The sequence below is a fragment of the Hemicordylus capensis genome, chromosome 8 (genome assembly GCF_027244095.1).
Source record: "Hemicordylus capensis ecotype Gifberg chromosome 8, rHemCap1.1.pri, whole genome shotgun sequence".
Taxonomy (NCBI): Eukaryota; Metazoa; Chordata; class Lepidosauria; order Squamata; family Cordylidae; genus Hemicordylus; species Hemicordylus capensis.
This window is the reverse complement of record NC_069664.1, coordinates 17,128,920-17,240,221: the sequence shown is the minus strand read 5'-3', so window position 1 is coordinate 17,240,221 and position 111,302 is coordinate 17,128,920. Positions and strand designations below refer to the sequence as shown.

Here is a 111,302-nt window from a genome sequence, read left to right as displayed (position 1 = left end):
ATATGAACATTTTTGTTGTTTTTAAACGTTTGAAAAATACCCCAATAACATGATGTCTCTTATACCCAATATTGCTTGTGGGTGCACACTGTGAGTGGCATACAGTGGCTATGAAATCTAGCGCACTATTAATATTACAGATATTTGGAATTTCCATCCAGGAATTATCCACCATATAATACAACCTGATGCCCCCAAGTGGCTGTTTCTGGAGCAAATAGCCACTTTGGGGGGCAATTTTTTGTGGGAAATGGGCAGATGAAATGTGTTAAACCCATCCTTCATACACTGCAGTCCCAATGCTCTCCCATGGCTGCTTTTCTTATGGAAAAAGAGACATTTCTGTTTTTAAGCCTGTCTCTTAATGACAGGTTTAAAGTAAGATATAATTTAGTTCTTCGTTTTTATCCATCACTTTGAGTTTCCTTTTCAATCATCTATATACTTAATTCTTGTAGACGTGTATGCGTGGGGATGCGTGGTGGACCTCTTGCGAGAGTGGCAGAACCCTTGCGAGAGTTCCTGACAGACACGGGCAGCAAGTACCATGTTGGCGGGTAGAGGAGCCATGCTGGCAGGAGGAGGAGTCGCACCAGCGGAGTCACACCGGCGGGAGGAGGAGCTGCGCCGGAGGGAGGAGGCAGCTGGCTGGCTGGTGGAGGCGGCCGGGGGGAGGAGGTCGGCTGGTGGAGGCAGATGGAGGGAGGAGGCTGGCGGCGGAGCCATGCTGGCGGGAGGAGGCGGCTGGCCGACTGGAGGAGGAGAAAAAGTATGGACGCTTTTGAACTTTGGTGCTGGACTTTTGAGGATACCATGGACAGCCAGGAAAACAAACCAATGGATCAAAGAACAACTCAATCCAGAATTTTCATTTGAGGCACAAATGACCAGGCTCAAACGATCATAATTCGGACACATTATGTGAAGGCCCAGCTCCCTTGAGAAGTCCATAATGCTCGGAAAAGTTGAAGGAAAGAGAAGAAGACTAGCAGCAAGGTGGATGGACTCGATTACGACAGCAATGAAGGCACCACTGAGAGACCTTAAAGGCCAAGTTGAAGACCGATCATCCTGGAGAGAATCTATCTAGGTGGTCGCTAAGGTCTGACACTGACTTGATGGCACTTAGTCAATCTAATCTATCTATCTATTTATCTATCAGGTCACCAGGACTTTATTTTGCACAAACAAATTTTTCAAAATATCTAATAAATTTATGTGTGATACAGTGCAGAGAATACTGAACTTGAGGGCCCGCTGGTCTGACTCAGTAGGCAGCAGCAGCTTCTTATGCAACGTGGCTAGTGTGGAATAGTGGGCATTACAGAGCAAGCATTTGTAACAAGCAGCTTGCTGATAAAAGGTGCTCTGTAAACACAAATGTATGTCGTGGAAGCAAGAGAAGCCAGAATGATTTGCAGGAAACGGCAAGGTGTACCCTTTCCTCACCCCAGGCCATGCAATAATCATTGCCCAATACACAAGGGCTTAGGCTAGGCAGTAGCATATGCCCTTTGTGTGAATGAATTCACCAAGGCAATCAAAATGCCGCTTTTTCTTGTTTACCCCAGGTGGTTTTTCCAGGTAGCAGATGGGGTTTCCGATTATGAAGTCACAGCTCACGCTCACGGGTGCCTTCTGCACGGCAGAAAGAATGCGGGGAAGGAGGTGTGCGCGCGTCTGCCATTCGCAAATATGAATGCGTATGACGAGGAGCATCTGCCATTCGCAAATATTCCACTCTGCTGGTCACAACCTGAAATGGGGTGGGGGTGGGTAGGAATCAATACATCAACTCTCCCCTGGGCTTGTCACTTTCAGCCTCATTATAAGCAGCAAATCATAGGTTCAACATTTCATTTGCCAACGCCAGTGGAAACCTGGCCGGGGTGGGGGGTAACTGCACACCAGGAGCGGCCCTTTCACGAGGCAAAGTGAGGTGGTCGCCTCAGGCAGCTGATTACGAGGGGGTGACGCCTCTTGCCCTGCTGCTGCCTTTGGAACAGCTCTTTGGGACCAGGCTGACCCTTGCAAGCTTTGGTAGGAGCACTCTCCTCACACTCCTTGCAAAGCTGGCAAGAAGCAGAAGGAGAGAGGAGGTGGTTGCTGGCAACCTCCTCTCCTTCCCACCCTCTATGCCACTTTCAAACTTGCAAGGGTCAGTTTTGAAAGGTGACTAGCCCCTACCAGGGTCGAGGCAAGGCAGCATTACCTTGGCAAAATCACCCTGGCTTCACACTCTGCCCACTCTGAAGAAAAGTCACACTGTAATGCGTTACTTCCTTTCTCCATGACTTCTCCATCAAAATAAGGAGGAAACAAAGGATCTCCCAATCATAAATCGTGTGGAAAGAATGGAGAGAGTGGGTTTTTCCCCCCTGCCTCTCTCACAACACTTGAACCAGGGGCCGTCCCATGAAATTGATTGCCAGGAAGCTTTGGACTGAGAAAAAGAAACGCTTTTCTACACAGCACATAATTAAACTATGGAACTCTCTGCCACATGATGTGGTGATGGCCACCAGCCTGGGTGTCTTTAAAAAGGGCTTAGACAAAGTCATGGAGAACAGGTCTATCAATGGCTACTAGTCTGGTGGTGGCTATAGGCCACCTCCAGCCTCAGAGGGAGGGTAGATGCCTCTAAATACCAGTTGCAGAGGAGCAACAGCAGGAGAAAGGGCATGCCTTCATCTTTTGCCTATGGGCCTCCCAATGGTATCTAGTGGGCCACTGTGAGAAACAGGATCCTGGACTAGAGATATGCCTTGAGCCTTTTTTTATGTTCACAAACTGGATACCTTTTGAACTTGTTTAGAGAGGCTCTCTCTCTCCCTCATCACCTTGGGAGAAGAAAAAGAGACTGACATGCTGTGCAAGAGTACTTTATTTATTTATTCAATTTTTATTTCATTTATTCAATTTCATTTATTTATTCAATTAGCACTCACAAATGCAAAATCTGTGCAAACTGCATTAAGCAAGAGCAAGCCCATTGGAAACAATGGGCTGTGCAACACAATTTGCACACATTTTACATTTGTACAAATGCAAACACTACTAGACGGACACATTCTCGCCCAGTATGTCAGTCGGATTTTGCAGGTGGGAAAACAAGGAAAGCCAGAGTCCAAAATGCTATTTTCTGAACAATCAGAATGGATCTTCTAACTTTCAAGCTACAACAAAGAAAACACTAAGAGCCCAACTCTGGTTTTTACAAATTTATTTATACATAAAAACAAATTAATTTACACCAGTCACCAGAAATAACATTAAAAAGAAAAAGAAAAAGTAGAACGGCCAACAGCTCAATTGGAAAAAAACGGATAGCAATCATATCTACAGCCTGAAAACTGGCTTCTCCCAGCGAGGGCTGCTGGGATAGGCCAAGTGGGTGAAATGGCAGCAATACCTACACTCAGAATCAAACACGACATGGTTGTTGCAACAACAGCAGTCCTGGTCATATTCAACAGCGGGTTATATGGCTGGTGAGATGGGGTTCTCTATGCCCCCTTGGAGGTCTTGAAGGTTGATGCAAAGTTCGGAGGGCTTGCCTTTTTGGATAGCATTAATGTGCATTGAGGTTAATAGCTTCAGGCAGGGCTGGCAAAATGGAATCCCCTCCCTTCTGCAGACTAAGAGAATGGGCAAGCTCTTATCAGTATTAGGTCTGGCCTAAAAGTTATGACACCTTCAAGTGGCCTTTGTGCTCGTCATATGAACTACATAAGGCAGGCCTGGCAGGCCTTTTTCTTCTTATCCCTGGCACCCATCTCACAAATCCTTTAGACCAGGTTTCTTAACCTTGGGCCCCCAGATGTTGTTGGACTACAACTCCCATCATCCTCAGCCACAAAGGCCATGTCTGGGGATGATGGGAGTTGGACATTGGGTCCCCCAGATGTCCAACAACATCTGGGGCCCCAAGGTTAAGAAACCCTGCTTTAGACCCACTCACATGTTATGTTCAGCACTTGTACAACGAATGTACAGTGTACACAGATCTGTAAACAAATACAGCCATTCTCATGTTATGCTGAATGCAGGTCCAGAAGTACACTTCCTATCTGTACCATGTATCTGAAGGGCCCACATCCAGGTTCACTTTTAAAATGAACGCAGGTACAGTCATTCACACAAACATGTATAACTGTACGGATGTCTGTACACTTGTACAGCATGATGTCTGAATCGGGCTCGTCATAATTTGACTCACTTTCCCTGCTGCTTTCTGCTGCTTTCCCCCTTCCATTCTATTGTGAATGTCTGCATTACGTGCACAAGGAATGCAATGGTGTATCTCCACGGAGCAGTGTCTACAGGTGCCAGCATCTCCAAGCAAGGAAGACGATCAAGCGTTCCATTTTTAAAAATGGCTGCGCTTGAAAGTGCTCACACAAAGATCCTTCTCCATCTGCCAGAGTCTCCGTGCACTTTGCAGAGTGAGTATTTTCATTCAATGACTCTTAAAAAATAAATAAATCTGTGTGTGTCCAGAGTTAAGCATATAAGCTTAACATGGGACAGCAACTGGTCCTATTCGACCCAACAGTGGCTGTTGCGTGTGTAGATTGTGAGCCCCTTTGGGACAGGAAACCATTTACTTATTCTCTTTTGCTATGTAAACCATATTGATAACACTTTGTGTTAAAGAGATGTATATAAATATTAATAAATAACAATAATAATGCCAGACATACTGAGTAAGAGTTGAGTTCAGGGAATGCTTCTGCATGGATGGAGAGGAGGGGCAATTTTCCGTCACTCATCCTTGCCTTTGCAGCTGCCTGTGCCTCCTGAAAATATGTCCCTGAGGGTCCTGCAGCAACCCTCAGGGACATATTTTAGGGAAGCTCAGGCAGCTGCAGAGTGTGTGTGTGTGTGTGTGGGATTGTTGAAAAGCATCCTCTCTTCTATGCATGCACTGAAGCATTTCCTGCATGCAACCCTAAGTCAGTACATTGGGTAGTGGCAATAAAATAATAATAATATAATACATAGAGCAGAAATTCTATTCTATATTGGAAATACAAAACCAGAGGTTGGCCATTATGTTATGCTGCAGGCTTGCAAATGCCACCCGGGCAAGCAAATCTCATCTTGCCCGGCAACGTTAGCAAACATATGAACAAGGCAAAGGGGAGATGGTGTAACCTAGTGGCCAGTGTGAGTGATGAGCCGAGAAGTCCCTCGTTCAAGTGTCCTCCCAGCCATGCAGTAGAGGACCTTGCTAGTCTCAATGCCGTTTACAAGGTGATGATAATACTAACCTGCCTTGACGGAGCTGCTGTAAAAGTGACTGAGACAACATGTGATGTGCTCTAAACTCTCAAGACAGTGCAATAAAAGTGTTGGTACTCCAATCTATTCCCCCGACCCCCAGTCTTGGGTCAGAAACCCTTTTTCTCCACTGTGAGGTCTGTTATGCACAGCCCAGAACAGCAGGCAGTTAGGAAACATGAGTAATCCCTCCGCCTGGAAGCTCTTCAGGTACCCCATTGGAAAACCTTGATCAAGTCCATTTCAAACCATAGCCAACCAGGTGCTTCTGGGGCATCCACAAGCAAAGCCTGCAGACAACAGCCTCCCCCCACTGGGACTGAGGTCCTGTCCCTGGAGCAGGGGCATAGGGAGCTTGGCGGGGGCCAGGGGACAAAGTCCGACCGGCAGCTCCATCACCCCTTGGGTATTCCTTTGTACACACACCCCAAGCCATGCCATCTGTGCCTGATGTCAGACACATAGGGCATGGCCAGTGCCAAGAATGGGACTGTCACAGCCCCTTTCTTGGCTCAGGCCCAGCCCTCCTTGTGTCTGGTGTCAGATGCAGGGGAGGGGCTGATGCCTGGCGGGGGGAGAGTCCATCCCTCCCCAGCCAGAGTTTCATGGATATGCTGGCTGAAGAGGAGAGGGCCGTGCCTCATGCTCCCAAGCAGCAAGTGCTTTGCTCATCAGCTGGGTAGTAGGAGGGGAAAAGGGTGAAGGAAGGCAAGGGTGAGACTTGGGGGGCAGACTCTTGGGGCCTGGGGACAATTATCTCCCTTTGCTCAATAGTCGCTACGCCCCTGTCTTGGAGGTTCCATTTAGCAATGGTGGCGATTGGTTTAGCTAGCTTGGTGTTGGCTCTCGGGCCTTTGTGATGATGTGCTAGAATCCAGCTCTGGTTGACTGCAAGCCAAGGGTTGCCAACTTTTAAATATATATATATACTGGCTCTGATCTTGTGCTTTACACATACATTCAGCATGCAAAATCTTCCCCATTGCCATCTCATCCCATTGCCAGAAGAAACCACACCTGGGCAGTTTGTGATTGGCTGCTCTCAAAGGGCAGAGGGAGAGGGGCCAGCACAGATGGGGCACTGCCTGCTAGTTGCCTGCTATCTGCTTACATTAACTGAAGCAAGGGCAAATGTTCTCATTACACATAAATGCTTATGGGCTATGAACTTGAGAACTTGCACATAATTAATGTTTGGAATTTCTTGCTGTGGGGTTTAATGATTGCTATTGGCTTAGGTGACTTTAAAATGGGATGTGAACATTCCCAGAGGAGGGATTAAGATGGAGCCTCCATAATCAGAGGCAGTATACCACCAAATTCTAGTTACTGGGAGGCAACAATGAGGAAGGAATGGTGCCGCCATGCCCTGCTTTGTGGGCTTCTGAGAGGCATCTGATTGGCCACTGAGCGAAACAGGATGCTGGAGTGATGGCCTTTTGATTTGGTCCAGAAGCAGCATGGAATCCCCAGCAGAAGATGCCTGCCTGGCAGGGGGAGAAGTCTTACGGCCAGGTTCAGTCCAGCCAACAAGACTGCCTATCAAGATATATTTGAGTGGCTGACATACTGTGCAACGTTCCGTCTGCAGTCCGTTGTGCAAAAGCGCTCTTGCATAAACCGCACAATCACAGTCACATGATGGATGGCCCACAATCCATGCATCCAAGAGTGCTCTTGCGTAACCACACACACGTTCCGCTACAAGGCGGACCCAACGCTGCGTGGTATGCCAGCCAGAATCTCTCACTTTCAGGACCAACCCCTGGGCAATGCCAAAATCCAGCTGAGTTGGATGCAGCTTTTGATAGGAGACTGCCAGTTCAGAGCCCAGCAATGGAATCTGCTTTTGTCTTTCTCAATGCAAATACACGAACGCTGGAGCCACGGAGAAAACACCGGAGCAAAATCACCCCGGCAAACTCTGAGCAGGCTCAGCGTAGAAGTGAGACAGTCCATGTGTGCTTGTTATGAAAGATAGATTGAGACTTAAGGGGGGGAGGGACCCCCAAGACAAGCTCCTTTCAACCTAATGATGCCTGCCAACAGCTGTTACTCTGTCCCTAGGTGAGGTGTGTGGAGGGGAAGAGAGGGAGGAGGCAGCCAGCACTGGAGGTGGGGGCAAGTTCATCATCTCAGCAGGCTCTGACAGTCCTACTGTGAGGAGTCCCTCCCATCTGGAGGATAATTAACCCCATGGGGCTTACTGGAGTTTCACAAGGCGGCAGACTGGTTTTGGGGGTGGGGATCCGAACGAACAAAGCAAATTTGGTTAATCAGAAGCATATGTGTATAAAACCAATTAGCTGTCAGGCAGGGGTGGGGTGGGGGGAGGAGGATGATTACCCCGGGAAGGCCTCTCTTCACAAGCCCAAGAATGACTGTGATCAGCAGAGTGAGGAAGCTGAGAGTGATGGGGTGTGTGTGGAGAGTTTCACAGCCGGACGCATGAAGCAGGATTCTCAGCATCTCGCTCCAGTCCTGGCTGCCGCCTGCAAAGTACAAATTTCCCAAAAGTGGAACAATGGGGAATTCACTCTGTTGGTTAGCCAGCTTTGGAACCCGGCCTCTCTCGCTGCCATTGAAACGGTGGTTTCTTCCTGTGGCAAGATTTGGTGATTGCCAGTGGCTTGAATATCTGTCACACAGATATTCCTTTTGGTGTGGGGTATTATCCCCAGAGAGATTTGAGAACAGACAAGTAAGCAGAAGATACTTTGGTTAATGTTAATTACTTAAGTTGCCTCCGAAGAGCATCTTGTGCTCGAAACACATCAGGCAATACGGAATAAACTATTCGTTCGTAATTTATCAGCACCTTTGGGAGTTCCCACCCCATCTTTCTTCGGTTTTGATTTGTTGGTCAGTCGTTTTTCTACCACCACCACTACCACCCCACTTTCCTTTTTTTGATTGTCCATGGCACCAATCCAGATTTCGTAAATAAACCCTAGTTAAAATAAACCATGGTTCTGTGCGACATCTGAACCCACCTGCTGTCTGGGCAATGCCGCCCTTTTGGGTGCAGTTTGCTTTATCTGGCCATATCATCTTGGATTGCGCCAGCAACCACTGCGGCTGAGGTAGACTGCTCTGTCTCAGCCAGCAGTCCCTGCTGTTCTGTGCTAGTTCAGAGGTCTCCTGAGTTGTGGGGGCCATACAAGGGGGGGGGGAATGCAGAGACCAACATTATATTTCTGATTTTAAATGTACTTCTTCCCCATGTTACCCATGGCTGTGTATTCATCTGTTCTTCCTCTCTCTTTCTACGACTGTTTCATACCTCCTGGCATGGCTGGATACAGGAAGAGGGAGTTCTGCTATCATTCAGCTGGTTTAAATGTCCCCTTTCAGTGGCAAAATAGGAGGAGAGGAAAATGTGGAAATGTAACACTAAATATCAGCAAAATTTAAAAGATCCATAAAAATATTCACATTTGAGATAAACAAATATAAACATTCCTGTTTAAAAACGCAAGAACATTTCAGGTTTTGTTCCCCATCAGCAAAATACTTCTCCCAATGCTTGCCTTCTCAGAGAAGAGGTAATGGAAGAGGAGGAGGAGAAAAAACTGATAGCTGATAGTCAGATCATGGCTTCTAGGAACCTAGAACATTAACTTCTTATTTCTGACAACAGAGCTATCTGTGTTGGAGAAAGAGAAAGAAAAGGCCTTCTCTTACACTCAGTCTTCTCCCTCGTCCTCTTCAGCACTTGTGTAACTTCAGCCAATGGGAATGGACAGGACAGCCTTGAAGATCTGTGATGGCAGACACGCTGTGGGTGTGGGTGTCTTTCTTAACCAAAAGGAATGAAAGGCCAAAGACCGCACTTCTCCCATTGCCCCCTCCCCCAGTGTGGCAACTGGGGAGGCACCTTGGAGCATGAACAAGCCTTGTGTCATGGTGCAGTGGTGGCAGCGGGCCTGTCTTGGGACTGCAGAGGGTGGGGCTGCTTCCCATTCTCTGCTAGCCCTTGGCAACCTGTACCTGGGAGGTGCGCAAGAGGGAGCCACTTGTTTCGTATGGCACAGAGATGCTTGCATACTATTCCTGAAGATGCCACAGAGCTGAGTCTACTCTCACTGAACTGAATTGTCGGCTGGCAAATCTCACAGCCTCCTTCCCCTCCCTCAACACGAAGCGGGCCCCTCTCCCAGCGAGATCCATGGGGCATGATGAACATGGAGCTGTGCCTCCCCACTGGCACGAGGCATGAGAATCACCGGGATCTGTTTTGGCCAGGCAAGGATCTCAACCAACAAAGTGGTGGTTCTGCAGGACGGGACGCAAAACCCCCTGGATTGGAAGAGAGACCCACTTCCTCCGCAATGGGACGGAAGACACAGCACCTTTCAGATCTCAGTGGCGATGATGTCCTCGTAAGGGACATCGGTGCCATGGAGGTCAAGCTCTAGGGGCTCTTTGCCGTCCTCTCCTGCGGCCAGCTGTTGGAGCATCTTCTCCAGATTTTGGTTCCGCTTGTACATGTGCAGGTAACTTTGCTGCAACTGCTTCTGGTAATGGATCACCTTCTCCTTCTCCTCCTTCCACGTCTGCCTCTCCTGCTGGAAGCCTACTGTCATCTGCTGATTGTTGCCCCTCTCCTCCTGCAGCTCGGTCTTCAGCCTCTCCACTTCCCTCCACAGGGCTTGCGCGTCTTCGGTTGCAGTGCTCTCTAGACTCATGGAGGCTGCCCCACACTTCCTCTCCTCCCTGAGAATGGTGAGATCTGTCCTGAGCTCGGCAATCTCCTGCTCCAGCAGGTTCACTTTCTCCCGCAGCAGCTCCGACTCGTTCTTCTTGCGCTGGAGCTCGTTCTCGCACACCTCCAGCTCCATGGCCTTGGCGTGCAGCGAATCCTCCAAGTCCTGAATCTTCATCTCCAGCAGCTCCATCTTTGCCCGCATGTCCTTCAGCTGAGCCTTCAGGTTGAGGGCCTCGTTGGTCTTACTGTTGAGTTCTGCCTGGGACTCCTTCAGCTGCTGTTTCAGGAGAGAAATTTCGCCAGACTTCTGGCATACCTGCATGGAGACATGGCACAGTCAATCAGTCATGGCCCCCTCTCTCCCAGACTAGGACAGGCCTGCTCAACTTTGGCCCTCCTGCAGATGTTGGCCTGCAACCCCCACAATCCCTGGCTATTGGCCACTGGGGCTGGGGATTATGGGAGTTGTAGTCCAAAAACAGCTGGGAGGGGGCCCAAGTTGAGCAGGCCTGCTTTAGGAGGAAGGCGAAGACTACTACTGGTCTTGTGGTAGTAAGTGTGGTGTGCCAGCTAATTTGGCTGGCATCTGTACCAAGAAGTGTTAGGCCCAAGTGCCTTTTTGCCATAGCTTCTATGCCAAGTTACCAGCAAGAGATTCCTTAATCCAAGATGTATTGAACTTTTAGTGCAATACAAATTGAGGCTCTGGGGAAACTGACCAGCAAGATGCAGCCCTGGAATGTTTTATTGAATTGTTTTATTGTCTTGTTTCCCCACTTGGTACAGCTGATGAAGTTGTGCATGGTTATATTTGCCCTTTGGACTGTATGACAGTTGTATTACTTGCATTCTCAAAATGTATTCTTCTGTACCTCTGTGTCTAAATTATTACTGAGTAAGGGGAGAGGAGTAAGCAAAGTGGAAAACAACTAAAAAGGAATCTATAGAATGGGAGTAGTTTTGCCTTATAGAATGTCGTGTCTTGTAGGTGCTACTCAAGAGTTGTACAGTGAGTTCACTTACTGTCACTTGCTCTTGCTTGTTCTAACATTCTAATAAACTAGCCATGTTGCAACTTGTGAGTCGGAGTGCTGGCTAACACAAGCATGACTTGTCCCCTTTGCTAAGCAGGGTCCACCCTGGTTACGTATGAATGAGAGACTACTTGCATGAGCACTCTAAGTTATTCTCCTTAGGGGATGAAGCCGCTCTGGGAAGAGCATTTGTGTGCTTGCATGCAGAAGGTTCCAAGTCCCCTCCCTGGCATCTCCAAGATAGGTCTGAAAGAGACTCCTGCCTGCAAACTTGGAGAAGCCGCTGCCAGTCTGTGTAGACAATACTGAGCTAGATGGACCAAGAGTCTGACTCGGTATATGGCAGCTTCCTATGTTCCTATGTACGGATATTTATATACCGGCCCCCTCTCTCCCAGACTAGGACAGGCCTGCTCAGCTTTGGCCCTCCTGCAGATGTTGGCCTGCAACCCCCACAATCCCTGGCTATTGGCCACTGGGGCTGGGGATTATGGGTGTTGTAGTCCAAAAACAGATACACTGGAACATCTGCAAAAAATAGAAGCTACCTGTAGCCAAAAATTGGTGGGACCATAAAATTGAAAAAGTTGTCGAAAATGAAGATGCAAAAATATTATGGGACTTCCGACTACAAACAGAGAAACATCTGCCACACAATACACCAGATATAACTGTAGTCGAGAAGAAAGAAACACAAGTTAAAATAATTGACATAGCAATACCAGGGGATAGCAGAATAGAAGAAAAAGAAATAGAAAAAAATCACAAAATACAAAGATCTACAAATTGAAATGGAAAGGCTGTGGCAGAAGAAGACCAAAATAATCCCAGTGGTAATTGGTGCCTTAGGTGCAATTCCAAAACACCTTGAAGAGCACCTCAACACCATAGGGGCCACAAAAATCACTCGTGCTGCCTGCAGGCTGGCCATTCACCAGGTAGAGCAGCGTAGGCTTATGCCTTGACTCCCCTGCTAAATGAGCCAAGAGGCACCTTTTCCACATGGTCATTCTCTTTATTGAACAGGGGGAGAGCAACTGGCCCTATCCGCCCCCAGCACAGCATCCCTCTTGCCGGTGTCTATCTTATCTTTCTTTTCTAGCGTGTCAGCCCCTTATTTATTTATATCTCAGTAGACCCGCTTTGGGAACTTTGGTGGGAAAGCGGTATATAATTTATGCTATTGTTAGCTGCCCAGAGACGAAAGTTTGGGGCGGTGTTTAATAAATAAGTAAAACAAAACAAAACAAACGAAAACAAACGAAAGCAAACATTGGTTGCACTGTATTGGTTGTACTGATTCCGAGTCTCTCTCACCTCCCACTGGGTTTCCTCCAGGGCTGGCGCAAAGGTGGTCTTCTCCTTCTCGTAGGACCTCAGCTTGGTCTCCAGCAAGTCCTGCTCCTTCATCAGGTTGGCCAGCTCCTCCCGGAGCTGCTGCTTCTCCTGCTGCAGCTGAAACACCTGGAGCTGGAGCAGCTGCTGGGCCCTCTGTGACTTCTGCGAGGCCTGCTTGAGCTTGTTGTTGCACTTCTGCTTCAGCCCCTCCATCTCCTCCTTGCAGCGCCTCTGCTTCTCCTCGTAGTTCTGGCAGGAGGCGATCTCCTTCTCCTCGAAGCTGCACTGGAGCTCCTGCAACTCGCCTTCCCGCTCCAGCAGCTTCTTCTCCAGCTCCTGGATGGCCGTCTCCTCGGTGGAGATGGGCGAACGGACGCAGGAACTCTTCTCCGGGCCCTTGCCGGGATTGAGGATCTTGGTGCCCCCGTCGGAGAAGGAGAGCGCCTTCAGGCTCATCATGTTACTGTCCTGAAGGATGGCGCACTGGGTGATGTTGAGGGCGGAGCCCCCAAACCGGCTGATGGGCCCCGTGGAAGTGGCAAGGGGGTCCAGCTGGTAGCTGCTGGTGGTGCTGTGGGTGGGGAGGCTAGACATGGAATTCCGCCCCGAGTCGGACAGCCCACCAGAGCACAAAGAAGGCTTCTGCTCCAGATCCTTGCCTTTGTCCTGGGACTGGAGCTGCTGTGAGACATGACCGCTGTGCTCTGGAGAAGAGTGGAGGGTCGTATTGGAGCGCGGGAGCACGGGCTTGAAGGCGGTGGGTCTGGCAGCACTCTTCTCGGTTCCCTGGGAAGGAGAAGAAGAAAGCGGTCAGTCCGAGCTGACACGGGACCCTCACCTGGTCTCTTCTACTACTATTGTCTGAGAAGAGCCAAACAGGCATGAAGGGGGAAGTGGGAGCAATTTTCATTTATCTTCCCTCCATCCAAGAAGTCTTCCCACTTGCAAGAATACATTCCTGAGGGTCACACAGCCCTCAGAACATTTTCCTGCAAGCCGAAAGGTCTTTTCGGAGGGGGAGAGAGAGAAGCCAACATCAATCCCAGCTCTCCCTCCACATCTGCTCGACTGTGTCAGCACAGGGATGTTCTGTGGACCTGCAGCTCTTCTTATGCCAACCTATCGCTGTGCAGCATGTTGGCCACTGCCTTTCTTTTGACTACAATTGACAGAGTGCATTATACTACCTCACTCTTGACCTTGGATACCTGCACTCATTCTAATACACAATAGGTTGGTTCTCATGATGACCAGCACGAGGGTAGGACAAGCATCCTACCCACATTTGGGAGCTGTGCGTGCTCCCATTTTGGGATCATGTGGTTGTAAAAAGGAAGTAGGAGGTGGAGTGGGGGAAGTGATCAAATGCGAGGCTCCTGCAGGGTAGGAGGGCTCCATCCTACCCTGAAGACATACCCAGCTGTTTAATGAGATAGGAAGAAAAGCCCTCTGACTCAGCAGGAGCCTCACAGATGATCACTTCCCTGGCCTTGTACCTTGCTTTTTAGGAGCACACGATCACAAAACAGGAGTGTGCTGAGCTCCCGAACTTGGGAAGGATGCTTGTCCTACCCAAATAACAACTGTGTGAACTAGCCTAATGTAGTTGTACTTTAGCTATTAGGAGCAGAGGTAGGCATTTTGAGTGGCTCTCCAGCTGTCACTGAACTACAACTCCCATCACCCCCAGCCGCAATTCATTACAGCTGGGTATGATGGGAGTTGTAGTGCTGCCACATTTGGAAACCCGCACATTGCCAACCTTTGTATTGGAGAACGTTTTCGGTGTCATCCTATCATCAAGTCCAGTCATTGGTCAGGACAGGATTACTCTCCAACCCCCTTGAACCAGCCGGAGAAATGACACTGGTGTACAGATGCCCGTGTCCGATGGACTTTGCCAGCAGGATGGGGAGCAATGGGTGGAGCTGGCACAATGGAGAGAAGTGGGTGGGGACTCTTGCCTTGCCTCATCCAGGATAAGGGAAGAGGGGACCTTAGCCAGAATCCTGTGGCTGCTGAGTGGCTGTCCCATCTTCCAGCTCAGTGCAGTGCTATGCCTGGGGAAGAGGCAGTGGCTGCCATGATGCGCAATGCTAACGGCAAGAGGTGTGGTGCTGCTGTGGACATGGAAGAAATGGTGCTGCTGGAGAGGATGCTGGATGCGCTCTCAGAATGACCATAGTCACTCCTCCACAGCCGTTACCATCAGATGGCCAGAGAGGATGAAGCAAGGCAGCCAGGCCCCCTCCACTGGTCTCAGGAGAACCAACGGCCTTCTGGACCCCCTTTTAAAATTTAGTTCTTCTTTTCTTTTCTTTTCTTTTTAAGATTGCAATCCCCTTCAGGACAGGATTTAATTTTTTTTTTTTTTAAATGTTGTAAGCTGCTCTGGGCCTGTCGGGAAGAGCAGGATACAACTCTAAGAAATGAATATCCTAATAAAAATTATAATTATTAGAATAAAAATTATATTAACGTATAATTCATTAAGCGATGCATTTATATATTACAGTGTAGACAATAAAATCATCAGTGTAGATAATAAAATCAGATAATAAAAGCCCCTGGTGGTGCAGTGGTAAAACTGCCGCCCTGTAACCAGAAGGTTACAAGTTCGATCCTGACCAAGGGGCTCAAGGTTGACTCAGCCTTCCATCCATCCAAGGTCAGTAAAATGAGTACCCAGAATGTTGGGGGGGGCAATATGCTAAAATCATTGTAAACCGCTTAGAGAGCTCCAGCGGTATATAAATGTAAGTGCGATTGCGATTGCTATTGCTATCATGACTATAATAATACCTAATATAATAAAACAATACTTTTAAAAACAACAAAACAATAAAAGCAATAAGCCAGCACCCTCCTCAGTGGTACTGCTGCTTCCATCGGCACAACAGCGGCACCCCGAAGCTCTCCCATGGTTGACAGCATTGCACGTCATGTCAGCCAATATAAATTAAAGGACTCCTACTGGAGAACGGAGAGCTGAAACCTCTACCTCCTTCCCCTCTGTTCCTACAGCCACCATGGAGGATGGGATTCTGACGAACTCTGCAGCCAATTATGTATAAACGCCAGCTAGGGACTTTGGATCACATCTACAGTATGATGTGCGTGGCCTGGGGCCACGTTCAGAGAACCAGGAGCTCAGTGCATTTTGCAAAAAAAAAAAGACATCTGGAAGCCAGGGAGAAATCGGGTCCCATGAGGAATGTTTGAAGGAGCAGGGAATGTTTAGCCTGGAAAAGAGAAGACTTAAGGGGAGAAATGGGAGCTGTCTTCAGATATCTGAAGGGATGCCACAACGGAAAGGGAGTGGACCAGTGTTCCCTCTAACAAGGATTACCAGCTGTTGTTGACTACAACTCCCAGAATCCCCAAGCAAAACCCATTGCAGCTGGGGATTCTGGGAGTTGTAGTCAACAATGTCTGGGAATCCCTGTTAGAGGGAGTGGACTTGTTCTCTGTTGCTCTTGAGGGCAGGATTAGAACCAGTGGATTGAAATGGCAAGGAAGCAGATTCAGGCTAGACATTAGGAGGAGTTTCATAACTGTAAGAGCCATTTGACAGTGGAACCGTCTGCGTCATGCAGTGGCGGGTTTTCCTTCTCTAGATGTTTGGAAGCAGAGGCTGGATGGCCATCCATCTATCAAGGATCACACCAACATTGGCATTAGCTCTGGCACATAGGCCACCCAAAGTGGCAAAACCCAAGGATTGTCCTGAATAATCTTTTAATAGATGATTCACTTAGTTTAATACGCATATTACCAAAACACCCACAGGTGCCTTTGAAATACTGATGGAAGGGCAAGATACGTTTCAATTTGATAAACAAAAGCTGTCACTAGTCATGAAATGAAAGGCTATCATTAATATGTGGGCTTTTCCCATCCCCTAGTAGAGAAACACAACAAAGCCTGACTATCCTTTAAAAAACAGATTGGCGTTGTCTCTAGGAATGCCTTTGCTATGCTCTTCAGGCTTCTAGCTATAATTCCTCTAACATGAGTTACAGTAATCCTTGAAGACATCTCAGAGACTTCAACTGCCGTACAATGTCACAGTGTGTCTCCATCAGGAACTGGGAGCTAATGGTTTGTTTCTGGGCCCAATTAAAGATGCTGATCCTTTAAGGCCCAGCACGGCCTGGATCCCTACACCCTATGGTTGGCCTAGCAGGGCAGCACAGTAATGACTAGAAGCAAGACTTTTTTTATCTGCGGTCTCATACTCTTTAGAGGTTATTCTTTAGAGGCAATTCGTGGTTTCCCCTTCCCTTCCTGCCCACCCATAAGAGCAGCCCTGCCGGATCATGCCCAAGGCCCATCTAGTCCAGCGTCCTGTTTCACACAGCGACTCACCAGATGCCTCCGGGGAGCCCACAGGCAAGAGGTGAGGGCACACCCTCTCTCCTGCTGTTGCTCCCCTGCAACTGGTATTTAGAGGCGTCTCACCTCTGAGGCTGGAGGTGGCCTATAGCCACCAGACTAGTAGCGACGAGAGGCCTGTCCTCCAAGAATGTGTCTAAGTCCACCTTAAAGCCATCCAGGCTGGTGGCTATCACCACATCTTGTGGCAGAGAATTCCATAGGTTAATTACCACCCCCACCCCGCCAACCCACCCATCTGGAGCAGTAGCGCTATGGGAAGCTGTGGAATCTCTCCCCTTGTCAGCACCAACGGGTCCTTAGCCACACCTTGACCAGGATTCACACAACTCACTAGTTCCAGCTGGTTAGAAACCGGCTTCAGTTTGGGTGGTGTCGGGGTGCCATAACTCGCACTGGTAGCCCCAGCCTGGCTCCCCAGCTCCCCGCTGGAGAGGGACGTGTAGTCTGTCCGGTGAGCTTTCTGGTTGACCTTGATGTAAAAGAAGTCCTCATTCTTGTTGCCTTTGGAGCTGGACTTGTTATGGCCCGTTTCCTGAGAGAAGCCGAATTTCAGCAGCCCGTCCGAGTACCTGTTCAGTTTCTTCAAGTGGGACGACTTGCGCAGCTTGTACTGGGAGGCTCGGCAGTGCTTGCTGTGAAAGCTGTGCCCGGAGATGAGGCTACTGACACTTCCCATGATGCTCCTGGGCGGAGGGCATGCAGAGAAGAGAGCCAGCCCCGAGGGTGCCTTTTCGCGGGGTGTCCTGACTGCCGGCAGGGAAGGCTGGTGGTGTGGTCATAGCAGAAGCCTCACTGTACCAAGGAGCAACAAACCTGAGGAAGGGAGAAAAGGAGAGGAGAGTGGCAAAGCTGTCTAACCAAATCCGATTCAGAAATAAGTCCGATTCAGACATTGTGCTGTACAAGTGTACAGATGTCTGTACACTCATACATGTGTTTGTGTGAATGACTGTACCTGTGTTCATTTTAAAAGTGTACCAAATGCACAATACAGATAGAAAGTGTACCTGCGTTGAATGTACCTTGTGAATGACTGTACCTGTGTATAGCTCTGTAGCCTTGTACACTGTACCCTCGTACGAGTGTAGAACATCATGTGTGAATGGGCCCCCTGCTGTAATGGATATAGAGGGAGACCTGGATGTAAGTCCCACCTCTGCAGTGCTTGGATTATGAAGGAAAAGGCCATAACCCTTGTGATGGTTGGCAGCAGCACCAGTGCTGTCGATCATGAGGAAGAGAAAATAGTAGTTAGGGCCTGAATGAGCCAGTGACAGAGACGGCTAGTTAAGGTCTCTGGGTCGGTGGGTTGGATATCGGGAGCAGTGTTCCCTCTAACAGGGATTCCCAGATGTTGTGGACTACAACTCCCAGAATCTCCAAGCAAAAGCCATTGCAGCTGGGGATTCTGGGAGTTGTAGTCCAAAACATCTGGGAATCCCTGTTAGAAGGAAGACTGATTGGGAGGTGGGTAATAAGTGGTGCACACCAGTAAAACATCTCTGGTTATATTTTATTATTTTTAATTTTTTTAATTTTTGTATCCCGCTTTTCCTCCGAGGAGCTCAGAGCGGTGTACATGCTTATTTTTATCCTCACAACAACCCTGTGAGGTAGGTTAGGCAGAAAGATACATGACTGGCCCAGAGTCATCCAGTGAGTTTCATGATTGAAGGTCGATTCGAACTTGGGTCTTCCCAGTCCTAGTCCAACACGGTGTATACATGAATCTTCAACCAGGATGGTGGTTTCCAGGAAAACGGCTAAGAGTCAATGAACGCTTGTTGAATCCAACACAGGCACCTTAGTAACACAGAAGTCTCGCTTCATTTAAAGGACTGATAGTGTTATAGACAGCACTGTGCTTGTATAGCCCTGCTTTGCCAGAGAGAAAAGCTCTAAACTACTGTACATAAACTTAACTTTGTTTTGTTTTAAAGTTCACTCGGGGTCCTGTGAGTTGTGCTTCTTCCCACACAGCCCTCAGTTATACTACCAAGAGGTTGTCAGGACACAGACCTAAGCAAGAAAGGTTTAGTGGTGGCAGCGAAAGCTTTAAAAGGGAGGGAGAGAGAAGAAGACTATTATCTAGGAAACTGGACTCCAACACAAAAAGATAAGAAGGCCGAGTATTCAGCTTTGGTTGAAGCTTCACACAGGCCCAATAAACAAGGAGTCAGAGAGCCACACTTAGGGTCAACGGGGCCCACCGTGGGCCCACCGACCTTACAAACGGGGGACATCAGTTCTGGCAGGGATTCCCAACCTTGGGGTCTCTAGATGTTGTTGGACTACAACTCCCATCATTCCCAGTTGCAATCACCTGTGGCCATTTAGCCTTGAGAACAAATGATCGGCAACAGCCCTGCTGGATCAGGCCCCCCTCCCCTGCAAATGAAGCATCATCATGCTCGGCCATACCACCTGAGACAGACTAAAGAGGATTTGTGGAGGCCCCAGACTTTGGCCCGGAAGTCCAGGGGTAAGGGCACCCCTGCACACATTTCATGAACCTATGCAGCTGTCTTCTACTGAGTTGGACTCTTACTCCGTCTAGCTCAGGACCGTCTATGCTGATTGGCAGCGACTCTTTGGGGTTTCAGACAGGAGTCTTTCCCTGCCCACTCTGTACTGCTGCAGAGGACTGAGCTTGGAACCGTCAGCAGGCAAAGTGGATGCTCTCCTCCTGTGCTCTGGCTCCATCCCATAGTATCTGTGGCATCTGTGTCCCACAGCTTCCCCTTCCCAGCAGCACCTCAATCCTAGCCACTGCCGTCCTTATGCTTTCCCTGCAATCTTTCTTCTCTCCCACGCAGAGTTCTGCAGCTGCTGGGCTGAGAACCATTTGTTTTAATGCTGGAGGAGAGCAGGGCAGGGGCAGAAAGGGAGGAGATGATTTTATTTTACACCTGCTCTTGTCTCTGTCAAAACGCGGAGGCCTGCTTGGAGAAAGTAGGGCTCCGTCTCTCCGCCAGGAAGATGGAGACAGCCTCCCTCACGCCCACGGAGCAGAGAACTGAAAAGCTTTTAGCAGTTTCTGTGAGCAGTGGGGAAGCCAGGCGGCTTCCGCTCAGTAGCCCTGCTGCGGTGAATCAGCCTCCAAACAAGTCTGCTTTTTTTAGCCACCCATGGAAGCAGGATTTAATTCACTTTGATTATGCACTAATTTCTGCCCACCTGCAACCACCCCGCTACGTACCGTCAAATGTGGATCGGGAAGGTACATTCCTTCCAAGGACCAAGATAAGTTGAGATTACAAGGAGCAGTTCCCCCCAGGCAAAAAGGAAACAGGATACAGGTCTGGGCCCCTTCTGCACTGTAATAATGCTAATAACACCTTGCCCTTCGGTAACACTCCTGCTCGTCTTCAAGGATGCTACACAGACATTAGGCTGTAATTAAGTATTGCAGCGTCCATGTGTGGCGGGTTGGGAAAGTGCTGAAAATTACAGGGCTAGCAAGGAGCAAGGGGCTGATTTGGCAATAAAGATGAAAAGAGCTTTGGCTAAGCCCGACGGCAAAGGCCTTGGGGCAACCATCCAGGTAGGAGTTGGGCTGCACGGTGCCCCCGTTGATATCTGGGGTTGGCCGCAGAAAACATGTGAGAGGTTCCCAATCCGTTTTTGTGCAAAATCCAAAATGATGGTTTTATCCTTAAGGGAGGGGCCTCTCAAGGTCAAGCGGAGGTCCGTGTTAATAAATGAATATTGGGTTCCCCCTCTAAATAAATGAATAGGTTTTTGTGGTGCCAGAGGTGCTGGGGAAAAATTTTACTAAGCGCATGTGCCCAGATTAGGCATCAAGGCACGTGCGAACCTTCCGTTTCTTAGCTAGCTCACGCAGCGCTGGGGGGTTCTATGGCTTCTCTCTGAGTGAGGACAGAAGTCATGGAACTCCCCCCCACATACATTGCTGTGCGAACCAGCTACTGAGTGGCAGGGGCAAGGAGCAGCAGCAGTGAGGAGCAGCAGGGCAGATTCAAATGGTGGGGGTGAGGTGCCATGGGGCAGGAGGCAAACCATGGCAGCGGCAAATGGGGAGGGAGAGACAGGCATAGGAACCTAGGAAGCTGCCATATACTGAGTCAGACCATTGGTCCACCTAGCTCAGTATTGTCTGCACAGACTGGCAGCAGCTTTTGTTTGAGGCAGGAATCTCTCTCAGCCCTATCTTGGAGAAGCCAGGGAGGGAACCTGGAACCTTCTGCTCTTCCCAGAGCAGCTCCATCCCCTGAGGGGAAAATCTTCCAGTGCTCACACTTCTAGTCTCCCTTTCATGTGCAACCAGGGTGGACCCTGCTTAGCCAAGGGAACAAGTGATGCTTGCTACCACAAGACCAGCTCCCTTCCTTGCAATTGGCAAATGTCAGGGCCCTGCGGTTGTGGTGGCCTATGTTCATTGGACACCTCTGAACACCCGTAACTACACCCCTGCCTTAAGGATCGCCAAAAGGAAGTACTTTTTCACACAACGTATAACCAACCTATGGAATTCTCTGGCACAAGGTGTGGTGACATCTTTTAAAGCCTGTATGGCTTTAAAGGGGGCTTAGACAAATTCATGGCGGACAGGTCTATCAATGGCTATGAGTCTGAGGGCCATAGGCCACCTCTAGCCTGAGAGACAAGATGCCTCTCAATACCAGTTGCAGGGGAGCAACAGCAGGAGAGAGGGCATGCCCTCACCTCTTGCCTGGGGGCTTCCCAGAGGTATCTGGTGGGTCACTGTGTGGCCTCTAGGCCCAGGCTCCAAAATGACCTAGCTGCACCTCTGAGTGTGTGCATTTGAAAAAGTGCTTTAGCTCAGCAGTAGAGCATCTGCTTTGCATGCCAAAGGTCCCAGCTTCAAGACCTAGCATCTCCAGGTAGGGCTGGGAGAGACTCCTTCCAGAAACCTTGGAGAGCCGCTGCCAGTCAGAGTAGACAGTATTGAGCTGGATGGACCAAAGGGTCTGACTCGGTAGAAGGCAGCTTCCTAAGTCTCAGTTGCCCACTTTTCAACTCCAGTTTTAAGGTGGTAAGAGATGTTTCTGCTCTCTGCCTCCCACAGCTGCCTCTGAAGGTGTTCATAAAGAAAAGAAGAAGAATCCTGCTAGGACTCCCATAGGCCCTCTAGTCCAGCATCTTGTTTGTGGCCAGTCACGTGCCTTTGGGAAGCCCACAAGCAGGAGATGAAGACAACAGCCTTCTCCAACTGTGGCTTCCCAGTTCAGTTGGTATTCAGAGTCTTGCTGCCTCTGAACCTGGAGGTTCCATGGGATAAACTGCCCCAAGCTCCTTGGAGGAAGGGCAAGATAAAAAGTGGTAGAGAAATATCCTTGGGTTGCATCACTACTAGTCTGTGACGAGTGAAAAATGATGCCTGATGGGTGAAAAATATCCTGATGAGCAATGTACCAACACAGCTTGACGAGTGAAATATTTTGTCTGGCTGACAAACTGAGCCAACATTTCTTCACCCCTACCCACCGCAGCCCTGGCCACAGTTTTAAGAACATAAGAACAGAAGAACAGCCCTGCTGGATCAGGCCCAAGGCCCATCTAGTCCAGCATCTCATTTTGCACAGTGGCCCACTAGATGCCGCTGGGAAGCCCACAGGCAGGAGTTGAGGGCATGCCCTCTCTCCTGCTGTTACTCCCCTGCAACTGGTACCCAGAGGCACCCCGCCCCCGAGGCTGGAGGTGGCCTACAGCCCTCCGACTAGTAGCCACCAATAGACCTCTCTTCCATGAAAGGGAGATTATTTTAAGGAGGGTCATTGACAAAGTCAGAGTTTCAGCTGCTGGAAGAGTCTAGATCAGGGCTGCACAACTTCGGCCCTCCTGCAGATGCTGAACTCCAACTTCCCTCATCCTCGGCTACTGGCCTCTGTGGCTGGGGAGATGGGAGTTCAAAAGCAGCTGGAGGGCTGAAGTTATGTAGCCCTGGCCTAGATGGAGTCCTGGCAGAATCCCAACCTCGGGCAGCTCCAAAGGAGAGCAAGAGATAGGCAAGTGGGTCAGCACCCTGGACAGCTCCAAGCAGGCCCAGTCAAGACTAAAGAGTAGCCCAAGGACAGGCAAGATGATGTTCCAGTTAAGCTCTGGAGTGTACTATAGGCATATGTGAGATTATTAGCCTCCCCTTTCTCTGGAAAAATCTTTGCAGTGGTGGGGGCAGATTCTATTTCAACTACTGGACTGTCAAGAGACTCCTACAAATCAAAGAATGAGTACAGAGTCATATCCTCAGGACGCAGAGAGGTGCAGGGGTTCCAGCAGAGTGGAGGTGTCTGGTGCCCAGGCTGTGGGGCTTCGCACTCTACTCCATCCCCTAAGCTTCCCCCCTCATTTCCAGAGCGGGGGTGGGGAGGAATTCTGACTCGGGGGTCACAAGAGGCATGGCAAGTGCATTGTGCAAAGTAAGAACGCAGACAGAACTGTACCAGCTGCTATCACTCATTCCACACTTAGCTGCAATCTCCTGCTGACTGAGCAGAGAGCCACCTTGTTGAAAAGCGGCATATAAATAGACAGAGCGGTACATTAATATAGAGGAGAAGAAGGTTCCTAGTTCCCTTCCTGGCATCTCCAAGATAGGGCTGAAAGAGATTCAGGGGCGTAACTACCATTAGGCAAGGGGAGGCAGTCGTCTTGGGGCCCCACTGCCTCAAGGGGCCCCCAGAGGCACATCACATGACTCCCCGCCCACCTGTGTTGCACCCCCTATGAATTATGTTGCATCTCTTGGAGATCGACAGGAGCAGAGAGTAAAAGAAACTCAATTCAATGTGAACTAGATATTCACCGTATTCATAATGGGGATGTGAGTGTGAGTGCACTATATATTGTGAAGTGTGTTTGTGTGTGTATATCAGCAGGGGGACCATTTTAAAATCTTGTCTCTGGGCCCACTCCAATCTCGCTACGCCCCTGAAGAGATTCCTGCCTACAACCTTGAAGAAGCCGCTGCTAGTTTGGGTAGACAATACTGAGCTAGATAGACCAATGGTCAGACTGAGTATATGGCAGCTTCCTATGTTAATATTCCTCATCTTCATATATAAAAGCATGGCCTCGGCTGCAGTCTCAGCCACTTCAGCCAGGTACCCCCTTTCCTGCCCTCTGCAAGCTCCCCCATCCATTCAAAAGCCCCAATGTTCTCCCCTCCTTGTGAGATTCGAGGCCCAGACCTTGTGGATTCCCTAATCTGCAGTTTCTCAAGTTCAAAATGGAGACTGCTCTCTCCCTCCCTTCCCCCCCAGTCCCCCCCCCAGTATTGCAGAGCTAAGTCATCTCATTGGCTGGCCCCAGCCTAGCCCGATTTGTGGGGTTAAATATGATTAAATTAGGACAGGATTTAGCTTGTTGTCCCTTCTTCTCCCTGCCGAATTGGGAGCGATAGGAGCCTCCACTCCAGCTGTCAGAAGAGGAAGCCAGCCGTGGGCCAGTCCATTATGGGAGAGGAGGCGAGGAAGGGAGCATTCTCATGTAAATAGGGGCTGATATGTAAGTGTGTGCAGAAGGGCTGTGAACAATGCCGGGATTTGCCAGTGACTGAGATGATATCTCCACTGCCTGATGGGTACAGAGAGCAGGCTGAAGCAGATGGAGTCCCTGCAAGTCGGGATGGGGACTCACTAATACCAGGGAGGCACCTGACCTCGGAGAACCATGCATATATTAGGGAGCTAAGCAAGCTGGTTATTCAAAGGACAGGGCTCTGAATTGGATGCTCGGCAGAGGCGGGTGCTGCACTTGCCTCCAGCGGGATGACCCTTCACGGGATATTCAAGGGCCTGTTAAGCAAATCAATCAATGCAGGGAGATAATGAACCATATGTGGCACTTGTTAGAAGGTCACCGGAAGCCACGCTGCTCATTTCTGCACTCGTGAATGAAGCCAAAGCGCGGGCAGCCGAAAGTGCTGCATTGATCGTGCGGTGCCCGGCTGTTGCCTGACTGGGCTAGATGCCGTACAGAGATTAGTTTCCAACGTGCTCACCATCGCTTTGCTCATTTCCACCCAGAGTCTTTCTGGCTTTAGCAAAGGATTCAGTAGGGCTGTTCTCAGCACCAGTGATGCCATTGCAAATTTAGAAGTGCCATCGCTCTCCATGACAGCCCCCATGGGCATTAAGACCCCAACAGCCAGAGAAAACGAGAAGTACCAGCACTTTGTCCCTGCGTGACCCCTCTCCACTACACCCCTGCTCATGACTGTTAACTTTGGAGCTGTGCGCACTCCTGATTTTCGGTCATGCGTGAGTTAAAAGCTGCTGCTACTACTAAACTTTATCTGTTAGCTGCCCCATAAAAAATTGTTCTGGTGGTGGCTCACAACACAGTATTAAATGATCAAGTAAAACACATGAAATCACAACACAACACACCAAATACAAAATACAGTACAAAGCTATTTAAAAACTTTAAAAAAAAGTTTTATAAAATCAAATTTACAAGGCCTGAGTGAACAAAAAAGGTCTTTACCTGGTGTCTAAAAGAACAAAGTGATGAATCCAGGTGAACCTCACTGGGGAGGCTGTTCCATAAACAGGGTGCAACCACCAAAAAGGCCCTCTCCCTAATAGCCATGCACCTCACCTCATTTTGGCAGGGGCACTCGGAGCAGGGCCTCCTTAAAAAGATCTTAAGGTCCGAGTCGGGACATATGGGGCAAGGTGCTCTCTCAGGTAACCTGGTCCCAAGCCATTTAAGGCTTTCAAGATCAAAACCAGCACTTTGCATTGGGCCTGAAAACAAACTGGGAGCTAGTGCAGCTGATGAGGCACTAGCGTGATAGGATAAAACACCCAGTCCCAGTTAATAATCTTGCAGCTCTATTTTGTACCAATTGCAGTTTCTGGACCATTTTCAAAGGAGGCCCACGTATAACACATGGCAGCAATCTAAGCGAGAAGTTACCAGAGCATGAATAACGGTGGCCAAGCTATCTCTACCCAGGTATGGTCGCCATTGGTGTATCAGCCAAAGCTGATAAAAGGCACTCCAAGCCAGAGGCCACAGCTGAGCAGTCCCCAGACTGCGAACCTGGTCCTTCACGGGGAATGTAACCCCATCTAAAACAGGCTGAACATCATTCAGCCGAACAGAGGAACCACCAACCAACAGAACTTCTGTCCTGTCTGGACTGAGTCTCAACTTGTTCTTTGCATCCAGGCACTGATTCGGGACAGTCACCGCCTCACCTGCGTCTGAGGAAAAAGCGATACAACTGAATGTATACTGATGATACCTCAGTGTACAACTGACTGCATAATGACAACACCTCAGGCCAAGTCTTTGGATGACCTCTCCCAGTGATTTCATGAAGATGTTAAACACCATAAAGAATGGGACCCTGCAGAACCTCAAAGCATAACTGCCAAGGGGTTAAGCAGTAATTCCCTCAGCACCACCTTTGGGAAATGGGCCTCGAGGTAGGAGCGGAACCACCTCCAAGCAGTGCCTTCCACACCCAACTTGGCCAGCCTATCCAAAAGGATACCATGGTCAATGGTATCCAAAGCCCCTGAGAGGTCCAAGAGAATTAACAGGGTTGCACTCCCCTGACCCCTCTACACAGGTCATCCCACAGGGTGATCAAAGCAGTTTCTGTTCCAAAGCTAGGCCTGAAGACTGATTGAAATGGATTAGATAAGCTATTTTGTTCAAGAGTGTCTGGAGCTGGTCAGCTACTACACACTCAAGCACCTTGCCCAGGTAGGAAATATTGGCCATAGGCCTATAGTTGTTTACATCCTCTGGGTCCAAATTCGGTTTCTTTAGGAGTGGTTGAATAATAGCTTCCTTGAGTGGAGCTGGGACCACTCCCTCTCTCAATGAGGCATTTAGAACCTGCTGGACCCAGCTAAAAATTCCCTCCCTACTAGATTTAATAAGCCAAGAAGGGCAATGGTCAAGCATGTACATTGTCGGGCGAACTTGACCGAACATCTTGTGCACATCCTTGGGCACCAATCATTGAAACTCTTCCAGCAAAACTGGACCAGGTGGTACTCTGGGACCCTCTCCCAATGACACCACATCAACTGTAGAGTCCAACTCCTGGTGAATGTGAGCAACTTTACCCTCAAAGTGCTACGCAAATGTGTCACAGCGTGCTACCGAGGGTTCTAACACATCTTGCCTGGGGTGAGATTTCAAGAGGTCCTGCACCACCTGGAAAAGCCCCACTGGACAACACTAAGAAGACGCAATGGTGGACAAGAGAGCATCTCTCACAGTATCCTTCTGGAGCATCTGAAGGGGTTAGGAGTGGGGGGCACTGCTTTGCAGTGGTTCTGCTCCTACCTTTCAGGCAGATTTCAAATGGTGTCCCTTGGAGACAGTTGCTCTTCAAAATGTGAACTTTTATACAGTGTCCCTCAGGGCTCCATACTGTCTCCAATGCTTTTTAACATCTACATGAAACCGCTGGGAAAGTTAAGGAGATTTGGTGCAGGGTATTATCAGTATGCTGACGACACCCAAATCTAATTCTCCATGTCAACATCATCAGGTGAAGGCATAATGTCCTTAAATGCCTGCCTGGAGGCAGTGATGGGCTGGATGAGGGATAACAAACAGACTGAATCCAAATGACAGAGGTACTTATTGTGCGGGGTTGGAACTTGGGAGATGATTTTGATCTCCCGGTTCTGGATGGGGTCACACTTCCCCAGAAGGAAGTAGTATGGTATGCAGTCTGGGGGTGCTTCTGGATTCAAACCTTTCCCTGGTGTCCTAGGTTGAGGCAGTGGCCAGAGGTGCTTTCTATCAGCTTCAGCTGATATATCAGCTGCATCCGTTTCTTGAGATAAATGACCTCAGAACAGCAGTGCATATGCTGGTAACCTCCAGGCTTGACGACTGCAATGTGCTCTATACGGAGCTGGAAACTGCAGATGGTATAGAATTCAGCAGCCAGGTTGGTCACCAGGTCATCTCAAAGAGACCATATCACTCCTATGTTAATAGAACTATACCAACTACCAATACGTTTCTGGACAAAATACAAGGTGCTGTTTTATAACTTATAAAGCCCCAAACAACTTAGGCCCTGGGCATTTAAGAGAATGTCATCTTCGCCATGAGCCTCACTGCCCATTGAGATCATCAGGAGAGGTTCATCTGCAGGTGTCACCAGCTCGTCTAGTGGCTATATAGAGACAGGCCTTCTCTGTTGCTGCCCCGAGACTTTGGAATACACTCCCTACTGAAATAAGAGCCTCCCCATCTCTGACAACTTTTAAAAAGTCTTTAAAGATTTATTTTTTCACCCAAGCCTTTTCACTCGATTGTGGCTTTAAATTGTTTTAAGGTTTTTATGTGTATCTTAATTCGTTTTATGTTGTTGTAAACCACCCAGAGATGGAAGTTTGGGGTGGTCTACAAATCTGATGAAACAATAAATTTATGCAATATAATATGCATATAACTGGCCTTTTTCCCTAGGCAGTGTGCAAGCAGTGTCCATGTGCATTACAGTGGCATTACCTTACACATACCTCTCTTTTAGATGTGCAGTTCTCTGCATAGCATGCAAGCCACAGATGTTCTATGGCACAAACTTTCCTGGACACACTAGACCCACTTCAGCAGGTGCAACGAAAGCGTATGCCTCAATAAATGTGTTAGTCCTTAAAATGCCACAAGACTCTTTTGGGTTTGGGGGTCTCAACCTGGCTGCTGCATTCTGTTATCAACTGCAGATTCCGGACTCTGTACAAAGGCAGCCCCACATAAAGCACATTGCAGCGAAGTCTGGAGGTTACCAGCATATGTACCACTGTGTTTTTCCATGGTGTTTCCAAACTATCCGTCCTCTTTGGATAAAAATGAAGCAGGACAATCAGTTCTTTGTCCTAGAGACTTGGATGTTTCGGAAAAAGATGACTAAGGGGAGACGTGATAGAGGTCTACAAAATTATGCATGGTGTGGTGAGAGGAGAAAAAGAGAATTTTTTCTCCCTCTCTCACAACGCTTGAACCAGGGGTCATCCCATGACTGGCAGGAAGTTTTGGACCAAGAAAACGAAGCACTTTTCCACGCAACGCATCATTAACCTATGGAATTCTCTGCCACAAGATGTGGTGATGGCCACTAGCTTGGTTGGCTTTAAAAGGGGCGTGGACAAATTCATGGAGGACAGGTCTATTAATGGCTACTAGTCTGGTGGCTGTGGGCCACCTCTAGCCTCAGAGGCAACATGTCTCTAAATATCAGTTGCGGGGGAGCAACAGCAAGAGAGAGGGCATGCCACCTCTTGCCTGTGGGCTTTCCAGAAGCATCTGGTGGGCCACTGTTGGAAATAGGATGCTGGACTAGGTAGGCTTTGAGCCTGAGCTAGTAGAGCCATTCTTATGATGTTATCTGTACAAGGACCCTCTTTCTCAATTGCTTCTGCCAAGGACAGAACTATTTCAATTCAAATCGCCCCAAGGGTGAACATCTTCCATTCTTTCAGGTAGTGCTCAGAACTCAGCATCTTGAGCATTCAAATGTCACTCAGCAGTCAAATGTCAAACATGGAACAGGATACACATACTTCAAATCAGGTTGCTTGCCTCTTTGCTTTCTGCGATTATTGTAACATGATGCTCAACTGTGGTGAGCAAAAAAGAACTCGAGGAGCATATTGCTCAAGATACAAAAGACAAACAATAAACATGTCTTTAAATACATCAGGAAACCAGCCAAGAATGTGGAAGGACTGTTAGGCAACAAAGGTATGAAAAGGAAATGGAAGCTATGACTGGAAGTGGGAAAGGAGACGGGGGAGAAGATAAATGAATCCTTTGTATCCATTTCAACAACCAAATTGTAGGATTTTAGAGCTGGAATTGACCTTGGAGGTCTCTTGATCCACTCCCAGCAAAGTGCAGAGAACTGCTACATAGGAAGCTGCCATATACTGAGTCAGAACTTTGCTCCATCTAGCTCAGTATTGTCTACACAGATTGGCAACAGCATCTCCAAGGTTGCAGGCAGGAGTCTCTCTCAACCCTCTCTTGGAGATGCTAGGGAGGGAACTTGGAACCTTCTATGCTCTTCCCAGAGCAGCCCCATCCCCTAAGGGGAATATCTTACACTGCTCCCATGTAGTCTCCCATTCAAATGCAAACCATGGTGGACCCTACTTAGCAAAGGGGACAATTCATGCTTGCTACCACAAGACCAGCTCTCCCCTCAGCTGAGGCAACCTGCATTCATGGGCAATGAATTTAAATAGTCACCAATTGAGAGAGCGGGCGCTCAATTGCCTTTCAGAGTGGATGAAGGGCCCCCTTACAAGACACTCATTCACTCTAGTTAATCGGCCTCATTCATTCTGCTGGCATTCAATGGGATTATTCTGATCATGGGCGACAATGGGAGCATTCAGCTAGGGACCCACAAGGCTCACGCACACGCGTGCCACCCTGAACGGTCATTAGTTGAGGAGAGCACTTCAGGCAAAATTACACGTTCCAGCTGCCCAGATAGGCAGGGCATCACAATTCGTATTAGTTCAATGACAGTATTTCAGAGAATTTGTACCCACTGTCCGCTGCAGTGGGGACAAAGACCTGGGAACGGGTCTGACACCACTTCCGCGGGGGTGGGTGAAAAGACGCAGTGCCAGCTGTCTCAGTTCCATGGGCGAGCAACCTGATGCCAATCCCTTTCTCTCTCTCTCTCTCTCAGACACACACACACACACACACTAATAGCCACATTTCAAATTGCACAACACAAAGAAAAAGGAATATCCCTAAGTAGGGGAAACAGAGATTTTTAGCGTCCTGTGGAGAGGGGCCATGTGTGACGAACACATAGGCTTGCCCTGGGCAAGAGTTCAAGTTCTGGAAGAGCACTGTCCTTCTGAGGGACTTAATTAATTAATTATTATTATTATTACATTTTATATCCCGCTCCTCCTCCAAGGAGCCCAGAGCGGTGTGCTACATGCTTGAGTTTCTCCTCACAACAACCCTGTGAAGTCGGTTAGGCTGAGAGAGAAGTGACTGGCCCAGAGTCACCCAGCTAGAATCATGGCTGAATGGGGATTTGAACTCGGGTCTCCCCGGTCCTAGTCCAGCACTCTAGCCACTATACTACACTGAATGAGCCCTTTTGTGGCCACCTGCAGCGAAGCTGAAGGGGGGGAGAGCGTCAGGATATCTACTAACTCCCAGTAACAAACAACAGCAGCTGTGACAAAATGTACGCTTTTATTGAAAAGTGTCAGAGATGAAGTGGGTTCTGAAAGATGCCTGGATGGGGTTGCTAGCCTCGTTTTTAAATAGGTTCTTTAGTGTTTTAGAGTTACGAATATGACGGAGATAGAGATACTGCTTTTCAACCAGAGTTCCCAAAGCGGGTTACATAGATCAAACTAAATTTTAAGAAATAGCTCCCTGTCCCCAAAGGGCTCACAATCTAAAAAAGAAATATAAGATCGACACCAGCAACAGCCACTGGAGGGATGCTGTACTGGGGCTGGATGCGGCCAGTTGCTCTCCCCCCTGCTAAGTAAAGAGAATCATCACTTTTAAAGAGTGCCTCTTCACTCTGTTAGCTCTGTGAGCAGTTCTCAGTTTTTAGCTTTTTATTAATAACTTTTAATTTGAAACTTAAACATAATGTTGTAATTTGAAGCAAAGGATTCCTTTTTTAAAAAGGAAAAAGAGAGTAAGGAAGGAGGAGGGGCAAAAAGATAGGCACTGGGAGACAAAGGTAAGAAAAAAAGAGAGGTAAAAGGCAGTGGGGAAATACTTGACTAACAAGCAGAAGGTTGCCGGTTCGAATCCCCGCTGGTGTGTTTCCCAGACTATGGGAAACACCTATATCAGGGAGCAGCGATATAGGAAGATGCTGAAAGGCATCATCTCATACTGGTAATGGTAAACCCCTCCTGTATTCAACCAAAGACAACTACAGGGCTCTGTGGGTGCCAGGAGTCAAAATCAACTTGACGGCACACTTTACCTTTACCTTTAAAAGGCCTTAGAAAAAGATAGGAGAGAAGGCTGTCTCTGGAGCAGGACCCAGGACTGCAGAAAGTGGGCTGGGCTACCCTGCCCAGGCTTTTAAAGCTTTTCAGTTCATTAGCATAGTCCTGCTTCTGGGGCACGTGGGAAGGATAACCCACAGGAGATGTCCTCCTCCAGCAGCAGAGAATTGCAATTTTAAATTATTATTATTATTTCTTGTTTACACAGTCAGACAGGTGTTATTGACTGGTTTGTTTTATCCAGACATCGAGTCCTTCCCAAGGACCTGGGATGGCTGAATTTTATTGTCAGTTGTTATAGATATCGTCGCAGAATATATCATCATCATCATCATCATTATTATTATTATTATTATTATTATTATTATTACGACATTTATATCCCGCTCTTCCTCCAAGGAGCCCAGAGTGGTGTACTACATACTTGAGTTTCTCTTTCACAACAACCCTGTGAAGTAGGTTAGGCTGAGAGAGAAGTGACTGGCCCAGAGTCACCCAGCTAGTTTCATGGCTGAATGAGGATCTGAACTTGGGTCTCCCCGGTCCTAGTCCAGCACTCTAACCACTACACCACACTGGCTTTAGTTTGATCTTTTTAATAAAGACCAAGACCAACTAGTGAATAAACTTAACTTATTTAACTTGATCCATATTTTATTTTACATTGTTTCTGTTTCATTAACGTTGTGAGCCTCCCCGAGCAGTAGTGCACTGGAAGGGCAGGGAATACCTATTTCAAAGAAATAAGAGCGGCAGTTGTGTGCCATTGCCCATGGCTCCATCTCCATCTTGGGTACGACTTGACCTGCTACATAACCGCTGGTCATGGAGTTGGCAAAGGTTCAGGAGCCTGAAACAAGAAGATGGGCCACCTTTCAGAAGGAGCAGCAGCATTTGCACTGATCGCTGCAGTTGGCCATGCTGCAAGCACTTGGGGCTTGTGGAAGCGAGGGCCCTCTACACCTGTTGGGCAGCGGCCTGTGAAAAGACAGACAGACACAGAGAGAGCAATGAATAATGGCTCGTTGCTGCGGCTCGTGGTGTGCGGACCTGGATCCTGCCTCAGCCTCCCAACTGCTGTTGGGGGAGAGTGTGCAATGACCGTGGCAAGACTTACCCCTTCTCCTCCAGGCAACCGCCGTGGAACTCTGTCTTCAGTGACTGTTGTGCTCCATGAGGCCACGCTGTGATCCTACCAAGTGAGGGATCATGAGGAGGCGCAAGAGTTGGAAAGGATGCTTGGCATTTACCAACAGAGAGCTTGCGTGGGGTAGCGGCTAGAGTGCTGGACTAGGACCGGGGAGACCCGAGTTCAAATCCCCATTCAGCCATGATACTAGCTGGTTGACTCTGGGCCAGTCGCTTCTCTCTCAGCCTAACCTACTTCACAGGGTTTGTTGTGAGGAGAAACTCAAGTATGTAGTGCACCGCTCTGGGCTCCTTGGAGGAAGAGCGGGATATAAATGTAAAATAATAACAACAACAACAACAACAACAACAACCTGAGTGTGGGAGTTCAGGGCCGTGGTCCCCCTGTCTTCTGCACAGCACAGACTCCATTCTCTGTGTGGAAGACACTGTGTCTAGCCCAGGGAGCCATCTTATTTACTTATTATTTCTATGTAAACTGCTTTGGAAACTTTGGTTGAAAAGTGGTATATAAATATTTGCTGTTGTTGTCGTCAAGTCCACTTCACACGCCCTCTCCCTAAATGCAGAAAGAAGGGAAGTAAGAGTGTGCCAGTTAGCCACGCCCCCCCACCACCACACCGATGAATTCCCTAGCCCCGTTCCCTGGACATATTAGAGGGTTACAATTATCTATACAGAAAAGGTGAAGGAGGGAGAAACAGCGAGCATCTGCAGCACCTGTATTCACAGGCAGGGTGCCCCCAAACCTTTTGCTTACCTCTTTGCGGTGCTTTGTCCTAACACCCCAAGCTGTCATAGCAGGAGTGATTGTGGGGTGTTTCCCAGTGGAGTCCTGAGGCAGAAAACCTGTAAGAGTTCTGAGGAGACAAGTGTGAGCGATGAGCTCTTGCTGTATGTGTCCCGAGGCCAGGCAAACTCCCACACAGGGCAATGACTCCACGTCTGATCCCGAAGCAGCACAGCTGGCCCCGAATCGTGTCTCAGGCCTGGCACTGGAGAGAGTTGCAGAGTTGGAGTTCCCTAACACAGCAGCGTCAGCAGCCCTATTCAGACATTACGTTCTGCATCTGTACAACAAGTGTACTAAGTGCACATGTACAGATATGTCCTTTCTACAACTATGACAAACATTTATATACTGCTTTTCAACAAAAGTTCCCAAAGGGGTTTCAAGTAAAGTGTGCCGTCAAGTTGATTTCGACTCCTGGTGCCCACAGAGCCCTGTGGTTTTCTTTGATAGAATACAGGAGGGGTTTACCATTGCCTCCTCCTGCGCAGTATGATATGATGCCTTTCAGCATCTCTCTATATCGCTGCTACCCGATACAGTACAAGTGGGGATTCGAACCGGCAACCTTCTGTTTGTTAGTCAAGCATTTTGGCTCCCTGAAATGAGAAAGGGCTCACAATCTAAAATGAAACATAAGATTGACACCATCAACAGCCACTGGAGGGATGCTGTGCTGGAGCTGGATACGGACAGTTGCTCTCCCCCTGCTCAATCAAGAGAATCGTCACTTTAAAAAGGTGCCTCTTTGCTCAGTTAGCAGGGACGATTGCACATCAGCACCGGCAACAGGCTAGGCAGGGTCTGATAAAGAGGGGGAGTGCCAGACTCCATACCAGAAGGCTGCCTCTTTAAGGCTTCCACTCTCCAGGCAGGCTCTTTGCTTATTTAAGGGCTCAGTCTGCTTCAGATTGCTGTGAGAGCAACCTGACCCAGGGAGCTGTCTGTGGTGCTGCAACTCGCCATGCTGCTTTCTGGGCTGGTGGGCTTTTGTCCACAGGACAGGACGGGGCACTTGGCAGGTCTGACAGCACTTCACGACGAGACAGACTTGGATGGGGGAATCCCAGATTCAAATTCTGCTCCGGTGACTGGGCCAGTTGTGATATTTCGATCTAACATATCTCACAGGGTTGTTGAGAGGACAACACACAACTCTGAGTTTCTTGGGTGAGATACAAGAAAGAAAGAAAGAAAGAAAGAAAGAAAGAAAGAAAGAAAGAAAGAAAGAAAGAAAGAGCAGCAGCAGCCATAGGCTATGCTTCCCAGTATAAAACTAGCCACAGCTACGCTTCACAGTATAAAATGAGTGTTCCCAAACCGGTCCAAATCTTCCACCTGCGTCATCCTATTGCATCCCATCATAGGAACATATGAAGCTGCCAAATACCGAGTCAGACTGTTGATCTACCTAGCTCAGTATTGTCTTCACAGACTGGCAGCAGCTTCTTCAAGGTTGCAGGCAGGAATCTCTATTTTGGAGATGCTGCCAGGGAGGGAATTTAAAATCTAGATGCTCTTCCCAGAGAGGTTGCATCCCCTGGGGGGAATCTCTTACAGTGCAAACACTTCTAGTCTCCCTTTTGTATGCAACCAGGGTGGACCCTGCTTAGCTTAGGGGGACAAGTCATGCTTGCTACCACAAGACCAGCTCTCTTCCCTACATCATGCATCAAGAAGAATCAGGAAGCTGGCAGCAGTGGGACCCCCACCTTAAAAACCCAAGAGACCTTTATTCGCACAAATAGCCACTGCCAAAAAGAACAGAACAGAACCAGCAAGGGAAGCATTTCCCTCCATTCCCTCCTCACCCCCACACATTTAATTATGATCATGGAGCCAGAAGGTTCTTTGCATATTAATTCCAAGGCGCACCAATGATTCATCCCTGGAGCATTATGCCCACTCACGTCAGACACATCAGTCTTGCTCGTGGCACAAAAGGAACATACCCGTGAACCCTGTTAAATATTCCAGGAGGAGATGGGGATCATTTCTGTGTTTTTAATTACTAAGAACATCAAGCTTTCCCCACAGATGTGCAACCAATACCGCAATTAAATTGTCACTAATTGTGCATCTTCCTTCCCTTTTAAGGATGTGTTGAATCTCTGGAGACTCAGGGTGCGTGTTGCAATTACCATTTGGTACTCTTGGTCTCCAAGGGATTTGAGCTCTGCTGTGCATAGGCGTGCCAGACACCACTCGGAGGCAGGCTCTTGACAGGAGCCAGAGAATTCCAGCTTTCATTGTTTAGAGCAAGCTCCTTGCTGTTTTGGCTGGAGAATCTCTCAAGGCCAACTGTTTCCCGATGTGATCGCTGGTGCTGAACAATTCCGCGGAAGACTTGCACAGGAGGAACCCGGATGTCATCAATTTTCTTTCAAGGCAAGATCTGACACACATCAGCTCCCCCAATATGTAAGAGAGAACGGGTGAACTTGGCGACTGCAGAACAGGTAACTCCAGACGGATCAAGCAAGTCATCACAAAGGCAATCAAAACTGGGCTATCCAGGTTTCTTAGGAACCTAGAAAGCTACCCTATTCTGAGTCAGACCATTGCTCCCTCTAGCTCAGTATTGTCTACAATGACTGGTGGCAGCCTCTCCAAGGTTGCAGGCAGGAGTCTCTTCCAGCCCTACCTGGAGAGAAGGACCAGGGGTCACCCCACGAAACTGAAGACTGGGAAATTTAGGACCGACAAGAGGAAGTGCTTTTTCACACAGTGCATAATTCATCTATGGAATTCCTTGCCATGGGATGTGGTGATGGCCACCAGCTTGGATGGCTTTAAAAGGGGGCTTAGACAAATTCATGGAGGACAGGTCTATCAAGGGCTACCAGTCTGGTGGCTGTGGGCCACCTCCAGCCTCAGAGGCAGGATGCCTCTCAATACCAGTTGGAGGGGAGCAACAGCAGGAGAGAGGGCATACATTATACCTCTTGCCTGTGGCCTTATTGAAGGCACCTGGTGGGCCACTGTGTGAAACAGGATGCTGGACTAGATGGGTCTTGGGCCTGATCCAGCAGGGCTGTTCTTATGTTCTTATGAGATGCCAGGGATTAAACCTGGGACCTTCTGCATGGCTCTTCCACTGAGCTATGGCCCCATGCTCTAGGGGGGGAATAGCTTAGAGCACTCACCCATCCAAATGCAAACCAAGGCAGGTCCTGCTTAGCAAAGGAGACCATTCATGCTCAGTACCACAAGACCAGCGCTCCTCTCCATCTGGTAGCCTCCAAACTATTCTTTGAGGTAGGCCAGAGCAAAGAGATCTTCCCTCTTGGTCTCATAAGTACACTGCCCAGTCTGGGTACCAAAGCTTCTGCGGCATCTCTAGATGGTGGGTGGTTTCTGAGGACATGACTCCTTTGCTCTCTCATCCAACAGATACCACATCCTAAAGCAATGCTGCGAGACTACTTCCCACTGGATGAAGTGGGTAGCATGTTATGCCATTTTGAATTATTTATCACACTTGGCAGTTGTATCCCTCCTGTCTTCCAAAGTGCTCAGGGCAGTGTACATGGGTCAAGGCTCCCCCCACCCCATTTTATCCTGACAACAGCCCTGCGAGGCAAGTTAGGACGAGTGACAGTGAGTGGCTGAGAGTCATCCAGTGAGCATTCTGGCCGAGTGGCGGTTTGAACCCAGGTCTTCCCTTGCTCTAGTCCAGCACTCTAACCACGACGCTTAAATGGATCCTTCTTGGCATGGAGTGTTCAGTGGGGCTATTTAGGGGCTGGATGTTTACACCAAAGGGATGGGGCTGAAGCTGAGTGGAAGAGTATCCACTTTGCTGCAGGAGGTCCCGGTTCAGTCCCTGGCAGCATCTCCAGGTAGGGCTGGGGGAAGACTCCTGCCTGAAACCTTGGAGAGCCTCTGCCAGCCAGTGTAGACAAGACGGAGTTATATAGGTCTGACTCAGTAGGCAGCTTCCACCTACCCATCTGGCTGGTCACCCGCTACCGAGAACTAGCCACCGTCGTGTTGACTGTTATTGCCTCAAATTACCCACTTGAAGCATAAGAGGGGAGAAACGGTCTTGCAATTTTGACTGAAAATTCAGAAGTTGAGCCCAGGGTTGCCATGGAAACCAGGTCCTATCTGCAATCTCTCCCGTCTCACCTCCAATCAAATCAGAAAGCAACCCAATGGAGTGGGCGGTGGGTGGGACCTGGACCCAAACCAGATGTTCATTTTCAAGCGCTTTAAGGACCACTTGGGAATCTTCCTCCGCTTCAGTGAATGCACATTAAAACCATTCATAAGTTGTGCTTTTCCGGCTTGAAATGTCACCGGCAATTCCTCCTCCCAGCTCATTTGGGGGAATTAGGCTCTCCCCCGCCAGCCTCCCCGCCCACCTGCCCTGAAGCATGAAGCCTCCTCCGTTTCACTGATGCCTCTTCCGTTTGTGTTTTAATTCAAGAATTATTATGTGCATCAGTGCAGAGGCTCAGATATGTGCTTTGGAAGATCTAAAGAAAACAACCAGCGGTGAAACTGACAAGGCCCTCCCTTAACCTGGGAATTGGGGACTGTGGAAGAGGGACAGTGAAATAAGTGGCCATGGGAAAATAAATAATAGATAATTAAATAATAGATGATGATGATGATGGAACTGGGTAAGGGAACCATGCCTATTAATAAATGCCCAAAGAAGCACTTCCATACAAGGAGAAGTTAAAAAAGCATTCTCAAACATCTCCCACATAGACATGGGAGAAAACTGCAAATGAAGAACTAAAGATATTGGCTGGTGGGAGGAGAAAAATTACTCAAAGTAGTCCCACTGAAATTAAAAGGACACATTAACAGCTCTTATTTATGTTCTGCACTTGTATATCCCACCTTTCCTTTTCTGAGAGGGCTCAAGACAGCTTATAAAAAATGTTTAAAAAAATTAAGAAAAAACAACAACCAATATTCCAAGCACAATAAAAGGAGACAGAACACATCTGTTCACAGTGGCACAAAAGCTGAAATGCAACTGTCAATCAGAGTTCCCTCTAACAGGGATTCCCAGATGTTGTTGACTACAACTCCCATAAGCTCCAAGCAAAAGCTATCACAGCTGGGGAATCTTGGAGTTGTAGTCAACAACATCTGGGAATCCCTTTTAGAAGGAACACTGCTGTCAATCCACCTTCCCACAAGACCATGAGAAATCCAGTATCAGCAATTTTTAGACTGCACAGTCCATGCACGAAAGCCTCACTCAGACATTATAAAACGGTGGTTGTACTCTCCGTCCTGCCTGGCGCATCAATCACTCTCCCCTGTGGGGTGGGTCTGTCACCCTTACAGCCTTAGTCTGAACAGGCGAATGCATGTCAACCCATCGCAGCAATAACGGCAATGGAACGTTTCCTGTAAGTTACTGAATGAAGGATTCACATACTTTTTCACACAAGGAAGTTTGTTGTTGAATCTTTCTGTTGGGTGAATATTCATAAGACATCCTTTTTGCTTGAGGCACTGATTCAGCGGGGTTGCCGTTCTCTCTTATCAGGGTTTAGCTTGGAATATAATCACGTTTTCAATAAGAATTGTGCTAACATGCAAACCATTCTAGGGGGTTCACAAACTTTTTCTCAGCACTGTAAAATAAGGGAGTTGCATCAAAACATGCAATCTACTTTGATCGCTTGAGCACATATGGAAAATTGTTCCCTACCCCACCCCAAGTGGCTATCTAAATAGATCTATTTCTGTAAGAGCTGGAAATGCTATGATTCTTGTGGGTGCATAAACAGAGCACCCGTGGGTGAGAGAGAGTCAAGGCATAAGCCATAGATACATTGGTTTCACAAAAAATCTAGGGGGAGGGGAATCCTAAAGGGAAACTCCCCCAAACTGTCCCCATGTTACTCAATGTAATGGTATATTCTGGTCTCAGAGGGCATTAAACGGACAACCAGGTGGCTGAAGCTAAGGGAACTCAACGGTGAGCTTGAACACAAAGAGCGGGAAATTTCTCAGCTTGATAAATACTCCCTCAAGACAGTTACAACCAGTGTGCCCCCTAAGGCATGCACACGCACACATAAGTTTTGTTTTTTTTAATGTTTGCTCAGTTAATTTTAGGTCCCGCTCAGGTTGAATTAGGAAGGCCTCATTCTGAAAGCACATGCGCACACACTGCCTTGATACTGTTGCCCAGAACAAAACTCATTCCGCACATAGATGAGAAAAAAATGAGAGAGAACACTGGTTACAACCCCTTCTGCTTCTGAGCGGAAAGGTGCCTAGAACTTCCAATATGTTTAGGCATAGGCTAAGGTAACAGCTGCACACCAGGGATATACTTTAACATCATGTTGCAGGTCCAAACTTGTCCAAACTTACCTGAGAGGAGAAGATTTTGATGCAAAAATGGCAGGAGGAGAAAAGTGTCACCTTCCTCATGCTTTGGGTCACGGTTCCAGGTTGGACTAAACCCCTTGCCCAGCTGATTGATTGATTGATTGATTATTTATTTGTTTGTTTATTTAAGGACTACTTCTGGTCCACTCCCTGGCTAAACTTAGTTCTAGCATAATGTCATGTGCAGCTTGGCCCTATAAGATGAAGAGCACAAATTGACAGACATTTTTGCTAGGAGTACTAATTTCATTCTCTCGTAAGTTGGCTGCAGTTAAACCTAGAATTATTTTATGTAATGGGGGGGGGGGAGCGTGTGCTACAGAAGCAAGTTTCTTCGCCACCTTTGCTGTTGCCACCACTCAAGTACTGCCGCCACCACAAACAGCCTGTAAATGTCAATTACAAGATCTAAATGTGCTCTGCAATTTTCATGCTGAATTAGGACCTATCACACCATCTTCTTGTTTCGGCAACATGGCAGCCAGCCAAGGATATCCATCTTACATCTGCGAGACCCCAAATCAATTTCCTTTCAAACACGCTCTCGTAGGCAGAGGGCCTTGCTTCGCTTGGGGGCAATTAAGAGGAGCCTGCCAGAGCTTTCTCTTGCACGGCAAGAAGCTGACACAGAAGGGGACCCCCCCCACACACAAGTTCCTTTCCTCACTCACAGCTTAGGTTTAAGGAACAATTTATTGCGGCTGGGGAACATGGGAGTTGTAGTTCAGCGACAGCTGGAAGGCCAAGTTTGCACACCCTAGATAGATCTAGATAGATAGATCTAGATAGACTGAAGAGTTCAGCAGGACTAAACATGGGATTTATGTATGTATTTTTAAAATTCTATGTCTATCCTGCCTTTGAATTCATACACTGTCAAGGCGACTCGTGATAGTGTAAGCATTAGGAACAATATGAAAGCAACTGAGAAGAATATAGCAGAAAATAAATCAACAAAAACGACAACCAGTCAAAACACAGGAGCTAAGATTTGCAGTTAAAAACTTAGAAACTCTAAAAGCAAGAGCCGCAAATTAAGCAGGAAGAAGCAACCAAAAGCATGGGCAAAGCAAAAGGCCTTCGGCTCACACTTAAAGGCCATCAGACTTTGTGTGGGGCAGACCTGACTGGGCAGCGCCACTGATGCTGGCCACACACCCTGACGCTGATGGCGGCATCAGGGGGTGGGACCCGTGCCACTTTCCTTGCAGGCCTCCTCCCCACTCACCGCTCAGATGCATGTTAAACTTCAGATCGGCAGTGAAGGAGGAAGAAGTTCCTTTCTCACTGCTAAACCTGCAGGTTAAAATCAATCCCTGCAGCAACTGGGGGGAAGTGGGGGACAGGAAGGGCGGGCGGCAGGGCAAGCTGGAGCATCAGGCAAGCGAGGAGGCAACATCTAGGCTGTGAGGGCCAGAGTGGGATGCCCACACTCGTTGCTCCATCATGCAGGTGCCGCCTGAGGCCATAGCTTCCCCTTGCCGTGTGGACAAGCCGCCCCCATACCTGCGGAGAGGGCTTCAGAGATGGGATGCCACATTGGAAAAAAGTCATTTCCCCAACTGCTACCCATCTAACAATGTATCATGGTGGCATCTGGAGAAGGACCGATGATCTAAACCAGGGTTGGGCGGCAGTGTTCCCCTTAACAAGGATTCCCAGATGTTGTTGACTACAACTCCCAGAATCCCCAAGCAAAAGCCATTGCAGCTAGGGATTCTGGGAGTTGTAGTCAACAACATCTGGGAATCTCTGTTAGAGGGATCACTGGTGGGAGGGGAAACGGCCCTCCAGATGTTTTTGGACGACAACATCCATCATCCCCAGCCACAATAATTTGTGACTGGGGGTGATCGGAGTTGTCATTCAACAACATCTGGAGGGCAAAGTTTGCCCAACCCCGATCTAAACACTTGGGCAGTCATTAAATGGGATCGCAGCTCAGTGGTAGACTGTTCTGCATGCAGACTATCCCAGGTTCAATCCTTGCTAGCATCTCCGTGTAGAGCCAGGAAAGATTCCCACCTTAAACCTTGGAGAAGCTGCTGCTATAGTCAGTGTAGACCAGGGATTCTCATTGTTGGGTCCCCAGATGTTATTGGACTTCAACTCCCATAATCCCAAGCCCCAATGGCCTTTGGTTGGGGATTATGGGAGTTGAAGTCCAATAACATCTGGGGACCCAACATTGAGAATCCCTGGTGCAGACAATACGGAGCTCAATGGGAAATGGTCTGACTCAGTCAGTATAAGGCAGCTTCCTAATTAGCTTAATGTGAACAATGAAGCTGTAACACCCAGTTGCTAGCATTACCCAGCAGCCTGAACCTCACTAATGATCTAGCAAACGCTTTGCATATTATCCATAAGGGCACTTAAATAAGACACGCAGCTCCCACCAGGGAAGCAGAGAAAGGCCCCTGTCTGTTTCAGACAATTCGCCACAGGGGATTTGCTAATTCACTCCAAAATGTATCTTCCAGGCACACACACCAGACCCTGAAGAAAGAAAGTAAAAAAGTCCAACCTTATGGTGGGCTAAGGGAATGAGATTCCCATTACCATATCCAGAGCGCTTACAATTGCCCTGACTCTGCTAGCTGGGACACATAGTCACAGACTGGGACACACTGGAGAGCTGGTCTTGTAGTAGCAAACATGACTTGTCCCCTTAGCTAAGCAGGGTCCACCCTGTTTGCATTTGAATGGGAGATGTGATATGTGAGCACTGTAAGATATTCCCCTCAGGGGATGGAGCCACTCTGGGAAGAGCATCTAGGTTCCAGGTTCCAAGTTCCAAGTGTAAGATCTTCCTCTTAGGGGATGGGGCCACTCTGGGAAAAGCAGAAGGTTCCAAGTTCCCTCCCTGGCAGCATCTCCAAGATAGGGCTGAAAGAGATTCCTGCCTGCAACCTTGGAGAAGCTGCTGCCAGTCTGTGTAGACAATACTGAGCTAGATGGACCAAGGGTCTGACTCAGTATATGGCAGCTTCCTATGCTCCTACCTTTACAAGCTCAACAATACCCATCATGAGAAGGGAGGGGCCAGAAATGTATGTAATTGGAATACAGTGTAGAGTTCCACCAGCCTCATCTCAAAACTGGAAAAGGTAGAGAAAAAGGCAGCCAAAATGAAGGGGGTGGGGTGCACTCTGTATGAATACAAAAGAGAGATGGAGGAATTGTTCTCCCTGTCATCAGATTGTCTAGGCTAGCTGCAGTCAATGACATGTTTCTTCTAGATAAGACAACTTTAGCAGATCAACAACAGATGGGCTTGCCTCTCACTAGTTTGCTGAGGTATTCTAACAAAAGGTGGGGGTAGATAAAGACAATTTACCCACCATATTAATTTTCTACATTTTAAGGCCACGTTTCACCAAAAAAGAAAAAAAGAGGGGGGGGGGGAGAAATAGAAGTCCCAGAGTACATAGGAAGCTGCCTTATACCGAGTCAGACCATTTGTCTATCTAGCTCAGTATCGTCTACACAGACTGGCAGCAGCTTCTCCAAGGTTGCAGGCAGGAGCCTCTCTTAGCCCTATCTGGAGATGCTGCCAGGGAGGGAACTTGGAACCTTCTGCTCTTCCCAGAGCAGCTCCATCCCCTGAGGGGAATATCTTACCATGCTCACACTTTTAGTCTCCCTCAATTATACCTTCTGCTTCCTCTCCCCCAGAGGAGGAGACCCAAACCAGCACAACACTGCGTCCTCAACCCCAGTTCAGAGAAGTGGTTCAGAAGCTATGGTAGATGGCAACAAAAGTTGCTGAGAAGTACAGCAGAATCAAAAGGGAGGCATTGCCAGCATCTAGTTCAGGGCTGCTCAACTTTGGCCATCCTGCAGATGTTGGGCAACAGCTTCCATAATCCCTGGCTATTGGCCACTGTGGCTGGGAATTATGGGAGTTGTAGACCAAAATCTGTTGGGCCAAAGTTGAGCAGGCCTGGTCTAGTTCCTGATGTAAATCCTCAGCCAGGGGTGATGACCAAGGCAGTTCTAGTCCCAAACCCAAACTGGAAAACAGACTGAAATGGATCTGGATCATCTGTACCCCGAAAAACGCTCTGATGTTGAGTCATCACCAGCAGCAGTGGATCACACACTGCGCAAGGCAACACGAGCAGTTGGAGTACCGCCCGTGGTGCTACATCTGTGCACCCATCATCAGCAGTGTTGTGTAACAGGGCAATTCTGCTCATTTGGAAAGCTGCACAAATACAGCTGTATGATAGGATGCCCACTGGAAATAATGGGTGTGGCTTGTGGCACCCCTGTTGTGGAGGAGAGATTCCTCTACATTAGAGGAATGGTCCTGGAAATGGAAGAATGTTGAAAAATGCTTGATTACTGCTGATTACTTGATTGATTACTGCTGAAAATTACTGCTGAAAAATGCTTGATTACTGCTGAAAGGGGGGTGATCCAGTTCTGTTGGCATTTGACACTCACCCATTTTAAAGTATATAATCTTCAGTCTGATTTTTATTTTTGCTGAAGATGCCATTTGCCAAATGCAGATATTTTTTCATGTTTTTTTGGCCACATGTTTATGCCACCACCTCTGGGAATCAAATTCTCAAATCAAATAAATTATTATTATTATTAATTCAATTTCTATATCGCCCTTCCAAAAATGGCTCAGGGCAGTTTACACAGAGAAATAACAAATCAATGAGATGGATGACAGGCCATGACAGCCCTCTTAATTCTAAAATAGTGCCTTTGGAATATTTTTTTAAAAATACTACTCTGGAAGGTGATCTGGAATTGATCACTTGCCTTTTGACTGCAGCTAAAATTAACATTGCTGCTAAGTGGAAATCATGGCATTTCTACCAACAATGAGGGACTGTTATGGACGTGGTGGAGGACCAATCGTTCTTTTAATTATATCGACATATTACAGAAGATCAAAATAAGGATTACAATAAGGCAACTATATTTAAAATAGTCTTTGTTTCATAATGGAATGACGCATTTCATGACAACGTTGCTTTATTCTCTCTTTTGTGATATCATGAATGTACATTTTTGTTATTGTAATCTTTTTCTATAGCACTATTTTGGGAGCATCTTCTTTAGGACATTTAGCTGGTGCCTATGATGTTTAGTTGATGCCTTCTCCAATTCTATTATAATAGGAGGTTTCAACATCTATGTAGGATATTTTACAGCTGTGGTCTTCACCATTTTTTAAGCGGGGGGGGGGGGGGACTTTGGCAAAAGAGATCTTTTAATTGCAGCGTGAAAGCCATTTCCCGCTGTGCTGACCTCTGCACAGTACTGCGCCTTTCTCAGTGTGGGAGGGCTCTTAAGAGAGACAGCGTCCTCTCTTAAGAGTTCTAGGAGGAAAGCACTGGGAACGGCTACACTTCCCAGAACTCCATGCATGCCTTCCAAGATGGTGAAGGGGTCCATTTACCTTAAAGGAGACACACACACCCTGGTCTGGCCAAAGCACAGGACTGCATGGTGAGAAGGGTCACCTCCTTAAGGTAGAGAAGTGCACGGATGGGTTTGTGCATTCCCAGGAGGCGGGGGAGGCCTTTAAGGGCTGGGAGGGTGCCCTTCCCTTCCCTGCTGCTTTCCCCTGCTGGCGCTCTGCCCACAACCGCTGGTGCGGGGTTGCAGCATACCCCACACATGTATCGGCCACTTCTGGTATGACACTGACCGGGGCTGCAGGGAGTTGCCGTGTGTAAAGCCGCCCTACCTCCGAACCAGCTCGAATGCCGGACTGCCGAACCAGTTCGGCACGACATAAAGGAGCACCGAACCGATTCAGGCACATCCCTACCTCACGGTGCTGGGAAAACTGTGCAGAGCATTCAGCCTCACACAGGCCCAACAAGGAATTAGAGGGCTTCAGGGTTGATGGGGGCTTCCATTGCCCCCTGGGCCTTACAATAAAGAAATAATCGCTGACTTCCTAGACTGAGGCTGCAACCTTACCTGGATTTGACTAACTGCTGGGTTGCTAAGAGTCAGCTGAAGTCTGCTGCCATGAAGCTAAAACAAGGGAGAACAACTCTGGCTATTAATTCTTGTTAATCTCAAAAGGGAACAGAAATCCTGGTTACAAGCTAAAAAGCACATTTGCCAAAAACCCATGACAGACTAGCTTCAGGATCTCTATATGAACAAAACATATAGGTTTTTGAAACTTGGTGAATAAGAGGTATTGTAGTTGCTGCAATTCTCTAACGTTTTTAGAAAGATGGGAGATATATTTCCTGGCTTGGAAATGATTTGATTAGCAAGCCAGAGGTTGCCGGTTCGAATCCCCACTGGTATGTTTCCCAGAATATGTGAAACACCATATCAGGCAGCAGCGATATAGGAAGATGTTGAAAGGCATCATCTCATACTACACTGGAGGAGGCAATGGTAAACTCCTCCTGTTTTCTACCAAAGGCAACCACAGGGCTCTGTGGTCGCCAGGAGTCGACACCAACTCGACAGCACACTTTACCTTACCATTCAGTAAGGTGTTTGATGTCCAAGAACCTCAAGGTTTTCCTCCCAAACTAAACTATCTAGTTTTGTGGCCTCTTAGAACAGCTGCAGAGGTTGACAGTTTTGATTGGCTGCCTCTCATCCAATAAGGCACCTAAGAAAGATGACAAAGGAAGCAGCAAAGACTTTTAAAGATATAGTTACCTGGTGGATGCCTGATATCTGGAAATATTTTGATAGCATAGATTCCACTGGCAATATTTCAAACAGGTAGAAAGCAAGTATTATTGTTTCAATGTATAAGAAGGGTGATGAAAACCTTCAACCCATCGGTTGTTGGATGTAGAGATTAAATTAAAGAGCAAATATTTTCTTTCAATGCAGGAGACTTGGGTTTCCAGGGCTGGGTAGTCTACCTTAAGCAGTGTTTTGTTCCCTCTCAGCTCATTAACAAGAACATTTTAAGTAATAAAGCCCATTGTTTACAGCATGTGTCAATCTAAAAGCAGATCTTCACACATTTGTCAGTGAACTATTTTGGGCAAAAAATGCTACAATCCTAGTTACAAGAAGTTATTATATCAATAGAACAATTCTAGTTAGAACAAGTTTGTTCAAGGGCACATCCATTTCTGGAAGTTGTATGGAAGAAAGCAGATTCTGACCATTCTGGGAATCTTTTGGAGAAGCAGCTTCATCCCCATGCCCTACATCCTGATATGTTTTGTGGCCCATAAGGAGTAGAGCTGGAAAAGGTGCAGAAGAGGGCAACCAAGATGATCATGGGCCTCGAGCACCTTCCTTATGAGGCAAGGCTACATCATCTGGGGCATTTTAGTTAGGAAAAGAGGCGATTACGGGGAGACATGATAGAGGTATATAAAATTATGCATGGAGTAGTGAAAGTGGACAGAGAGATCTCTCCCCCCCCCTTACAACACCAGAACCAGGGGTCACCCTCTGAAACTGAAGGCCGGGAATTTTAGGACCGACAAAAGGAAGCACTTTTTCACACAGTGTGTAATTCATCTATGGAATTCTCTGCCATGGGATGTGGTGATGGCCATCAGCTTAGAAGGCTTTAAAAGGGGCTTAGACAAATTCATGGTCTATCAATGGCTACTAGTCTGGTGGATGTGGGCCACCTCCACAAATACCAGGGGGCACACCCTCACCTCTTGTCTGTGGGCTTCTCAGCAGCGTCTGGTGGGCCACTGTGTGAAAGGACCCAACAAGAACCCACCACCATACAAAAACCTGAAGGTTTAATTATGTTAAATCTTGGTGTTTTGTTTTTTTTTAATATGAATTCACATTAAAAAATAATAATTTAAATCTTCAGACTGTTGTATGGTGGTGGGTTCTTGTTGGGTCCTTTCACAACTGGGTTGAACCCACCTAGGTCCTTTTCAGCTTTTTAGGCTTTTGGGGCCACTGTGTGAAACAGGATGCTGGACTGGATAGGCCTTGGACCTAATCCAGAAGGGCTGTTCTTATGGAGGCAGCATTATTCCAAAATAAGGGGCTACCATGTTTCATTAGCATAAAGAACTCTTGAGGATGAGAAGGTGCCAGGTTCAGTCTTTGACAGCATCTCCAGGTAGTGTTGGGAGAGACTCCTGACCAAAACCTTGGAGAGCCATTGCTGGTTAGAGTAGGCAATACTGCACTCGATGGATCAATGGCCTGACTTGGTAAAAGGCAGCTTTCTATGTATCTCTGCACTTGCTAACATTAGGCTGGAAATAAAAGCATCATTTGAATTCCAGCCAAACTGACACTCCTTCCCACAGCTTCCAGTTCTCCTTCCCACTTGCTTCCCCCTCTTGATCCTGAGTCTTTCCCCTTAGTTTCGTTACTCATGCTGTGCTTAGGATCTTCTTGGTCAAATTCAGCAAGGCTCCTCTTCAATTCTTAACCGCGTTCAATTGCTCTTCTGTTCTGTCACAGCACAGCATGGCTCGGGCAAGACTGACATCTTTATTCCAGAGCACAGTCTGCTCTTTCATTTTGTCACTGACTCTGCTATCTTGGCCGCATTCCGCTCGAATCACAGCTCACTCCTCTGTTGGACATTTTAAAATGAACTAATTAAAAAATAAAATTCCACCCAGCATGCAACCGATCTTCAAAACATGTCGCCATGGAATGGAGTAATGGTAGAATAGTATAACTAGGTTTAAGAAAACAATGGGATGGATGCTGGCAAGGTCACCAATGCCAATTCGCGATGCGACGGTTTGACGCTAAAAGCCATGATGCCAAGTTGCCAAGGAGGAGGGCGCCAATATCCGTTCGGGGTTTGCCTCTCCATGGGAGGAGGGCAATGTTCCCTCTAACAGGGATTCCCAAATGTTGTTCACTACAACTCCCATTATCCTCAGCTGCAATGGCCTTTGGCTGGGGATTGTGGGAGTTGTAGTCAACAACATCTGGAAATCCCTGTTACAGGGAAACACTGGGCTCTCTTGGGCTCGTAACTCTGATATCTAAAGTTGACTCCTCTAAAGCCTTCCTCAACGGCGGTAAAACCAATCACGGTTTGGGTTTAACAGCTTTGGAGCCAAGGGACAGGGGCCTTGCCACTAGGGTTGCCAACATTTCATTGCCAGAATGAGGGACACAAGTTTGTGGGGATGGGCTGGGAGGTGTAGGCAGTGGTAATCAAGAGCCTGAGTATCATCAATTATGTAATTGAATTATATGCTATTGAATAAATGAGGGACAAATGCTGTCCCTATAGGGACCAATGTTTCATCCCTGAAATGAGGGACTTCCTGCATAATGAGGGACAGTTGGCAACCCTACTTGCCACTTGGGGTGTGCACGGAACCGGCTGGCCCTGTTCCAAATTTTCTTTTTTTAAATTGCCAACTGGTTGGGGGGTTTGGTCCCAGTCCGGACGGAACCGGGATGGTGGTGTTTCGGCTTGACCTAGAACCATCGAACCCCTGAACCAGTTCGCACATCCCTACTTGCCACTGGCGCAGGCAACAATTTGGGAGCAGAGCCACAGGCTCAGCCTGCAGCATATCTGCTCTCCCCTCTTGGCAGTTTTTTAAAATTGCCTGTCTCAGCCAGAAAGCAAGCGTGCATGCCCCTCCCACCATGCTGCAGCCCTGCCTGCCAGAACAAAGTGACTAAGGTGGTGGGCGGGAGTGCGGCAACTTGAGCCCAATTTAGCAGCTCGCAGTGCCAAGCAGAGGGTGTATTGTCAGGGACTGGGATGCTTCAAACAGAGCTGGGTGGGTTCAACAGCTAGCAAGCTGCCAGGATAAGGAGATGGCTGGGACGTGCAAGACTACAGTGGGGCGGAGAGGGCAGTGCGCCCAACCGTGCCATTCTGGCTGAGCATGACCAAGTACCCCAAAGGTCTAACTGCACTTGCTTGGAGGCTAGTGCATGCAACATCAGCTTAAATCTGTGCAGTTTTGCACATTCGGTGAAAGCAGCCCACGTTTTACATCTGGGTTCACTACGCCAGCATGGCGTTCTGGTCAAAGCAGGGCTGCTCAGCTTCGGCCCTCCTGCAGATGTTGGCCGACAACTTCCACAATCCCTGGCTACTTGGCCACTGTGGCTGGGAATTATGGGAGTTAACTGCCCTGGGGGTCTTAGGACAACGGGCGGTATACAACGTTCTCTGTAACAGGGATTCCCAGATGTTGTGGACTACACCTCCCAGCATCCTCAGCTGCAGTGCTCTTTGGCTGGGGATTATGGGAGTTGTAGCAGCGGGGAAGTAACTTGTCTAGGGAGCAAGAGGTTGCCGGTTCAAATCCCCACTGGTATGTTATTCCCAGATTATGGGAAACACCTATATCATGCAGCAGCGATATAGGAAGATGCTGAAAGGCATCATCTCACCCTGCACGGGAGGAGGCAATGGTAAACCCCTCCTGTATTCTACCAAAGGAAAACCACAGGGCTCCGTGGTCGCCAGGAGTCGACAGCGACTCGACAACACAACTACTTTAATCCACATCTGGGAATCCCATTACAGGGAACACTGTAGCCATATATAAACGGGACACAGTTTTCCAAATGAGGTCTGAGTAGGGAGAAGAGAGCTGTGACAGACACCCGATTATTCTTAGTCTCTGTTAAACCATGTTTTCCCACCATCACCCATAATTCTCTATACCACCAACTTTGCTCCTGATATTCATTTCACCAGAAATGCATTTGGGAGGAAAGGGCCTGTGTATACCAGGGGGTTGCATGACTTCGGCTCTCCAGGTGTTCTTGGACTACAGCTCCCATCATCCCCAGCCACAGTGGCCAATAGTCAGGAATCATGGGAGTTTTAGTCCAACATCTGCAGGAGGGCTGAAGTTCTGCAGCCCTGGTGTAGATAACACTGAGCTAGGTGGGCCAATGGACTTCCATAAGCAGCAGGGGTCAGACAAATGTAAGAATCCCTGCAGTCATAGGAACACAGGAAGCTGCCCTATACTGAGTCAGACCATTGGTCTCTCGAGCTCAGTATTGTCTTCACAGACTGGCAGCGGCTTCTCCAAGGTTGCAGGCAGGTCTCTCTCTCAGCCCTATCTTGGAGATGCTGCCAGGAAGGGAACTTGGAACCTTCTGCTCTTCCCAGAGCGGCTCCATCCCGAGTGGAATATCTTACAGTGCTCACACTTCTAGTCTCCCTATCTTTGCACAGCAGGTTAGCTCACTTCTAGCTAGAACATCTCAGATTCACAATTACTGGAGCTTCTTTGTAATTGGGGATCTGCTCCACTTGGCACCGCTTCCATAATGAATGATTAATTATTATTATCATCATCATTACATTTATATCCCGCTCTTCCTCCAAGGATCCCAGAGCAGTGTACTACATACTCAAGTTTCTCTTTCACAACAACCCTGTGAAGTAGGCTAGGCTGAGAGAGAAGTGACTGGCCCAGACTGACCCATAACAGAAGCACATCCGGTGTATCCCAGGGCAACTAAGCCAGATGTGTGAAGATGCGGTTAATCTCCTCATCCTCCCAGGAGATACTTAATGTGGCCTTGTTTAGATGTAACACGCAGCCAGGACTGAATCCTGGCTTCACCCAACATCCTCTAAACCTGGGAGCACGTGTTTCCCCCATCCTTTGGTGCACGAGGGGAGGAAGGAGTCTACTTCCAGCCCTGACAGAACAGGCCATGATCACTTGTTATGTCTGCACAGGGGGATCATGGCTGCTTCAAGACAGAGTTTCAAAATAAGCCAAGATCTGAAATGGGGATCGGATCCCAGGGAGAACGTGCATGCTCAAAGCTAGGGGACATCATGTTCACGCTCTGCATTACGTCTCAGCTGGGCCAATGGCACAATGGCGCATGCATGTGTCATAAAATGTGGTCTGCTTTCAAGCACGTACACTGTGTACCTTATGTTCTCTTCCCAGCGCGAGGATGTCAGAGCTTTCCTTGTAAATCTATGTAACTGTTTGGAATACAAGGAACAAGAAGTAAAGTAAAAAAGTAAATACTGAAAAATCTCACCTCTGATCATATGCAAGTAGATGAAGAAGCAATGACAGGGCACAGGAACATAGGAAGCTGCCATATGCCGAGTCAGACCACTGGTCCATTTGGCTCAGTATTCAAGCCTGCTCAACATTGGCCCTCCTGCAGTTGTTGGCCTACAACCCCCATAATCACTGGCTATTGGCCACTGTGGCTGGGGATTATGGGCGTTGTAGTCCAAAAACAGCTGGGGGGCCTAAGTTGAGCAGGCCTGGCCTACACTGACTGACAGTGGCTTCTCCAAGGTTGCAGGCAGGAATCTCTGTCAGCCCTATCTTGGAGAAGCCAGGGAGGGAACTTGGAACCTTCTGCATGCAGGTGCTCTTCCCAGAGAAGCCCCATCCCCGAAGGGGAATATCTTACAGTGCTCACACATGTAGTCTCCCATTCAAATGCAAACCAGGGTGGGCCCTGCTTAGCAAGGAGGACAATTCATGTTTGCTACCAAGTAACATGGACTCAAAGCTGGGAAAGAGGGAGGGGACCCAACAAGTCATCGATTCCCCTCTGCAAGCTCAGCAAGGAGGCACCTTTAAAAGTGGCAACTCTTCTTTTAGACTGTGAGTCTTTTGGGGACAGGGAACCTTTCCCTCTCTACCTCTCAAATCTCATTCCTTCCGTTATGCAAACTGTGTTGCAAACTTTTTGTTTGTTGAAAAGCTGAGTTATAATAAGTAACGAGAACAACAATCTAATTCTGTGTCTTGAAAAACCAAAAATGTACCAAAAATGTTACACACCCACCGATTTGTCCTTCCTGAACATCTTCATGGGAAGAGATTTCATGGTCTGCCCAGGCAGCCTCAGTCACTGCTGATAAAGGTAAAGTGTGCCGTCGAGTCGGTGCCAACTCCTGGTGCCCACAGAGCCCTGTGGTTGCCTTTGGTAGAAAACAGGAGGGGTTTACCATTGCCTCCTCCAGTGCAGTATGAGATGATGCCTTTCAACATCTTCCTATATCGCTGCTGCCTGATATAGCTGTTTCCCATAGTCTGGGAAACTTACCAGCAGGGATTCGAACCGGCAACCTCTGGCTTGCTAATCAAGTCATTTACCTACTGCGCCATTAGCTGGCTTGTAGTTAATCTGAAATCGACAGCATAAGGTTGCCAGTTCGAATCCCTGCTGGTACTATATTGGGCAGCAGCGATATAGGAAGATGCTGAAAGGCATCACCTCATACTGCGCGTGAGGAGGCAATGGTCAACCCCTCCTGTATTCTACCAAAGAAAACCACAGGGCTCTGTGGTCACCAGGAGTCGAAATCGACTTGATGGCACACTTTACCTTCAGTGCTACATTAGATTGTACAATTCTCAGGACTGGGACCTATCTGTTTGTTATTGCTCTGAAAAGCACCATGCAATCTGTGGTGCCAAACACATAAGTAATACAAATGGGCTTGTGGGGAATATTCCTTTTAAAAGCAAGGTTTGGTGTGGAGTGAGGGAACTGGATTCCAAGCTGGCACATGGAGTAATGAAAATGGCCTAGCCTGCACTGACCTTGCCAAGAATGCAGAAGGATGGAAGGCTAAAGTCAGCTGAAAAACTATGTACTTACAAGTGTGGACCCACAACAAAAGGTTGCAGTATATCCCTGGTGTGCATGTGTTACCTGAGCTTGAGCAGGGTGGAAGTTTTAGGCACCTTTCACCCCTCAGGAGCAAAAAGGGTTGTGTGACTGTTTTGAGGGAATATTCCTCAAGTGGAGAAATTTCCCATTCTTTTTGTTCAAGCCCTCCCTTTGCTTGCTAATGAGTTCCATTAGCTCCACCTCCTAATTATCTGTTAACTGCCTTCTGAGCCTGCAAACATTCTGTTCCACTGAGTTTACATTGGGGCAGTTTTCAGGAGGGTTGTTTCCTTAGGGCTTTTTTCTTTAGATTTTTGTGAAACCGACATATCTGAGGGTTACCTCGAATCTGCCAGTCACACAACCCCTTCTGCTTCTGAGGGGGAAAGGTGCCTCATACTTTCCTCTTGCCCGAAGATACACGGGTTATGCACCCATAAGGATGATAACATTTCCAACTCTTTTGGCAATAGATATAAGATAGACTAGAACAGTGGATGAGGTGCATTATCCAAGTCCCTAAAGGAACAATACCGATGCTAAGAGCATGTCTAGAAGTCTTTTCCTTGTTGTTGTGTTGCCAACCTACAATGGAAAGCATACAACATTTGACATTTCAAAGGTGTTTATTTGTTTGCCAGGGTGTTACAAGAGTAACTACTTGAGCTCTCGGAAAATTACTGCAGCCATTAAGTCATCAAGCACTAGAACTGAAAATAAAGTTACATAACCCAGAAATGCGTACACCATTACACATGGCAACACCTGCGACATCCCAATCTTTTAAAAAGGAAATCTGCACAGACTGGGTCCACAGGTCATCTTTATACCTGTAACTCTCCCAAAGTCTAGTTTTAATTAAATAGAACAGAGTTGTACTTCCAGGATCTTGGATTCCAGGGTTGCTAATAACAAGGCTTCTGAGGATGGTTACGAAAACCATCCTTAATCCATTCTTACCCACACTCATGTTTTTCTGCAGGCATCACAAGAAATGACGGAGAAACACACAGTGCCTTCTTTTCCCTCATTGCCTTATGGAAGTCAAACAAACACGCTTACATAGTTCCCATTTCATTTAACTGGAGCTGGTCCAGGAGAACATCCTGGCAGACAATACTCCAAGAACCAACACTACAAACACCCTTGTGCACAAAATCCAGCTCCTTGACGCAAACAAGGCACCACAATCCAGACACAAGAGAGCTGATAAGCTGCAAAGCAGAAGTTGTTCAGTAAAAACGATTACCTGCGCTTTCTTATCCTCTGGGCCAAAATCATCCCAAACTGCTGATGCTCAAACAGAAGAGGAGACAAATCCCAAAGGCAGATATGACATGTACAGAGATGCTGGTAGAAAGGGGGCTTGTGCCACTGAATAGAGGAGGAGATCTGGTCTTGTGGTAGCAAGCATGACTTGTCCCCTTAGCTAAGCAGGGTCCACCCTGTTCGCATATGAATGGGAGACTTGATGTGTGCGCACTGAAAGATATTCCCCTTAGGGGATGGAGAAGAGCATCTAGGTTCCAAGTTCCCTCCCTGGCATTTCCAAGACAGGGCTGAGAGAGATCCTGCCTGCAACCTTGGAGAAGCCGCTGCCAGTCTGGGTAGACAATACTGAGCTAGATAGACCAATAGTCTGACTCAGTATATGGCCACTTCCTGTGTTCTTCCTAATGCCAGTTGCCAGCAGAGAATAAGAGCAGAGAAGGCTTCTTCATGCTAAGCTTGTGGGCTTTCCCCTAGATAGCCACTAGGAAGCGGGATCTTGCAATGATGGGTCTCTGGTCTGATCCAGCAGGGCCCTCATATTCTTGAACCTACTGTACGTAGCTCATTGGTAGAGCATTGGCTTTGCATGCAGAAGCTGCCAGGTTCAATCCCGGACATCTCCAGGTAGGACTGGGAAAGACTGCTGCTTGCAATTTGGGGGAACTGCTGCCAGTCAGTGTTGGAACTACTGAGCTAGATGGACTAATGGCCTGACTCAGTATAAGACAGCTCCTTATGATCCTATATACACAGATCTCCAGGGTTTCTCAGCATGGTTTCCCCTGCCTGCCTCTCTGTGCCAGTTCCGATGCTAATGTATACATCTTGCACAGATACATAAAGCCCTGTCCCTCTGTATCAAAGCATATTCACAGAGACAGGCACCCACACAAGCTCCATGCCAACCTTGCATCAGGCACACCAGGTGGTATCTACGACTTGCCCAATATGGCTTTGCAGGAGGCAGACATCAGATCTTTTCCCACACTCCTGGGAGAGTGCTTCCCCAGGGAGGGAACCTGGAACCTTCTGCATGTAAATGCTTTTTCCAGAGCAGCCCCATCCCCTAAGAGGAATATCTTACAGTGCTCACACATGTAGCCTCCCATTCAAATGCAAACCAGGGCAGACCTTGCTTAGCAAAGGAGACAAGTCATGCTTCCTACCAGAAGACCAGCTGCCGTACAATTGTTGTTGTCCTATAAACAGGATGTCTGGAAGGGCTCATCTCTGTCCATCATTTCAGGTGAGAAATATATTCAGTGCCCATCGTGTGTACTAAGGATGAGCTCCGTTTGAGGTGCAACCCATAATGCAACACAGCCACGGACATGTCATCCACACGTTGTAGGAGATTGTCCCATAAAGGTCTCTGCACTGCATTGCGAGTTCAGGGCAAAGGCACCGACCTCGTGTCAGACTCCAGGGGACGAGCTGGGCTCCTGACCCTTCTTGAACTCCAGAATGACTGGGTAGGCACAGAAAAGGACAGCCTCGGGACAGCCAAGGGAGGAGGTTCGTTTTGTCACCTGAGTCGCCCTCTTCCTGGCTTGCTGTATTGAGCCAGTTCCCTCTCCTGGGGGACTCCCGACTCCTACACTCACAAGCAGCAACCCCTCATCAGCTGCCTTGTCTTTAAATGCCCCAGTGCAGAAATGACAGGGCTTCAAGCCTACCTCCAGCCCCGCCCCCCTTCCTGACCTCACTTCCTGTTTCCTGCCCCACCCAACCTAGCTATCTCCCTGTAGCTCTCCCTATCTTGCCCTCCCAACCCCATTGGGACCCGACCAGCCCGGACCCTTCTCATCACAGGATGGATGCCACGCCCTCCTCTGGAATCCACAGGGCCTTGCAGGCAACCAGGTAACATGGCATCCCAACACCTTTCACACTGGAGCCTTAAGCACGCTTAATTTGAAAGCGAACCCACTTGAAAGAGCCGAGGAGCAGGTGCAAATATTTGCTTCAAGTAGCAGAGTGCCTGTTCTGTCATCACACAGGTGAGTGCCTGTGTGATGGGACCCTTTCTGCCAGCACTCAGATGCTACGCCACATAAGAAAACACTCTGCACGTTACCAGAAATGGCTAGCATGTGTGTGCACTGTCGGAGGACAGAAGCATAAGGGGGGAAGAAACCATAAGGAAGCCCACTGACCTTCATATATTCCGGCATGTGTTTTCAGTCCACCTTTGTTCCCAAGTTACTTACTGTTGACATATTACTGCTAACATGTGTTAGTACCTCTGACATATTCCAGAGGGGCAGCCACATCCGTTTGTCTTACAAAGACCCCTGCTAACTTGGCAAAGAGGCACCTTTTAACGTGGTGATTCTCTTTATTTAGCAGGGGGAGAGTAACTGGCCCTATCCACCCCCAGCACAGTACCTCCAGTGACTGTTGCTGGTGTCCATCTTGTGTTTCTTTTTACATTGTGAGCCCTTTGGGGACAGGGAGCCATCTTATTTATTTGTTATTTCTCCGTATAAACCGCCCTGAGCCATTTTTGGAAGGGCGGTACAGAAATCGAATAAATAAATAACAACCAACCAACCAAGGGTCAAAACTACTCATTACATCAAGGCCAGTAGGAGGATTGATGAGTTTGGATTTTTAAGGCACACACTAAGAAGTGGACCACTGGTGCATCTGAGCTCAGTATTTTCTACACTGACCGGCAACAGGTCTCCGAGGTTTCAGGCAGGAGTCTTTCCCAGCCATACCTGGAGATGCTGCCAGGGAGTGAACCTGGGACCTTCTGCATGCAAAGGAGATGCTCTCCTGCTGAGCTACAGCTACATCCCTAAATTTCTACTCAGTAAATATCAGCCACAGTTGATATTTACTGCACCCTCCCTCAGGGTTCTGAAAAAACAGCTTAAAACCCATTTGTTCAGAGAGGCTTTTAAATGTCTATCTGCAGCTGCTATCTATGAAAGGAAAGGTTGTGCCGTTGGGTCGGTGTCTACTCCTGGCGCCCACAGAGCCCTGTGGTTGTCTTTGGTAGAATACAGGAGGGGTTTACCATTGCCTCCTCCTGCACAGTATGAGATGATGCCTTTCAGCATCTTCCATATTGCTGCTGCCCGAAATAGGAGTTCCCCATATTCTGGGAAACACACCAGCGGGGATTCGAACCAACAGCCTCCTGCTCTCTAAGCAGGTTGCTTCCCCACTGCACCATTAGGTAGCGCAGCTCCTATCTGGTGGGTTTTAAGTTTTAACTTGCTGATCTGTTCCTTTTAAATTCGGTTTTAATCTGGATCTTGTTACCATTCATTTTGATCCATTTACTAATTCTATCTTGTTTTTATCCATTTTAATTTGTGAGCTGCCCTGAGCAGTAGTACACTGGAAGTGTGGGGCACAAATATTTTAAATAAACAGATGATGGCAAAAGGTTAAAGCCCCCCACCCCCCACATGCTGTGGTCCGGATCCAGATCGCACTCCACCCCCACATCAGCTATTTACTAAGTGTGTGTGGTGGAGGAGTAGTGAAACACTACTAATGGGTTTCACATAATGTGTATGTTGACCCAAAGAGTCCTATCACACTTGAAAGACTAACATACTCTGTGTGTGTGTTGTGGCATAAGCTTTCAAGGACCATTCCATCAGATGCATCTGTGGACGATTCTAGTCCACAAAAGCTTTTGCCACAATACATTTTCAAGCTGCTTCCACCCAGACTGCTGTTTTCACACACGGGAGAGCTTGGCATAGAGGTGCCCTCGGCCAGTGGGGTCATCTCTTCAATGGGTCTCCCTATTGTTTCCTTCCCCCCTTACGCCTCTATCCCCCAGCACACATGCGAGTCATCTGTGTGGCGTCGCATCTGAGTGCTGGTGGCAGAAAGGGTCTCATCACTCACGCACACACCTGAGCGCGCGGTGTGCGCCCCTGGATGGCCATGAGTCATGCGATCCACAGCTGGGCATGGCGGCGGGGTGCGGGGGCTCGGTTCTGCGCAGAGGCGCTGCGTTCCACAAGTCCTCCTGTGCAGCCTGCCTGCCTGGGTCCAGCCGAGCGACTGCTCTTGAGAAGCCGGGGACCCTCCTCGGCCAGCCAGGAAAGCGACACAGCATGTAAAAGCATGCTGGGCACGCACGGCCAGAGTTTGCTTTGCGTGGGCAGGGATGCAGCCTGCCTGCTACTGCCACCAATCGAGGCGCGCGCGGCATCATCAATAGCAAATCCGGACCTGCGACGCGCACCGTGTGCACGGCGGAGACTGTGCCCGGTGGAGGACGCCGCGCCGCCGTCCCTTTGGCCGGCGGGGGTCTCTCTTACGTGACATGCGCTACTTTGGCAAGGAAGGCGCTGGGCGCGCTGGGGCTGGAGAGGAGACGCGCTCCCAGCCTCTGCTCCAGCCTCTCCCCGCCAGCCCTCTTCGGTGGCTTGGTGCCCCTCGCCGGCGCTGCTGCCCTTACCTGCCGCCAGCTCCGCCTCCTTTGCTCTGCGGATCCAGCCAGGCGCGACTCCCCCGGAGCGCAAATCCCAGACGATCCCCGCCGCCGCCGCCTCTTCCTGCTAGTCCGGCCGGGACTGCTTCAGCGCCGCCGCGACGCGAGTGGCATGGAATTGCGGGGAGTGGGGGGAGAGAAGAACAGGGAGGCGCCCTGCTTTGCATACGCGGTGCTAATTGGTTGCTTAGCAGAGGGCGGGGAGGGGGCCGCGCTTCGGGCGCCCCCCTCCCCCGGCAGTTGCCAGCCATAGTGGAGAAAGGCGGGTGGGGGGTGCGGTGAGAGGTGGGACAAAGCCAAGGTATGTGATAATGGGCGTCCCCGAGCCCCGGCACGTGCCGCCTGCCCTCGCCCCCGCCCCCGCCCCGGAGGGAGAAGCGCGTATTTGGGATAGCAACGGGGGGGGGGGACGGAGGGGTTGCAGAAGGGGGAGGCTGGCTGTGCCTCCCCCTTCCTTCAAATCAGGCCTTGCAAGTGGCAAGCCCCCGCCCCCCGCCCAAATCTCCCCGATCGTCCTTACAGAGAAGGGGGAATTGAGAAGAGAGAGACTGCGGGTAGAGGCGAGGAGTCTTCTAGCAGTTAAGAGGAATGTACTCCAAGGCTTTTCAACTGCCCCCTCCCCCCAGGTGTTGTTGGACTACAACTCCCATCATCCCCAGCCACAATGGACCCCAGTTTGAGAACCCCCGATTGACCCAAAACAGCGGCACATTCCGAAGGCTCAGTGCCGCTCATTGGTGTTGGGTTGGGTTTTTAAATAAATCGGTGGTGCCTGGACCGAACCTCCCATCATGTTAAATACATATGTTAAATAAAATAAATAAATGTCCAGTTGCAGCATGCCAGTGAATACCAGTTGTCCAGAAGCAGCCACGTCTGACGCAGTGACACTACAAAATGTGGCAAATGTCCAAGATGGTATAGACTTTCTATAGGCACTGTCAGTGGATAAGGAAGCATCTTTCAAGTGGGGAGTCTCTTATGTTTAGCAGTCGGAGAGCAATTGTCCCTGTTTGGCCCATCATAGGATCTCTCCAGTGGCTGTTGGAGATGTTGCATTTGTGGGTTTGTTTGTTTTTTTAAAAGATGAGCTCTTTTCTGTTTCCATCTTCTATTTCCTTTTGCTACATAAAGTGCTCCAATTCTTTGTTATTGAAAAGCAGTATACAAATATTTTTAATAACAATATAGCATGGATAGGGGTTTTGCCTTTGTGCTCCACTTGTGGTTTCCCCAGAGGCATAGGAACACAGGAAGCCACCATATACCGAGTCAGAACACAGGTCCATCTAGCTCAGTATTGTCTTCACAGACTGGCAGCGGCTTCTCCAAGGTTGCAGGCAGGAGTCTCTCTCAGCCCTATCTTGGAGATGCTGCCGGGGAAAGAACTTGGAACCTTCTGCATGCAAGCAGGCAGATGCTTTTCCCAGAGCGGCCCCATCCCCTCAGGGGAATATCTGACAGTACTCCCATTCAAATGCAAACCAAAGTGGATCCTGCTTAGCAAAGGGGACCATTCATGCTTGCTACCACAACACCAGCTCTCCTCCCAGCCAGGCATCTGGTGGACCACTGAGGAAAGCAGCACAGTGCTCGACTAGATGGAGCTTCAGTCTGAACAAAAAGGGTTCTTTTATCCTTTATCCGAGCTCATAATTTGATCCCTGGAGCTGTTGCTAATGCTAGGGCTCAACCTTAGTACATGTGTGATTTTCTGCTCTTCCTGTAATTCTCTGGATTAGAGCAAAATTGTTTCTTGATGCATTCAAAAAGGTGGAATACTTTTCGTGGAGAATTGCTACTTACTAGGCGAGTTCGTTTTGTTGGCAGATCATGCATTTTTGCTATCCATGCATTGGATGAGATACTGCTCCGGTGTTAAGAAATACCACCATCTTTTTGAGGAAAATTTCAACAGGAATACTTAGCACAAGTAACATGATCTTTATCTTGGATTAAGGCTGCTTTTCAAATGACTAAAGGTCAATTTTTACACCTCCAGTTGCAAAAACACTTAACTTTGTCCTGAGCATAGTCTAAGGGTACATGATGCAGCCACTTTGCAGAAGCTAAGCAGGTCTTTGGGTGGTCAGTGCCTGGTTGGGAGACCCCCATATGCCACCTTTTGGAGGTGGGGCCATAGCCATAGCTCAGTGCTTGAGCATCTGCTCTGCATGCAGAAGGTCCCAGGTTCGATTCCTGACAGCATTTCCACATACGATTGGAAAAGAGCCATCTGAAACTCTGGAGAGTGGCTGCCAGTCAGGGCAGACAATGCTGAGCTAGATGGACCAGTGGTCTGACTCAGTATACAGCAGCAGCTTCTTATGTTCCTGTATCTATTTTTAACAAAAAACGAATGAGAAGGATTTGGGGTGGGGGTGGGGGAGTTGTACATGTGAAGTAACCACCCAGCAGAACCTCTGAGCATGTGCAGAATGCCCTTCTTTCTTTTCTCGGCTCCCATAATCTTCAACTCCCATAATCCCCAGCCCCAGTGGCCTTTGGTTGGGGATTATGGGAGTTGAAGTCCAAGAACATCTGGGGACCCAACGGTGAGAATCCCTGGTCTACACTGACTGGCAGCAGCACCTCCAAGGTTGCAGGCAGGGGTCTCTCTCAGCCCTCTCTGGCGATGCCAGGGAGGGAAGTTGGAGCCTAGATGCTCTTCCCAGAGCGCCTCCATCCCCTGTGCTCCCACAATGTAGTCTCCCATTCAAATGCAACCAGGGTGGACCCTGCTTCGCAAAGGGGACAGTCCATGCTTGCTTCCACAAGACCAGCTGGTGGGACTCACTTCTGAGTAAGCGTGCACAGACCAGGCTGGAAATGATGCTTCCCCCACCAAGGCCGTCTTTGTTCTAAAACCGCCGCCTGTCTCTTGCAAGTCTTTCTGAAAACCATCCAGGAGTATTTGCCAAAATTTCAAGCGTAGCAGTTTCAGTTTCCAGTGCAGCAAATCACAAATAACCAGGCAGTCTCCACCTTAGGACTGGATGCTTTTTAGGAGAGAATTTTCCAAGTGCCTTTATTGCCACACACACCCTGCTAGACATAAATGTGAGCAGGAGGTGGGGACGATTCTGCATGGGGGGTGGGAGAGAAACAGACTGTCTTGCGTACTAATTCCAGGATCTGTCTGGACATGCACCAAAAGACAGTGCAAAAGTCAAAGACATTCCACTGGTACAACTTGTCGTAACCACTGAAAGTCCTACAGATAGTGCCGTATTCTGCAGGCAGACCCAAAAGATGCTGGCAAACGTTTGCAATTGTGCTGTTAGGCCTCCCCAGTAACCTCCAGTACTTAGTGCCTCCAGTAACACCCGTCAGCTAAGCCAACTGATGTAGGACCAGTTTTCCTCAAACAGGGATTCCCAGATGTTGTTGACTACAACTCCCAGAATCCCCGGCTGCAATGGCTTCTGCTTGGGGATTCTGGGAGTTGTAGTCAACAACATCTGGGAATCCCTGTTTGAGGGAACCCTGCTTAGGACCAGGTCACTGTTCACCTAAGCAGAAGAGGCCACCAATTGCGGAAGGAGGGAAGCTTTTCAGAATCTGCCTCTTCAGGGAACAAGCCCAGAACACAATTCCCTCTGCAATCTGTTTTGGGTGGCATTCTCGGAAAAAGTTAAGAAATAATACATTCTGCTGATTCTCTTGTTGGCATAGTGGTCCCAACAGATAGGAGATCCAAACTAGGCAAAATGCTATATTGGGCCAGCTCAGGTTGATAAAGAAGCATGCAAGCTTTTGAGTTTCACAGAATTCTTCCCCAGCCTGATAAGGAGTTCTGTGACATCTCCTTCTTCGAAAGGTCTGAGGGAGAAGGTATACAGCCCCTTGCTTCTATTGCAGAACTGATCTTATAAATCAGGATCTCCTTTCCCATTTTAAATCGAAATCCAGCATCTGTGATTGAATCTCACCTCTCGTCCTGTTTTCTTCTCGTGCACATTTGTCAAAGTAGGAAACTAGACAAGCAGACAGAGGACTGCCTGGAATCTTTCTCCCTGCTAGGCTTGCTTTCAGTGGAGCATTTAAAAATGGCACTTCCACCCACCTACCCTATCAGAACTTTCTCACCAGAATCTGCACCATGCATAGAACAGGCTATAATAAAACCACACAAATAGCCTAGGGCTTGGGAGCCCTGGAGCCTAGACGTTTAACCATGGCGCCTAGACTAGGATATTCAGAGTCAGAGTTCTTTAATAGCCATATTTTTTCCAAGGCAGCCCTCTTTCTGCTCTAAGGATGTTACTTGATTAATTAAAATGTGAAAGCCTGGTGGGAGAAACGTGTGTGTGTATGTGTGTGTGTGTGTATAGAAATGGGGTTTTTCCCCCCAGGGGAAAAACCACCACCCCCTTTCCATTTTCCCCCCAGGATTCATTCATTCATTCATTCATTCATTCATTCATTTTCTATATCGCCCTTCCAAAAATGGCTCAGAGTGGTTTACACATAGAAATAACAAACAAATAAGATGGATCCTTGTCCCCAAAGGGCTCACAATCTAAAAAGAAACATAAGACAGACACCAGCAGCAGTCACTGGAGGTCCTCTGCTGGGGGTGGATAGGGCCAGTAATAGACTTCACATCTATATCTGTCACTAAGTCTGGTCATTTTGTTTAGTGTCCAGTGTATGGCTCCTAAATTTTTGGGCTTGCTCCTAAACCCTAAATCTAAATCTGTCAAGGCCTGAACTAGTCAGGTTCACCTTCAGTGCCTCTTTGCCTGTGCTTCCTCCATGCCTCTTTCCCTTGAGATAAATCAGTCTTCCAGTTCATCACTGATGTGCAAGTTAGAGCTCTTCTCTGGCTGTTTTATATTACCTCTCCTCATTCTAAAAAACACACCTGCAGGGTACGGCAATTCTGGGTTGTTCTGGCTACGCTGAGTTCCTTTGGCTGGCTTGTTCCACAGAGTCATCTTCGCTGATCATCAGGCCTGCCTCATCAAACTACTTTGCAAATGGAAATATCCCCTGCAAGACCGCCGGGAGACATCAAGAAGTCCATTAGAAAAGCTGTAAACGGAGCTACAGGCTCTGAATAAGCCGGGAAGAACAGGAGTTGAAATGAGAGGCTTAATGAGCTCGGCTTAATTAGCTCCCCTATAAAATGGCTTCGTTATGGCCCATGAAGCCCCATGCAAAAGAATGAATAGCGGCTGCTCAGTGCTGCAGAAATCAGAAGAAGACCTAGAAGAGGTTTTCATGTGCCTACATTTATTGATGACAATATCGTCCCCTTGCTTGTGAGCCCCAAATAAAACACACTTCAAAAGGTTTGGCTCCAATACAGTACATTGGATGGCAGGTAGGTGTGTGTGTGTGTGTGTGTGCGTGAGAGAGAGAGAGAGAGAGAGAGAGAGAGAGAGAGAGAGAGAGAGAGAGAGAGAGAGAGAGAGAGGAAATCACCAGGATCCAAGCAAGCAAATAATTTATTATTATGTCCAATGACCAGTCAACATACACACCAAAATACAAATCAGCATAGAACAAAACTGAAATCAAATCAAACTAAATAACAAAGCATCAAGGGATACAAAAATCTCAGTTACAGTTAATCAATTGTTCCCGCACAGGCTGCTGCACAGCATCTTGCTGTCCCTGCTGTTACAACTGCATGTTGATCTGCCAAGAGATAGGAGATGTAATACTCTTCTGATCGACCTGGCCTATTTTAAAAGAATGGTTCAATCCAGATAGTATGAATGTCCCTACAGGATGCACAGTGTGAGAGAATGTGTAGGACGGACTCATTATCACCCAGACCACATGGACATAACCGGTTCCTAAGCAGTATCCCCTTAAACTGGCCATCCAAAACAGCAGAAGGAGGATCTAAGCGAGCAAGTCTCCAAGCAGAGAACCTCGTTTTGAAAAGGAACAGCCTTAGTCAACCATTTGAACATCAGGAGCAAAGGAAGACACAGAAGTCTCGGGGCAGTCCTTCCATGAGGCATAGAGAGGTAGTTGACTCAAGTGGTGGATTCTTAGAGCACTGGTGGGGCACTGGCAAAGATGTCCCTGCTCCCCCACCACCTCACCTGCCTCCCTCTGCTGCCTCAGGCCATTAGAGCTCCTCCTCCTCGCTGCCAGCATTACTGCTCAACTCCTCAGCCTCAACCTCCTCCTCCTCCCTTGTGCCCCACTGGGCTGGTTATAAAAAGGGGGAGGAAACAAAAGAGGAAGTGAGCAAAGGACAGTAGAGTTCTGGAGATGCTTTGCAGGGTGTCTCCCGTACTCTGTGGAAAGGGGAGTCGATGTTCAGTTACTGCTGCCGCAGCTTGGAAAGAAGAATAAGAAGAGGAGGATGAGGGTTGCCAGCATTTGGTACCCTGTGTAAGGTGCACAGAGGAAGTGAGCCACTACTGTGTACTCTACATGGTGGAAGACCTCAGAGCACGGACGCTGATCTTACAGCAGAATCCAGGGAAAGCAGAGGATGCTGGAGCAGATCCTGGATCTACCCCAACGAGGCAGGCTCACTGTGTCCCCGAAGGGTAGGGTTGCCCTATTCTGGCTTTCCAAATCTGGGTGCCTAATTTGCATAGTATGTAAATTGGCTGGAAAATCATTTCTGAGCACAATAGGGACTGCACGTTTTGCTCCATAACTCTGCTTCTACAAAGACTAGAGCCTAGCTTTTTTTTTAAAAAAAATGAAAGCTGAAATCCGGGCGAATCCAGGTGGGCTAAGCCATCTGGGTGAGATGTCTAAAATCCGGGTGAAACCCAGAATTCCGAGGGCAGGGCTCTCCTTGGAGAGCCCTGGCGGGGGGCGAGGCCCGGGGGAAATCAGCCAGTGCGGGGCCCCCTTCCAGTTAATTCTAACGGGGGTTAAAAGAGATGGTCGCTCTGCTTGCCCTGCCCTAAGGACAGCCCTGTGTGTGTGTGTGGGGGGGGGGGTGCATGGCAACTCTGGCCACCAAAGGGGACCTCAGCAGCAGCAGCTTGCTGCATCTCTTGCCTCCCCCTCTGCAGTGACCAGGTGCCTCGCAGATCCGTCTTCTCCCCAGGAGTGCATTTCGTTCCACTTCTGCAGAACCCTGAGATTATTTTGTCTCCTCTGAAATAGCTCATCAGAGCTCCTAATTGCCGCCACCCACACATGTCACGGCGCGCCTGCGAGAGGCTGCGAAATGGTGTGGGGGGGGGGGAACGGCCTCTTGTCAGGCTGTCAGCTCAGCCCGGCCTGCCTGCCTGCCTGCCTGGCTCCTCTCACGAAGCCCTCCAGCTCCTGCTGTTGCACAGCTGGCCCGGAACAGCCTCGCCCAGTGCTCTGCTCGCTGGAGCGGGAGGAAAGTTGCCAGAGACAGGAGCAGCTCCCTGCCGCCGCCCCCATCCACCACATCAGTTCACAGAATTATAGTTTGGAAAAGATCAAAATGCGATCTCGTCCAGTGGTCCTTCAGCATCGCTTTATTTTAATCTGATTTCCAGACGTGTTAATCTCTACAGCTCAGTACTCTCCACACAGACTGGCAGAGGCTTCTCCAAGGTTGCAGGCAGGAATCTCTCAACCCTATCGTGGAGATGCTGCCAGGGAGGGAACTTGGAACCTAGATGCTCTTCCCAGAGTGGCCCCATCTCCTAAGGGGGAGATCTTCCAGTGCTCACATTTCTAGTCTCCCATTCATATGCAATCGGGGCAGACCCTACTTAGCTAAGGGGACAAGTCATGCTTGCTGCCACCAGACCAGCTCGGCACCGACTCGACGCCACACTTTACTTTACCTCTGCCCAAGAGGCTTGCCTATGTGGCCAGAGCAATTTCTCGGTTGCTGTTGTTGTTTTCAAAACAGAGAGGTCTGATCAAGCACCACCCTGGGAAAAGCCACAGCAGGGGAGCCAACACACTCTGCTGTCCTTCTGTATTTGAGGAACTGGATCTGCTGCCATGGAATCTAGTTCCAGCCATGGATGTGATCCTCCTCCCTTCAAGTTTAGTGCTCCTATTGGCTGTACAGCCAGCCCCCCCCCCCCCCGATGCATCCAATGCTCTGGAAAGGACCCTCATGCAAATATGGCTCTGCTGTGGAGGGTGCCCCTTGCTAGGAATCGTGGGCCCCGCTGTTCCCCCCATCATTTGCAATGGGCTGGCTTTCCTGCAGGATTCTTCCATGCACAGCTTCGCACCAAGTGCTTCTGCTTCATTGGCCAGCAGCAGCCCTGAGTCCCTCTGCATAATTCAGCCGAGTTGCTACAGCATTTGTCTAAATAATTCATCTTTGGGAACTGGAGGCGCTTTTAATTGCAGCCCGAGTGGGGCTTCCTCAGTCTCCAGTGTTGCAGTTTTGTGGGTCATGGGGGGCGGAGGACATCCCACCACCGCCACTCGCTTTCAGGCCCCACCACTGAAGAAGAGGAGGAGCAGCTCTTGGGAGGAGAGCTGGTCTTGTGGTTGCAAGCATGACTTGTCCACTTTGCTAAGCAGGGTCTGCCCTGGTTTGCATTTGAGTGGGAGCACTGTAAGATAGTCCCCTTAGGGGATGGAGCTGCTTTGGGAAGAGCACCTGCATGCTTGCATGCATGCATGCATGAGGTTCCAAGTTCCTTCCCTGGTAGCATCTCCAAGATATGACTGAGAGAGACGTCTGCCTAAAACCTTGGAGAAGCCGCTGCCAGTCCGTGTAGACAGTACTGAGCGAGATGGAGCTATGGTCTGGCTCAGTAGAAGGCAGCTTCTTATGTTCGCAACAGGGAGAAAAGAAGGCAGCGTATGGTTTGCTGTGACGGATTTGCCCTGTCTCTTCCTGTCCTGCTCCTTTGCGATGGGCACAGGAAACAATACACTCATCTATTCACAGGCTCAGACCAGCAGAGTGGCCCAAGTTATTGTGGTGCCTGCAGCCAGGTGCCAAATCCTGCCTTCCCTCATGCCCCGAGCAGGGCTGGTCCCCTTTCCGAACCAACCCTTGCAAGTTTTGAAAGTGGTCACGGAGCCAGGAGGAGGGAAGTTTGCTAGCAGCCTCCTCTTCTCTCTCTGCACAGCTTCTTGCAAACTTTGCAAGGAGTGGCGCTCCTCAAGAGCGTCAGATCTGCTCCAATGGTGACCCCTGCGCGGGCATCATGCCAGCCTAATCTGCCCCCTGAGGCAACTGCCTTGTATTGCTTCATGAAAGAGCCTCCCTACAGACCACTTTCCTTAGAATTGCTTTCTTGAGTCAGTTCAATCAGAGCTGTTAGAACCGACATCCCAGGGTGAAAGAACGTTCTTGATTCTTGTACAGAACCACTGAACGGATAGGGCGGTATTGAAATGTGGCCAATAATAAATAAATAAATAGAGTGGGCAGTGCACCAGCTCAAATCTCTGCTCAGGACCAAAACCATTGTGATGTCAAAGCATGACCAGCCCAAGACCAGTTTGTGCCTGAAGTGAGGTTCCAAATGCAGATGTCCCTGCACCCTGCAATGATTTGGGGTGCAATATAGGAAGGAAGAATATAGGAAGCTGTGTCGTGCTGAGTCCATCTAGCCCCGTATTGCCTACACAGACTGGCAGCAGCTTCTCCAAGGTTGCAGGCAGGAGTCTCTCCCGACCCTATCTGGAGATGCCAGGAAAGAAACTTGGAACCTTCTGCATCCATGCAAGCAGAAGATGCTTTCCGCAGAACAGCCCCATACCCCAAGGGGAATATCTTACAGTGCTCACACATGTAGCCTCCCACTCAAATGTAAAACCAAGGCAGAACCTACTTAGCAAAAACAATTTATGCTTGCTTCTGGAAGACCAGCTCTCCTCCTAACTTCTGCTAGCCAGCAACTCATGGAGAGCGACTGCTTCTCCTCTACCTCTTGCTCCTGCGGCCCTCTTCCCATGCTCATGGGCCACCAGTTGCATTCATCCACATCTCCTCTCCCACCCCTTTCCTCTCTTCCTTTCTGAATCCAGGGAGCACATGGATGGGTGTGGGGGAGATGGATAACAGAGGTGGATTTCATTACCGCCCCCAAGCAATCTGCCACCTGAGGGCACTGGCTCAGGATGCCTCATGGACAGGCTGGCCCTGCATGGAAGAATCAGTGTCAGATTCTCCAATACATTCCTTTCAGTTAAAACAGCTGCAGGGATTTTAATCAGTAGTGCTGGGGAAGGCAGTATCTAACCCCTTCCCACTCATGTCACGTTCTGATCAGAACTGCTTCCCAAAGCTGCAATTACCTCCACAGTGGTGGTGGGAGATTACAGAGACATGATTAAAAGAAATACGGTAATGAGTGCAGGGGCATGGATACAGGCTAGTGATGGCTTTGTTAGGCTGGTACATCAGGAGGCCAGCTGATGAGCCGTAATGTGAGCTAATGGTCGAGGGGTCACTCTGGTGCATTGGGAGTGGGGAAGCCATCAGAGCATGACTCACCCTCACCTCCTGTGTGTGTGTGTGTGTATCTGAGAGAACAAAGGAACTCAGAGTAGAACAGATTTTGGGAGAGGCTGAATGGAGAAGCTGGGGGACACAGATTTAGGAATACAGGAAGCTGCCTTCTACTGAGTCAGATCATTGGTCCATCTAGCTCAATATTGTCTACTACACCAGGGATTCTCAGTGTTAGGTCCCCAAATGTTATTGGACTCTCATAACTCCCAACCAAAGGCCACTGGGGCTGGGGATTAAGGGAGCTGAAATCCAATGACATCTGGGAACCCAATGTTGAGAATCCCTGGTCTACACCAGGCCTGTTCAGTGTTGCACCCCCACCTGCTGTTTTTGGACTACAACTCCCAGAATCCCTGCCAGTGGCCAGTCGCCAGGGATTATGGGAATTGTAGGCCAACATCTGCAGGAGGGCCGAAGCTGAGCAGCCCTGGGCAGCCCAGACTGGCAGCGGCTTCTCCAAGACTGGCAGCAGGCAGGAGTCTTTCTCTCAGCCCTTATCTTAGAGATGCCAGGGAGGGAACTTGAAACCTTCTGCATGCAAGCAGGCAGGCACTCTTCTAGAAAGGCTCCTTGAGGATCAGCAGGCAGTGCTTTCGCTAGTCCTCTGGCTACTAATATATTTGGATACAGAGCCCAGGGATTCATTGTGGTTGCATAGTCTTGCTCAGCAACCGGATTAAGCAAGCATGAATGAGAAGGAAACAGTGCAGCCATGTGGCCTGTTGTGGGACAGCACTTGGACAGCTGCAGACTAAAGACCCTTCGCTCCCTCCCCTTTTATTTTCAGAAGTGACCCACTTTAGCAGAGCTTCTAAATCCAGCATCTAGGACTGTGGAAATCCTGCTCGCCAGTTAAAAATGATACAGGCTTCCAACTGTTCAACTTAACCAAAGATTCCCCTCATCCAAAGGGAGGGATGGAACCAGGGATACCCTTACAGCACCTGTGCAAGTTCATTTCTAGTGCTGCATGTTCAGCCACCAGAAGAACACCTCCCCTATATCTAGCAATATGCCAGGAGCGACTTCATAGTCAACACCTCAAACAGCCTGAACTTGCTGTTCTGTGGCGCAGTTGGCCCCTGAAGCAGTTTCCTCATGGAAGAGTGGGCCCTGCTGCCATATACTGAGTCAGACCATCGGTCCATCTAGCTCAGTATTGTCTACACAGACTGGCAGCGGCTGCTCCCAGGTTTCAGGCAGGAATCTCTTTCAGCCCTATCTTGGAGATGCTGCCAGGGAAAGAACTTGGAACCTTCTGCTCTAGTGGCTCCATCCCGAGGGGAATATTTACAGTGCTCACACATCAAGTCTCCCATTCATATGCAAGCCAGGGCAGACCCTGCTTAGCAAAGGGAACCATTCATGATTGCTACACAAGACCAGCTCTCCTCCCACTGTAACTGTTCAGAAGGACTGAAATAGCAACTGTTCTACTCTAGCCACATTCTTCCAACAGCTCAAGTATAACAGGAAATAGTGTAATCTTGTTCTAAACTCCTGCTTGGCCATTAGTTTTACAAGATGGAGGCCTAGGTTCTTTACTCCCCACCTCCCCACAGACTGTCCATATGTTACACAGACACTTCCATGCCATTCTGTCCACATAATTCTCTGGGTTAGCAAGTGAGTAGGGGGCATTCCTATGCAAGGGCTGGATTTGGCCCAAGGGATTGCAGTTGATGATCTCTAGTCAAGAGCAATGCAGTCACCCTGCTGAATGAGAAGTTGATTCAGCTATACTCAACATGGTCCGGATTTTAACCAAGTGCAGTAGTGAGAACCAGCCACGCATAAGCTGCATCCATGGCGTAGGAAGGCAGATTCTTTAGGGATATGGGGAAAGGGATTGCACATGTCAGTATTGGATTGTCAGGGTGTGGGTGTGTTTGGAACACTGCATACGGTTCTGGTCACCTCATCTCAAGGATGATCTCGGAGCTGGGAAAGCTATAGGAAGGGCAAGCAAAATTAGCAGAGGGCTGGGGTCCCTTACTTGGTGAGGAAAGGCTAAAGTATTCAGGGCTTTTTAGGTGCAGAAAAAAGGCTTATAAAGCGATGGGGGTGTTGAGCGTTTTTCTCCCCCTGTGCTAGCTCTCTGGGCTATCCAGTGAAAATAGCCAGCAGGAAATTCAGAACAAAATGAAACACAGCTTCATATGGCACAATGTGCTAGCAGATGTTGTGGCAGCCACTGGCTCAGATTCCTCTAAAAGAGAGTTAAAGGACTTCATGGAGCAAAGGTCTACCAGTGGCCATGAGTCAGGATGGCTGAATGGAAGCTTCATAATTAGAAGCAGTGAACCTCTGAATACCAACAGGGGGTGGGGAGGCAATTGCCTTCATGCTCCCTGGAGGCTCCTGTCAGCTACTGAAGGAAACAGGATGCTCTAGTATCCAGCAAGACTCTTGGGTTCGTATTAAGCCACCATAAGTTATCTGTGTTATGCATTATGGAGAGTTTTACAGCTGGTGAGGGCCGCAGAGAACCTCCACCCAACCCAGAGGTCTTCGGAGTTGTGTGTACTGAGCATGTGTCTAGTGAAAGCCGCAGGATCCGAGTGAGGCCAAAACTAAACGAAACTGGACAAATTGGCCGATTCCCCTTAGGGGATGGAAAAATATCTTACAACAGGATGCTCCTTGGACTGAGGGGAAATGGTGCTGAACCACCCAAAATAATGGGTGCAGAGCACATGCAGAGAGAGGTTGCCAGTGCCACAAGGAGCTATCCAATTATACCCAAATCCATACTTGTCAATGGATCATGATCCAGATGGGCAACTTACAAATCACAATGGCCCCCAAAGAAAGCAAGCCACTTCTCTGTAGAGATCAGTGTTTGGTTGAACATTTATTTTTCATATTTAACTTAAGTATCACATTTTTTCTACATTAAAATATTTCCATGCTATCTCCCCATCCCCAATCCCCCATCCCCCCTCCCTTTCTCCAGAGAAAAATAGAATTGACACAACTTTGATGGAATGCGCGAGAGTAAAGAAAAGGCTACGGCACCCAAGTTACAGAGCACACAGACCAAACAGTACAAAGAAGATCTGCATAGGAGAGAGCCGAAGGGCCGCATGGCAGGGTGGGGGAGATGCCAAAGCCAGCACCGTCTAGGCGGCCCGTGTCAATGCAAGCCTCTCCAAGCAACTCCCAGTCATGATCTAAGAGGCCGCAAACAGTTTGAAACCTGGGGCGCTGGAGCCAGAGTGCTGGGAGTGGCCCCGTGGAATAGCCTGGAAAGCAAACCAAATATGACAACATAAAAGATGGTTTGCCCTGGGCTTTGGAACCCAAACAGGAGTCCATACATGGGTTTGGCTGCCAGTGACGGACATGCCTATTTCTGCCCAGTTTACTATGGCTAGCCCATTGGTCCCCCAGATGTTGGAGTATGACTCCCACTATCCCCAACCACAATTGTGGACCCAAGTTAGAGAACCCATGGGCTGGGCCCAGTGGTTCCCAACCAGACACAATAAATTGTAGCCGGGGATGCTGGGAGTTGTCGTTCAGCGACATCTGGAGGAACCCTGGTTGAGAACCACTGGTGCAGCCAATCCCTTGTCTGGAAGGTGGTTTAAACCCAATCCCAAAGTCAGACATGGTTCAAAGCCCAATGCCAACCAAAGGGCTGATGAATAACAGAGTTTAAAATACCCCTTCACACATTCAATTTGCCTGCACCATTTTCCACTTCCTATCACAGGTCTAATAACCCAAGAGCCCATATAGAACTCTCAAGGGACCAAGCTCTACTACAATTCAATGCTCTCCAACCTGGTCCAAACTTTGACCCATTTTATGGTATGCAGCCTGAAAGCACCGGGCTACATTCAACATCGTATCAAGACAACATTAACACTGTTCAGGATAAGTACTGGCTGCGGGCACAGTCGTAGTTTCCCAGCTGTGGCTGCTCGGGAACCTGGAGGAATCTACTTTGCTACTGTTCCATATTCTTGTGCCTGCGTGTGCACAAGTGTGTAGACAAGGAAAGCAAAACAGCCCAATTAAACTGGCAGCATCCTCAGCAGTGGCTTCCCCGAAAAGTTCACAGAAGAGGTAGGAACCTTGGGCCTGTAGCTGGGCCAGCACCTGGCATGCAAACACTGCAACTTCATCATTGTTTAATTTCTCAATCATAATTGAAGCTAGCAAATCTTGGGGTTGGAGCTGCCACCAGCAGTGTCCGACCTGCACACCCGTGTGGTTGTGTGCACCCATCTCACCCCACCAGCAAGGAACATCATCAGTTCTACACAACAGCACAGAGTGGCAGAAACTCTGAGTGGATGAGAATGGCCTGGGTGAGCAGAGACTGCCCTCACCTTCTCCCAGGTGACCAGTAGATCACAGTTCTATGGACACACAACTGCAGCCTCTGACTGCTTAAAGTAACCCTTTCCCAACCAACTAAATAAAGGCTGTCTCTTTAATATATATATACACACACACATATATATAGACAGGAGGGGATAGTGTAAACCACTCAAGATCCAGGTGCTCGAGAAGGGGTGTATTTTAAACTCTGTTATCAGCTTAACACATCATGAACACTGGCACAAGTATGTCACTTATTCTTGGTTTAATTACAGGGATGACAAGTAAACACCAACACAAGGGAAGAAAACCCAGCATTTCACAAAGCTCAAAGTGTGGCTAGTGCTTTGCAGTGGAGTCTCGGGGATAGAACTCTGCCAGGGTGCTCTGAGGGATCCTCTTCAGCATCTCCTTGGGGAAGATACGTAGCAGCTGCCAGCCAATGTCCAGCGTCTCATAGACAGTGCGGTTTTCATAGGGCCCTGAAAGAATAACCACTCGCATCGTCAGATACAGGTACTCATCGAGACAAACGGTACGATCCTCCTGAACATCTGAAATAAGAGACACCTACCCTGAGCAATGAAGTTCCTCTCAAACTTCTGCAGGAATTCAAGATAGAGGAGATCATCTGAAGTAAGGGCTTCTTCCCCTACAACGGCCTTCATGGCCTGGACATCTTTCCCGATGGCATAGCAGGCGTACTAGGAGGAAGAGAAAGATCAGGGACAGATAGCCAAGGTGCCATGGAATCAAGCAACAAGAGCCAAGAGGAGTGTTAAAAGCTAGGAATGCAATACACAGACTGGGGGGGTTGCACATTAATGGGTCCGCTCCTCCCTCTCAGCCCAACTCACTCACTCACTCTCAAAGAATATGGATCAAGTTACACCTACCAGTTGGTTTGAAACTTCAGCGTGATCCTTCCTGGTCATCCCCTCTCCAATAGCAGATTTCATCAATCGGGACAAAGAGGGAAGTACATTGATAGGTGGGTAAATCTGGAAACAGAACAGGTTTTAAACACAAGTTTGATATTTAAGAACATCATGAGCATGCTTCAGTATGAATATGAATATTTATGTACTGCTTTTCAACAAGTTCCCAACACAGCTCTAAATAAATAAATGGCTCCCTGTCCCCAAAAGGCTCAAAATCTAAAAAAGAAACAGAAGGCAGACACCAGCAACAGCCACTGGAGGGATGCTGTGCTGGGGATGGATAGGGCCGGTTGCTCTCCCCCTGCTCAATAAAGAGAATCGCCACTTTAAAGAGGAGTCTCTTTGCTCAGTTAGCAGCGACCTGCTAATGATGCTACATGATCAATTTTATTATTTGTTATTATTTTACATTTTATATCCCACTCTTCCTCCAAGGAGCCCAGAGCAGTGTACTATGTACTCAAGTTTCTCCTCACAACAACCCTGTGAAGTAGGTTAGGCTGAGAGAGAAGTAACTGGCCCAGAGTCACCCAGCAAGTCTCATGGCTGAATGGGGCTTTGAACTTGGGCCTCCATGGCCCTAGTCCAGCACTCTAACCACTACACCACGCTGGCTCTCCATTTTAATAATGCAAATGGCAACAGAAAACTAGGACATGGTCTACAGGCATTACGGTCTGCCTGCTGAGTCTCTCCCTTGCATATCCCCAGCTACAGCTGTGGAGATGTCAAGATTTTAGTGTCTGTGCAAATTCATCAAGGAACAGGGCTCAAAAACTAGGCATTTCCTGCCAAACAAGTTTGAATATCAGCTTGTAGCGCTGGAAACCTTGCAGTCCTGGACAGCAAGAGATTTAAGAAACCTGCATTTCATGCCTAACGAACCAACATGTCTTACAGCCATTTGTATTCACATAATGCCAGATGCCTCACTTATTCATACTTGCAAGGCTGCCAGTCTCAGATGTACAAAGGGGAGTGAATGGTCAGCCCTTCGGTAGAGAGTTACATGCGGGCCTGCTGAATACAAGGTTAGGACGTTTCATCCTAGAGATGATCAAGCACGATTCTCCCAGCCGGCACACCAACCTGTCTATTGTGCAGCTGCCTGTCTACGTAGATCTGGCCTTCAGTAATGTATCCCGTCAAGTCAGGGATGGGGTGAGTGATGTCTGCAAAAGAATGTTGTGTTAGTACTTCCAAACTCCTCGGACAACTACAAACAGTGGGCCATGCCATTGTGGAGGGACAAAGGCTGGCCTGAACAGAAAAGACAAGCTCTTTGCCGGCATTGCTTCCATGTGCCCAGGCAACGGGGCAGTTAGCCAGTGGAACTGAAAACAGAGATTCTTGCGGACTGCAGCAGTATGAGATTTGAGCTGTACAGGAGAACCCCGTTATTTGTGGGGGTTCTATTCTGTGTGTGCGCGTGTGGGAAGAATAGGGAATTCACGAATAATGGGGCATTAGGGCTATGAGAATCAGGGACTTGGGTTTCTAGGCTACAAAAAAAGTCATCCCCAAAATCACCCTCCAAACCAGTAAACGGGCCAAATAAAGTGCCACACCCTGCTCCACTGTCCTTTAGGAGTCAGTCCAAGGAGGCCCCCCAAGAGTAAAAACATTACGAAAAATCGCTTTAAAAAAAAGAGCCATAATGGCTCCCGAACACAAAATGACGGTCGGAAATGACCTCTGATGTCATTTGCGGTCACCCCGACCCGTGATTATGCGAGTTTAATCCTTTCCCCTCTCCCACTGTGTATACAGAGGTCCGGGGTCCATTACCCGACTACGGATATGTGAAGCTGCGGATGGCGAGTCCATGATTAATGAGATTCTCCTGTATAAAGCTACATGCAAAAAGTGGTAAATATTGGAGGATTATCCTCAAGATGAGGTGGAATCTCTGGCAGAAGGGAGACCTGAAGAAAGGAGGAGCAGCAGCTAGGTGGTTGTAGGTAAATAGAACAGGTTTTATGGTACCCTGGCATCTAGGCTATATTAGTAAATCACAGTTCAAACAACTGTGGTTTGAACTCAAGGAGGGAGGTTCTATTCAAGACTCTTCTGATAGTGCCTAGGTCCCAGTAGTTGTCTTCAATGTCTGAAGAAAAGCAAGCATGATCACTACCCCACAAAAGGCAAGGCCCACATGGTGTCAAGAGATAGGTTCACAAGAGTTTAGCACAATACACATTTATAGTAGTCTTTTCATCTCTTGGAGAATTGCTGCTCTTAGGTGGACATTGTTCCCAAAAGCAGTTTTCTTTTTTCAGATCATGCCAGTATCAATTTTAAGAAGTGGCCAAAAAAAGTGAATGAATTTCTATGGAACCCAGATGCAACTAAAAATTAAGTTTATAGAAATGATGGAAAAGGGGACCGGGGTGCAAGTTTAAAAATCTATAATGAAGTATTTCTAATTAAACCAATTATATAGCAACATAGATTTTTACTGAATAGGGGTGAAATGGTAATGCAGGTCTTGATAATTCCAACAGTATTAATGTAAGTCCTCTTGTAGATAAGATGGCCACTGACTAGTTTTCAATGTGCAAAGTTCTAAATCCCCTAGGGTTAAAGGGCATGGTATCCAAGCTGTAATAGCTGTCCAGATTACTCACAGTAGAATTCAAGCATTAAAAACATGATGCAGAGCAGATTAAGAGATGCCAATAGACTGTTCTCTTTGGGATAAGTATGTTATTTCTGGTTCAATGCAAGGACACCGACTTTTACAGTACTCTCTCATTGGCACAACACATCTTCCGGACAGTTACACATTTTGGAGGAAGATTAATACCCTTCTTCACATGTGATGGTCATGCTATCTGGTAGACACATTGAGACAGTATCCTCACAGAAATAATATGGCCAACACAAAACATTTAGGATTGATACTGCAGTTTTGAGTATTTTTTCTAGAGTACTTGTAGCCTATATTGTATAAACATCTTAATGCTCTTTAGCAGCAGAAAGAGTAATCATTACAACCCAATTGCAAAGTTCAGACTTCTCATCAAGACTTCGTTTAGGAGTCTTATTAACGGGAAGGCTCACAAATTGCATGAAGGTTGCTGGAGGTCTATACAGTATTGGACTTGGGAACATAGGAAGCTGCCATTGGTCTATCTAGCTCAGTATTGTCTTCACAGACTGGCAGCAGCTTCTCCAAGGTTGCAGGCAGGAATCTCTCTCAGCCCTATCTTGGAGATGCTGCCAGGGAGGGAACTTGGAACCTAGATGCTCCTCCCAGAGCTGCCCCATCCCCTAAGGAAATATCTGACAGTGCTCACATGTAGTCTCCCATTCATATGCAACCAGGGTGGACCCTGCTCAGTTTGAGACAAGTCATGTTTGCTACCACAAGAAATATGTCCATCAATCATATGTTTCATTTAATAAAATTGTTTTATCCCGTTTTACACTTCTTGCATTTTAAATTATGTATACCACCTAGGGACACACATTTCAGGCAGGATATAAATATGATAAATCAATAAAACCCCAGACCCAAAAGCCACCCCCCCACTCCCACGATCATTACAAGCTCTTCCTGACTACCAAGATGATAATTACTGTCCAAAGTTTCTGCAGTTTGGTACCCTACATCCTTGTTCCTTCTATATGTTTAATTGTTAAGACAATGAGCCTTTTCTCACGATCAGGGAGAAGGACGAGGGAGCACGGGGTGGAAAGCTGCTAACACAGCCTTCCCCTACAGACGATCCTTGGGTCCGTGCTGTCCTGACCCCCGGAACTCCCACAATGCAGTGCCCAAGTGCCCGGTACATTGTGGGGGATCCACTGAAAATGGCTGGGAGCCTGCTCTTGTGTGGGGCAACTTCAAGTGAGAAGGGGACTGTGCTGGCATCCTCAGCCTGCCAGGGACAGGCACACCAACAACACCATTAACACAAGATGTGTACCGTATGCCCAGATAGAAATGTCATGACAAAGCCATGCTAGACAAGAACTCACCATCATTGGGCATTGTAAGGATGGGGATCTGAGTAATAGACCCATTCCTGCCTTCTACTCGCCCAGCTCTTTCATAGATCGTAGCCAGATCGGTGTACATGTAACCGGGAAACCCACGCCGGCCTGGCACTTCTTCTCTAGCTGCCGAGACCTTTGGGGAGTGGAGGAAAAGAAATTGGTGAGGGGGGGAAGTGGGGTCACTGCCAGAAGCAGCAGCAGCAGCAAAGGTCAAGGAGTTCTGGCACACAGCACCCCTCTGAAGAAAGGTTCTACAGTGCCGGTCACTATACGGCTAGCTTTCTCTCCTCCCTCTGCCAAACCCGAGATTCCGGTTGCAAGCTCCTTCACATGGACCAGGCTTCACTGATAATCGAAGTATCATGTCCTAGGGACATTGGAAGCTGCATTATATATACACACACAGAGTCATTCAGCCCAAGCTGAATATTACGCACAGCCCCCGCCCAAGCTCCAGGCAGAAGCTACCATTCTCACCAGGCAAGGCTGTGCCCAGCACTATGGAGCACCTTTAAAGGTGACAGAGACCTCTTGAGCCCTCGCACCATCTTGGAGGGCATGTAAGGAGTGCTGGGAAGGGCAACCCTTCCCAACCCTTTCCACACAGAGCTCTTAAGAGGGCGCCGTCTCCCTTAAAGGGCCTTCCCACAACTGAGGAACGTGCAGTACTGTATGGAGGTCATAGGAACACAGGAAGCTGCCGTATACTGAGTCAGACCATTGGTCCACCTAGCTCAGTATTGTCTACACAGACTGGCAGCGGCTTCTCCAAGGCTGCAGGCAGGCGTCTCTCCCTCTCTCTCTTGGAGATGCCAGGGAGGCAACTCAGAACCTTCTGCAAGCAAAAACTCTAAGGGGAATATCTCATAGTGCTCACACATCAAGTCTCCCATTCAAATGCAACCAGGGCAGGCCCTGCTTAGCTAAGGGGACTATTCATGCTTGCTACCACAAGACCAGCTCTCCTCTTGACATTCTGCGCAGGAGGCGGCAATGGTAAACCCTTCCTGTATTCTATCAAAGACAACCACAGGGCTTTGTGGTCGCCAGGAGTCGAAATTGACTCAACGGGACATTTTATCTTACCCCAAGACCAGCTCTCCTCCCTGGTTGATACTGTATAACAAGCCCTTACAACAGCTATACAGACTTCTGCAGTACAAAGTCTAAAGACAAGTTTATGGGGCAACATTCTGCACGACTGAGTTCATGCAGCTCCAAACTAGACACATGGGAAGAGCACTTCCAATAAAAGGGCACTTTCTTCTCTTTGAGACTCAGATTTTGCACACCTTCTAGCCAAGTGTGGAGACAGAACCAACTCCTGCCCGATACCCATCAGTACTATGGACTACCAGATCCAAGAGGAGAGATGTGCGGGGCAGTGCTGGGAAAGCGTCTACAGGCCCTTCAGAATCCTTTCGGAGCCTCTATGCACAAGTGCCCCAAGACCACAATAAGGAGAGAACATAGTATGCTGGAACATTCAGGAGTAATATCTACTTTTGTAGCCAATTTTAACAGCACACTCTTTATAAATAGCCAGGAAATCCAATAGCCTGGCAGTATGGACCCTCCATCCCTGGATTTAATTTAGCACATTTTACAGCCTGGCATGGCACTGAGGATGCTATTAAAGCTTCGTCGACTAAGACTGTGATCTTCACTATTTTTCAAGTGGGGACCTCTTTGGCAAGGGAACTTCAATGTGAGAACTGTTTTCCCACTCTACTGGCCTTCATGCAAAACTGTGCTTTTTAGCCTACTTTCTAGAAGGCTTATAAGATCACCCGGCATTTTGTGTGTGTGTGTGTGTGTGTGTGTGTGTGTGTGTGTGTGTGTCCCTATCAACTTCGTGATGCCTGGGCCAATATGAACCAAATTGGGTACAAATTGTGGGGACACCTCAACAGTGTAGTTTGTGATGTCAACCACCCCGATTCAAGATGGCGGACACATGGACATTTGAGGAGCAAGTGGGCTAACTTGTGAACTGATTTGGACCAAATTTAGTCCAGTTGTAGGGATAGTGAAAGGAAAGTAGGCAGATTAGTTCTTACTAAAACAACTTGTTTTTAGTGCTGGGAGGGCCCTTTAGGAGAGGCAGAACTCTATGGAGAAAGCACTGGGAAAGGCAACAGGCCTTACAATGAACACCACTGGCCTAGGAGTTCCCACTCATTCCTACTAATCACTCTTTGGAAGATCAGCGCTTGTGTGCAAGGCTCAGGTGGGTGTGCTGAATCAACAAGATACCTCTCTCAGAGCTTCTGCGTAGGAACTCATATCTGTCAGAATAACCAAGACGTGCTTCTCACACTGGTAAGCCAAGAACTCTGCTGTGGTTAGAGCAAGACGAGGCGTGATAATGCGCTCAATTCTGAAAGAAAAAAAATAGTCTCATGTAGTCAGGAAACCAAGACTGAACACAAGCCAGTGAGAAGTCTAGCACAGCCATCAGGGTAAATTTGGAGGCATTTTGTAGTGCTTGTTAAGCATGCACCTGACCTCCACTGGCAACCTAGAATTCATGTCTGGGTAAGAATAGCAGTTTATTCATTCATTCATTCATTCAGTTTTCATATCGCCCTTCCAAAATGGCTCAGGGCAGTTAATTAAAACAAAACCATTAAAATCAGTTAACAATTAAATTATAAAATTATAAAGAAATTATAAAACAGTGTAAAACAACAACTAACAATTAAATCATCATATAACAGCAATTAAACAATCAAAACAATTTAAAAACCCTGAAAACCAGGTTACAACATTAAAACCAATCACAACTATTTAAAAAACTTGGAAGGCCAGGCCAAACAGATAGGTTTTAAGGGCTCTCCTGAAAGCCAATAAAGAATTCAAGAGGCCAATAATGTTGCAAACCAACCTTGGCTGCCGCTCCTCTGCAGTGTTCCCTCCAACAGAGATTCCTAGATGTTGTTGCCTACAACTCCCAGAATCCCCATGGCTTTTGCTTGGGGATTCTGGGAGTTGTAGTCAACATTTCGGAATCCCTGTTAGAGGGAACACTGCTCCTCCGTAGGCAGCAGTAGCTTCAGCAGGGCTGATGATGCTCCTGATGGCTGGATACTGCCAGTTGCCTATGTAGAAAGCACCAGGAAGCAAGACTACATCAAGATCATTCCCTGGTGCATTCTAGTGTGGTGGGAGGAGGAAATGCAGTTGGCAGGTTCCAGCTGCCAAGAGCACTACTTGCCAGGATCGTAGTGATGCTGAAGCCATTGCTGCCCACAGAAGCATGGCAAAGAACACTGAAGGAAAGAGAGTCCCACACATGTCAGAGGTAAGCCCCCCAAAGCAGGTGAATCAACTCCTTTCCAACCCAACAAGACTGCTTGTGTAGCTGGGGGCCAGAGATGGTCTTTGCAACTCAATGAAGCCCAAGGGAGGTTCTTTGAAGCTGTAGTCAAACACTTGGCACTGTCACCTCATTCTGCTTCATGGGTAGACTAGAGCAGGGATTCTCAACGTTGGGTCCCCATATGTTATTGGACTTCAACTCCCATAATCCCCAGCCAAAGAGGGCTGGGGATTATGGGAGTTGAAGTCCAATAACATATGGGGACCGAACACTGAGAATCCCTGGATTAGAGCCCTCTTCTGACATTATGAACACCAGCCATGCTCATAGCGGCAAAAGCTGGGAGGAAGTCCCTCCCTTTGCTGCCACTTGCCATCTCCAGCTGGCCCATTCATGCTTCTGGCCCCAATTGTAACCTGTAGCCAGGACCTCTGGTGAACCACGTCACGGAAGCACTGGCCATCATGCTGATGGCGCCTCCTCCTTCAAGCAAGGCTCTACGCATGAACGGAGGGCGTGACAGCGCAGGGCAGGACTTCTTCTCCACTTCTGCTGCTGTAAGCGTGAGCGCGGCTGGCGCTCACAACTTCTGAAAAGGAATAAAGCCCAAGACAAAAGCAAGTAAAGGGAGCTGGTGGCCATGGAGAAGCTTGTACCCTTAAGAGCATAACAGTTGCTTCGCCTTGAAGGACTGTGCAATTCAGGAGTTTAGACTGGTGCACACGTGCCGGTCTTTGACTGTAATAAGGATGACTGATTGATTGACTGACAGATGCACACAGCCAGCTAAATCAATTTAACAATTGTGTCAATAGAGCAAGGCAGAGTGCATTATATCTATGAGATTCAAGCTCCTCTGTCTGTCCCTCCCTTAGATTCTTATGTTCTCAGTCCTCTTCTATATCTGCAGCAGAATGAGGCGTGTGTGCCAAGGTGGTGGAGTGGGCTCTACCACTAGACTGCAGGTAGGAGATTACACATTTTAGTGACCTCCTGTGTGAAGCAATCTGCAAAATAGAAGCCAGCATAGAGGCCAAGAGCTGGGACAGATCCTCTCCCCAGGTTGTGCTAGTTTTCTTTTTGTGGTGTTTTCCTAGATGCACGAGCATGTAAATCTGGAATCCCCCACCAGCAGCCTGAAGTATTCTCCTGCATATGCAGACTGGGCCTTTGGAAGAATGTAAGCCTGTTTCCCCAGCCTCTCTTTTTAATGAGGGAGTAGCACCACATCCCAACACATGGAGCTGGGGGCTTATTAGGCCAACCTTTATTTAAAAGAGTCCTGGAAAGGGAATCATCTAGTGATTTCCAGATCAATGAGCCTCAGGGGAAGCCATTTTCTGAATTGTCCGAGCTGCATTTAAGACACTGGCATTTAAGTACAACCCGAAAGCCAGAATTAGGAAATTACTTAAAAAAAAAAAAAGATTACCAAGTTAACAAGCTTTTCAAGTTCAGATTAAGGAAAACAAGGGGCAGGGGAGACAGATTTGGGCATGATGGAAGAGTCTTGATGGAGCCCAGGACGTTTTATACAGACTTAGCCAGATTAGCCCCTGCTAGGTGCAAGACAGATTTCAGTTAGCAATGGGAGTTCCTTTGGACGAAGGCATAAGAGCTGCAACCCATCCCACATTTTTTGAAAATGTAACTAGCACTAACTCAGATCCGTCTCCGGCACTAATCACACATAGGTCCCTTGAAAGGGAGAGCAAAGAAGCAAAGAGAAATGCAGTAGTTTTCATATTAGCAACGTTTGAGGTTTTTAGGTGGTGCATTGGGGGGGGGGAAGTTAATATGACACAAATTGGGTGCCATTACATCAAAGGTTGGAGAGCAAGTAACCTCCAAAAGCAGAGTCCTACAGCGGGAAGATAATCTTCCTTTAATTTTAAAGTCGCTCTCCCGGACAGCCCAATAAAGGTATTAGCTTTCTTAGAATTTCTTCCCCCTGCTCAATGGATCAACATGCTTTTGCGAGAAGCAGATCATGTTTATTGTTTCCTTGCATTTCTCCCAGCTATGAATAATAGTTTTACCTACTTACGTTGGATCATTGGCTAAATTCAAGAAGAGACACACGTTGTCCATGGAGCCATTTTCCTCAAAGTCAGACTTGAAGAACCGGGCCGTTTCCATGTTCACCTACAGCATAGTGTTAGAGGAGGTTAGTTGCAGAGTCAAAGATGATTTAGGTCCTGGTTATGAAAAAAATGATATTAAATAAGCTGCTGCATATGTATGGAGGATACGTGCACTCTGTACGTTCACTTTCCCCTCCATCCGTCAGAGCTTAGCTTACCTTACATTACCCTAATGTGCCATACACAACAATTAGAAAAAAGCAAAATTTGCCACCAGCCAAAATTTGCCATGATACTTCTTAGGAAGTAACTGTCGGAGATGCACTCTGCTGCAGCCTCTCCTGCCTGCTCCTTCCTTCCGTGATCTTTTTGTAGCAGTCATCTCCCCCATACACAACACAAATCCTGCTCAACTGAGCAGCTGTGGGAAGGGAGTGAGCAAAAGGACTGAAAAAAGAGTGGGCATGAACTACAGCATCTCCTACTTAACTGGAAGCATGAGGACAGAGAAGGCTCTGGGTTGTAATCTGCCAACTCTTCTCCCATAAAGCGTTTGCAGAAATTCTGTTCATGGCCACAGAAGGAAAGACAAAAATAGAAGTTTACCCAGAGCAAGTGTGCCTATACTGTTAATCCCTCCAAGAACTGATTCCTTAATAGGGATGCCTAATATTCACTGGCACATGTCTTTTTTTTGCTGTTTCCTTTCCAGACTAAGGTCTACAGTTCTTGCACCGATTTCTAGCCTAAGCCTGTCCCAGACTATGGGCTGACAAATGTACTGGTGAGAGATGCGCCCCATTTTAACAATGCCATTCCACTTCACGTTAACATCTCACGCAGATGACTTTATGCAAACGCACTTCTTGTTAATCTGGATCTAAATTCTATTTGACCCATGTTCAGTAGGCCACCTTGAGAGCAGCAGGCCTGGAAGAACATGGCATCAAGCTCTCCGGCTTGTGACGGTCACTGCTCTAGGTAAAGAGATCAGGCCAAATTAACTGGCTTATGCATCATTTCCCCTCTCGACAGCCAATAAAAGATTAAAACATTTCAACAATTAAAATTAAAAAGTTAAAACTATTAAAACACAATTAAAACAGTATCTAATTAAAAGCCTGGGTAAACAAATGCGTCTTGACTGCCCTTTTAAAAGTTGTAAGAGATGGAGAGGCTCTTATTTCAGCAGGAAGTGTGTTCCAAAGCCTCGGGGCAGCAATGGAGAAGGCCCGTCCCCGAGTAGCCACCAGACGAGCCAGTGGCAACTGCAGACGGACCTCTCCTATTCATCAGCATCCTGATGAACCTTTTTGTTTTTAAGCCCACTTTCCACATGGGAAGTAGCTTATGAGATCACCTTATTGCCTGTGTGCCCACCCCAACCACACCACCACGTTGCAAAGCCTGCACTGATCTGGTACACATGTTGTGCCACAAAGGGATTCCTGAACGGCCTTGTTTGTGATGTCCTGTAGCTTGATCCAAGGTGGCAGCCAGACGGAAAGTAAGCTGAACTGCTTGTTTACTCCTTCAATATAAAGCCAAATGTTGCCCTTTCTCTTGTAGGTATTGTCATCAATAACCCTCCATAAACAATTTCTGTGTTTGTCTAATCAGTCTCGTTTCCTTTCCTCTGGAGAGAAAGCTATTGTCTTGCAGTCCGTCATTAAAGCCTTATTGTACCTTTTTTACATCATTCATATTTGCTTTTGGTTTTCAATTATGTCACTACTGCTCTATATTCTAATCACTTATCTGTTGTGTCTGGTGCTTCAATAAGCCGCTATCCATTTGTTTGAGTTAAATCCTGGTTTTAGGTTTTGTTTTTTTTAAGTTTGTTTACACTCCTTTTTGATCAGGCATCCAGCCACAGATGTTCATCCACTGAGACAGTTAAAGGACCCAATTTTCACTTCCCACCTAGCTAATGCTACTTAAGCTGTTAACGGTTGCACGCACAATGATTATCCAGGATATTCACGAGTATACTACTTACACCCATAGCAGCAAACACAATGGCAAAGTTCTCTTCACTATAATCCATCACATCTTTTGATTTCTTGACCAAGCCTGCCTGGCGACAGATCTGAGCTGCTATCTGAAAGAGAAGGGTGGAAAGAGCCAATTGAGTCTTCAGCAAAGTTAGCCAAGTAGCACTTGGGGCAAGAGGAAGAGAGTCTGCTTTTTCATATAGTGATGCAGAGCACGATTCCCTCACAAACCAGTAGATTTAAGAGATGGAATGGGGCACTCAGGTGTGTAGAGTGGTATATACAATCAATAGCAACTAGTAATATAAAGCAGCAGAGGCCTCGTAATAAGACTGCTTAATGGATAGGCAAAAAGAGCAGATTGTCCCACTGCTAGTAGGTTGACAAGCTCTTTAAAAAAGGACAAATTTCTTCTCCTCAAAGTAATCTCCACACTCATGCATGCAGTGTTCTCTCTAAGGCATGCGCATGTGCACACTAGATTTTTTATTTCTGCTCAGTTAATATTAGACGCCGCTCAGGTTGAATCAAGAAAACCTCATTCTGACTGCATATGCACACACACTGCCTTGGTTGCCACCCAGAACAAAACTCATTCCATGCACAGATGGGGGAAAAATAGAGGGAACATTGTATGCATGACTATACCAAGAGCACCTGCCTGCAGAAGGTCCCAAGTTCCCTCCCTGGCGGCATCTCCAGATAGGGCTGAGAGAGACTCCCGCCTGCAACCTTGGAGAAGTCGCTGCCAGTCTGTGTAGATCAGGCCTGCTCAACTTAGCCAACCCCAGCTGTTTTGGGACTACAACTCCCATAATCCCCAGCAACAGTGATGATGTCGTGGATTATGTAAATTGTAGGCCAACATCTTGAGGAGGTCTGAAGTTGAGCAGCCATGGTGTAGACAATACTGAGCTAGATGGACCAATGGTCTGACTCTATGGGAGGCAGCATTCTGTGTTCCAAGGGTGTCCAACTGCGGCCCTCCAGCTGTTGCATTCCCATCATCCCTAGTCAGTGGCCAGTAGCCAGGGATGATGGAAGTGGTAGGCCAAACACCCTAGAGTGCCAAACATAGGAAGCTGCCTTCTACTGAGTGAGACCATCGGTCCATTTAGTTCAGTATTGTCTACACAGACTGGCAGCAGCTTCTCCACAGTTGCAGGCAGGAATCTCTCAGCCTCAGCTTGGAAATGATGGGGTGTGAACTTGGAAACTTTTGCATGGAAGCCTACATATGCTCTTCCCAGAGTGGCCCCATCCCCTGAAGGCTCACACGTCTCCCACTGAAATTCCAACTAGAGCAGACTCTGCTTAGCAAAGGACAATTCATGCTTGCACATGACCACCTCCCATCCCTGGCCACAACGGCCAACATTTTATCCTGACACTAAGAAGGTTAGCATGGGTATGAAAATCAGTGGGAAGACGATCAAAAGAGGCACTAATTAATTAATTTCCTTTTAAAATATTCCTCCAACTCAAACATTACATGCAGAAGCACACTAACTTAACAGATTAGTGTGGGATAATGTATATAGATCCCCCCACCTCACACAAGCTGTCATTACTTGTGCTGCACAAGTTTGGAATGTCCTTTGCAAAAGCAAGCCACACAGTGGCGCCTGGCTTCCCCAGCGCTTTCAGCATGAAGTGCCATTTGAGCACCTACCTCATTATGGGGCAACCCAGCAGCAGAGAAAATGGGAATTTTTTGTCCCCTGGCAATGCTGTTCATGCCATCTATAGCAGAAATCCCAGTCTGAATCATCTCTTCTGGGTAAATTCGACACTGGGGATTGATTGGTTGACCTATTTTGTTTGGGTGGGGAGAAAACCCAGAGTTTTTAATTTGCACTTTCCTAGACATTAGATTTAAGGTTTCCATAAAAGGATATGAAGTCCAGCACATTCATTGCTACATTCTTACAATTCAGAGACTTATGGGCCAACAGTAAGTTATCCCAGGGTTTTACTGATTTAAGTTTAACGCTCAACAGGGTTAAAGTTCTTTAACCTTTAAAAACACCACCACCACCACACAGAACGCAACACAGAAGAATGGTTTGGTGTTACAAAAAGGAGCATGGAGGAATCTTGGGTTCCCTCTTGCGTGGCAGCCATAACTTTCGATCCTGGTTTCGAGCAAGCCATAATTTGCTATTATGTCTGAACAGACAAGTCATGATTTGCACCTGCTTGCAAGCCAGGATCATTTTGACAGTTTGTCTGTTCAGATGAAAGATGGCAAATTAGGCTTTCCTGCAAACCAGGATCAAAACTTAACCACTGCACATCGGGAGGGTATGTGTGCCCGAGCTACTCAAAGCATATTCTTGTAATACCAAACCATGATTTGGTATTATGCACCTGTAGCCTCTAGATGGGGTCACATTTCCCCAAAAGGAACAGGTTCGCAGTCTGGGAGTACTTCTGGATTCACACCTCTCCCTGGTTTCTCAGGTTGAGGCGGTGGCCAGGGGTGCTTTCTATCAGCTTTGGCTGATACACCAGCTGCGCCCGTTTCTCGAGATCAATGACCTCAAAACAGTGGTACATTTGTTGGTAACCTCCAGACTGGACTTTTGTAATGAGCTCTACATGGGGCTGCCTTTGTACATAGTCCGGAAACTTCAGTTGGTTCAGAATGTGGCAGCCAGGTTGGTTTGTGGGTCATCTTGAAGAGACCATGTTACTCCTTTACTGATGGAGTTACACTGGCTGCCAATAGGTTCCCGGACAAAATATAAAGTGCTAGTTATAACTTACGAAGTCCTAAACGGCTTAGGCCCTGGGTATCTAAGAGAGTGTCTTCTTCATTATGAGCCCCACCGCCCTTTGAGGTCATCTGAGGAGGTCCGTCTTCAGTTACGTCCAACTCGTTTGGTGGCTATACAGAGACAGGCCTTCTCGGCCACTGCCCTGAGATTGTGGAATGCACACCCTGCTGAGATATGATCCTCCCCATCTCTGGCAATTTTCAAAAAACACCTGAAAACCCATCTTTTCACCCAAGTTTTCTCAGCTTCCTAGATTTTGGGGGTTTTAATATCTGGTTTAATTTAAAATTCAAAACCTCATTTTGGGGTTTTTAATCACTGTAATTGTTTTAAAATTGTTAATTGTTGTGTTTTTAAAATTTGTTTTAGCTATTTAATGTTTCAGTGGTTTGTTTTAATTGTAAACTGCCCTGAGCCATTTTGGAAGGGCAGTATATCAATCAATCAATCAATCAATCAATCAATCAATCAAATAAATAAAAATAATAATAAAAAGGTATGGGACATGAGTGTATGAATTTAGTGTAGCATGAATAAGGAGATTTACATTGTTATTTCCATTCAATATACAAGTGCATTCTCATTAGAAAAGCTTCCACTTAACATGAAATACTGATAAATATTTGTTCACCCTTTTATGATATAAAGAATGTGTGAATATGTATAAAGAAGAGAAACTGTCAAAACAAATTCAAACCCACATAGACAGCAAGCAAAAGGACAGGGTTTTGTTTGAGGAATAGTTGCTGGCGGTTCCATTTTTAGAAAAACCACCATTAAACTGGGGTAAGCTGGATAAATATAATGCCCTATATTTATGCTACGCTTACCATAATAAGCAAAGTTTGTTAACTGACTTGTTTTATAGCCTCAACACATTTAGAGTTGCGCTTTAAAAAAAAATGCACTTGTAATCTTTGGTAGAAAAGGTAACATTCACTGTGCTTGAAACAAGTCACTACTGCAAGTAAAAAAAATAAATCCCAGCTATTTTTAAACTTTCCTCATATCCAGAAATTCCTTGCAGTTCCCCAGTTCACTTCACTGGTCAATTCTCAGAAACACTGTTGAGACCAAGAGATGGATTTTCTAGTGGAGATAGTCAAGGATGTACAGGTAGGTATTTTCTACAATACTTTGTGGAATGTGCTTCCATCAGAGGTGTACCTAATGCCTGCTCTAATCATCTGTGGTTATTTCAGAGAATGTTCCCAACAGGCTGCTACACTTTTGTCTGAAGCTAGCCACGTGTTCATAAGGCATTTAGTTCTTCCTGTTGCTAGATTTTATCAATTGCACTGTTATGCTTTTAATTACTACGTTTTACAAGGCTTTTTATTGTTTGCCATCTTAAGCATTTGTGCTGCTCCAAGTATTACTTTTAGTAGTGAACTGTGGTATAGAAATGCCTAAGAACAAGTAGCCGACACTTCTGACTGGACATAAACGGAATATCAATTGCACATGACTGAATCACTTTCTTGTTGCTATGGATTTCGAACTCTGAGTGAGGGAGTGTCTTGCCATCCTCAAAAGATTATATTACACACAACTAGTTACCTAATGTACTGGTTTGTACAACATATATTCACTGGATTAATGCTTTATTTACACTAACAAGCAACATTCTTATGCCAAGCTATAAGATTATCTCTGAAATATTACCAGACAAGCTTTATAGAATCATAAACACACCCATGATATCTAGGTAATCTTCAGCCAACACCATAGGACCTCTGTCTATGGGCTTTCCTGATCCATTAAACACACGTCCTGAGAAGAAGACAAGAGAGCAGCTTCATTAAGAGAAGAGCAGTCGTATGTGAAAACTGACATCATGAGAAAATGCCTATTATCAACCTAAGGAACAGGATCTTGTACCTACCCAACATATCTTCAGATACTGGCGTTCGAAGGATATCTCCAGTAAATTCACAAGAAGTTTTCTTAGCATCAATTCCTGAAGTTCCCTCAAAAACCTCAGAAAGAGAACACAGAGTATTAACAATCTGGCAATTCAAGTTGTTACAGCAGTTACCGTATTTTACGGACTATAAGACGCTACGGACTATAAGACGCACCTTAATTTTAATCCAGTTTTTCAGAGTTTTAACATATTAAACTGTTAAAACATATAAGACGCTCCTGAATTTTGGCGGATATTTTTTGAGGAAAAAAGTGAGTCTTATAGTCCATAAAATACGGTAAGTAGGAGGAGTTTGTTAACAGGCATAAAGGTGGATACACAACGTTCTGCTTATAAGGTTAAAAAAGCAGGGGGAGAGCAACTTTTCCTATTAAACATACCAGGGTTTATTTTATTTTATTGTGAGCCCTTTGGGGGCAAAAGGCTCTCTCTTTTGCTATATAAATCACTTTGATAACTTTGTTATAACAGTATTCAGAATATTTAAACAGTAATAAAATAGGCAAACAGAAACCAGAAATAACCAAGAGAAGAACTGATAAGTAAAACAAGGCAAGTGAAATGTGTATGAGTATTTCACAAAGTGTAAAAGGTACGAGGGCAACAGCAATACACTATCTGCAGGACCGATGCAATTTCAACTTCCTTTTCTCAAATTACTGAGCAAAATCTGTGGTTAAAATGAACATCCCTCCTAGATTTTATTTGGGGATTCTTCCTTTCCAACTGAAGGAAAAGAGAGTACATAAGATACTTTAAATTTTAAAATATTTAAACCAACCAACCAGTAAGGGTATTGGTACAAGCTATTTTATATAGATTTCAAAGCTGGTTTAGATATACTTAACATGCATCCATATCATCATGCCAAGTTGCCTGTACCAAGTTGTTTCAACTGCTGATGTGATATTTGGGTAGCAACGTTCTTCAGAATCCTTCAGACATGTTTGACAGGGATGGATCAGCACAATATTGTTTCTACTATATTAAAATCATGGGATTGATAAACAGCATTGAAGTGTAATCTTTACCAGTTCTGATTTTTGGCACTTATGCAAAAAGGGATTTTTGCGGTATCTATCAACTGCTGCTAAAGAACTCTGCTAGATCTTGACTTAAAAAAAGGAAAAAAGTTTGATGCAAGTGGAAAACTTAATGCAACTTTGTCAAACTGAGTAGTTCTGCAGATTCAAAAGAAATAGCACCAACTCCATCAAATGGGTTGCTCCATTAGGAACATAGAAAGCTGCCATATACCAAGTCAGACCATAGGTCCATCTAGCTCAGTTTTGTCTACACAGACTGGCAGTGGCTTCTCCAAGGTTGCAGGCAGGAATCTCTCTCAGCCCTATCTTGGAGATGCTGCCAGGGAGGGAACTTGGAACCTAAATGCTCTTCCCAGAGCAGCTCTATCCCCTAAGGGGAATATCTTACAGTGTTCACACAACAAGTCTCCCTTTCATATGCAACCAGGGCAGACCCTGCTTAGCTAAAGGGACAAGTCAAGCTTGCTGCCACAAGACCAGCTCTCCTCTCTAAATGATTTAGAGAGTTCATTATTTACCTGAACTACAGCTTTGGATCCACTGACTTCTAGCACCTGCCCACTTCTCTTTGTTCCGTCAGGGAGTGTCAAGTGCACGATCTCTGCATACCTAGGAAACTGAACCACAAGAATGAAAGTTAGGTGGGCCAAAATGTTTCTGAACAGAACCAAACTGAACACAAGACATGCAAATCTCGACACCGACTGGGCATGGAAACCAACCTCAGTTAAATTCAGACAAAATGAATTAAAGACCACTTCGGTGAATGCTAAAGCTGCTATTCAGAATTTAACCAGCGGTTAGTTGGAATAAGGGAGTAAGAAGAAGTGCCTTGCTGGCAAAGGAAGCACTTCACCAACTGGCTGGCAGAGGAGGGGGCAGTACATCATAACGTCCTTGGCAGAGGCATCAGGAGTCTGTCTCTGAGCTGCCAGCATCCTTGCTATACACCCACCCAAAAGAAACTACAGAATGCTCTATAGCTTCAGTAAAAAGCTAGTGCAGTAATGCCTGTGGTTGCTGCTGTGTTCCCACTGGGCCAGGATAATCGGACCCTCTTGAAAAAAGCCAGGAGTGCCCAATTTTTACTTTAACGGAGTCCTGCACATGGTTTAAGTCACTAACCACAATCTGTATATCATGCAAGATTAAGTGACCACATATGCAACAGAACATGAACATAAATTACAGCCAGTAATTTATAGGACTTCACTTACAATTAAAAATTCTGAGGGATCTGCCTGAACCGGTTCGGCGCCTCCTTAGGGAAGCGCTGAACCAGCTCAGATGCCCGCATTCGAACCAATTCGGTGAGGTGGGGATCAGTTCCTTTAAAAAGCAGGTCCTTACCTACACCTCCTGCTTTTCTGGGAGCAGCGCCTACTTTCTAAAAGGCTGCATGTGGCTGCAGCACTGCTCCCCGCAGCCTGCGTGCAGTGTGAGCATGCACATGGCCACTGTGCATATGTGGCAGTCATTTGTGTGGTCAGCAACACCATGTGCATGCCGATGCTGCAGGCAGGCTGCTGGGAGAAGTGTGGCCACCACCTTTTGGAAAGTGGGCGCTGTCCCCAGAAAAGCAGGAGGGTGGTGGAGGAACAGGTATGGCTTCCTGAGCTGGTGCAGGTACACCTCTAATTTTAGTTTCAGGGCAATAAGAAAATGTGTATTTAGGAACTGAACAGATTTAAAAATTAGCAAATGTTATGGTCTTCATATCTGGAAAATGAGCTAGTACTATTGGAAGAACATCATTCTCTGGCCCAACACACCTTATTGCAAAGATATTCTCTGTGGTGGGGGTGCCCATGCAGAATGCAGACATGGCAGGATGATTCATTCCCTTTATAATGGGAGTTTGGAGGACACTGAACCTTCAGGATGAAGGATCCATTTTCTTAAATTCCCATCAAAAACTAATTTTACCTTCACTTGATCCAAGATTACTAGCGGTCCATTGACTCCAGATACTGTCTTATACGCTAAAAACAAAAACAAAGAATGAATACTTGCTCAGATACATTTCTGATTTAATACATACTGAAAAGTGAATAGGCATGGTTCTGAGACACTGGAGAAAACATCCTTTGGCCAGCACCCTTAGTGTGCTCCAGAATATGGAATTTGAGAGGCCATCTTAGGAAGACTTTACAGCCACTTGCGGTGATGTTATGTTAGAGCAGTCCTGCTCAACTTAGGCCCCCAGCTGCTTTTGAACTACAACTCCCATAATCCCCAGCCTCAGTGGTCAACAGCCAGGGATTATGGGAGTTGTAGGCCAACATCTGCAGGAGGGCCGAAGTTGAGCAGCCCTCTGTTAAAGGAATGCCAACTGTTGTAACATGGATAAAGGAACCTGGAGTGCTTTCCTTATCTCCGCCTCCCCCGCATAGTATTGTGATGAATATTTATACACCACCTTCCACCATCATGATCCAACTGCTGAACACAGCTGCTGCACCCTGATTATTATGCTGCCTCTTAATTTAAGGGATAGATAACTTAAGTAATCTCCTTGACAATTAACAGATTCCTAGAATCATATTTCCAGGCAAACTGTTCTTGCAGCCATATATTAATATATAAATAAATTTATATTTATAGTATACCGCCTGCAACTCAGAAGAGTTAAACAAGAGGCATAGAAAAAAAGAATAAAAGATATAGTTTCATCCAAATTAGGATTGGAGGCTATCAGACTAGCCTCCAGGAAAGCTCTGCTGTGACAACTTCCTGTCGACTCTGATAGCATGAAGGAATTACCCTAAGTAGAGGATGGGCTCCGATTACGGTGGAAAAACTGGGAAGTGTCTATATTTTGAAACTCAGAGCGCCCAGAAGTCAACTAACTAACTATGCAGGCACCATGGCAGCTGCAAAGACAACCGCTATTTTGCCACATTGTGCTAGGACTTGCACAAGCAAACAAACTTTCTTCAGGAAAGCCTCTTCTGGAGACAACGCCCTGCTACCACACTTGCTCGGACACATGTACTCTACCATGCTTGATCGTCTCCAGAAGAGGCTTGTGCTTCCAAGAACACCACCTCCATCCTTTGCTTTGCTTCTCCTGCCAAGGAGAGCTTCCAATCCACTATGTGTGTTGTTCACTCGTCTGAGCTTCCCTGAGTAACAAGAGCAACGCTGCACTTTCTCTTATCACAAACTGTCAGATGAGGACTTTTGGGGACCTTGACAGCTAAAACAGTACATACATACCACTGCCAGAGAACTTGCGTTTTGGGTGGTATAAAAATATGCTAAATAAATAAATAAATCTATGCCTAGATGGCAAGTGCTCTGCCTTATCAGAGCATTTGCCATTTAGTCCAAAACGACAGGTGAAACTCGGAAAATTAGAATATCGTGCAAAAGTCCATTAATTTCAGTAATGCAAATTAAAAGGTGAAACTGATATATGAGACAGACGCATTACACGCAAAGCGAGATAAGTCAAGCCTTAATTTGTTATAATTGTGATGATCATGGCGTACAGCTCATGAAAACCCCAAATCCACAATCTCAGAAAATTAGAATATTACATGGAACCAAGAAGACAAGGATTGTAGAATAGAACAATATCGGACCTCTGAAAAGTATACAGTGTACTGTGCTTGATTGGCCAGCAAACTCGCCTGACCTGACCCCATAGAGAATCTATGGGGCATTGCCAAGAGAAGGATGAGAGACATGAGACCAAACAATGCAGAAGAGCTGAAGGCCGCTAATGAAGCATCCTGGTCTTCCATAGCACCTCATCAGTGCCACAGGCTGATAGCATCCATGCCACGCCGCATTGAGGCAGTAATTGCTGCAAAAGGGGCCCAAACCAAGTACTGAATACATATGCATGCTTATACTTTTCAGAGGTCAGATACTGTTCTATTCTACAAGCCTTGTCTTCTTGGTTCCATATAATATTCTAATTTTCTGGGATTGTGGATTTGGGGTTTTCATGAGCTGTACACCATGATCATCACAATTATAACAAATTAAGGCTTGACTTATCTCGCTTTGCATGTAATGAGTCTGTCTCATATCAGTTTCACCTTTTAATTTGCATTACTGAAATTAATGGACTTTTGCACGATATTCTTATTTTCCGAGTTTCACCTGTATCTACCTGGACTGGTGTCTCAGACCCAGGCAGGCACCTTTCTCACTCCTGCTACGTGAGCTGGGTTAAACCCAGGACTTTTCTATGCAAAGTATGCAGGCCATCATTGAGCTATGGGCCCTCTCCTTGTTGGAGATGAGGCAGTTGTTGAAGCACGTCAGAGAGCACAAGGGAAGATACCAAAAGCAGCCACAAAGCCCAACCTCACATGATGCTGCACCCACAGAAGCGAAATCCAAGTCTTTCCTCTTTATAAGTGATCAACCGCTACTCACTGAAAACGAGAGAGAGAGTTGCTGAGCGGAGTACAGCATACCAAACTACAAGCGCACGACTCTCTCAAAAATCTGGAGTGTCATCTGATGATACTCCAAATCATCTATCCAGAGACCTATCATAGACCCCAAACTTTTAAGTTCTTCCAGGGTACATTTTAGCTCAAGATCTTTGCTATTGAGCTATTCTAGTGTCAGAGCAGGTAAAGGACACCCTGCAGTCTGTGAGTGCTCCAGGACTATAATCAGGGTTACACTGACGTATTGCCTTTGCTGTTCTAGGTGATTTGTTACTGCCCAGCAGAAATGTGTACTTTGCTCCAAAATGCAGGCAGCACAAGATTGCCCAGTAAGAACAGAGGCTTTAGGATAGATTTGCTGATGTGTCTTGCTAATCTGCCTGCTTTATGCAAGCAGTAGAAAATGTAAGGCAGTATTTGAGTATTGCTTAAACAATGGGCATTATTAATCTCAATACGAATACCTTCAGTTTTTAAAAAAACCCACCCATGTGCAAATTATTGAAGTAGGGTACCGTGGCCAGGGCTCAGGAAATCCACTAATCTATGGTGAATGAAAAATAATGCCAGGCAAGTGAAAAAAGTCCTGACAAGTAATGTACCAGCATAGCTTGGGGAACCAACTGACGAGTAAAATATTTAGTCTGGCTGGTGAACTAAGCCAGCATTCCTCGACCCTGGGGATGGCCAAACACTGAAGAGAGGAATCCCCAGAAGGCCAGTAATCTCAGGGGTACCATACCACGGCTCTCCTTTGCTTCTGCCTCAGGAAGGATGCCTGATTCAGGGAAGAACAGCTTGCTGCTCATAGCTTCCTTCATGGGTGGCTGTATGGGATATGGGAAGAGGCAATGACCTAGCAAGAAGGAATATCCTTGTCTTCTTTGGGACCATTTCTTCTTAAGAGAGTCAAAGGCTTCAGTTAACTATCACATGATCTGTGAATGGAGAAGTGTTTTAGTGAGCCACAGAGCTTTACTAGGCTCACAAGGTAGAGGAGTAATCATTAATCAGCTGTTCTTAGAACAAAGGGAGAGGATGAGCAAGCCAGATTATTTCTGGAACAGGATAACAGACTGATATGACTAAGCTTGCAAGGCCTTGGCACATTTTCTTTGTATCTACAACAGGAGTGGGCAAACCTGGCCCTCCAGATGATGTTGAACCACACCTCCCATCATCCCCAGTCCATTTAGTATGGCTGGGGATGATGGGAATTATAGTTCAACAACATCTGGAGGGCCAAGTTTGCCCACCCCTTATCTATGAGCAACCAGAAAATGGGCGCTTGACAAAATTATGTGAGTTAGTGATGGACATTTTGGGGGGAGGTAAATGGGCTTCTCTCTCCTTTAGAAGTAACACACTTGTAACAGAAATGAGGCTGTCTGGGACCAATCAAGATGTTCTTAAGTAGCTCTACCTTGAAAAACCTTAGTCTAGGTGCCACAGTCAAGTTGATAGGGGCTACAGCTCCCTGGTGCCTGTGTATCAGCTCCCTGGTGCCTGTTTAAGCCATGTCCTACACTCATGCTTACTAGAAAATAAGTTATTCTGGAAATTACTTCCAAACTCGGTTCAGATTGCACAAAGAATAGGCCATTAACCCATGTATGGGACTACAAACTCCACTGAGTGACAACTAGACTGAGCTTTGCGATCAGTCACTTGAACATAAGAGATAGTCATGCTACTCCATCACATCAAATACCTACATATACAGTCGTGTCACACCTGAAAGAATAAACAGATTTGTGGCATAAGCTTTCATGGACTAGCACCCACTTCAGATGCATGAAGTAGTATCACCACGTAGTCCAGTAAGAATTTGGATACAGAAAATGTTGTGAAATCCAAACTGAAATCCAAGTTTTCAAATTAAGTTTATTACAGTCCAAGACCAGAAAGAAACAGGAACAGAAACAAGGGGGGGGGGGGGGAATGCGGAATTACAGAAAAACCAAGACAGCTTATAGCTTACATCACATCCATTTACAATATTACAGACTAGTGTTCTGAAGCCCGTTATAATAACGGGCGCTAGCCTTTTCCTCTCCCCTTTATTGTTTTTTTTTTTTAATGCAGCCTAATGGAGCAGGGCCTAGAGCAAAATTTCGCAACATTAAGAGTAATGTCCATGTTGGAGTCTGAAGGAAGAAAAGAGATATAAAGTTTATCTGACCTGTCTGAAAATTTCTTTAAAATTGGGGTTATAAAAACAAATATGGGATGCAAATGAGTCTGCAACTCCCATGTTTATCCTCTAAAACTCTCATCCAGCCTCAATGGAAGCTGTCAGCTAGGGTTAAAGGGGCCAGTCCCATAGGGCAGAACGTTAGTCTGAGCCAGAAACTGATCTTATTTCTGATTATTTTCATTATTCTGGAATTGAACTTATACAGGCTGGTGCCTCTCACGATACTCAGCACGATAGTCCAAAGATAGCTTTCAAAAACTTTAACTAGACCACCTCCAGGGGGCAAAAATCCTTAAACACATGACTGTGATCCATACAAGAGTTGAGCAACTACCTTACCCTTGAACACTAACTGCAGAAGGAATAAACAACCCTCCATTTGAATAACAGAATCCGAGGATCGCTTCTTTGGGCAGTCTCTGTGACAGGGCAATCTGGGATCTCCAGGAGCCAGAGGCCCTGAGCCACTTTGGAAGGGTGGTATATAAATTGAACCACCACCACCACCCAGATATTTATACAGCCTAACCCGTTCTGTGTCATGGCCATTTATCAGCCTAACTAAACATTGATGGCAGTTAATAACGATCACGACTCTTGTTTTAGAATAATTGGTGGCCAACCTTTCCTCTGAGCAATAGGTGGCAAAAGCCTGGCGGGCTCTCAGCCCTACTGCCAAAAAAGCTGGAATAGCAGTATTGTCTGCATGCAACAGGAAGCCACCTAATGGCGCAGTACGGAAGCAACTTGCCTAGAGAACAGGAGGCTGTTGTTTTGAATCCCTGCTGGTGTGTTTCCCAGAATATGGGGAACTCCTATATCAGGCAGCAGCGATATAGGAAGGTGCTGAAAGGCATCATCTCATACTAGGAGGAGGCAATGGTAAACCCCTCCTGTATTCTACCAAGACAACCACAGGGCTCTGTGGTCGCCAGGAGTCGACAGTGACTCAACGGCACAATCTTTCCTTTCTCCTGCATGTAACAGGGCAGGAATTGGCCTGCTCACCAATCTTGGAGGGTGAAAGCTAGGGTCAGTGAGAACTTGGACCATAAAACTGTTATAATAATTAAACAGGAAGGGAACCAATATGCAGCTCTGCTTCACCCCCCTGTCTGAAGGCTCTGTAGATTCATATCCCAAGCGTTCTTTAATATTTACTTGCCCTGAAATAAGTAGTAGCATTTTCACACTTCCAAGTTTCAAACGTACACATGTAAAACCAATTATCTTCTCTTTATCTTGAGAACTGGCATGAAGCAGTCCAAGAGCTGGTGAAGGAGAAACAGCAGTGTGGATTTTTATTTCAGAGATGCCTGCATGCGTTAGCAGTGTTGTGTCAACACTGAAAGGTTTATGCTGTTAAAACCAAGTAACAAGTTTGTAGATAAAAAGCTCTCCAAGCAACATGGCTGAAGGTTTACCCTGAAAATAGGCACCTCTGGCCTTATGCACCATCATAATTACAAGCTGTGTGCTATAGCCCAACAGCAAATGCCTGTGTGCTATAGCCCAACAGCAAATGTGCACTAACGTGTTCCTAGTACCTGCTGCTACATGGCTGAAATATTTTTCAGCTAGAGGCTTGCCAAGGTCCAACCGGCTTCTGAAAGCATTGGAGATAACATTCAACTTTGGGCATCTGTCTCATTTCAGTTTACTTAAACACACACACACAAAACTGTTAGGTGTCTTTAATTCAGGCAGGCTACAACGTAAACACCCTAAAGCGTGTGGAGCACAGAAGACCTTTCCTTACATCTTGTTCAGCTATTTCAGAAGAAATACACAAAGCTAAGCAGATAAGAACTGTGGGACGAGAGCTCAGAGTTTCATTGAAATGCTGCCAGTACTTTCTTCTTCGCCTAGTCATCTGCAGTATGAGTCCCTGGAGCTCCCATCTTGTGACTGTCCTGAGAGCAGGAAGTAAGGTTTTGCTGGGAAGGGGAAGAATGCTATTTTTTGACAATCCAATTTCCTTGTTTGAACAGCCCAGTCAGTTGCTAAACAGCTCAGTCAGCTGGCTTAAAGCCTACACCCAGGACTAATGGGACTCTACTGGCAAGATGCAGGAAGGACAAAGTTTCCTCAAAGAGCATGGCCCAGACCAGTAACCCCTCTAACAGGGATTCCCAGATGTTGTTCTCTACAACTCCCAGCATCCCCAGGTGCAATGGCCTTTGGCTGGGGATTATGGGAGTTGTAGTCAACAACATCTGGGAATTCCTGTTAGAGGGGACACTGGCCCAGACCCTCTGCTTATGCTGGCCACTCAAGTCCCCTTCCCACAACTGCTGTTCTGGGGTAAAGGAAACTCACCTCATCACCGGCAGATTAGAAGCCCCTTTCCTTCAGCTGAAATGGGGAGCCTCCATCACTTTCTACAAGGCTATTTTCTGGTGGCTTCCCTGGGTCTTATTGGGCACCAGAATTCCCTCTAAAAGCCATTCCCAGATGTTGTTGACTACAACTCCCAGAATCCCTAGCCAATGGCCATTGCAGCTGGGGATGCGGGGAGTTGTAGTTAACAACATCTGGGAATCCCTGTTAGAGGGAACACTGTTGGGCACCCTCTAGGAAGAAAGGTATCCAAGTACCTCTTGCTTCCCTAGCCTTCTCCCTTGGATGGCCTCTTGCACTTGCTAGTCTGTACTCCCCTTCTCTCTGGAAGAGGCCACTTTTTAAAGCCTTCCAGGGCTGTGCCAGAACACCCATACCTTGGCACCAGAGCAGGGCTACTAAACTTTGGCCCTCCTGCAGATGTTAGCCTACAGTCCCCATAATCCCTAGCTATTGTCCTCTGTGGCTGGGGATTATGGGAGTTGTAGTTCAAAAACAGCTGGGGGGGCTAAGTTGAGCAGGCCTGCACTAGAAGCACCACATCATTTTTGATCCAGCTGTGTCAACATCTGGCAAAGCCCCAGAGCTGCTGGGGAGCTGCTGGCCCTGCGTCTCCTGACATCCATCCATCATGAAGATGTGGAAGCCAGTCAGAATGTAACTGAGGGGCACCCAACAACCTTCCTCAAGCCTAAACCCCTGTGCCAAATGGCAGCCATATTTGCAAAAGAAGAGAGAGATCAGTTACCCAGCAAGGAAGAGGCAAGATGTAGCAGACTGACGATATTCAAGAATGGAACATTTTACTCTTAAGATGGCAGCATTTTGGATTTTCTCCTGGTTTTTTAGGGCTTCAGTCTCTCAGAGAATGATTCCTGGAGACTGTTTATAGAGACAAATTATTCCACATAGTAGTTCAGACATATGAGGGAAGAAGGTTAGCCCACTCTGCTCCTGTAGATACCACCAGCAGCAGCCAAAAGTATGGGCAGCTAAACCACATGCATTTTGGGCAGACTCTAGCCTGCAAATTCTTGCACAAGTCAGTAGAGTCCTGATTGTCAACCTCCACTGCTACAATACTGGATTTTCCCTTTCCATGAGTTTCACATCTATAACAGTCAGTGCACGGTCATACATGAATAGAAATAAATCATACCCTGATCTACAGTAATAAATCAGCATAAGGAATGTCTGCATCTCCTACTCTCAGTATAAAACAAGCCTAGTTTTCCCCACTGTAGAGAGGCCCTCAATTATCATGGAGCTTACATTCTGTACTACCATCCTGAATGCCAAAACTAAAATAATTGCAACTTTGTGCCAATGAAAATGATGGGGTTAGGTTCCTCAGGATATGAAAGAGTAATAAAAATTACAAAACAGGAAAAACCAGGAAAGAGAGGAGTACAGTACTGTACCTTGGCTACTCCATTATTCCAGTAATGGCCCCCAAAACAAAACATCCTCCAAATTCCACACAAACATGATTCCACACTGCCTCTGGAAGTGTCTCCAAGCTGGAAATACCCCTGGAAGTGTGAAATGTGTGCATAGGAACTGTGAATGGCCAAAATTCATCACAGATATAACTGAAACCAGGTATATACTGCTGAACCACGAATAGCTGAAGCCAGAAATGGCCAACCCACGATAATCAAGGGCCTCCAGTATTTGTGTTTTTACTATCTAACTCCTATTTAATCACTTGCACAAAGCTTATTTTATAATAGGTAAGTGCCATAGCTCAGTAGCAGAATACATGCTTTGAACCCATGGTCTTTCATACACAAACCCTGCTTTCTTTAGTTAAAGATGGGTAATGAACTGGAGCAATAATAGACTGGGTGATGGACAATGAACTCAAGATGAATTTTGGCAAGATGGAGATGCTGTTGGTAGGTGGGTAGACTATCTACACCAAGCATGGGTGTTTGGCTTGTTGCTTTGATCAGGTCTACAGTTTGGGGGTACTCTTGGGCCTCCACTGAATGGCCAAATAGAAGAGTCCTCAATGGTGCGAGCTTTCACCACCTTCGGCTGGTATGCTACTTGCAACCTCGCCTACACAGGGGTAAAGGTAAAGTGTGCTGTCGAGTCGGTGTCGACTCCTGGCAACCACAGAGACCTGTGGTTGTCTTTGGTAGAATACAGGAGGGGTTTACCATTGTTTCCTCCCACGCAGTATGAGATTATGCCTTTCAGCATCTTCCTGTATAGCTGCTGCCTGATATAGGTGTTTCCCATAGGCTGGGAAACACACCAGTGGAGATTCGAACTGGCAACCTCTGGCTTGCTAATCAAGTCATTTCCCTGCTGCTTGGGGAAGAAGGGGTAGCTTGGCTAAAATAACCCATGCTTTGGAAACATCCCATTTGGATTATTGCAATGTGCTTATGTGGGGTTGCCCTTGAAGAGGACTGAAAGATCGCAGTGATCTAACCGCTACATTTTGTACTAACTGCACCCAGGTGCATGAAGCACATTTATCTGGTGTTGGAACAACTTCACTGACTCCCAATCAGTTTTCACTCCCAGTTTCAAGGTGGGAGTCATCACCTTTAAAGTTCTAAATGGCTCAGGACCAGGATTCCTAAGGGTTACCTCCTCCTATAATCAGTGCTCCAGGTTCTTACTCCATCTGGAATGGGGACTTGTGCAAGGGTCTTTACTGTGGTGGAACCACAGCTATGGAATGCCCTCCCTAGAAAGACTTGCACAGCATTCAATATGTACTCATACCAGCACCAGGTAAAAATTGTATTTGCAAAGCAAAGTCTTTTCAGGGTGTTTTTGCTTCACTGTCTCTGGCTTTATACTGCCACCTTGTTTTTGTTCTTGATTTATGATTGCTATTAATTTTGTAAGTCACCCTGGAAAGTTCTTACCTGAAAGTCAAGAAAAGTATTTTAGAAATTAAAATAAAATAAAAGAGGAACTAGAACTGTAAAATGGCCTCTGTTTCAGATCCCAGAGTTCTAATGCCAGCTGGAACAGAGGTTTCATCCAGTCTAGCACTATCTGTCTTTCATTATATGGCAGTACCTATGTCCATTACATATTATTCCAGCCTGCCGGCAATAACTCAGGCTGCTAGATGGGGACTCGCTTGAGCATCCCCTTGCTCAGTGGGCTTCTTAGTTGAAGTGAGAGCCAATTCATACTTGGAATTGTAGATCCATAAGCAGTCTTGCTGCATCAAAGCATCATGGAGAAATGCATGCTTCTAAACTTTTGGAGATACATTCCAGACAACAGCTCCATGTTCCTTTTCTAAGCCATTGGCCTTGGCCCATTATTGCAACCGCAACTTTGCCAAAACTGGGCACATATTCAGCTACATGTACTTTCGCTCATCCTTGGATGAATACCATAAGAACATGTACCTCACTTCAGCTGAATACACACCCCGAGCTTCACTGATACACAAAAATGCCATTCGTCTAGGAATTCCACAGTTTTTAACCTGGGAACAGAGGTGCTGGTGGTAGAAGAACATGCTTTAAGTAGTTTTCTTCATGTGTGGTTCACTTCTGGTATTAGAGCTGGAGAAAGACTGCTTAAACACAGCAAGGTAAAGTAGTAAAGGGTAGGTGGGTTTCATTCCCTTCCCCTGCATGCTTCTTTTGGTATAAAACTGACCCTCATCTCAGTGTATAAGCAAGTGGGGCAAGCATGTGTTTAACCAGTTTTCATATCCATTTCCATCATATAATCATGTGATGCAGTCTCTAATTCACGACAGGTTTTTGCAATGGCCTTTGATTTGTTACAACCAATTGATTTAGACAAATACCATACATGGTTCTTGATAACACACAAGTTCTTTGTTTTCTCCTTGGGTAGTACATGGACAACTCTTTGCTTGATGCAACCCTTAAATGCCATTAAACACATTCCCAAGAACCCAGCAAACTCATTACAAACAGAATCCCTCACATAGAATACAGATAATTCTCTGACATTTCTGAAGTACATCCCTTATTGAGATCTTACCCACACTGTCTTTCCTCCTACACACTATCAGGCAACGAGAAGTACTAAAGGCCTAGGATGACACCAAAGCTCCCACACTTATTATCACAGGCTAACAACTAACATACATCCCAAAAGCATTTCACACTTGAGTGCCAGTGCTAAACATCCCATAATACAAGAGCCATCTTGCCTCTCTTCCCTTCGTCTACACATTATCCTGCAGTGTATCACATGACCTTGAGACTTAAGCCAGAGCAGATTACTCAATCTACAGAATGTTTCACAACCATTTTATTTCCTTTTTAAAGACAGCTCAGTGTGGCCTTGTTTAGTCCTTTCAAAGAGAGGTTTAAAGCATCCTGAAATGATGAGAATGGCGTACAAGACTAGCATTCACCATCTGCCCCTTCTGTTGATATGGAAATGAGAGCTTGCCAATGGTCTTTCTTGCACGCCAAGCAGCATCGATAAGTACAGCCGATAAGCTGCCCAAGCAAAAATAACCTGCACCATGCCTTTGGTGCTTGTGCCACTTTCTATCAAGTAGCACACCTAATCAGTTTTGAAATGAGTTACTCAGTACAGGTTAAATCCTACACATACTTACTAGGATGCAAGTCCCATTGAACGCAACCATGTTTACTTCTATACTAATGATTAAGATCAGACTGTAAAACTTCTTCACTCAGTACAACGTTTTGAAAAAACTGTCCCCACAGGGAACTCATGACCCCCAGCAGGAGGCGGCATATTGACCCAATCCCCCACTTTCTTCTAGGAAAAGCCCTCCAGAACCATCTAGTGCTAATAGTCAACATTGCCCCCAATGCAGCACACACGAGCAATACTGCAGTGTGCCCAACCATCAATATACAGGCCAATCTTATGCAGGTTTACTTGGAAGTCAACAATCCATTGGATTACATTTACTTGCAGGTAAGGGCAGATAAAATGGAAGCCTGGATTGAGGGAGGTGGGTGGGGTGGCAGAGCCACAAGACCTCTAGTCCGCAAGCCACTCAACTCATTCTCAGATAATGAAGTAGCCATCCCCACTGCCTGCTTTTCTCACCCACACACACCCACACCCAGAAAGCCAGGCGGAGCTCAAAAGAAACTGACATCAAACAGAACCTAGAGCATCTGAGAGGCAATTCTTAAGACCAGAGGGAAAAATTTGGCCTTTTGCTTTTGCTTCTCTAATCCCCAAAGCAAAAAAGGCAGGAAAGGGAACCTTATGGAGCACCAGGGTGAGAAGCATGGCCTGAAAGAAGGGGGAAAGCGCAAAACAAGGCCCAGATTAATATGCATGTGCCACCACAGCTGCGACTGAAAGACCTTTAACTGACTGCAGCCAAAAGGAAGCATCAGATCCAGTTTTCCTCCAGCCCAGAGGTCCATCTAGATAATTTTGGAGCCTGGACCTAAAGCCCTTTGGAGGCCCTCACCTCTCTGCAATTTAAGCATCATCCCCTTACACAAACACACACACACAATTTTTAACATGTGGGTTCTCGAGGCACAAACAGCCACTGAACTCACAAGAACGTAAGAATACAGAACAACTATTTTGATGCCAATCTGCACGAGCAGGAACCTTTCAACCCTTCAACTTAACATACCCCCATCCACCCCACAGATTTCTTCCCCCACTCCCTGCTCTGTCTCTAAAGCACCCAGGGCAGGTCACACTAGGACACTCAGCAGCACAAACACCCCACCACCCAGGACAGACTAAAGAGGATTTGCCAACCCCCACCCCGGTGTGTGTGTGTGTGTGTGTGTGTGTGTGTGTGTGGAGGCCCTTGACTTCAGCCCCGAAGTCCAGGGCCCAGATCCAGCTCTGCTCCAGGCCCACCCAGGGCTGACCCCAGACTATTTTGCACCCTAGGCAAGGCTAAGTACTTGCACCCGCCCACAAAATTTCAACTTCGGTTTTCAAAAACAGACGTTTTGTAGGAAAAAAGAAAGAAAAGCACCCAACTTGAAACTGCTATATTAGGTAATACATCGATTTTTGATTATGTTTCTCAACGACCAAAGAAAATATTTGGGCACACAGAGCATCCGGATGGATTCCATACACTCTGCGCCCCTCGGAGGTCTGCGCCCTAGGCAGCTGCCTAGTTGGCCTCCTCGTGGTAGCACCGGCCCCTGGGCCCATCAGGGCCACCCACTGAAGCCCTCCGTCCCGAGGGATCCACCAGCACTGGGGACTGAACTGGAGGCACTGCTGGCGCCGCAGGTCTCGCCGGCCAGCCCCCCCCCCCCCCGCCCCGAGCAGGCCGAGAGAAAATGGAATTGCGCCTTTTAAAACCACACAGCAAGAGCGACGCCTCGGTAACGGGGCCCGAGGAGGGGCTGGGGGCCCCGAGCGCACTGCAGCAGCAGCCGCCACAGCCTGGCCCCGGGCAATTTCGCTTCTCCCCCAGAAAAGAAGGGGGGGCTCCTCCTGCGCTACGTCCCCCCCCCGCCCCGCGCTCCCCGCTTAGCCTCGGTACTCACTGAGGCGGGGCTGGGAGAGGTAGTCGCGGGTGACGGCCGCCGCCTGCTCCCGCGAGCCGCCCCCTCCCAGCTCGGACACGGCTCCGTTCACCATCCCCCGAATGGCCCGCAGCGCCGCCATCTTGTCGCCGTCTGGGCTGTGCGGGGCGACTGCGCAGGCGCTGATATAGGCGCTCCTCGCGGGCCGCCCCCCCCTCTGCTCCCCTCTGCGCGAACTGGACGGACCCGGAAGTAGCTGACGCGGGAAGGAGGGGGGGGAAGGGGGAGGAGGGAGCGAGGCGGAGAGCAAAGGAGCTAGCCAGGGTGCTGCTCGGTGCTCTGGAAAGGCGTCGTGCTTCTCGGAAAAGCATAGGCAGCAGCCGGGGCTGTGGTTGGGTGCCGTTGAAGCAGGGCTCGCCCTAGTCGATCGTGATCTATGACAGCAGCATCCTAGATCCACTCCACACACTTAGACCCTAGTAGCTCAAATGCAATAGGGCGAATAGTTTCTCTGTATATCTGTAGGCTGCCTTTCTCTGAACCTATGACCCCCTGCTAAGGGAGCAAAAGAGAGACACCAGTTTTCAAAGAGGTGATTCTCTTACATTTATTTGTTTGTTTGTTTGATTTTTAGACGACCCTTACAAAATAGCTCAGGGCGATTCACAAACATCAAAGACCCTTTAAAACAATTTAAGAGCACTAGAAGGCCAAGCCGAACAGGGCTTTAGGGCTCTCCTAAATTCCAATAAAGAATTCAAATTACGGATGTCTGCATTTAACAGTGGGAGAGCAACTGGCCCTATCCAGCCCCAGCACAGCATTCCTCCAGTGGCTGTTGCTGGTACCTGCCTTATGCTTCTTTTTAGATTGTGAGCCCTTTGGGGGCATCTTAGGAACGTAGGAACATAGGAAGCTGCCATATACCGAGTCAGACCATTGATCCATCTAGCTCAGTATTGTCTTCACAGACTGGCAGCAGCTTCTGCTGCCAGGGAGGAAACTTGGAACCTTCTGCTCTTCCCAGAGCGGCTCCATCCCCTGAGGGGAATATCTTTCAGTGCTCACACTTCTAGTCTCCCATTCATATGCAGCCAGGGCAGGCCCTGCTTAGCCAAGGGTACAAGTCATGCTTGCTACCACAAGACCAGCTCTCCTTTCTGGTCTTATTTATGTAGTATTTATTTCTCTATGTAAACTGCTCTGAAAAATTTGTTTGAAGAACGGTATACAAATACTTGTAGTCATAGTAGTAGTTCTTGGCCCTGCTGCTGACAACGTCAGCCAGAAACACGATTGTGCTCCATGTCACAAATGTATATATCAGAGGGATCCAAGCTGAGGTTCTGTAGCAGTTGTTGGACACTACAACTCCCATTATCCCATCAAGGTTGATGGGAGTTGTAGTCCGACAATAGCTGGAGAACCTCAACTCGGCCACCCCTGATATATAAATTCATGTCATGGAGCACAATCATGTTTCTGGGCATGTGCAGAACGTCTTTCCCTTGGGCACTTTCCAGATTACACACACTGTTCAGCAGTAAAATGCTTCAGCTTGCCAGGATCATTTTGAAAACATAAATAACTTGTGCAACCCTCCTACAATGGGGAAATACAGCAATTTATTTTTTGCGACGCACATGCAATGTTGTAGGACTAAAATGCAAGGATAGAATCCGAAAGAAGGCATCAGAAATGTGAACAGCACCTTGCTGACAATGCAGGGACTGTGATATTGAAACACAGGGAGTACGGAAGCACACTTAGTGGACAGTAGTGATACTGTTGTAGCATGTAATCTGGAAAGTGCCCTGCTGTGGAATAAACTGCAAGCAACATTCCCTGCATATGTAATCTGCATTCAGGTGGTTCAGGTTATTGGTTTGTCTCAAGAACTTTAGAATCACATAGAATGCAGAAGAGAGGGAGAGAGGACACACCATTTTTCCTTTTCTTTTTCACAGCCTGATCTAGTAATCTGTTCCCTCACTTCCTCTTGGGAGATGATTAGTAAGTATATGATGTTGATGCATCAATGTTTCCAAAGAGATTAATTTCCCCCCAGATCTGGTCTCTAAAAACAGTGACATAAGAAATACTGTATTCAATTCAGAGCACTATTCAGAGATCGCCTGTATGGCAAGCTCCTAACCCCACTCCGTCCCCATAGATGGAGAGGAGAGCTGCTCTTGTGGTAGCAAGCATGACTTGTCCCCTTAGCTAAGCAGGATCCACCCTGGTTGCATATGAATGGGAGACTAGAAGTGTGAGCCCTGGAAGATATTCCCCTTAGGGGATGGAGCCGCTCTGGGAAGAGCAGAAGGTTTCAAGTTCCCTCCCTGGCAGCATCTCCAAGATAGGGCTGAGAGAGATTCCTGCCTGCAACCTTGGAGAAGCCGCTGCCAGTCTGTGAAGACTATACTGAGCTAGATAGACCAATGGTCTGATTCAGTATATGGCAGGTTCCTATGTTCCTAAGTGATTAAAGCAGATATCAAATATATAATCCATATGCACTAAAACAGTTTCTTCTCACAAGACTGGTGCATCAGTGTCCATCTCATACACAAAGAAGCAACACTGATGATGTAAACAGTGCCTCTGTTCTTTTCATCTTCTTTATCTTTTCCATAATGCACTGATTCAACCTCCAATACAGAGCAGTCCAGCTTCAATACCCTTCCATAGGTGGCTGTACACACCTCGGCATACAAATGATTCCGCTCCCTGCTTATTCTGTCTTCCACATTGACAGATAAGCAGTAGCCTTCAGTCCAGGATATTTCAGTTTGTTTATCCTCCAAGTCTTATCAACCTTGTGATTGGTATCTAATCCAATATTTGAGTAATAAAGACTACAGTGAGGGTTTAACAGCAGTAGGTTCTGTTCCTATCTCAAAACTGGAGATTTTGCTATTGGTTTATTTTGCAGAACTCACAGTGAAGCTCGGGGTGCTTTGGGCCCAATCAGATGATGATGATGATGATGATGATGATGATGATGATGATGACGATGATTCTGTTCCAGATGGGGGTCATTAGCTGAACTGAGGATTCAATGGTGGCAGAGAACTGGGTGCCAGTAAGAGGCGTGGGAGGGATGCAGCCCTTGGTCAACTCTGAGGGGGTACATGGAGAAGGTGAAGTGGGCAAGACCTTGGACAGCTCCAGGTAGGGAGAGGCTGAACCATAGGGGAACAACAGAGCAGATCAGATGTTGCTCCACTGAGTGTCTAGAGCTGAATAAGATTTTTCGCTTGCTGACCAAGTTGGGTGAGTTGGTCCCACCCCTTCCCTGGAGAAGGTTCTGCAGCGTTAAGGGGCCTATAGGAACATAGGAAGCTGCCATATACTGAGTCAGACCACAGGTCCATCTACCTGTAGCTCAGTATTGTCTACACAGGCTGACAGCGGTTTCTCCAAGGTTGCAGGCAGGAATCTCTCTCAGCCCTATCTTGGAGATGCTGCCAGGGAGGGAACTTGGAACCTTCTGCTCTTCCCAGAGCGGCTTCATCCCCTGAGGGGAAAATCTTGCAGTGCTCACACATCAAGTCTCCCATTCATATGCAACCAGGGCAGACCCTGCTTAGCTAAGGGGACAAGTCATGCTTGCTACCACAAGACCAGCTCTCTTCCACTGCTAACTGAACAAAAAGGCACCTTTTAAAAGTGGTGATCCTCTTTACTGAGCAGGGGGAGAGCAACTGGCCCTATCCATCCTCAG

The 111,302-nt window shown here is 47.3% G+C and overlaps 2 protein-coding genes across 3 annotated transcripts; both read right to left on the bottom strand.

The window, feature by feature from the left end:
• Positions 1-3,206: 3,206 nt before the first annotated feature.
• Positions 3,207-59,458, bottom strand: LZTS1 (leucine zipper tumor suppressor 1). 2 transcript variants are annotated; one of them, XM_053269097.1, is made up of 4 exons: positions 59,306-59,458; positions 17,093-17,574; positions 12,343-13,149; positions 3,207-10,307 (listed from the first exon to the last, which is right to left on the bottom strand). In XM_053269097.1, the coding sequence occupies exons 2-4, from the start codon at positions 17,435-17,437 to the stop codon at positions 9,639-9,641; spliced, it is 1,821 nt and encodes a 606-aa protein (XP_053125072.1). In that variant the 5' UTR covers positions 17,438-17,574; positions 59,306-59,458; the 3' UTR covers positions 3,207-9,638. The 2 variants fall into 2 exon arrangements, with proteins under 2 accessions (XP_053125072.1, XP_053125073.1); XM_053269098.1 differs by lacking the exon at positions 59,306-59,458 and adding an exon at positions 54,851-55,021.
• Positions 59,459-64,773: 5,315 nt separating this feature from the next.
• Positions 64,774-107,770, bottom strand: LOC128333553 (V-type proton ATPase subunit B, brain isoform). Its single transcript, XM_053269099.1, has 14 exons — positions 107,597-107,770; positions 94,092-94,147; positions 92,684-92,782; positions 91,078-91,171; positions 90,888-90,965; positions 88,085-88,224; positions 86,418-86,519; positions 84,382-84,479; positions 81,269-81,392; positions 78,995-79,145; positions 76,100-76,182; positions 74,966-75,070; positions 74,644-74,773; positions 64,774-74,551 (listed from the first exon to the last, which is right to left on the bottom strand). Exons 1-14 carry the CDS (start codon positions 107,715-107,717, stop codon positions 74,409-74,411), a joined length of 1,524 nt encoding a protein of 507 aa, XP_053125074.1. The 5' UTR covers positions 107,718-107,770; the 3' UTR covers positions 64,774-74,408.
• Between the last annotated feature and the right edge of the window lie 3,532 nt (positions 107,771-111,302).

Coding starts and splice junctions, on each gene's coding strand:
- LOC128333553 (XM_053269099.1), bottom strand. CDS start 107,717: ATGGCGGCGCTGCGGGCCATTCGGGGGATGGTGAACGGAGCCGTGTCC. Junction 84,480..86,417: donor TTGTGTTTGCTGCTATGGGT/GTAAGTAGTATA, acceptor ACTATGCTGTAG/GTGAACATGGAAACGGCCCG. Junction 74,774..74,965: donor CTGAAGTTTCAAACCAACTG/GTAGGTGTAACT, acceptor TCTTCCTCCTAG/TACGCCTGCTATGCCATCGG.
- LZTS1 (XM_053269097.1), bottom strand. CDS start 17,437: ATGGGAAGTGTCAGTAGCCTCATCTCCGGGCACAGCTTTCACAGCAAG. Junction 13,150..17,092: donor TTTCTAACCAGCTGGAACTA/GTGAGTTGTGTG, acceptor TCTCCTTCCCAG/GGAACCGAGAAGAGTGCTGC. Junction 10,308..12,342: donor TGGAGGAAACCCAGTGGGAG/GTGAGAGAGACT, acceptor GTCTCCATGCAG/GTATGCCAGAAGTCTGGCGA.